Source organism: Haliotis cracherodii, unplaced genomic scaffold (assembly GCF_022045235.1).
Source record: "Haliotis cracherodii isolate W230 unplaced genomic scaffold, xgHalCrac1.p SCAF_12, whole genome shotgun sequence".
NCBI lineage: Eukaryota > Metazoa > Mollusca > Gastropoda > Lepetellida > Haliotidae > Haliotis > Haliotis cracherodii.
The window spans coordinates 22,633,589-22,777,767 of NW_027266267.1; the positions used below are offsets into that span (position 1 = coordinate 22,633,589).

Sequence of the window (144,179 nt, forward strand, 5' to 3'; positions counted from 1 at the left end):
GTCACTGCTCGACACCTCCTTGGCACAGATTGCACAAGTCATCTGATTTTTTCATGGGGAATTTTTCGTCATTCCTCCTGTAAGGCCATGGCGAGATGTGCCAGTGTGCTGAGACACTGGTGACGTTGACGGACGCGTCGATCAAGTTCGTCCCACAAATGTTAATCGGGTTGAGATCAGGCGATTTGGACGGCCATGGAAGGACATTGATGTTCTCATTAACAAGGAAATTAACTGTTGCGCGTGATGTGTTGGGCTGAGCGGTGTCATGTTGAAATAGCTCCCTCTGGCGGTCCAAAGTTGGGAGGAGGTGAGGACGCAGAATTTGGTCTATGTATCAGTTTGCTGTAAGATTGCCCTGGACAACCACTAACTGTGATCTACCCGTGTAGGATATGGCTCCCCACACCATGACACCCCCTCCACCAAATCGGTCCACCTGTCGAACGCAGTTCGGCGCAAAACGTTCATGTCGACGTCGGTATACACGTTGTCTTCCATCCCGTCGTTGAAGAAGAAAACGGGACTCATCTCTGAACGAAACGCGTCGCCAGTTCCTGAGATGCCATGCCTGTACTCTGTTGCACCACCGGACACGTCGTTGACGGTGTAGACGTCGCAAGACAGGTCCAACTTTTGGTCATCTCGCTCGAATTCCCACTTCCCTCAGACGATTTCTGATGGTTTGGTCGAAAATTCTTCGCATACCAGGCACTTGTCCTGCAGTGTCCGTTGCTGTAGCAAATCGATTCCGAAGGTGATGCAACCGGATTTACCGATCCTGAGCAGGGGTGATCACTCTTGGTCTTCCACTTCTGGGATGATCTTGAGTCGAATTAGTGCGGGTATATCGATCCCATAGTCGAGATATGGTGCTTTGGTGAACGTTCAAGTGTCTTGCAACGGCAGACTGGGACTCCCCTGCTTCCAAACGTCCAATGGCGATATTTCGGTCAGCTGCAATTAATCTTGGCATTTTTTTATCTCCGTTCACGTCAGAAAATTCGTAATGAACTGATGAACTGAACGGTCTTTTATAGTCAGTGTCTCTACTCGTTTCCAACACTTTGCACATGCATTGTGCTGAAAGCTTTTTCTGAAAGCAATATCCGTGCATTTTTGCACTACCTCGACATTGCTTGATGGAGTCAGCTGAAATGATGCGTAGATGTAGGGTTGTACACTAGAATTTCTATATGGCCGCCAGATAGCCATCTTTGAGTTAAAAATGCAAAATTCTATTATCTTCTTTTACAAAAACTATCACATATGCACGCACACAAACACGCGCAAACATGCACGTGCACATCCACCACGAGGCAACCCCCCCCCCCCCCCCCCCCCCCACACACACACACACACACACACGAACACAGACACAAACCCCCAACACAGAAACCCCAAAACAGAAACACACACACACACACACACACACACACACACACACACACACACACACACACACACACACACACACACACACACACACACACACACACACACACACACACAGAGGCTACACTCGTTCAGTTTGTGGGTAGAGGTGTCCACTGGTTGGAACTGAACAGCGACACGACAGCATCCTTCCCCTCCCCCTACGGCCAACACTTGGTGAGGTGTTTGCAGTGGCCATACCCTTTACTGAAGTATTTGATCATTTTTAATTTACCAAATTAATAGTTAACTCGTTTGTTTAATTTCTGTTGTTGTTCCTACCTTTGATCAATACAAATAAATTTAAGCCATTTTTATTCCTCTCTCTGTGTGAGTTTTTTTTAACTCGGCCGAATTTGTAAACGGAATACAGGTCGCTGTTTTATTAATGCACTGGAGTCCTTGAAACTCCTTGATAGCCCACTGGGGCTATTGGAATCTTCAGCGGGGATGGGGTATGAGTCCGCCCTAATGTCTACACCCAAAATCGCAAATACGGTTTGTAGTTGAGTGTTAATTTTACTTTAACACCCATATCATCATGGTAGTACTGACTTTATTTGTTTGTTTGTTTGTTTGTTGTTTAACGCCGCCACTCAGCAATATGCAATATGACGGCGGTCTGTAAATGATTGTGTCTGGACCAGACAATCCAGTGATTGACATCATGAGCATCGATCCACGCATTTGGGATACGATGACATGCATCAACCAAGTCAGCGAGCCTGACCACCCGATCCCGTTAGTCGCTTCTTACGACAAGTGCAGTCCCCTTTTACAGGAAGCATGGGTTGCTGAAGACTTATTCTACCCCGGATCTTCACGGGTCGACTATATTTGTATTTAATTTAGGGTGATGGTGGTGAGTTTATTTTGTATGAATGTTTTAATTCTTTTCATACACTCCAAGCTGCGCCTGAGCGCATAGCGCTGAGAGGAAGAACAATATCAATGATGCATTTTGCGGACGAACTGCAGTCTAAGGCTAGTCGTTGTGAATTAAGCGCTTTGGGATTTTGAACGACGTACGAAGATATGCTACAGGGTTTTATGCCCCTTTTAACACTATTCCAGTTCTATCACAGCGTTTCAGCTTAATGTTGGAGGAGTGAGTGAGTGAGTATGGTTTTACGCCGCTTTTAGCAAATTTCCAGCAATAGCACGGCGGGGGACACCAGAAATGGGCTTCACATTGTACCCATGTCGGGAATCGAACCCGGGTCTTCGGCGTGACGAGCAAACGCTTTAACCACTAGGCTACCCAACCGCCCCTAATGTTGGAGGAACGCACGAAGTGATGAGGAGCCTTCTGTTGCGAACTCAATGAATATGAATGAGCGTTCTGCAAATTTTAATAAAACATGCATATCATTAAAGTTAATTGACAGCCTTTTGAATACATAGGCAGAAATAATGTACACTGTAACAGTGCTCCCGTGACGAGGGCGATGTCACAGGAAAGAATATCGTGCTAATAAATGGCTGAGGACAATTCGCAGTGCACTGGTTCCGAGGATAGCTGGCTTCGTATAATAGGGTGAAATGTGTACGGAAAACATCTTCCCGAGGCAAGAGAGTTAACTGACAATAAAAGTCCAGTTTCCATGCTTGCCGAACTAGGCTGGTATTATGGAGTTATATTTTGGCTGGACTAACGAGTCTATGCATAGTCCAATCAAAACCGCGCACCGAAATCGAAATCCGGTTCGTAAACTGTCGTGCAGATTTCGGTCGATTGCAGGATTTGCAAAACATGTGCACCGCCAACTCGTTGTCAGCAGATATTTTCCAAATCTTTTCATGTTTTTAATCAAGGTGCTAACCTGATTTGAAGCATTTCGCGATCTAAGACCCGTTTTATCACAATATAGATCTTGATTATCGATCAGATCGTCCTGACTTGGCGCCACCATTTTGTGTGAAACAAACGCAAGTGATGCGAGAGGTGTGGAATGTGATTGGTCCATAGGAGCTCGAGAGGCTTAGAAGGGACATAACTGGTCATAGCCACTGGTGGCGTTACGATCGAGCCCAGTAATTCCAGCCTAGTTCGACAAGGGTGGAAACCCTCAAAATGACGTGGATTAGAACGTCTCATAACAGTAATTGCACTACTCAATATATTCAAATCTGCTCCTGTTATCAATAGAAAATATCAGACAATAGCAGGGAGAGCGACGCTTGCGTTTGTGTCATACCTTACAGCCTTGGAATTTGAGAAACTGGAATTTGACAGCAAATCGCTACATGAATCAAGTTCTTCAACCTCACTTTCTTCCAATCATAGACCGCCAGAGGGAGTCGTTTCAGCAGGACAACGCTCCACCGCACGTAGCTCGTGTCACGGTAGACTACCTTCATACTGCCAACATCAACGGCTTGCCCTGGCCGTCGCGATCTCCAGATTTCAACCCAATCGCACACCTCTGGGATGAACTCGATCGCCTTGTACGTCAACGCCAGAACACGCCGCAGACAATTCCACAACTGGCCAACGCGTTACAAGCAGAATGGCGAAAAATTCCACAGAGCCATGATTGCTGCCCGGGGCGATCACACGATATACTGATGTCAGCGCAACCTTGTGGCCTTATGTGACACGACAATGAACAGTGTTCAATACCTTTGTACAACGACAACATGTGACTATCGAGCTCCAAAATCTCATAGTTGTATCTATGATATGAAATTAAATATATCGGCTTTATTAGGTACAATAAATTTACTAAAAATCTCCATGTGCGTTTCTTTTTTTAAAGAGTGTATATTGGACGGCAGATCCAAAAATACTTTGAGCTCAAGGCATTGTAAGCAAAGACCTTCCGATGTGACAAAAAGCCGATAAAAATCTAAATTTCTTCCTTTCCCCCCTTAGACTCGATGTAAATACGAGACACGATGTAAATAATACGACTGTCTGCCGAAACAGATACAAAAGGTGAGGTGAAATTAGGTTTAACGTCGCGTCCAAGATTATTGCACTTATATAGCGACGTGCATGCACGTGTATGTGTGTGTGTGGCTGCTTGTACTAGTCCGGACTGATGCCGATTTATAGTGCTAGCTCACTGAGATACCATGCCGCAGTTTAACATGAATACCCCACTCAGACACAGTATACTGACTCCGAGCCGACCAGTCCTTGTTTTAGCCCTTTAATGCCGAGCGCCAGACAGGGTAACAACAAGTACAATCTTTTAACGTCTTTTTGTATGACGCGGCCCGGGATCGAACCCTGGACCTTCCGCTCTCCGGGCGGACGCTCTACCACAGGACCACGGAGGCGGTCAGATACAAAAGGGCGAAAAGGGCGAAATAGTGGTGAAAATTACGCGAAGGATGAATGGTCATATCAGTGATAACACCAGGTGTTCGCCAAAAGGTAAACGTCCTGCTCTACGGGTTTAAACCATACATACATGGAAAGGTTTCCATTTATTTTGTTGAATTATTGTACGAAAGCATTATAGTATAATTAATTTGAAGACCTAACTATTCAGCAGCGGTTGAGTATTGCTATAGGTTAAAAATGAATCCCCAAAACCATGTAAGAAATCCAGCCTTTGTAATGATGGTTATCGTCATGACAGCTTTAATGCTGCCGATGTTTTATACCGACAGAAAAGCTCGAGTTATAAAGCTCTCAAATATTAAAGGGAATCCATAGAGAAAGGATATTTCCTATTCATTATCGTGGTTGTTTCGACACTCTGGTTGTTATTCAATTAACGATTCCATTTTTAGTGTTTCCTGCTGCCGTTCCCACCCTTCTCTTCCATAGCTTCACCCAGACTTTCGTTAGACAGGACGGGTCCCTTATCAGAACTATGGAAATGTTATTTCCAGTCTTCTCTCAGAAAGAATCGCTGGGCTTGTAAGGTCTCATACAAAAGTTTCGGATATATCTCGTCTCCTCTCTGGTAGGATTTTTCACTAATTCTCCATGAGTTGTCATAACTCAACCGTCGTCCCATCCACCCCAGCCGACCCTTCTTCCCCTGGACCCTTCTTCCCCTGGACCCTTCTCGCCCTATCAGCGAGCAGGATTAGGGCTAGTTACCCAAGGAACTCTTACGTCAGTACTCTTGTGTACTCCCTGACGTATCCCCGTTAGGTTTGATATCAGTCAAGGAAATATTCTAGCAATATCACGGCGGGGGACGCCAAAAATAGGCTTCACATCTTGTACCCATGTCGGGAATCGAACCCGGGTCTTCGGCGTGACGAGCGAACGCTTTAACCACTTGGCTACCTGACCGACAGCCCTCTTGGAATCGTTTGTTGGTCGTACTTGTATGTTGTCCCGTATACAATTGGCGGACTTGGCCGTGACGGATATCCTTTCATGTAAGCCGGACGTGGACCTAATGGACACATTCGTCCGGGGACTGGATGACGGTAAATGGCAACAGCCCACTGCTCTGACAGAAGCTGTTTCATTTGCTAGATTGGTACGCCCTTGGCGAAGCTTTCCCAGAACCGTCACTGATCAATACTTTTCGACCCGGCAGAATCAAAGTCCCCAGACAATTCCCCAAGTATACAACTCCAACGTGGCATCACCACAACATCAAATTCAGCAACAGTCGTCTCCACATCAACTACATCATCAGAGACGCCAACAACCTACTCAACGCACACATAACAACGCAGGACGGACCATAGCTCGTGGACGCACCTGTTATAGATGAGGCGATGAGCACGAATTATCTCATCAGGTAGTTATGTGTGAACCTAACCCAGTCCTATCGGAAACACAACAGCTTTAAGCTACTGGTTGATTCGTTTCGGCAATTTCAGGGAAAAGCCTTTTCCCGAGGCAAGGGAATTAACAAACTGTAAAAGCCCTTGCCGAACTAGACTGAAATTTCTGGGCTCGATCCTAGCGCCACCGGCAGTTATTACGAGTTATGTCCCTTCTATGTCCCTCCTTATTAACCAATCAGAGTCCACCTCTCATATCACTTGCATTTGCTTCAAACAAAATGGCGGCGCCCAGTCGATAATCAAGACCGAGATCGATAATCAAACTCTATATTGTGATAAAACGGTTCTCACTTCGCGAAGTGCATCTAATCACGTGGGCACCTTGATTAAAAACATGAAAACGTTTGGAAAATATCTGTTGACTCCGAGTTGACAGTACACATGCTTTGCAGATTCTGCAATCGACCGAAATTGACACGGCAGTTTACGATTTCGTCCCGCAATTTTGATTGGACTATGCATAGTCCCGTTAGTCCAGCCAAAATGTAACTCCATAATTCCAGCCACGTTCGGCAAGGGTGTAAACTGGACACTTACAATCAGCTAACTCTCTTGCCCCGGGAAGATGGGGACAAGTATGTACAAATTATTTTGCTGTGGAACACTCAGATGAAAGTACGCCTATGCAGTCAAATCCTACCGCCGAATCGGAACCCTCCCTCCCACAGTCAGAAATAGACGCGTGAGTACGTGACTTGTATAGATATCACGGCGTGTCAGCTTAATGTGGGAGGAAAGATCGAAGAGATGAAGATCAACCACTTCGGTGAAACCCACAAGCATGTGTATGGTGCTGACAAACCTAGAACCACAATCATAGGTTTCTGGCGTGCCCAGGGGACGCAACTCTGCACAGCGAATCGCGGTGACTTAGCCGACTACGCCACCTCCACTCTCCCACCCTCCCGCCCCTCATCCACCTGTTCCTCATCCATCTCTGCTCCTCCACCACCCTCTCCTAATCCACCCTCCACTGCCCCATCCCTCATCCATCTGTTCCTCATCCATCTCCGCTCCTCCACCACCCTCTCCTCATCCACCCTCCACTCCCCCATCCCTCATCCACCTGTTCCTCATCCATCTCCACTCCTCCACCACCCACTCCTCATCCACCCTCCACTCTCCCTCCCCTCATCCACCTGTTCCTCATCCATCTCTGCTCCTCCATCACCCACTCCTCATCCACCCTCCACTCCCCCATCCCTCATCCACCTGTTCCTCATCCATCTCTGCTCCTCCACCACCCTCACCTCACCCTCCACTCTCCCTCCCCTCATCCAAATGTTCCTCATCCATTTCTGCTCCTCCACCACCCTCTCCTCACCCTCCACTCTCCCTCCCGTAATCCACCTGTTCCTCATCCATCTCCGCTCCTCCACCACCCACTCCTCATCCACCCTCCACTCCCCCGTCCCTCATCCACCTGTTCCTCATCCATCTCCACTCCTCCACCACCCACTCCTCATCCACCCTCCACTCCCCCATCCCTCATCCACCTGTTCCTCATCCATCTCTGCTCCTCCACCACCCACTCCTCATCCACCCTCCACTCCCCCATCCCTCATCCACCTGTTCCTTATCCATCTCCGCTCCTCCACCACCCTCTCCTCCTCCACCCTCCACTCCCCCGTCCCTCATCCACCTGTTCCTCATCCATCTCCACTCCTCCACCACCCACTCCTCATCCACCCTCCACTCCCCCATCCCTCATCCACCTGTTCCTCATCCATCTCTGCTCCTCCACCACCCACTCCTCATCCACCCTCCACTCCCCCATCCCTCATCCACCTGTTCCTCATCCATCTCCACTCCTCCACCACCCACTCCTCCTCCACCCTCCACTCCCCCATCCCTCATCCACCTGTTCCTCATCCATCTCCGCTCCTCCACCACCCACTCCTCATCCACCCTCCACTCCCCCATCCCTCATCCACCTGTTCCTCATCCATCTCCGCTCCTCCACCACCCACTCCTCATCCACCCTCCACTCCCCCATCCCTCATCCACCTGTTCCTCATCCATCTCCGCTCCTCCACCACCCACTCCTCATCCACCCTCCACTCCCCCATCCCTCATCCACCTGTTCCTCATCCATCTCCACTCCTCCACCACCCTCTCCTCATCCACCCTCCACTCCCCCATCCCTCATCCACCTGTTCCTCATCCATCTCCACTCCTCCACCACCCTCTCCTCATACACCCTCCGCTCCCCCACCCCTCATCCACCTGTTCCTCATCCATCTCCACTCCTCCACCACCCACTCCTCATCCACCCTCCACTCCCCCATCCCTCATCCACCTGTTCCTCATCCATCTCCACTCCTCCACCACCCACTCCTCATCCACCCTCCACTCCCCCGTCCCTCATCCACCTGTTCCTCATCCATCTCTGCTCCTCCATCACCCACTCCTCATCCACCCTCCACTCCCCCATCCCTCATCCACCTGTTCCTCATCCATCTCTGCTCCTCCACCACCCACTCCTCATCCACCCTCCACTCCCCCGTCCCTCATCCACCTGTTCCTCATCCATCTCTGCTCCTCCATCACCCACTCCTCATCCACCCTCCACTCCCCCACCCCTCATCCACCTGTTCCTCATCCATCTCCGCTCCTCCACCACCCACTCCTCATCCACCCTCCACTCTCCCTCCCCTCATCCACCTGTTCCTCATCCATCTCCGCTCCTCCACCACCCTCTCCTCATCCACCCTCCACCCCTCATCCACCTGTTCCTCATCCATCTCCGCTCCTCCACCACCCACTCCTCATCCACCCTCCACTCTCCCTCCCCTCATCCACCTGTTCCTCATCCATCTCCGCTCCTCCACCACCCTCCCCTCATCCACCCTCCACTCCCCCATCCCCTCATCCACCTGTTCCTCATCCATCTCCACTCCTCCACAGCCTCTCCTCATCCACCCTCCACTCCCCCATCCCCTCATCCACCTGTTCCTCATCCATCTCCGCTCCTCCACCACCCTCTCCTTACCCTCCACTCCCCCATCCCCTCATCCACCTGTTCCTCATCCATCTCCACTCCTCCACCACCCTCTCCTCACCCTCCACTCCCCCATCCCTCATCCACCTGTTCCTCATCCATCTCCACTCCTCCACAGCCTCTCCCCATCCACCCTCCACTCCCCCATCCCCTCATCCACCTGTTCCTCATCCATCTCCGCTCCTCCACTCCCTCTCCTCATCCACCCTCCACTCCCCCATCCCTCATCCACCTGTTCCTCATCCATCTCCACTCCTCCACAGCCTCTCCTCACCCTCCACTCCCCCATCCCTCATCCACCTGTTCCTCATCCATCTCCGCTCCTCCACTCCCTCTCCTCATCCACCCTCCGCTCCCCCATCCCTCATCCACCTATTCCTCATCCATCTCCACTCCTCCACAGCCTCTCCCCATCCACCCTCCACTCCCCCATCCCTCATCCACCTGTTCCTCATCCATCTCCACTCCTCCACCACCCTCTCCTCATACACCCTCCGCTCCCCCACCCCTCATCCACCTGTTCCTCATCCATCTCCGCTCCTCCACCACCCTCTCCTTACCCTCCACTCTCCCTCCCCTCATCCACCTGTTCCTCATCCATCTCTGCTCTTCCACCACCCTCTCCTTACCCTCCACTCTCCCTCCCCTCATCCACCTGTTCCTCATCCATCTCCGCTCCTCCACCACCCTCTCCTTACCCTCCACTCTCCCTCCCCTCATCCACCTGTTCCTCATCCATCTCTGCTCCTCCACCACCCTCTCCTTACCCTCCACTCTCCCTCCCCTCATCCACCTGTTCCTCATCCATCTCCACTCCTCCACCACCCTCTCCTTACCCTCCACTCTCCCTCCCCTCATCCACCTGTTCCTCATCCATCTCCACTCCTCCACCACCCTCTCCTCATACACCCTCCGCTCCCCCATCCCTCATCCACCTGTTCCTCATCCATCTCCACTCCTCCACCACCCTCTCCTCATACACCCTCCGCTCCCCCACCCCTCATCCACCTGTTCCTCATCCATCTCTGCTCATCCACACCCTCTCCTCATCCACCCTCCACTCTCCCTCCCCTCATCCACCTGTTCCTCATCCATCTCCACTCCTCCACCACCCTCTCCTCACCCTCCACTCTCCCTCCCCTCATCCACCTGTTCCTCATCCATCTCCACTCCTCCACCACCCTCTCCTCACCCTCCACTCTCCCTCCCCTCATCCACCTGTTCCTCATCCATCTCCACTCCTCCACCACCCTCTCCTTACCCTCCACTCTCCCTCCCCTCATCCACCTGTTCCTCATCCATCTCCACTCCTCCACCACCCTCTCCTCATACACCCTCCGCTCCCCCATCCCTCATCCACCTGTTCCTCATCCATCTCCACTCCTCCACCACCCTCTCCTCATACACCCTCCGCTCCCCCACCCCTCATCCACCTGTTCCTCATCCATCTCTGCTCATCCACACCCTCTCCTCATCCACCCTCCACTCCCCCATCCCTCATCCACCTGTTCCTCATCCATCTCTGCTCCTCCACCACCCTCTCCTTACCCTCCACTCTCCCTCCCCTCATCCACCTGTTCCTCATCCATCTCTGCTCCTCCACCACCCTCTCCTCACCCTCCACTCCCCCATCCCTCATCCACCTGTTCCTCATCCATCTCTGCTCCTCCACCACCCACTCCTCATCCACCCTCCACTCTCCCACCCCTCATCCACTCTACTCCTCATCCACCCTCCACTCTCCCACCCTCCCATCCCTCATCCATATATATAGATATTCTTCATCCCACTTATCACAGGAGCAACACGCTCGACTATGTCAGTTGATAGGCAGGTGTCATGGCTGTACTGCCATTAATCTCTTGGAAATTGGGTTAAATGATTCAGTGCAACAAGGTATTGCTACAAGAGATGCAGTTTAACCGTACTCGTCCTGCTGTGCGTGCAAAGGTAGACCCTCAAGATCAAGAGTCAGTGGGTCAGATCGTAACAGCCCCTGGGCTTCTCTAGTTATTCTGCCTAGCAACAGGTTGAAGATGATCACGAGGCTGTACTGTACATATAAATCTGGCAGCGGGATATAAGTAATTAGTCCTGAATGAAGAAAGTACGCCCAAATGTGCTTTTGTAACAGCTCGTGGTACCAGTCACTGCAATCGTATGGCCTTTGGTCCAGCCTCTGCCCCTGCAACATTTCAAAGACCGATCAATGACGTTTTCCGCAACCTAAAACTGTGCTATTTGGATGATGTTTTGTGCTTTTCCTTACATTTTGAAACCCATTTAGCGGATTTAGAAAAAAAAGGTTTTTGTTTTCGCTTACTTGGGACATTTTCTTTTTTAAATAGTGGTGAACATGTAGACCCTGAAAACCTTAACGTGATAGTGTCGCTTTCTTATCGAACAATGCAGAAATAGGTTCAAAGTTTCCTTTGAATGGCAACCCGTGAAGATCCGGGGTCGAATAGGTCTTCAACAACCCATACGTGGCTTAAAATGCGATGATGCTTGTCAGAAGAGGCGACTAACGGGATCAGGTGGTCATTGATCCCAATTGCGTGGATCGATGCTCATGATATTAATCACTGGATTGTCTGGTTCAGACTCGATTATTTACAGACCGCCGTCATATAGCTGGAATATTGCTGAGTGCGGCGATAAACAACAAACCAACCAACCAACCAAACTTGGAATGGTAGGATTTTACAATCGCTTCCAAAGTAGCAACGCCATTACATTCATTGTTACAATAATTAAATTTTCGATGTGTTCATTGAAATTCCTGCATTCTGATTAGCTGAATTGGTCACGTGTTATTTCATTCATTTCCCAATGAATGTAAAAATTAAGCCACGCCCACTGAAACGGACTACTTTTATTACTACGGAATGTCGGGGAATCCCAATATTACAGCCGAGGGAATTCCCTTTCTGCTCACGTGTATCGTCCTGCACAGGACATTTAGCGACTTTCATGCATATCCATTGTCCAAACAACCCTTTGAAACCGAAGGCCGAGAATGAATGAAACACCAATGTGCAAACCTTTCTAAGAATCCGCTACGGTAATTCATACAGTTTGCACATTGGTTTTTCGATTCATACCTCAATGAACCGAAAAAAATACACAGTCAATCCTTAAATAAATTGTTTGGGCGGAAGCACTGGTACAGCCATTTCAATCCATTTCCAAATGAATGTAAAAATTAAGCCACGCCCACTGAAACGGACTACTTTTATTACTACGGAATGTCGGGGAATCCCAATATAAAAGTCGAGGGAATTCCCTTTCTGCTCACGTGTATCGTCATGCACAGGACATTTAGCGACTTTCATGCAACTCTGCTTTGCTAAAGCCGCCAATCCTGGCATTCCCACATTTGACAAACCATTTATTATACCCCCGACCTAAAAGGGTTGGGGTATGTTGTCATAACAAGGAATTCCGTCCGTCCGTCCTGCCGTCACATTTTTTGTGTGACCTGTAACACCTGAAAACTACTGGTGGATTCTTTTCAAACTTAGCGAGCACTTTTTACACCTACAATATTTGGATTTTCTGAAAAGAAATACAGCTTTTTTCATTTATTTTTTTCTCAGAAATATTTTGCTTAAATATGTGTGTGACCTATAGCCTGGAAACCGCGGATGGATTCCTTTCAAATTCAAGGAACAGTTTTTACACTAATCGAAGAGGTACAGTGCACAGTTAAATTTTGATGTATGTTTTTTTTCTAAAAAAAAAAGTTTCTCATGTTGTGAACTTGGAATTCAACATGCGTGCGACCTACATGTATGACTTGAAACTACTTCATGGATTTCTTTTCAAATTGGGGGTACAGTTTTTATGCCAAAAGGGGAGGTGCAGTGTTTTTAATATTTGGATAATCTGAAAAAATACAGCTTGTTTGCACTGTTTTACTTAGAACTCGTTTACTGCGACCTGTAGCTAGAAAACACTATTTCACAGCGGTAGAAATTGGACCAGTTTTGTAGTCCTTGCCAAATTACCCAATAATTAAGGTATGACAAGGACTAGCTATGTGTTGTCATTACAAGGACTAGTGGACTAAAAATGTTCTATCGCTGCTTCATGGATTCTTTTCAAATTCAGGGAACAGTTTCCTAACTATTAGAAGATTAGCAGTTCAAAGTTTAATTTTGACATGTGTATTTTCTGAAAAAAGATTAGTTCATGTTTTGAACTTGAAGATATTAAGTTAAAATTTCAAGTTAATATCTTGAAATTTCAACTTATTATCTTGAAATTTCAAGTTATAAACTTAAAATTTCAAGTTATAAACTTAAAATTTCAAGTTATAAACTTAAAATTTCAACTTATTTTCTTGAAATTTCAAATTAGTATGTATCTCGAAATATTAACTCAGTATCTGTCAACATAACATCATGAAATTTCAACTATGTATCTTGCAATTTCAAGAAAAAAACCATGTGGCTCTAAAAGGCTTCCGTACAATATAACACACAGCATTGAAACTACCGTTATCAAGCAATAACACCCTTGGGGATCCCGGTACACATTGTACTTTGGGTAGAATGTCTGAGCTACACTGCAGCTGAAATTTCAACATAAAAAGTTGAAATTTTAAGATTATAACTTGAAATTTCAACCTTGTATCTTGAAACTTCAACTTATTACCTCGAAATGTCAAGGTACTAAATTGAAATTTCAAGATGCTATGTTGACATTTCAAGATAATAATTTGAAATTTCAAGATATTACCTTGATATTTCAACTTAGTATCTGGAAATTTCAAGAAAAAAAGGAAAAAAAGCAACAATATGGTAGTTTGAAATTGTGGATCAATCCTCAGAATACTAGTAGTCGTCCCCGACAGACCAACGGAGCTTGTGAAACTCTGAATTCCGCTCCACATGTTTATCAGACCGCCTCCGTGGTCTTGTGGTAGAGCGTCCGCCCGGAGAGCGGAAGGTCCGGGGTTTGATCCCCGGCGGCGTCATACCAAAAGACGTTGAAAGATGGTACTTGTTGTTACCCTGTCTGGCGCTCGGCATTAAGGGGTTAAAACAAAGACTGGTCGGCTCGGAGTCAGTATACTGTGTCTGAGTGGGGTATTCATGTTAAACTGCGGCATGGTATCTCAGTGAGCTAGCACTATAAATTGGCATCAGTCAGGACTAGTACAAGCAGCCACACAAACACACACGTACATGCACGCTATATAAGTGCAATAATCTTGGACGCGACGTTCAACCCCATTTCACCTCACCTCCTTTACAAATACTGAATCCCAAGGAGAATGCTTATTTCTACTAATAACTATTCATTGCTATTCATTCTTTTTCTACAGATACAATACTTGTACTCGGAATTCGTGTCTCTTATATCATGTTTATTTGGTACAGTAAATAAGATTACATTACAATTCTCTTTTACTGCAATTGCTTATCTACAATAATACTTGCTATGTTCAGTTACTATCTGCGTGTTGATGTCTGCTCTGTCAATCACATATTTATATAGACATGTGAAGATCCGGGGTGGAATAGGTCTTCAGCAACCCATGCTTGCTGTAAAAGGTGACTTTGCTTGTCGTAAGAGGCGACTAACGGAATCGGGTGGTCAGGCTCGCTGATTTGGTTGATGCATGTCATCGTATCCCAATTGCGTGGATCGATGCTCATGATGTCAATCCCTGTATTGTCTGGTCCAGACTCGATTATTTACAGACCGCCGTCATATAGATGGAATATTGCTGAGTGCAGAGTTCAACAACAAACAAACAAACAAACAAACAAACATATTTGGATAACTGTTGTTCTTTCTTCTGTTGGGCGGTCGGGTAGCCTAGTGGTTAAATCGTTCGCTCGTCACGCCGAAGACCCGGGTTCGATTCCCGACATGGGTACAATGTGTGAAGCCCATTGCCGGTGTCCCCCGCCGTGATATTGCTGGAATATTGCTAAAAGCGGCGTAAAACCATACTCACTCACTCACTTTCTTCTGTTGTCACGAAGTGGAAGGGGGATATAAGAATGGGTGCCCTCCGTCCGTCGGTCACATTTCGTTTCTGGAGCAGATCTAGAAAACTGTACCATATTTTTTCACCAAACTTGGCACATAGATAGGTCTTGTTGTGAACTGGCGCCTTTCGAAAGTTTGGGATTTAAAAAAAATATATATATATATATTGAGTTTCCACGGCAACGACTTTGATTTAGACTGAAAATGGCGGTAGTTCTCGTTTCCGGAGCAGATCTTGAAAACCGTACCATATTTTTTCATCAAACTTGGCACATAGACAGGTCTTGTTGTGAACTGGTGCCTTTCGAAAGTTTGGGGTTAAAAAATATATATATATATATTTTGAGTTTCCATGGCAACAACTTTGACTTAGCCTGAAAATGGCGGTAGTTCTCGTTTCCGGAGCAGATCTTGAAAACCGTACCATATTTCTTCACCAAACTTGGCACATAGATAGGTCTAGTGGTGAATTAGTGCCTTTTGATAGTTTGGGATATTTAAAAAAAAAACATTTTTCGAGTTTCCATGGCAACAACTTTGACTTAGACTGAAAATGGCGTAAGTCCTTGTTTCCGGAGAAGATCTTGAAAACCGTACCATATGTCTCCACCAAACTTGGCACATAATGTCATCTCGCAGTATTGAATACATTTCCTTTCTTGTTGGTAAGTTCTGCATTGCTTGAGAGTATGTTCCTCCTCACTGACTAACTTCATGCAGAAACACAACTCATTACAAATACAACAGTGTAACTGATCTTAAACCTACTCAACTGTATAAACAATATATATTCTTGTCAACCATACTCTGTACTTCACTTACTTGATAACGGTTTTAGAACCTACACCGAAACCATCGTCCCTAATTGTAATAAAGAAGCTGTTCGTCCATATGTCTCATCCTTACTCATTACAAATACAGTTACATATTCTATCATAAACTGCAGATGGCAAAACAACACTAGTAATAACCCTTTTGACTGCTGCAATTAGGCCATTTACAAAAGGGCCCAGTGTCATACGAATACTGTCTTCCCTAACTTGTTTAACGTGAATGAAGGTGTGGGTGGCTGCTGGTACTAGTCCGGACTAATCCCGATTTTATAGCGCTAGCCTACTGAGATACCATGCCACAGTTTAACATAAATACCCAACTCAGACACAGTATACTGACTCCAAGCAAACCAGTCCTTGTTTTAGCCCCTTAGTGTCGAGCGCCAGACAGGGTAACACGTGTCATTTTTCAGTCTTCTGGCGTGATGCCTCGACCTTCCAGTCTCCGGGAGGACGCTCTGCTTCTAAACCATGGAGGCGGTCTTGCTGACAGAGGAAGGGCATGCATCACACAGAAAGCGAGTGCATCACAGAGGAAGAGGATGCATCACAGAGAATGCGAGTGCATCACAGGGGAAGAGGATGCATCACAGAGAAAGTGAGTGCATCACAGAGGAAGAGGATGCTGACAGGGGAAGGGCAATCTATCACAGAGAAAGTGAGTGCATCACAAGGGAAGGGCATGCATCACAGAGAAAGCGAGTGCATCACAGGGGAAGAGGATGCAGACAGAGAATGTGAGTGCATCACAGGGGAAGAGGATGCATCACAGAGAAAGTGAGTGCATCACAGAGGAAGAGGATGCTGACAGGGGAAGGGCAATCTATCACAGAGAAAGTGAGTGCATCACAAGGGAAGGGCATGCATCACAGAGAAAGCGAGTGCATCACAGGGGAAGAGGATGCAGACAGAGAATGCGAGTGCATCACAGGGGAAGAGGATGCATCACAGAGAAAGTGAGTGCATCACAGAGGAAGAGGATGCTGACAGAGGAAGGGCATGCATCACAGAGAATGCGAGTGCATCACAGGGGAAGAGGATGCTGACAGAGGAAGGGCATGCATCACAGAGAATGCGAGTGCATCACAGGGGAAGAGGATGCTGACAGTGGAAGGGCATGCATCACAGAGAAAGTGAGTGCATCACAGAGGAAGGGGATGCTGACAGGGGAAGGGCATGCATCACATAGAAAGCGAGTGCATCACAGAGGAAAAGGTTGCTGACAGAGGAAGAGGGTGCATCACAGAGGTAGAAGGTGCTGGCAGAGTAAGAGCGTGCTGATAGATGAAGGAACAAACAGTTCCCTTAAAGAACAGGTTGCCTTACAGAAGAGAAGGCTGACAGAACAAGAGCGTGCCTTGTAGAAGAGTGTGTTTAACAAAGGAAGAAGAGAGCCTGCCACAGTGGAAGAGGTTTCACAACAAAGGAAGACTGTACATGAGAGAAAAATATAATGTTGTACAGAAACTTGCATCTTCCCGAGGCAAGGGCGTTAACTGACTACAAAAGTCCAGTTTCCACCCTAGCTGAACAGGGTGGAATTCCAGAGTTACATTTTGGCTGGACTAACGAGTCATTGCATAGTCCAATCAATGAAGTGATAGAAGAGATGGAATCTGATTGGTCAGGAGGAGGGACATAGAAGTGACATAACTCGTAAAAGCCACAGGTGGCGCTATGATCGAGCCTGGAAATTCCAACCTAGTTCAGCAAGGGTGGAAACTGGACTTTTATAGTCGGTGAACGCCCTTCCATCAGGAAGCTGAGAAACATGTGGATATTGAGGGTATGACTTCTGTTAACCCTTGTTATCATTTATACTACCCATTCTAGTCACCAATAATAGCATGGAGAACCATTCCTTTCTTTTGTCCTTTGTTTGTTGTTAAACGCTGCAGCGTCATGACGGCGGTTTGTAAATAATCGAGTCTGGACCAGAAAATACAGTGATTTACATCATGAACATCAATCTACGCAATTGGGATACGATGACATGCATCAACCAAGTCAGTGGGCCTGACCACTCGATCCACATTGAGTACCAATCCTTCTGGACACTGATACTAGGAAGTGAGTGAGTGCGTATGGTTTTAGCAATATTGCAGCAATATCACGGCGGGGGGACACCAGAAATGGGCTTCACACATTGTACCCATGTTGGGATTGAACCCGGGTCTTCGGCGTGACGAGCAAACGCTTTAACCACTAGGCTACCCGACCGCCCCGATACTAGGAAGCAGTAAACAGCATTTACAACACAAAGAATGTTTGTTTGAAAACCATCTTACAAAAGATATTTATTAGAAATATACATTATGATCAGATTATACATACGTAGATACAAACATAAACAGACACTGACACAATGTTCAGACACTGGTAGAATGGTAAATATACTCCTCTCATGATATATACACTATAACTGGCAACAATGGTGGGCTTAAAATAAATGGTTCTCAGGAAACATTTAAGAACTTAGTTCATCCTATTTTTGGGATAGTGTGATACGGTGAAATGCAAGGACATCCGATATTTCAAAGTGTGATACAGTCAAGACCAAGGACATCCGATATTTCAAAGTGTGATACAGTCAAGACCAAGGACATCCGATATTTCAAAGTGTGATGGAGTTGGGATGTCCGACATTTCATAGTGTGATACAGTCAAGACCAAGGACATCCGATATTTCAAAGTGTGATGGAGTTGGGATGTCCGACATTTCATATAGTGAAACAGTCAAGACCAAGGACATCCGATATTTCAAAGTGTGATGGAGTTGGGATGTCCGACATTTCATAGTGTGATACAGTCAAGACCATGGACATCCGATATTTCAAAGTGTGATGGAGTTGGGATGTCCGACATTTCATAGTGTGATACAGTCAAGACCAAGGACATCCGATATTTCATAGTGTGATGGAGTTGGGATGTCCGACATTTCATAGTGTGATACAGTCAAGACCAAGGACATCCGATATTTCATAGTGTGATGGAGTTGGGATGTCCGACATTTCATAGTGTGATACAGTCAAGATCAAGGACATCTGATATTTCATAGTGTGATGGAGTTGGGATGTCCGACATTTCAAAGTGTGATGTGAGACATTTCATAGGTTTTTTATTCATAAGAACAACCTTCAGATATTCTGAAATAAGGCGTCCTGAAAATGAAGTGTTGTTAAAAGGTGTCTTGAAAAGAGGCTGAAAAAAAACCCCACCCAGGTTTCCTTACACTTGAGAACCAATACTTATTTTTATAAGAATATGAAACTCAATGCATTTGTACAAGACATTTTTCAAGTGAAATCTTTAAAAATGAATTCCACTATATTCCCATAACTCTGAGTGTCAGCTTGATGTGGGAGGAAAGTCCGAAGAGATGCAGGCGTAACCACGGATATGGTGCAGACAAACCTAGAAACATAATCAGGGCAAACCGGCACTTGACGAGTCAGTGATCCCATTAACAGTAAGGTTTTGATTAATGCTATTTAGCAGAACTGCTCAAGGACAGACCCAATAACTTGGTTTACAGATGCACTGAACAGTATTTCAGTCATGTCAGGTAAGAGATCTAGACTACCAGTTGTCGGACTTTCTTTTGAGGAAGCCTCGGTGGCTGAGTGGGTTAGATCGCTTACTTTGTGTGTTAGCGATTAGGTGCTTCACTCTGGCAGTGTAGGTTTGAATCCCGGATGGGACTCAACCTAAAAAAGTACGAGAATCTGTACTTTACCAAGAAAGTGTTATCCCAAATACAACATTTGTTACATCAGGCCAGCTTAGTTATGGAGAAATGCTCAAAGTGATGTTTTAAACTGCTGAAAACCTAGATCTCCCAACCTATTTACTGTAACAGTAGGACAGATGAAAACTGGCAGGAAGTCTTGAAAATGGAATTGGTCAAAGACCCAGAGAAGAGCGAGAGAGTTGGATTTAATGTCGCTTTTAACATTATTCCAGTTATATCGCGGCGTGTCAGCTTAATGTGGGAGGAAAGCCCGAAGTGATGCAGGTCTCAGACGTTTACCACTTCGGTGAAACCCACAAGCATGGGTATGGTGCTGACAAACCTAGAAACATAATTGGGGCCAACCGGGATTCAAACCCACAATCATTGGTTTCTTGCAAGCCCAAGTGACGCAACTCTGCACAGCGAATCGTGGAACCTAAGACGATTGGGCCACCAGAGTCCCCCCAGAAATATGACAAACCAGAGATGAAATGGCTTTCAAATCCATGACAGCAAAGCCAAGCATCAAAGGGATGCAACTCTGCACAACAACTTGTGAGGCTGCGAGCACAACATCACTTCTACCAGAGTGAGTGAGTATGGTTTTACGCCGCTTTTTGCAATATTCCAGCAATATCATGGCGGGGGACACAAGAAATGGACTTCACACATTGTACCCATGTCGGGAATCGAACCGAGGCGTTCTGCATGATGAGCGAACGCTCTTACCACGAGGCTACCACAAGCATCATGATTGTTATGATATCAATTTTACTTTCCCCCCCACTAAGGCATCATTTCATAAGAAGTGTGGTTGCATCAACAGGCCTCTCTACTTGATCAGGCCTTGCTCATATTCCGGAGGCAAGAGAGTTAGTTAACTGACTATAAAAGTCCAGTTACCACCCTTTTCTAACTAGGCTGGAATTATGGAGTTATATTTTGGCTGGACTAACGAATCTATGCATAGTCCAATCAAAATAGCATAACAAAATCGACATCCAGTTCGTTAACTGCCGTGCAGATTTCGGTCGACTGCAGGATTTGCAAAGCATGTGTACCGCCAACTCGATGTCAACAGATATTTTCCACATTTTTTCATGTTTTTAATGAAGGTGCTCACCTGGTTTGATGCACTTTGTGAAATAGAGACGTTTTATCACAATACAGATTTTGATTATCAACCAGATCATTTTGACTTGGCAGCGTCATATTGTTTGAAGCAAATTCAAGTGACATGAGAGTGGAATCTGATAGGTCAATCGGAGGGACATAACTCGTAATAGCCACTGGTGGCATTCAGGCCTAGCTCACAAAGGGTGGACACTGAACTTTTATCGTCAGTTGACTCCCGTACCTCAGGAAGATGGGACTCACATTACTTTTTGATTGGTTTACAGATCCGCCAATGGTAAAGATTACTTTGACAATAAAAATAATCCAAAATATTTTTATATGACTGAAACATTGTGAACACATTTAGATGAAAATCTGATTATTTGTATATTGTGGCATTAAGCTATGTTAAGCGGCAAAGCTAACGTGCAATGTATGTTAAATTTGGTACACAACATCATCCCACACACTTGACATCAGAAAAATAATTTAAGGATACCGTATTCGACGTAATTAGCGCCCTGCTCTAATCAGCGCCCACGGCGATATTTGCTAATGTATTGGCTAGTGAACAATCCTAATAAGCACCCCTTCCGTTTGATCAATGTACACAATACTTATTTATTTGCGTACAATACGCACTCGTGTGTAACACACGAAATTTACGATCTTTCAACTCTTTTTTTCACCAAAATAATATTCCAATAAGAGCCCCCTATTTCTAAATTTGAGAGCGCACTGGGCACTTATTACGTCGAATACGGTACATCAATATGCCTGACTGAAAATGTCATGACATTCTTGAGAGCAGAGAGCCCTGTGCTATTTAGCATAAAACAACTAAAAAACTATTGAAATGATGAGTCATTTTTTTATCATAAAAGATCAATGTATAATGTCTATAAAAAATGCTTAGCGTAAATTAAACATCTGCATGCTAAATTCTCATAAAATTTGTATGTAACTAGATGTAGCAATACAACAGAACCAGTCAGCGTTTGTTTTTTGCAAAACAAATTGCAGTAATGAAACAAAAGCAGACCTTGCTGTCCCCATCCTTCCTCACAGACTGAATATCTGTGTTCGCATAGAAATGATTAGTCTGTCTTACAGACCCTGATACAAATATATATCCAATACAGACCATGCAAGTCTATAATGTTTGGCAAGTCTAGATTACTGCAGTATCAGGCTCCCTTTTATCATATTTTTATCAAGATAACTGAACAACTGTTTTTTCTGTACGATATGTTCATTTCAGAGACTAGATGTTAGTCTAAGAAATGATTTCACATCTTAGACTTAACTTGAGACATTGTTACTTATTTTAGGGTATAAAATCCCCCCAATTTCACTCAACTGTACTGACAAATTTGCAAAATTTCCAGACCAGATAAAAATCAAGGATGATAGTTAGTTTACCTCTCATGTTGAATCAAAACTAGAATGCTTTGGTAATGTAGGGAATACAAAAACAGCCCGACCATAGGGCATGCAACTTTTCAAAACTGACAGGTTGAAACTCGCTTGGAACAAATAGCCTCAGGATTTATTTTACCACAATGCATTTCTACAAGGTCCCCCAAAACAACACACTAAAAGTCCCATGCACTCATAGTAGGAAATATGTCTAAATTGCGTAATCCAATATGGCCACCAATTATCAGTATATCTTCTATATTTCCGATAAGGTTCAATCTATTGATAAATGAAAGCATGTGTTTTATTGCAAAATAGCTATATTATGTTCTAACAAGATATTCACAACAGTTACTCACGATTTTGGCTATTGACAAATCTACAAAAATTCAAGATGGCTGAGGGGCCTGTGGACCTGGTGGAGGCTGAGATTTTGTATTGAGACTTGATATGTTTTCTGCTACAGCTACAAAACCAAATATGTTTTTCTCCAAAGATTTGGGCCTGATTTTATGAATGAAGAAAAACACCTTGCAACAATATCATTTTTTGGGCAGGCACTTTCTCTATTTTTTCAACAGTCTGAAAGCATACATATTTTTTCACGACTTTTCTGGGGCAATATATTTTTTTGTGATAAAGTTCCATCACATTAAGATTGCATTCAATCCAATAATGTATTATAAAGCATTAAAGCGTCTTTCATTTTTTTTTTTTGCATGGTTACCTGTGACAATATTGCTGAGCTCAAACATCAACTAACAATAAGACATTAATGATTCCAAAATGAGAATTATAACTGACATTCACTGAAGACATGGAACCAAATTTTGGTAAAAGCGATATTAGTACTAAGATGATCGAAAAGTCCCATGAATTACCATTGATTTATGACAGTCGTAGGGCTAAGATTGCTGATAAGTCCATGATCTGACAGAAGTATGCATGCATGAAAATATCATATAAATACTTTATCTAATGCACCCTTCAACATGTTTAAAGCTTAACCTTAATGATAATAATCTAAGCAGATTTACTTTTGTATAACAGCTGCTGACAAAACCTAAATAAACTTGCGTGAGGCAATGTCTTTGCATGAGTGACACTTACTGAAACGTGATATACCCATTCACCCACGGAGGTTCTTGCACGACGGGGACATAGTCATCTTTGACCATACTGACATGTCAGAGTCATAGATACCAGGGCCCCGTTCCACAAAGCTATCTTGGCGCTAAGTCAGTCGTAACTCCCATTCTTTAACACTGACTTACGACAGTCGTAGCACTAAGATCGCTTTGTGGAATGGGTCCCAGGGCCCTGTTCCACAAAGCGATCGTAGCGCTGAGATGATCGTAACTTCCACACTTTAACATAGGCTTACGACAGTTGTAGCGCTACGATTGCTTTGTGGAATGGGTCCCAGGAGACCATTCCATACTATAAGCAAAGACTTATATCAATACTTAAGGGTTTGTATACACTAGTTAATAGGCTGCTACGTGGCATAGTAATGTCTGGTTTCAATTTTTAGGCAGTAAAGGAAATGAGGTTGTTTATTAGTCATGGACTTCCAATGAGTGAGTGCGTGAGTATGGTTTTACGCTACTTTTAGCAATGTTCCAGAAACATCACGGCGTGGGACACCAGTAATGGGCTTCACACATTGTACCCATGTAGGGAATCGAACCAGGGTCTTCGGCGTGATGAGCGAACGCTTTAACCACTTGGCTACCCGACAGCACCGGACTCCATGCACGACCTTTGTGTGAACTCCGACTGCCTGACATTACAGCTAAGTGAAGAGTAGATACCACAAGGATTTGGCACCTGTTGCACATGATGTAAAGGGAGAAACTTGGCCGTTTGTGCAATGTGAGTCGTGCGATAATTGGTTTCAACTCTAACTGGGTTCCCTCTCGTTGTAACCATGTCTTTGCTTGATTCATTGGTTAAACATCGACAACTTGCAGTGTACGTGTGTGTGTGTGTGTGTGTGTCCGTGTGAGTGTCTGTGTGTGTGCGCGTGAGTGTGTGTGTCCGTGTGTGTGCGCGTGTCAGAGTGAGTGTGTTTGTCTATGTGTGTGTCTGTGTGCGTGCGTGTGTCTGTGTGCATGCGTGCGTGTGCGTGTGTGTCCGTGTGAGTGTGTGTGTCTATGTGTGTGCGTGCGTGTGTGTGTCTGTGTGCATGCATGTCTGTGAGTGTCCGTGTGAGTGTGAGTGCGCGTGTCAGAGTGAGTGTGTGTGTCTATGTGTGTGTCTGTGCATGCGTGTGTGTGTGTCTGTGTGCGTGTCTGTGTGCATGCGTGCGTGTCTGTGAGTGTGCGTGTGAGTGTGTGTGCGCGTGTCAGAGTGAGTGTGTGTGTCTATGTGTGTGTCTGTGTCTGCGTGCATGCATGCGTGCGTGTGTGTCTGTGAGTGTGCATGTGTGAAGTTTAACGCCACATTAAGCAATATTACTATTATAGCTGTTTCTCGACTCGGAACCAGACAATCCTGTCACTGATATTGTGAGCAATGACACACGCTGTTGGGGTACAAAAAAACCCAATGAACCAAGTCACTGAGCCTGACCACCTCATCCATTTGTTGGACCGGCACCGGTTGCTGGGGACCTATTCGAACCCAGAATCCCTACGGGGGACCTCGTACAGCAGCCACATAAATGTGGTGATGGAGGTAATAATGTCTACAAACCCAGGAAGTATTGACAATGGCACAGACTTCTTTAACAGAATCAATGAGTTATTCTGATCATAACATGCACACATGATTCAAATCACATATATATAGATATTGACTTGGAGGGAAAACCCTCTGATATAACATGCCATAAAAATATCATACATTTCATCTCCATCTCCTTAATATTCACATCAACAAGCATAAATATACACCATAGCATCGTACAAATACCAAATATTCTAACGAATTCATTTTGTACTTCCCCCAGAACAAAATAACACCTGTGAAACAGTCTTGAGCAGTATTTGTTACCGGTATATAAAACTACAATCACTGTACAATAAAATGCTATCTCTGAAAATTTAAACCTCTTATGCAAAACTGACCTGAATAAAATAATAATAAATATGCTTTCAAAGATCTCCGTGTGTGCCTGTCATCCCATGGCGAGATGTTATGATGGGATGGAGGGCGAGGCTTTCCGGCCGTGTGACAGGAGAAACTCCACCCAGTTGCGTATGAAGCCGTGATTGTTGACGTTGTTGACGGCAAACAGACCCATCCGGGTCATCCCCCTGGTGGCGGCCTGGTGAAGCTCCTGCGAGGTCAAGTTCTGACTGATGAGGATGACCTGATGGAACAAGCCCACCGCCATGATGGCCGTGCTCAGGATTGTGTAGCACACGCTCACGAAGCACAGCGCTGTCCTGGGGGCGGAAACATGGAATATAATGAGGTTGTTGTTGTTGTTGTTGTTGTTTGTTGTTTGTTGTTTGTTGTTTAAAGCCGCACTCAGCAATATTCCAGCCATATGATGGCTGTCTGTAAATAATAGAGTCTGGACCAGACAATCCAGTGATTGATATCATGAGCATCGATCCACACAATTGGGATACAACGACCTGCATCAACCAAGTCAGCGAGCCTGACCACCCGATCCCGTTAGTCGCCTTTTACGACAAGCATAGTCGCCTTTTACGGCAAGCATGGGTTGCTGAAGACCTATTCTACCCCGGATCCTCACGGGTCACATAGGTGAGGTGGTGAGGTGAAATGGGGTTTAACGTCGCATCCAAGATAATTGCACTCATAAAGCAACGTGCATGTATGTGTGTGTGTGTGGCTGCTTGCACTAGTCCGGACTAATTTATAGTGCTAGCACACTAAGATACCATGTCACAGTTTAACATGAACATGATGAATACCTCACTCAGACACAGTATACTGAATCCGAGCTGACAAGTACTTGTTTTAGCTGCTTAATGCTGAGCACCAGGCAGGGTAACATCAAGTACCATCTTTTAACATCTTTTGGTACGATGCGACCGTGGATCGAACTCCAGCCTTACGCTGGACAAGTTTGAGTTGACAATGGTGTCTACCCCTGCCTTGTATAAAAGTTTGTAAGATATGGTGCATATCAACAGTGAGTAACCTAATTCAAGGCCTACTTCAGGCCTTCTCATAGCAATGACCACACTTATGTTCTTCAAACAGATTTGTTCGGCCATTCGTAGTTTGTGACACAAGCAGAGGGTATTAGGGACCTGTTCTACCTAGAATCCCTACAGCAATACAAGCAGAGGGTATTAGGGACCTGTTCTAGCCAGAATCCATACAACAATACAAGCAAAGGATATTAGGTACCAACTCACTGGAATTCTCCGTAGAGGAATCTGCAGTCACTGGGGAGCAGGAACCAGTCCAGGTACATCTCCGGGGTGCACACTGTTGTCAGGGTCAAGTGGGAACCATAGCAACCACAGAATATGAACAATAACATGGCCGCCAAAAAGGAACGGTGGTTGTTGGCCCCGATGCAGTTATCAACCCTGCACAAAGAGAAACAATCATGTTACTTGAAATCAAAACTTATCGCAAGTTATTGTATTCTCTTAAAAAATATTTTCTGGCATAGTATTTAAATCAAAGGACCCCTTAAACTGACGATGACGATGATGATGATGATGATGACGATGATGATGATGGGGGGGGAGGAGAATGTTCTTATGGGGATCCAACATACCAGACACAGTGGTGATCTCGCACAGAGATGCAGGATTTGCACACAGTGCAGTGGCCCGAGCGTGGAGGTCGACGGGCGCTGCAGTCATTGCACTGCATCTGCAGGTGCCCCTCTGGAACACAATCACATCACGTTATGGGTCGCAAACAATACAAGAAATCTAGGTTTGTTTCTTGGTGTACATCACACTCATCAATATTCTACATACATGGCAGTGGCCTGTTAATAATCCAAACCAGGTCCAGGCAATCCAGTGATCAATATGAGGAACAATCCTAGAGCATCAGGGTACACACAATGACATGCAATCGACCACTTTAATACCATGTCCCTTGTTCAGTTCATGACAACAGAAAGACCAAACATAGAACTACGGTATTAGGTTTAAAAAATAAAAGAACTGGTTCTCACATGTCTCAGGCAATGACTTTTGAAAATACAGTGCGGGTGGGCGATGGCATTTTTTTTGCTTGCTCAAACTAGTTAACCAAATAAACAGTTGTGTACCATCAACCTGGGACAGGGCCTCCCCACAAAAACAATCATACAAACTCCTATTGCCGCCATGACCATTACACAAAAGGCACAGTAAAGCAGTACGCATGTAAAGGGAAGTAAATGAGTGCTATATTGGATAAACAAATTTAAGCATCAGGATTGTTTTTTAGGTTTTTTTTAAAAAATGGAAATAAAAGGGAAACGTGCGGCAGACTTTATGATGATGCGGCCAGTGCCTGAGAAGCAAGACTTTTATATTTTTTAGCCTTACCAGTGCTTAAAATACCTGCCTGCCTGACAGTCTGAGACAATCTATTTTGCTGACGGATGGTCAGTTTTTAAAAGTTGGCTGTTGAAGTTAAAGTTAAAGTTACTGGGTTAAAAATCCACCAGTTGATTGTTATTTTCTGAGAGTGAGTGAGAGAGTTGTGTTTAACGTCGCTTTAAACAGTATTGAAGTTATATCGCGGCGTGTCAGCTTAATGTGGGAGGAAAGCCCGAAGTGATGCAGGTCGCAGATGTTTACCGCTTTGGTGAAACCCACGAGCATGGGTATGGTGCTGACAAACCTAGAAACATAATCGGGGCGAACCGGGATTCGAACCCACAATCATAGGTTTCTGGTGTGCCCAAGGGCAAAAGTCTGCACAGAGAATCGCAGCGCCTTGGACGATTGGGCCACCCGTGCCCCCTATTTTCTGATAACTAACATAACACAATACTATTCTTACGGTTACCCTTTGGTTACTTGTGTTCGTTAGCCCAGAAAATTCTGGACTTGCAACATTTTATCCGGTCATGTTACTTCGCCATGTTGCCAGTGCTGTTGTCTGACTGACATTTGGGGGAATTTTCCACACTGGCATTATACTTGAAATAAGATTTATTTTTTATTTTTTCATATCGAGACCATGGATCAAGGTTAGAAAGTTAAAAAACACCAGCTATTGGAGCATACTAGGCTTGTAGGCCTTTCACCTGTTTTGGGTGACTGTCAACACTGACCATCGATTGCATTTTGAATCTTGAAACGATACCAAGCTCCCACCACTTCTCACCTTTGATTGGCCGAGAGTCAACCCATGTGACATGTTGAGCCGAGAGGCCAGTGTCCTCCATTACAGTTGACATTGGATTTGGAATCTCATTGTACATATTTTGTCCAGTACCATTCATTTTTATTCCAACATCCCCATTTTCCCGTCTACCGTCCCCATTGGGGAGATACCTTGTCTTCACCTCCCTCTGTCTCAGGACCTGAATTTTAAGGCGCCCAGGATTGCGTCGGACTTTGCTCAGGTAATAAAACATCAACAAAACCGACGTTGACAGGAGAAGGATCTCCCACAGCAGAATCTCCCGGAACGGAATCACACAGACGATGAAGATGAGGAAACAGAACACAACTGATGTACAACCCCAGAGAAAGAAGAACTGCGTTTGATGATTCCCCGTCCGTTTCCACACGACGTAAAACGTCAGCATAAACATCGGCATGAACATGAGCATTACGACCGTGGCGACGAAGCTGATTGTCCCGATGAGAAGACACACGGGCACCATGACTATCGGAGCGATGGTGTCCATTCGGATCTTTACTGCACCCTTTCCAGAGCACCATGGAAATCGACAGCGGTCAACGAGTGTTGAGACGATCTGTTGCATTGTGGAGTTGGATACTGGTCGGCACGTTATGCATCTGGAACATTTGGATTTATAGAGATTGGTGTTCAATCACTGGATACTGACACAACTAGGGGACACAACTATGCACAAAATTATTGCAGCTTGGATAACAAGGCTGTCCGAGTTTCTGAATGAAGAAAGTGAACTAATTCATCATGTTAAAGTTTACAGTAGTCAATGATCATAGTCATATACCAGAGATACCTACAGGATTTGTTTTGTTTGCTTTGTTTGTTTGTTTGTTGTCTGTAAATAATCGAGTATGGACCAGACAATCCAGGGATTGACATCATGAGCATCGATCCACACAATTGGGATATAATGACATTCATCAACCAAGTCAGAGAGCCTTGCCACCTGATCCCGTTAGTTGCCTCTTACGACAAGCATAGTCGCCTTTTATGGCAAGCATGGGTTGCTGAAGACCTATTCTACCCCGGATCTTCACGGATCGATACCTACACCTTAAAAAAGGTGACACTTTATCATGTTTATAAAAAAAAATATTAAGTCCTAATTTTCTTATCATGCTTTTAAATGTCCAGTCTTAGCCTGAATCGATAATTTTTTAATTTCAATTTGGGAATTTTCAACAAGGTTTGCTGTAGGCATGATAGATTGGAGACCCACTACCAAATATCATACCTTTTACTCTAACACAATGTGTCTCTCCCTCACCATGTTCACTGATCTTCATGCAGAGAAGTGAGTGAGTTGGATTTAACGCCTCTTTTAACAGTATTCCAGTTATATCACGGCGTGTCAGCTTAATGCGGGAGGAAAGCCCGAAGTGATGCAGGTGATGCCACATTGGTGAAACCCACGAGCACGGGTATGGTGCTGACAAACCTAGAAACATAATCAGGGCGAACCGGGATTCGAACAAACAATCATAGGTTTCTGGCGTGCCAATGGGACGCAACTATGCACAGCAAATCATGGCGCCTTAAACGACTGGGCCACCCGTGCCCCCTTCATGCAGAGAAGTATTGTATGGGAGTAAAAACTATTCTAAGACCAACTCCAACTCAGGTCTCCATCTGCACGGGGGAGACAAGCATGGGTTGGAGAAGACCAACATTAACCCTGATCATGTACATCACTAACATATAGCAATCTGTATGGAGACTTAACTGTACATATTTTTACACATACAGTTCGGTAATAGGTTACCATGGTAACTGCACCCACCTATCTGCCGCTTCATCCACTGCTTGACAGTCACAGCAGCACGCCAAGATGTGACTCTTCTCACCGACAGCATTCTCATACTCACAGCAACACAAGGCATTGAAGTCACTGGGCTGAGCTGGAGTCATCTCTCTGATTGTCCATCATTACCTGAAACCTAGTCAAGTTGTCACTCATTAGTCAGAGCTCCAGATAAGCTTTTGGTGTTGTGGGTATTTTACCCATGCATTTTAAAATCATTGGGTGTCAGTAATTCTACCTGGGTATTCAAATTTCTGTTACCCACTAGTTTTTACACAGGTGGGTATCTAAGTTAAATAATTAAAAACACTATTCATCTAGTCCCTGCAAACTGGTGTCGTGTGGGTTCGAGAGCTTTATAGGACTCGAAAATACCATGATACTTCCACAAGAAAGTGTGATGGAAAATGATCATGATGTAACTGTCATCGTGGAGTTTGGCAAGGTTGACGGAATGCCCGTTTATAATTTCAAAATAAGTTGCTGATTTCCTAATCGAATATGCAGGGTTACTTCACAATATTTTGATGATATGCACAAGTTTTATTTTTGTAGCAAATCTGTAATGTTTGTTGCGTATTTGAATACGTTTGGATTTTATTTTACTGCATATTTCTGCATTTCTGATGCAGATTTTACGCAGATACGCAGCTTATCTGGAGCTCTGATTAGTGTTGCCAAATACTGGTTAGTGCCAATGTTCCTGCTGGCTCTTGAATCTGCCAGTCCACCAGGACTTTAAAAACTACCAGTACCCACTAATTTTTGTCAGTCCCAACTGTCAACAAATAAAAAACCGTATGAAAATTACATGGTTTTCTTTTCTTTCAACAAATTGTTCCATTGCACTGACATCATCTCTGAAGTAACTTAGTTCCATCTACACAAGGGTCAGTCACAATTTTCTCTGATTTTTGAGAATATTTCGAGAATAAATTGCTGCAAACATGGCAAATATATGTTTAACCTCAAAGCAAACCGAAATGTTATTTCCTTGCACTACAAATAGACAACGGAAAACTTGTATAGTGCGGTATATATTTACCTGTGAATATCGCCAATGGTTTGTTCAACAACAAGAAAATACTTTATTTGCCAGTTCACAGGGACTGGCAGTCACATCAATTACTGGTCCAAGCCTATTTTTACCCGTAAAAAACTGGTAATTACCGGTAAACGGGAACACTGAGTGAAAACTGGTTACAACTATGTACAATGTACCCAGGTACTTTTGAGTAAAAGTAGGGTCTCAAAACTACCCCTACGCCTAGTGCCAGGTACATGTAGATTTGTTTCTTTCACGAGTCGAACCTGAGTATTAAGGATAATTGATAGTCTGTATAAACATGATAAATGAGTCTTTTACCGAGTTCATTATCGGAACAGAGGAAGAACAAATGAAGAACTTAACATCACCATGATCACATGTATGGAGCAGAGGAAGAACTTAACCATGTTAACATCACCATGATCACATGTATGGAACCGACGAAGAACATAACATCACCATTATCACATGTATGGAGCTGACGAAGAACTTAACATCACCATGATCACATGTATGGAGCAGAGGAAGAACTTAACCATGTTAACATCACCATGATCACAGGTATGGAGCCGAGGAAGAACTTAACATCACCATGATCACATGTATGGAGCCGACGAAGAACTTAAACATTTGTTAACATCACCATGATCACATGCATGGAGCCGACGAAAAACTTAAACATTTGTTAACATCCCCATGATCACATGTATGGTGCCGAGGAAGAATTTAACCATTTGTTAACATCACCATGATCACCTGTATGGAGCAAAGGAAGAACTTAACCATGTTAACATTACCATGATCACACGTATGGAGCTGACGAAGAACTTAACATCACCATGATCACATGTATGGAGCCGACGAAGAACTTAACATCACCATGATCACATGTATTGAGCTGACAAAGAACTTAACATCACCATGATCACATGTATGGAACCGACGAAGAACTTAACATCACCATGATCACATGTATGGAGCAGAGGAAGAACTTAACCATGTTAACATCACCATGATCACAGGTATGGAGCCGAGGAAGAACTTAACATCACCATGATCACATGTATGGAGCCGATGAAGAACTTTACGTCACCAGTGATGTTTACAGTATCCCCGTTATATCATGGCGTGTCAGCTTAATGTGGGAAGAAAGCCGAAGTGATGCAGCACTTACACTTTTACCACTTCAGTGAAATCCACGAGCACGGGTATGGAGCGGACAAACATAATCAGGGTGAACCAGGATCTGAACCCATGATCACTGGTTTGCGGGACGCCTAAACACGCTAAAGGACGTAACTGCCCCAGACTGCAAGACTCACCCGCTAAACATAACTACATGTGAAAGTAATGTGGTGACATGTGAGTGAGTGAGTGAGTTTGGTTTTACGCCGCTTTTAGCAATATTCCTGCAATATCACGGCGGGGGACACCAGAAATGGGCTTCACACATTGTACCCATGTCGGGATTCGAACCCGGATCTTCGACGTGACAATCGAACGCTTTAACCACTAGACTACCCGACCGTGGTGATATGTGTCTATGACCAAGAGTTAGGTTTGTCATATCATTGGATACTTGTGAACAGAAACATGAATATTATTCATGAAGCATTCTTCATATATCAGGATGCATTCAGTGAGACAGGTGGTGTATGTTTATAGAGCCAGATTTGGGTTAAATAGCAATTAACGTTCATGCCAGATTCTTGCACTTACAATTATTACATAGAGACGTGCATGTGTAAAGGCCTCTGAAATATAACTCCAGAATCAACGGACAGTTTTCTTGAGCAAGCTCACTGTTACAACATGAGTTTTACATGGACATCCTACTCAGACACAGTGTTTGACATGGACATCCCACTCAGACAGTGTTTTACATGGACACCCCACTCAGACACAGTGTTTTACATGGACAAACTACTCAGACACAGTGTTTAACATGGATATCCAACTCAGAAATAGTGTTTTACATGGATACCCCACTCAGACACAGTGTTTAACATGGACACCCCACTCAGACAGTGTTTTACATGGACACCCCACTCAGACACAGTGTTTTACATGGACACCCCACTCAGACACAGTGTTTTACATGGACACCCCACTCAGACACAGTGTTTTACATGGACATCCCACTCAGATACAGTGTTCAACATGGACACCCCACTCAGACACAGTGTTTTACATGGACACCCCACTCAGACACAGTGTTTTACATGGACACCCCACTCAGACACAGTGTTTTACATGGACACCCCACTCAGACACAGTGTTTTACATGGACACCCCACTCAGACACAGTGTTTTACATGGACACCCCACTCAGACACAGTGTTCAACATGGACACCCCACTCAGACACAGTGTTCAACATGGACACCCCACTCAGACACAGTGTTTTACATGGACACCCCACTCAGACACAGTGTTTTACATGGATACCCCACTCAGACACAGTGTTTTACATGGACACCCCACTCAGACACAGTGTTTTACATGGATATCCGACTCAGACACAGTGTTTTACATGGATATCCGACTCAGACACAGTGTTCAACATGGACACCCAACTCAGTGTTTAACATGGGCACCCTACTCAGACACAGTGTTTAACATGGACACCCCACTCAGACACAGTGTTTTACATGGACACCCCACTCAGACACAGTGTTTTACATGGACACCCCACTCAGACACAGTGTTTTACATGGACACCCCACTCAGACACAGTGTTTTACATGGGCACCCCACTCAGACACAGTGTTTTACATGGACACCCTACTCAGACACAGTGTTCAACATGGACACCCCACTCAGACACAGTGTTTTACATGGATACCCCACTCAGTGTTTAACATGGACACCCTACTCAGACACAGTGTTCAACATGGACACCCCACTCAGACACAGTGTTCAACATGGACACCCCACTCAGACACAGTGTTTTACATGGATACCCCACTCAGACACAGTGTTCAACATGGACACCCCACTCAGTGTTTAACATGGAAAACCTACTCAGACACAGTGTTTAACATGGATGAAAATAAATCAAAACCTGGAAATTCCCATTGCTAAAAATAGAGTGACCAGATGGCGCTTTGAATCACGTCCTTTAAATTTCCAAATATATCTTTGGGCAACGGAATAAGTAATCTCAGACACAGGACGTCATTCGTTACTATCGATGGAATTCCCCAGAAGTCGTTCGTTTCATCCAATCAGAGCCCAGCTTACAAGTAATAGTCGGTAATACGAACGATCATAAACAGAGCGACTGAAGAAAACTTCCACACATGGGCATGTTCTAACAACAGTCATATTTATTTTATTAATGATTGAACGTTCATTATATGAAAACTGGACTGTAAGTTAAAGCTTGGTCATAATTATTAGCTGTACTAGTACTGATTTTATTGAAATCATAACTTCACACACGAAATATTTGAATTGAAAATTTATTATTTCATTTCTGCACGCACTGTACAAAAACCTACCGCGGACACTGACAACTCAACAAACTAATAGTAAAACAAGTGCAAAAGTGAGCGTGGCTCACTAATACCCCCGACCCGCCTAGTGTGTCAGTAGTTACAAATTAAATAGCTAGGATAGGGTTAAGGTTTGAAAAATTCATACAAAAATGAAAAATTAATAAAAACAATTTTTAAGTTTTAACTTTGTCTGCGTGATTTCTCTTAAACTATTCAGTGGATTCATCTCAAACATAGTACATATAATCTGTGTCATACAACTAGTTAATGTCTAGAACTACTACTACCTACCAGTGCTATGACTGCATACAGAGAGTCAACTTGTCCTGTCAGTATGGGATTACACAATATCCTGGTAAAGCATGACATGACAAAGGACAGCCAGTATTTGTTACATTCAGAAGGTTCCTGGTCATATTCAACTGTAACCCTGCAGGACAAAAACTGACAATCGATCTCACAACAGTCGACGTAGAGGAAGGTCAGTCATGTGCGACTACGGTGTTTTGAATTGGTTGGTGTTGTCATAACAACATGTACACAGTGAGCGTTCAAAACCAATAATCACCTTGAAAGTCAAAAAACAAGTTTCACTTTTATCCAAGATGATGAATCTTTTGAATGGTATTCATGGTATTCGCTTGTCTAAAGTAGCAAACATGCTACATTTAGAGCTCCAGATAATTTTCAGAGCTCCGGATAATATTTTGAGCAATTGAGTTTTTACTCTAGGGTTTCTATTTTAATTGGGTTATTACATTTTTCATTGGGTAACCAATATCTTTTCACTTATCTATTCATCACTCTATTGGGGTTTTCCCAAAATTAGCGAATATTTTAAGATTAAAAAAATAAATTAATAATGTTTTAGATGTATATAATTGTTCCAAATATATAGCCTTGACTGGGGAAGTAAATTAACTCGTAATTGTGTTTCGGAAGTTAGCTCCTTTGTACGAATGCTGAAAAGCTCCAATGGGTATTTACGTGTGCTGTTTTTATACATTTGAGTTAATGCATGAGTTTCTGTACGTAAGTTAATTGAAAGTATTTGGGTTTTGAATATTTTGGCGGAGTATTTTACACAAATACGCTGCTTATCTGTAGCTCTGTATATTTCAAAGAGCCAAAATTCATAAGAACTTGAAAGAGTCTCCATTTCTCCATTGGCAACGCCAATAATACTGGTGCCATCATGTGAGAACATCATGTCTTTTCAATTACGTGTGAAATGGTTCGTCCTGTGTGAGCAGCCCCTTTAAATCTATTGTATACCCATAATCCACCTCGCAGTAAACGCACATCAAAATACCCGAACACTACAAGCATACAGAAAGACATGGGTATTGATATTTAAATTTACACAGAAAATATTATGATATTATGATATGTTACCTTTCAAACAGTACGAAGGCAGCTTGATACATAACGTCTCATGCACTATGAAACTGATTCACCTGCTACCACACAGGAAGGTGTTAACAACAAGAGAAAGCTGTGGTCACCATGGCTACACATGCTGCTTTGACAACAATAACTACAGTGATTTCAACTCCCACCGGACCAAAGCACACTGTATTTTTTACAATAAAACAAATAGCAAATCTTCGTAAAAAATATGCTTATTTTCTAAATATGTGAGTCATGATTTCACAATCGAATTGAGACCTGCTGTTTTATTACATGGTTGTTTGCTGTCGATAACACTGTGACAGCAGGACTGAAATACCAGCAGCTGATTGGCTGGTGTGTAGTTATGCCAATTACGCATTGCGACAGTGATACATAAATAGGTTGTGGAAGTTTCTGTTCCAGTGAGGTGATGTGAGGTGAAATGGGGTTTAACGTCGCGTCCAAGATTATTGCACTTATATAGCGATGTGCTTGCACGTGTATGTGTGTGTGGCTGCTTGTACTAGTGAGTGAGTGAGTAAGGTTTTACGCCGCTTTTAGCAATATTCCAGCAATATCACGGCAGGGGACACCAGAAATGGGCTTCACACATTGTACCCATGTCGGGAATCGAACCCGGGTCTTCGGCATGACGAGCGAACGCTTTAACCACTAGGCTACCCGACTGCCCCCTGCTTGTACTAGTCCGGACTGATGCCGATTTATAGTGCTAGCTCACTGAGATACCATGCCGCAGTTTAACATGAATACCCCACTCAGACACAGTATACGGACTCCAAGCCGACCAGTCCTTGTTTTAGCCCCTTAATGCCGAGCGCAAGACAGGGTAACAACAAGCATCATCTTTTAACGTCTTTTGGTATGACGCGGCCGGGGATCGAACCCCGGACCTTCCGCTCTCCGGGCAGAAGTTCTACCACTAGTCCACAGAGGTGTTTTTTGTTTGTTTGTTTGTTTGTTGTTGTGACATGTAAAGGCAGAACTAAGCCTCAATGTTACCCTGTAGCTCCTTTATCTAAAATTGTTTGTTGCCTGCCCATCTTCAAAATTACCCGCCCACATTCTGGCGTAATGAATATTGAAAACTGTGATAAATGTCAGACAAAACATGTCTTGATTCAGTTGAAATAAAGAAAACAATTACTTGAGAATCTACTAGGAGTTATAACATGTAAAATAAAACTGAATAAGCAAGTAGGCTAAAAATTATCTCCCATCAGCATGATCAGTCAGAGGACGATTTCCTGCAGCCTGACCATGCTGACAGAAAAGTTACAACCCACAGGCAGGCAGTTATTTCGGACACCGCGTTTCCTACTGAATATTTTTAACTAGCACATTTTGCAGTGATTGTTAGTTTAGAATAGCCCTATCTGTTTAGTCTTCAACCAAAACACAAATTGACACAATGAATAATAACGGCCAAGGTTTTATGCGACGCACAACTGTGCGCCCAGTACGCACAAATGTTGTCCTTTGGGATGCACAATAACATTCATTGAACCTGCAACGCATTAAGAGCCGTTATTGGCGTATGTTGTGTCATCCATCAATCATGACCATCGTCCACATGATCATTGGTTCATTCCAGGCTCTAAACTAATTATCAAAACACACAGGGCACCATTTCATTACTTTACAGGGCCCTCATATCGCTTGCAAGAACCCTTAAAATAAATTGTCTTTGTAAGTCAAGGTAAAACCCTGTAAAATGGGATAAACTTCATGAAAAACGAGGACGGTCGGGTAGCCTAGCGGTTAAAGCGTTCGCTCGTCACGCCGAAGACCCGGGTTCGATTCCTGACATGGGTACAATGTGTGAAGCCCATTTCTGGTGTCCCCTGCCGTGATATTGCTGGAATATTGCTAAAAGCGGCGTAAAACCATACTCACTCACTCATGAAAAACGGCATATTACCACTGCATTTCTTATTGCAGGAAAAAATGAGGCGGTCAGTGTGGTATAACATTGCGACGGGTACTCGGGTCAGTACTTAGTTGGACCCAGGACTACCCGGACCCATGGTTAGTCACGTGATATATTGTTTAATCAGTTAATGATGAAAAATTCACTATAACTACATGGTTTTACAAGTCTCTAATGACTTCCATATGTTTGAATAAAGATGAAACTTCAGTAAACTTCAGTGTTTATGCATGACCAGAATGTTTTATAGATGTATCTAAATACATTTTGCTCGGGCTACTGTCAAACTATTCCCAATCGGACATTTTGTACCTATCTTTTGTAACCAACAGCGGTTACCTGGGTAGGGTTGGGTAATGAGGGTGTTGGTACGCAGAAAGTAAATTCGGACTCATCCCGGCCCTAATTGCAACAGTGGATAATGCAAACTCCCTTTTTGAATCAGACTTTGTGTTATTTCCGAAGACAAGTTCTTACTATTACAGCATTCAAATATAACAAATGGCTTTTAAAAAACCATGGACTTCAAATGTAATAAAATGGCAGATATGCTTTAGCAGGCCCTCATTATGGATCTATAATGATACTAATAATCATGATAATTGAAGGAGAAATAACATGCAGAACATAACAATTGATTTTAAATTTTACTTTTATGTCAACATTTACTCTTACATCTGATTTCTTTTTTTTTAATTGTGACAATATCTTTTAGAAATATACCAAACGAACGTGATGAAGATCAACCATGCATCTCTCAGCCATGCTTCGATCAACCAATCAGTTCCTCAGGTGCAAAATACTAGTCATCATAGTTGTAAGTAAAACATTTATCCAGCTTATTCTGTCCCTTGTTAAATGTGTCCATTATTTAGTGCTACGAGTCCTAACACATGTTAATTTATGGATTTATTTCTCACAAAATAAGGGAGCCCCAAATTCTGATACTCCTGTTCTTAAAATAGTTGGAAGATTACAGAGATTTGTCGACCCCAACAAACTATGGTGAGGCCACTGAGGGCCCCAGAAGATGTGTATAGACATAAAATGTAATGGACGATACAATAGATGCAAATGACATTTGCACCCTCTTAGTTTTGTATGTTGACAAGTTATTTCCCTTACACTATCCTGCAATAGGTGTGATAGCAGCATGTACCTCTCGTATAGCACATACCATATGCGCTATCAGTTCATGGACTTCAAATGTAATAAAATGGGAGATATGCTTTAGCAGGCCCTCATCACGTACCTCAGTGAGTGAGTGAGTGAGTACGGTTTTACGCCGCTTCTAGCAATATTCCAGCAATATCACGGCGGGGGACACCAGAAATGGGCTTCACACATTGTACCCATGTCGGGAATCGAACCCGGGTCTTCGGCGTGACGAGCGAACGCTTTAACCACTAGGCTACCCGACCGCCCCCATCACGTACCTCAGCAGCAAGTACCTCTCGTATAGCACATACCATATGCGCTATCACTTTAAGGTTGGGTCGGCCTGGTCAGTGAACCTTGAGGGTTAGTGAAGGGAAGATGTAGTGAAAAAGATCACCCATTCTGTAGTGTAATTGAAAGAGTCTATCGCAGACCAACGCAAAAATTCTGTACGAATTCAGCAGGGTTAGAAACTAACAGTTTTTGCCCACTAGTCCTTATAATGATAACATATAGCAAAACCCTTAAAATGGGCCAATTTATTCTAGTCCTTAGGATAACTTTACTATTGGGCAGTTTGGTAAGGACTACAGGACTAGGACTAACGCTGGTTCAGCACAAAAAAGTTACTTAAGATCAGGTGGGTACCGAGTGAACATTTCCGCTTCTTACGACTAGCATAGGTTACAGGGGACCGATTCGAACCCGGAATTCCTTTACATATGACCAGAGAGGAAAAGAAGCTAAAAAAACTCAGAAAGATTTGTTAGCAATGTTTGTGTCCCATATTCATAATCAATTGCCTATCATTCCGACTAACTGACAATTATTGAGAATGATTTCCCTTCTTGGATATTGATAGATCATCGCCAAATTACTCTACGCTTTTGGACGATGTGGGTCACTTTACCCAAAATTCCAGAAACAATGTCACATGATTTCCTCGGGTCAAGAGGTTTTACATGAATCACAGGTAAGTCACGTCATTTCGGACTCATTGATGAGTAAATCTCATTTTGAACATGTGTCTACAGGTTAAAAGGTTTAAATATCACTGAAATAAAACCAATCTCGTCACTTAATACATAATTTGTCACTATTCGTGATTTTACTTGTTCTCGTTTGACACCCACCTAACCGATAGTGTCCACGGGAGCTTAGGGGACACTGATGGCCGTCGCTTCCGTTACATTTAACACTGTCTATCGAAGGAGATAAATAAATATACACATACAGAATGCTCACACGAAATCTGTAAACCTGTTGCTATTCATATCAACTAAATTATGATGTACTATACCTTTTAAATGTCAAAAATTCCTCGTGAAATGTTGTAATAATAACATAACACCTGGAGCATCACCATGACATGTATATCCAAAATGAAGGCAGGAAATATGAAACGAATTATTGTCATATCATAAATTGCACGATGATACAAAGTCGATGCAGCCATTCTGACGCATATACATACTTAATATGTAAGGTTTTCTTATAAATAATTGTGACATAAGGATGACAATAGTATGTAATAATACTGAGAATTACTATCCGGAATAGTTTCAGTGATGAATTTGTACAAACCTGTCTTCTTTTACCTTCGAGGCGAAAGAGGCTAAAAGTACCAGTCACCTCCCTTTATAAGCAGGCCCACAAGCTCTTCTCCGCCCTTTATTGAAATAAGCTTTAGTTAGAAAAAGACTATAACACAATTTAAGTCTAAAACATATGTATATTATACAATGTAGATATAATATAAATTAAAAATGATAAAATTATTTATTAAAATGAAGAACCCATTTTACCGACAACGTATTTCGATTTGCTGCTTTAAATGTTCCTTGTGTGAAACGATACGGGATTTAGATATGAATCGATAAAGGCAAGTGTGCATCGTATCGTACCGTCCGAGAATATTTTCATATCATTGATACACCCATGTATTGGTGAACATATAGGGAAATATATTTTCGTCGCACTTAAGAAACGCAATAGATATTTTTAAGATGGCATTAATTATCCAAAGTAGTATTACTGTTCACTATTGTACATCATAAGGCAACCATTCTGGCGCTCTGTCAAATACATATATGAGTGTGTATATACTTGTATAATGGTCCGGTGGCCTCATTACGGAATAAACAACATCAACAAGATAATACTTATCATGGGCGGATACAGCTTTTTGAAAAGGGTGTGTGTGTGTGCACAATTAAGATCTATTTATTGTCTTTGGTGGTAATTTATACAGAAATAAAGATTTTTTTCGAAATAAAAGGGGGGGTGCGCGCAACCCCCCCCCCCCCCCACAAGCGCGCGGTATGAGCTTTGTGAAAAACACATTCACAAGATAATAAGAACATCACAAACGTAATTAACATGATATGTGACACCAGCAAATATACGCTCAACAATTATTTAACACACAACGTATTTTAAGACCTAGTTCTAGCTGGCATGAATGAACTCTGGGTGCTGTTCTCTCCATCGGCAATCGTAGTCAGCAGCCAGAAGGAAGAAGTTGATACTCCGAAAGTAAAACATGCGAGTTAACGTGTTATTATCCCCCGCCCAACAAAGTTAGCGGGGGATATAGAAACGGGCTCCGTCCGTCCGTCACGTTTCGTTTCCGGAGCATAACTCAGAAACCGTTCAATATTCTTTCATGAAACTTTGCAGGTCTGTCAAGTACATGTCATCTTCCCGAGGCAAGAGAGTTAACTGACTTTAAAAGTCCAGTTTCCACGTGGAAACTGGACTTTTATAGTCAGTTAACTCCCTTGCCTTGGGAAGATGAGTACATGCTGAACTGGTGCCTTTTGCTAGTTAGAAATTTTAGAAATTTTTATACTTTACTTTTCCATGGCAACAAGATGGACTTAGGTTCTGTGATGGTAGGGTTCGTTTCCGGAGCATAACTCATAAATCGTTCAATATTTTTTCACCAAATTTTGCAGGTCTGTCAGGTACATGCTGAACTGGTGCCTTTTGTTATTTAAATTTTTTAGAAATTTTTATTTTTTACGTTTCCATGGCAGCAAGGTGGACTCTTGTGTTCTTTAAAAAACTATTTGCTGTTCATAAATACTGCCGACGTCTTGAAGAGAGATGGCAATTTCGTCGAGTTTGAGTGAGTGAATGAGTATTGTTTAACACTGTCTTTAGCAATATTCCAGCAATTTCATGGCGGGGGACACCAGAAATGGGCTTCACACATTGTTCCCATTCAACCCGGTGTTGCAAACAAACAGGTTTCCGTAACAGCTAGTGAAATTAAGTTAAAAATATTTGAAATATAACATCATGGTGGTCGTAGAGTCGATTTGAAAATGTCTTACGGCAAACATGGACTGCTGAATACCCATCTACCCCGGATCTTCACAGGGGAGACAAGCATGTGTTGCTGAATACCTATATACCCTGGATCTTCACGGGGGGAGACATCTCGGCTTGGACACTGCATCGTGCACACGTGTCCTTCCCTGCTCTCCAGCTCATTAGCCATAATGAGAGACATCACCTTGTCACTTCCGAGGGAGCTTGTCTCCATCCTGGAGCCCTTGCTGGCTTACAGGGTTGGGGACTACTCCCTCAGGACTTCCTATGAGTCCAACCCCTCTACCCTCTCCATCTTCTTTGACTTAGGCCAAAGGAAAAGGCCTCTGGTCAGGGCTCCGGGCAAGACCAAGCCTAAGGAGAAACCCACCCCGGCCCCTACCCCTGCTGCACCACGCCCGGTACAGAAGGCCAGGCCGCCCAAGGTAAAGAAAACTCCACCAGTCTCCGCCATGGAGATCGAGGAGAGTCTTCCCACCAACCCACCGCCCCCAGCAGCAGCATCTGAACTCGCTCCCCTCGAATCCAGAGGGGAGGAGCCATTTCGCTCGCCTGAGGGGACAGGACACGGGAGGAAGAAGAGAAAGAGGAGAAGCATCTTCTCCCCGGACGCTTCCCCACTTGGCCCGCTTCAAGGACCTGCCACATCGCCCACAGGCTCCTCAGCGGCAGTACGTTGTAAAGCCTCCAGTCGCCACACACGCACGCCCGCAACGCCGTGCCTTCCCACGTCTTGACACCTCCCCCCCCCCCCCCCCCCCCTCTCCTCACACACACACACACACACACCCCAAGCCTAAACTTTCCATATTATTAATTTTTGTTATCACCCACTCCCACCCAGCCAAACCCCAGCCCCTTAGATTCTTTACATTAGGCTTTTCTCCATTTACATTTTTTTGGGTCGCACCTTTATTCATTACGCTTTTTTCCCCACTAGTATAAGTGCTTCCTCGTGTGCGACATACGCTAAAGTGTAATTTATTAAACGCGGAAAGCGCACGTAAAATTTCCAAATGAACGAACGAACGAACGAACGGGGGGAGACAAGCATAGGTTGCTGAATACCTATTTTACCCCGGATCTTCACAGGGGGAGACAAGCATGGGTTGCTAAATACCTATTCTACCCTGGATCTTCACGGGGGGAGACAAACAAGGGTTGCTAAATACCTATTCTACCCTGGATCTTCACGGGTCCATGATCATTGCGTCAAACATACATACACTCTCCCCCCCAAAAAAAGAAACGCACAGGTAGATTTTTAGTAAATTTATTGTACCTAATATAGTCGATATATTGAATTTAATATCATAGATACAAATATTCAGTCTCCGTAGCTGTGGCATTGCGATGACGTATGTGGAACAGTCGAATGTAACGATCCTGCGCAAGGGTGGTAACTCTTGGTCGGACGGTTCTCGGACAGTCTGCAGTGGAATTGAACTGTGTGTATCGGTCACAAAGGCGGCAAATGGTGCTGTGGTGGGCGTTGAAGTGACGTGCAACTGAATACTGCGATTCCCCTCTTTGGAAACGTCCATTGGCGATGTTCCGATCGGCAGCACTGAGTCTCGGCATTTTCGAACTTGAAAAATGTTGACAATTGAATGACAAAGTATTGGCTTATACTTGCCTTTTTATAGCCACTACCACGAGTTACGAATGCCATAACTTGCGCGTGCAGGTTGCTTTACTTTTTGACATTAATTTTTTGAACAAGTGTGAAAACAATGCCGTTTAAGACATTGCAAATCGACCATGGCTGCGTTTTGACGCGCAGTTTCCATCAGCTTGGGTGAGTGAGTGAGTTGGGTTTAACGCCGTTTTTAACATTATTCCAGTCATATCACGGCGTGTCAGCTTAATCTGGGAGGAAAGCCCGAAGTGATGCTGGTCTCAGACGTTTACCACTTCGGTGAAACCCACGAGCACGGGTATGGTGCTGACAAACCTAGAAACATAAACGGGACGAACCGGGATTCGAACCCACAATCATAGGTTTCTGGCGCGCCCAAGGGACGCAACAGCGAATCGCGGCGCCTTAGACGACTGGCCCACCCGTACCCCCCACGCTTAAGCCACTCAAGTGAACATGTAAGTTAGCTATATATGTTCTTAATTTTAAGAATACAATTTTAATCAAACTATTAACGATAGATAAATATGGTGTCTTAAAAGTCTTACACAGAAGAAGTTTTAACAATTAGCACAAAGAAGTCGGCGCAAGGATTATTTCACGTGGGCCGGTGAAACCCGTTCTCTAGTGTGGCTATCGATCGACCGAACAAGCGGAATAATTACTGATGACAGTCAAAGGTAGGACGAAGCATATTAGCGTGATCTTACCATTTCTTTGGCACAGCGGGAAATGGTAAAGGTCCCAGACGTGAATGTATACAGCATAAGTAATTAACCACCGAGACACACCGCCTGATTCCGCCTGATCACGACCTAGCCAACGACAATACGGGTTACAATTGTCTGGTTTACAGTGTTCAACGTCGTAGTCTTTCAAACAGCTGTCTTGAGTTTAACTCAAATTTGATCAGCCTGTTTGATATTGAAAATTATATATATTTTTTTCTTATAATGTTTTATGGCATTTAACCGCCAAATTCTGCCTACCGTAAAAAGGCGACTATGCTTGTCGTAAAAGGCGACTAACGGGATCGGGTGGTCAGGCTCGAGTGGTCAGGATCGCTGACATGGTTGATGCATGTCATCGTATCCCAATTGCGTGGATCGATGCTCATGATGTCAATCACTGGATTGTCTGATCCAGTCTCGATTAATTATATACCGCTCTCATATAGCTGGAATATTACTGAGTGCGGTGTTAAACAACAAACAAACAAACACACATGATATTTTACAAAACAGAAAATATTTTGTATTTTTATCTCATTACTCCATATGGACTGGCCATGTACGTATATTGCCATTACCGACTGAAGCAGACCTATAATATCCCTATACGGTAAAATACCACCCATGGCTGATCCATTCGTGACTTCTCGTGTCATTTCGGAACATGCCTTACATGTTACGGAAAAGGTCGAATGGTGACGAATGATAACGATCGTGACAGACATTCAGATCCAGTTTCAGTTGAGATTTCTTATGATTATGAAAATGGAGTTGTAATACTGAAAGTCACATACCGACTAATCCGTCCCATATTTAGGATCGTACAGCATGGCACTTTTGAGACATGTCCATATGGTTGTCAGGAATGAGGTGAACATTTTCATATGAGCAGCATCTTTAATGGGTTCAATACTGTCAGTAAACAATGTTCTGTAATGAGTGAGTGAGTGAGTATGGTTTTATGCCGCTTTTACGGCGGGGAACATCAGAAACGGGCTTCACACATTGGCGTGACGAGCGAAGTTTTGTACTGAAATAGTCACGTGGACGAGAGAAACTCGTGACTCCAGGTGAACTATGGATTCCTCTCTCGTACGAGTGAGCTGTTCATATATTTAATTGAACCAGGAGACTGTTACAATTACATTTTGTTGCTAGAAAAGTAGTTTTATAAGAATTAAGACAGGGCATGGAAGTCATTATTTGGACCTGCGTTCCCAGTAGTATAAGAGCGATTAGGCGAGACGAGAACTGGATATTATAGCGTCACATCCTTCCAACAGCGTTGATTCCAAACGAGGCGAGGTGTTCGAAGTGGTCCAGGTTATCACAGTGAGTGAGTAAGTGTGTGAGTGAGTGATATGTTTTGTGAAGTGGATATGTTTTCGCCGATTTTAGCCATACACCAGCAACATCATCGCCGGGGACCCAAGATCTAGAAATGGGCTCCATTGATTTGGCGTGACGATAGAACGCTTTAACCACTGGGTCACCCAATCGCAGACCCCCCCCCCCCCCCCCCCCCACACACACACACACACCCCATCCCTACCCCCAACTACCCCCCAACCCCAACCCCTCCCATACTATCATTATGCAGCTCCCTGCCCGCAACATGTAAATACCATGCAGCCAAGCTCAAGTCAATGACAATTAGACAGTGCAGAGTTATGCTCCGTTATTGCTGCAGGAGCTGCATTCACAATCTATACACTCAAGCCATACGATACTGTTTTTTCCTTGCAGAATACTGTTCGTACTTTGTTTAAAAATTGTAATGAAAAATAATAGCAGCACAGTACAAATAGCAAGGAATGGTTTGAAGGGCAATGCTTACAAAGGTAATATAGGTAGAATACGTCTTCAGGAACCCATGCTTGCCGTAAAAGGTGACTATGCTTGTCATAAAAGGCGACTAACAGGATCGGGTGGTCAGACTCGCTAACTTGGTTGATTCATGTCATCGATCCCATTTGCGTGGATCGATGCTCATGATATTAATAACTGGATTGTCTGGTCCAGACTCGATTATTTACAGACCGACGTCATATAACTGGTATATTGCTGAGTGCGGCGTTAAACAACAAACCAACCAACTAACTTCTGTTGTACAAAACGGCTTTACATAGCTGGAATATTAGTGAGGGGCGTTAAACAACACACAAAGAAACCAACGGTTTATGTCTCTTTACACTCATGTTTTCTGTGGATACAGAATGAATTTTATTGAATGTATGTTCTCACTGTCTGGGTCGAGTGATCTAGGTTGTGATTATTGCCTCTCGGCCATTGTATATCTCCTTCTAAAATAATCCATCGAGACATCGATATCCCATTAGACATGTGTTCCGCTTCTGGGAGGTTTTTTCCCTGGACAAGTGGCAGCATTCGGTAGCTGTGATTACAGCCGGCAGTGAAGAGGGCAGAGAGAGTATGTCGTGCCCTGCTCACGCCACTTTGATATTTTCATATTCAGTGAAACCTGACTCACTGATCATAACCTGTGAAGATCCTGGGTAGAATAGGTCTTCAGCAATCCATGCTTGCCGTAAGAGGCGACTAACGGGATCGGGTGGTCAGACTCGCTGACTTGGTTGATGCATGTCATCGTATACCAATTGTGTAGATCGATGCTCATGATGTCAGTCACTGGATTGTCTGACGGTTATTTACAGACCACCGTCACATAGCTGGAATATTGCTGAGTGGGGCGGTAAACAACAACAACAAAACCAAACACTCACAGATATTCCAGTTATATGATGTTGGCCTGTAAATATTTGAATCTGAACCAGACAATCCAGTGTTTGAACTCATGAGCATCGATCTGCGCAATTGGGATACGATGACATGCACCAACAAGTAAGTATCGTACTTGAGGGTGCACTGTGCATCATTAGTTGTTACACTGTAAAACATATGTTTAGACCCCACACAAACACAAACCTGACACATTCCTTGTCCCATAATTGTGAGTGTAAAGGATTGGACATGTTCAGCTATGAGGAAAATACACAATGGTTTGCCTTTTGTCCTAAATGTGTAAATTCTAACATGTTTAACTTCAATACATGTTTAAAAGTGTTTATATTCTAAACATGTTTAGACTATGGTGAAGTGTTTAGGTGTTGTTTAGGCTGAAAATCAGATCTGTTACTCATGAACTGATCACGAGTTTTTAAAAGTTCATTTAAAAATTGACTCAAATTAAATATTGTTTTCGTTTATGGAGGCACGTACTAAAGAAATAGCTGTGCACACTGTAAATCCGCTTAGCGCAAAGCGTGCACTTCGCGTTTTAGGTTTATATCTCTAAAACGCATGAAATATATAGATATTAATTATTATAAATACATAAGGCAACAGTAACAATTTCGCAGACTGGTTATTTAATCATTAACACACAAAGTTGTTTCCAAAGACACGAAATCAGTGACATCGTTTAGCGTAATAAAGCATCACAAGCCCCGCCCACTTAATGATCAGCCAATAAGAAGACAGTAGTCTGTTGTTGGGTGTGGCCTATTTGTGTTCAGGTTTATGGAAATATAAACACCATAAAATGTTGCTTGGAAGAAGAAAAAGAAGAAGAAGAAGAAAATTTTATTATAGTTTCATCGCTGTATATATAAAATGACAAGGCAAGAATGTTAAAATTTAACGACGGGCCAAAATAGCCTACGAGACACTAAAAGACAATATTTTACATATATACACTCCACATTTAATAATAATTATGATAATAACATTCATAATATCCCCCGTACAAGCATCCTATACACACACAACCACATCCATTCCCACATCCAGTCCTTCACTCACAGCAGCTTACTCAAACCACAAACACACCCGCTCACTCAGACACATCCAAACCCTCATTGACAACCGCTCAATCACATCCGAACCCTCACCCACACCGTACCCTCAGTACCCTCACCCATACCCTATTCCTCAAACATACCCTCACCTGTACCCATTCACGCATCCATACCAACTACTTTCTATGTACATTATCAACCAGGGGGCACGGGCGGCCCCAGTCGTCTAAGGCGCCGCGATTCGCTGTGCAGAGTTGCGTCCCTTGGGCACGCCAGAAACCTATGATTGTGGGTTCGAATCCCGATTCGCCCCGATTATGTCTCTAGGTTTGTCAGCACCATACCCATGCTCGTGGGTTTCACCGAAGTGGTTAACTTCTGAGACCTGCATCACTTCGGGCTTTCCTCCCACATTAAGGTGACACGCCGTGATATAACTGGAATTCTGTTAAAAACGGCGTAAAACCCAACTCACTCACTCACCCCCACCCTCAAAGAAGAAGATTTTTTTTTACATGTTTATTAAACCGAGGACGTTCGAGACGTCATACTTACAGGCGACTTCAAAACCAGGTGCCGCTTTTTCACTGGTTTTCTTTGCACTCAGTGATCAGATTGCCAGCATCGTCAGCAGCAGCTGTAACCTGACGCTACGTACGTGACAGCTGTGCCTCGAAAGTATACAATGTACACGGTCATGGTAAGCTATGATCACGACTGACTCATTCTAGGTTCCCGGGTAATATAATCCCTTGGCAAAGGTCAATTATCACAAGCGGATTCAGGAAGCATTTTGTAATGATCTTCTTAAGATCGATAAGTCGATGTATCTAAATACCTGCTTCAACGGACGTCACGATCATGTGGATATTTTAAACTTCATGCTTACCTCTGAGTCATGTTTTGACGTGAGGTGAAATGGGGTATATATAGCGACGTACATGCACGTGTTAGTGTGTAATGAGACTGGTGAATTCTTAAGTGACACTTTTACAGTTTAACAGCCTCGTAATTGAATTGTTGCATTCTAGATGGATGGCTTGTCCTCAGTCAAAAAATACCTCACGTTGTATTTACTCTATTTTGATTAATATTTGTCTGTATTGTGTTATTTGTGTGTTAGTTTGTTTGTGTGTTTGTTTGTTTGTTTGTGTATGTGTGTTTGTGTATGTGTGTGTGTTTGTGTGTGTATGCGTGTGCGTGTGTTCTTGTGTGTGTTTGTTTGTGTGTGTATATGTGTGTGTGTTTGTTTGTTTGTGTGTGTGTAGGTATGTGTGTGTGTTTGTCAGTGTGTGTTTGTTTGTGTGTGTGTGTGTGTGTGTGTGTGTGTGTGTGTGTGTGTGTGTGTGTGTGTGTGTGTGTGTGTGTGTGTGTGCTTCACCTCACTGTACTAGTCCAGACTAATGCCGGTTTTATAGTGCTAGCCCGCTGAGATACCATGCCACAGTTTAACATGAATGCCTCACTCAGACACAGTATACTGACTGTTCAGGACGATGATAAAAACATGTGTTTACAATCCACTTAATTATCTCCTGGCAGGGGAAATAATGTATCACCTAAAGAATGCATTAAGATCATGACGTGGCACTGCGGCGTCAAGCAACGACCATCGCTGGTCGTTAAAGGATAATTTATGGATAGGGTTCGGGGAAAAGTTTCATTGCTTGTCAAATGTACCCCTACGACGTGAGACGTTGCTCATGATATCAACCACTGGTTTGTCGTGTTTATACTCAAATGTTTACAGGCAGCTATTTTATAGCTGGAATATTGCTGAGGGCGGGTTTAGCAACAGACAAATGCAGTATGTACCCCGGGAGAGGCGATATGTCACTGGATGATGTCTGGCAGTGGCATTAGTTCTGAAGGACATCCACTCGAAGCCATGGCCACCGAAAGGTTAAGGAAACAAATTTGAATCATCTCCCTAGTGTTTCTTGAAAGGCAATTTCCTCACCGATAATAACAGACATCTGTATGGGGCTCTATCCACGTCCGCAGTTTAAGGCAGCATCTTTGCCAGGATATGACGCTCACAGTGTAACCTCCACACGGTAATAGTACATATTAAGTGAGTGAGTTGAGTTTAACGCCGCTTTTAACAGTGTTCCAGTTATATCGCGGCGTGTCAGCTCAATGTGGGGGGAAAGCCTGAAGTGATGCAGGTGTCGGACGTTTACCCCTTCGGTGAAACCTAGGAGCAAGGGTATGGTGCTGACAAACCTAGAAACATAATCGGGGCCAACCGGGATTCGAACCCACAATCATAGGTTTCTGGCGTGCCCAAGGGACGCAACTCTGCACAGCGAATCGCGGCGCCTTAGACGACTTGGCCACCCGTGTCCCCCAGTAATACATATTAAAGCACATTCAGTGAAATATGAAGCAGTGTAGCGGTTTACTTTGTCAGTTGCTAAAGGTATCTCTAGAACGCGTTGCCATTGTATTATTTCAAAAGATTTGTTGTTTTACACATAAATCCTATTCAAACAGGAAGCAGGGCAATATTGGTTTTAATTTTATATAAGGTTCTTTAGATTGAGGTGAAGAGTGTGTGAGTGAATGTTCGACGCCTATAACATCAACAGAAAGTCTATTGTATAAATGCTGGTCTGGGCAGGTGAAAGAGTGAACATCGAAATACATCATTCGGGTTCGATGCAACACTAAATCAACCAGCCAAAACTGAAACAACTTAGCACGTGCAACTGTCACGTAACGGAAGCATCGTTTGACTGTGTTTCATTTAATTTTCACTGCTGTTTTCCCTCCTACGCTCAAAGGAAAGGGCACGGTTGGGCAAGTCGTCTGTGCAGAGTTGCGTCCCCTGGGTACGCCAGAAACCTATGATTGTGGGTTGGAATCCCGGTTCACTCCAATTTTGTTTATAGGTTTCACAGCACCATACCCGTGCTCGTGGGGAAACATCTGAAACCTGCGTGTTTATGTCATTGACAAAAGACATGTTCATGTGTTCAGGTTCTTTTCCTTCCGAGAACAGCGTCACGGGTGAACCGACACATTATAGCCATGGCTAACGTGGGGCCAAGCATCCCTTTAGATAATAATTGTTTCTTGGTCCTTCAAGCCATACCCGTGCTCCTGGGTTTCGCAAAGTGGCAGTCGTTCCAATACCTTAACGTCTGCATGGACCGCCGTCATATTGCTGGAATATTATCGAGTAAGGCGTTAAACAACAAACAAACAAACAAACAAGCGTAAGAAATTCATTTTGGGTAAAAAACGGGTGGCCCAGTCGTCTAAGGCGCCGCAATTGGCTGTGTTGGGAACACCAGAAACCTGGGATTGTGGGTTTGAATCCCGGTTCGCCCCGATTTCGTTTCTAGGTTTCATACCCGTGCTCGCGGGTTTCAAGAAAGTGGTAAACGTCTAAGACCCCCCCCCCCCCCCCCCCCCCCACACACACACACACAACAAGACACGCCGTGAAATAACTGGAATACTGTTCAAAGCAGCGTAAAACACGCTCTTACTCACACACCCAATGGGGTCTGTTTCGGCAGATAATCGAGAGTGGCCATTCTCTGCCGTTGATGTGACAACCCACAGTGAGATTGGCCGTCTGAGTTACTTCAACTCAGGAGATCATCCGCATGCCGGGGCGGTCGGGTAGCCCAGTGGTTAAAGCGTTCGCTCATCACGCCAACGACCAAGGTTCGAATCCCGACATTGGTACAATGTGTGAAGCCCATACCTGGTGTCCCACGCCGTGATATTGCTAAAAGCGGCGTAAAACCATACTCACTCACTCACTCATCCACTATCGGTGTAATCAGTAATTGAACAGGTAAAACACTACTGTTTCATTCACACATTGCGTGAGTTGCTAAATGGATGATTGTGGTTAGAAGGTGATCATTCACTACACGTCATTTAGGTAACAGCAGCAGACCCGATAAGATCCAGGTAGAGAATAGGTCGTCAGCAACACATGCTTGGCTGAAAAGGTGATTATGCTTGTAAGAGTGAGTGAGTTGGGTTTAACGCCGCTTTTAACAGTATTCCAGTTATATCGCGGCGTTAATGTGGGAGGAAAGCCCGAAGTCATGCAGGTCTCAGACGTTTACCACTTCGGTAAAACCCACGAGCACGGGTATGGTGCTGACAAACCTAGAAACATAATCTGCGAACCAACAATCATAGGTTTCTGGCGTGCCAAAGGGACGCAACTCTGCACAGCGAATCGCTGCGACTTAGACGACTTGGCCACCCATGCCCCCCTATGCTTGTAAGAGGCGACTTAAGGCATCTGGCATTTGGCATCTTGGCTCGCAACTGCGTGGGTCGATGCGCATGACGTCAATTACTGGATTGTCTGGTCCAGACTCGATTTTGAACAGACCGCCGGCATGTACTGTTATATTGCTGAGTGCGGCGTTAAACAACAAACAAACAAAACAAGACACAAAAAACGAAGCAAAGATAACCTCAGCAGCAGGCCATAACTCATAGATGAACTAACCGCATCACCTAATGGTGAACCGACACACTATAGCCATGGCTAACGTGGGGCCAAGCATCCCTTTAGATAATAATTGTTTCTTGGTCCTTCAGTGCCATACCCGTGCTCCTGGGTTTCGCAAAGTGGCAGTCGTTACAATACCTTAACGTCTGCATGGACCGCCGTCATATTGCTGGAATATTATCGAGTAAGGCGTTAAACAACAAACAAACAAACAAACAAACATGCGTAAGAAATTCATTTTGGGTAAACAACTTTATCATTTCTTTGATTTTCATTTAAAATTCTAAAAAATGCCTTTTCGCTAATTTTACCCATATTTTACAAAAATCCAACATTAGAAAGTTTAAGAATGAAAAAAACCGAAGACAGTCTAGTAGTCAGTCATGTAATTTGAAAGATGTTCAAGGAATATGAAACTGGAGACTGTTTATCACCACAAGATAAGGGAAACAGATACTTTAATATCCCCGTTGCCAGTTTCCTATTATCCGGGAAAAGTTATTTACTTTTTGTTCTAAACATGACAACAAAGTAAAGAACCAAGTTTAAAAAAAGTCAAAATAGGAACTGCATCACAGATCAGAGTCACGTGCATAAGAGTCACGTGCATAAGAGTGAGTGAGTGAGTGAGTGAGTGAGTGAGTGAGTGAGTGAGTATGGTTTTACGCAATATTTACGCGGGGGACACCAGAAATGGGCCTCACACATTGTACCCATGTCGGGAATCGAACCCGGGTCTTCGGCGTGTCGAGCGAACGCTTTAACCACTAGGCTACCCGACCACCCCCACGTGCATACGAATGTGTACATGCTTGTTATAAGCTACTCTGAGTTTGCTAAGGATCACCCACAGGAACTCGTTATATTGGTCAGTAAATAAAATAGATTACCCCCTATCTCTACTAACATATAAGGGGTATATATTTGTATTTACTGACTAATAACGAGTTCCTGTGGGATCATCGCTTTTAAAGGTAAGACGTCATCAAATTGTTTGCATCTGTTGAAATAGCCAACAAACGTTTGCATGGGACGTAATTGTGCAATGATTTCCCATAATTCTTTCGTCTCGTCGTTTCCGGCTCCAGAACCCAGTCCCTCAGTTGGGATGCTGTGATCGTTGCCTTGAATTATGATAACTAGATGGTACACCGCTCCGTTTATTTGTTTGTTGTTTAACGCCGCATTCAGCAATATTCCAGCTATATGACGGCGGTCTGTAAATAATCGAGTATGGCCCCGACAATCCAGTGATTGACATCATGAGCATCGATCCACGCATTTGGGATACAATGACATGCATCAACCCAGTCAGTGAGTCTGACCACCCGATCCCGTCTTACGACAAGCATAGTCGCCTCTTACGACATGCATAGTTTCCTCTTACGACAAGCATAGTCGCCTCCTACGGCAAGCATAGTCGCATCTTACGACAATCATAGTCGCCTCTTACGACAAGCATAGTCGCCTCTTACGACAAACATGGTCGCCTCTTACGACAAGCATAGTCGCCTCTCACGACAAGCATAGTCGCCTCTCACGGCAAGCATAGTCGCCTCTCACGACAAGAATAGTCGCCTCTCACGACAAGCATAGTCGCCTCTTACGACAAGTACAGTCGCCTCTTACGACAAGTACAGTCACCTCTTACGACAAGCATAGTCGCCTCTTACGACAAGCATAGTCGCCTCTTACGACAAGCATAATCGCCTCTTACGACAAGCATACTCGCCTCTTACGGCGATCATAGTCGCCTCTTACGACAAGCATAGTCGCCTCTTACGACAAGTACAGTCGCCTCTTACGACAAGCATAGTCGCCTCTTACGACAAGAATAGTCGCCTCTTACGACAAGCATAGTCGCCTCTTACGACAAGCATAGTCTCCTCTTACGGCGAGCATTGTCGCCTCTTACGACAAGCATAGTCGCCTCTTACGACAAGCATAGTCGCCTCTTACGACAAGCATAGTCTCCTCTTACGGCGAGCATAGTCTCCTCTTACGACAAGCATAGTCGCCACTTACGACAAGTACAGTCGCCTCTTACGACAAGCATAGCCTCCTCTTACGACAAGCATAGTCGCCTCTTACGACAAGCATAGTCGCCTCTTGGTCAAATGGATAGAGCATAACCCACGAGCACGGGTATGAAACCGAGAAACAAAATCGGGGAGAACCGGGATTCGAAGTTAGAAGACAATAATTTTCACATACAAATTTCAGTGATGTGAATAGCTTGTTGTGGGAGGAAAGCCCGAAGTGATGCAGGTCTTAGACGTTCTTGAAACCCACGAGCACGGGTATGAAACCTAGAAACAAAATCGGGGCGAACCGGGATTCAAACCCACAATCCCAGGTTTCTAGCGTGCCCATGGAAGGCAACACAGCCAATTGCGGCGCCTTAGACGACTGGGCCACCCGTGACGCTGTTCTCCGAAGGAAAAAACCTGAACAGTCCAAGTCACAGCTGATATCGACAACAAATACTTTGTATTGATGAAACATAGTTTATTATTAAATATATCTCTTTTGTATAACAAGCAAATATATAACTTTGTAAAGACAACATGATAACATGAATCACTTCACAAATACTTCACAAATTTTGAAACAGTTCCTGGGCTGATGAGTAACATTGTGAGTGAGTGAGTGAGTGAGTGAATGAGTGAGTGGGTGGATGGGTGGGTGGGTGGGTGAGTGAGTGTGCTTAATGTGGGAGGAAAGCCCGAAGTGATGCAGGTCTCAGACGTTTACCGCTTCGGTGAAACCCACGAGCACGGGTATGGTGCTGACAAACCTAGTAACATAATCGGGGCGAACCGGGATTCCAACCCACAATCATAGGTTTCTGGCGTGCCCAAGGGACGCAACTCTGCACAGCGAATTGCGGCGCCTTAGACGACTGGGCCACTTCATCCACTGAATTGAACCAGGTCTTCTTGTCAACAGGCGGACACTTGAACCACTAGGCTTACGTCCATCTCTGTTCTTCCTATGGGTTTTAAGGGCAATTGCAATTGTCATATGAATAATTAGTATGGCGAAACATGGCGGGATCCATTTATTAATATCACCCCCCATTTTATGACTTTTATAGAACACGTTTAAATGATTATTAATGAGTTTTTTCCTTTCTGGTATACATGGAAAACAGTTTGACGCAGGTCGAGAACCAGGATGACAGTCCGTTTCCAGTGGGGCAGGCTATGTTAGTGTACAGACTCCGCTCCTTTGAACATCACTTGCAGCATGTGGAGTGTCATTGTAGGCATACCCTTGGGTAAATCTATTTTGCAAGTTAACAGGAATTTCTTCGTTCAGTTATATAATTCAGGTTAAACTGGAATACTTGACATAACTGTGACACTGTGATTTACTTCTACATGTACACTGTACTGGTATTCAATTCAAACACATTTGTGTCGAACATTGATTCGTCGAACTTGTCTCGATGTACAAGCTTCGTCCCTGTGTATTCCTTCTTTATTCATCATTTCTGGTTGTGACGAACTTCGGATAACTCGATGGATTTACGTTGGTGCCTTCAACTTCGACTTTATTTGTATCCTGAAAGATTCCCTCTTCAAATATTAAGGATTGATTGGCCGTTAAAAAGGAACGAGAGAAGCATGGCCTTATTTCCATGCACCCAGAGACCATTCTGATATAGGGCCATACAATCTGGTCCATCAACTCCATCGCCATGCTCCTACATAATCTTTTGGTTTGTTTATTGGTTGCTTAACCCCAGATTAAAAGCCTAAGGCTAAGCTATATTCTATATGACGGCGGTTTATAAATAATCTAATCTGGGCTAGACAATCCAGAGATTGACATCATGAGCATCGATCTACACAATTGGGATACGATGACATGCATCAACCAAGTCAGCGAGTCTGACCACCCGATCCCGTTAGTCGCCTCTTACAACAAGCATAGTCGCCTTTTACGGCAAGCATGGGTTGCTGAAGACCCATTCTACCCTGGATCTTCACGGGTCAAGGAAGAAACATAGAGTAACTCTAGATGCAAACCCAACCTCAACTCCAAATGAATTCAGCGTTGTCAAAGTTAATTGTTAAAAACCAGAGCGTCTGCTTCAACGCCGTATTTATGAAACCTCACATTTAATGTCATCTCACTTGCAGTTGGGTGTTTTCTTGTTGTTAACAACGGAAGTGACAACCTAATTGTCTATGACAATACTGTCTCTACACTCTCAAAGCCACTGTCATCACTGAGAGGTATTTTATAGCGGACTATTATTGACGTGCCTTGTGAGGTCCTAGTCTTCTTCAAACAGCACATGTTCGTCATAGCCCGCCTGAAACCCTTACTCAGGAAACAATAACAGAGTGGGTTGAGAGTCGAGTTAGAAATGCCGAGTAATTGCACTACAGGATATATATAATTGAGCACAGAGGTAGCATATTCTGACTCGACATTGAAGTCTAGCCAAATGTTGACAATGTAGTATGGAAGCCAAGAGAGGCCAAAAAGCGACACAAGGAACATCAGGTTCCTGACTGTCCGCCTCCTCTGACGTAATATCCGGTCTGCTTGAGCTTTACCGGAAGGTGCGCTGTTGAAGAGCGTCACATCCTCCTTCCAAAGGGTAAATGATATTTTGATATATGTCCCGCACATGACAGCCAGGGGAAGCAAGAATTGAATTATAAACATGAACAAATTGTAAAACTGTTTATCTTCAATCTCATTCCACTTCTCTTCACAGATCCTGGATTCGAATAATCCCGGAATTCCCCAAGTCGTAATCTTATTGACGAACAGCAAAGGCGATACCGCCCCGAAAGACACGATCCACACAGAAAGAAGCATCATAACGACTTTCCCTTGAGTGAATAACATTTTAGCCCGCAGAGGTATGTGTATGGCAAAGTATCTGTTGATGCTGATGAAGAGCATGCTCAGGACACTGACTCCAACAGCCGTCCCTTGGAGGAAGGGGGTGACCTTGCAGAACACCTCCCCGTACACCCAGTCCCTGTAGACGTAGCTGCCGAGAGTGATGGGGATACAGACACACACGACGAGGAGGTCACCGATGGTCAGATTGAGGAAGAATACGTTGGTGAGTGTGCGCATGCTCCGGTGCTTAGCAACCACTAGGATAACGAACGTATTTCCCAGAATTCCTAGCAGGAAGGTGAGGCTGAAGAATATTATGAGTACAATGGTGAACGGTTCGTTGTGGTGGTATAGGTCATTTTCCAAATCGGCCAGAAAGTTGGAATAATCCTTCATGTTGTCATAGTAACCAAGGAGGTTTGTTTCGGAGTAATTGTCTGTGAGGTTTAAGAGGTCCCTCAGAAAGTTTTCACTCACAGGGTGTCCGTCTTTATCCGCCATCGTTGACCTTGATCACATAAGGAAACGGTCGAAGGTTAGAGGTCAAACGGGTTTTGGCCGCATCAAAAGGACTCCTTAGTCCGCTTCTTTAGCCTTCGATGATCAGCCGGTCAGGTGTATCTGAAACAGGTTTAGAATTTATTGGGCATGATATTTCCGTAGCGTACCTAGGAGGTAGACTTCTGTTAAGAGAATATTTTATTTGGATTTAAAGGGAAGAATAACAACTCTCTCAATGTAGTTATATTACTTATCCAATGAATTGTGTTTAAACAATCACGAAAGGGTTTTCAGCTAAATTTGAATCATATTCAACGTGAAGTTATTAAATACTAAAATATGACCAAGTTAATTGCTCTCTCAAATTTCAATTATACAGATTTCTTTCAGTTCTGGTCTTCCTTCCGCAGACTTTTCGATCCTAGCAAAGAATACTAGCACGATATCATATTTTATCATTGTCTTTATTTGCAATATGTCTCAAAAGTTTGATGTAAAGGGATTGTTTTTGAATAATGTATAATTGATGAAATGCTACACATTGTATTTTATTTGAAATGTGAATAAAGATTTTTTTTTTTTTTAAAATAACATGCAAACACAGTTGGTTTCCCTTCATTCTTTTGTGACCCAGTTCCAAATAAACTCAAGCTTTCGGTAATAGCGCTAGCGGAAGTAGCATTGGTTGTGCCTAATATTTTCAGTTGATTGAAAGAGCGAATTCAGGTATCAGTCAAGATCGGTTTCGATCCACATACGGTAAACTATGGTTATGGCGAACTCAAAGGGACCACTAATTTTACTTCGTTATAACCGTTGTTCGTTATAAACATATGTACAGCATACACAGCAAACAGCCTGGACAAAAAACCCAGTTCGTGATATCCGCAAGTTCATTATAAGCCTGTTCGTAATAAACGTATAAACGTAAATGTATATCATATGGTTGCGTTATGTACCCAAACCTTAATTGACCCTACTACTGGAACCACTTTAACGTCTAGCGCTGATTGGCTGCACCTATTATTCAAACTGACATCCTTGGAGTGAGTGAGTGAGTATGGTTTTACGCCGATTTTAGCAATATTCCAGCAATATCACGGCGGGGGACACCAGAAATGGGCTTCACACATTATACCCATGTCGGGAATCGAACCCGGGTTTTCGGCGTGACGAGCGAACGCTTTAACCACTAGGCTATCCGACCGCCCCTGACATCCTTGGATATTAGTCCGGACTGACGTCTGTTTTTTAGTACTAGCACCGCAGTTTAACACGGATAGACATTCAGACACAGCCAACCAATATCTGTTTTAGCCCCTTAATGCCGAGCGCCAGGTAGGATAACAACAAGTGCCATCTTTTAACGAGTTTTGGTTTGGTGCAGCCTTGATCGAACCCCCGACCACCCGCTCTCCGGAAAGGCTCTATCTACTAGACCACGCATGCGGTCCTTTTAAAGGTGAATAGATAGATATTACCCTACATGCTCTCACAGAGGAGGACTAACATATCATATGGGGAAGGTATGTTCACACCCATAATGCACTGTGACAGTCACTGGTGCAAACAAACTGTCATACCTTCCTTATTTGCTAAGTGGACAATAGACCGCCTCCGTGGTCTAGCGGTAGAGCGTCCGCCCAGAGAGCGGAAGGTCCGGGGTTCTATCCCCGGCCGCGTTAACCAAATAGGCTAAAAGATTGTACGTGTTGTGACCCTGTCTGGCGCTCGTCATTAAGAGGCTTAAACAAGGACTGGTCGGCTCGGAGTCAGTACACTGTGTCTGAGTGAGGTATTCATGTTAAACTGCGGCATGGTATCTCAGTGGGATGGGATAGCACTATAAATCGGCATCAGTCCGGAAAAGTACATGCAGCCAGGCACACACACACACACACATACACACACTCACACACTATGTAAAATATTGATCGTTTTGAACTGCAGTGACGTTCACCAAAATATCGCGTTTACAGCTTGATATTTGACATTTGAGAGTTTCAGCCTTCGTTAAGTCGGTGTCTGACTCTGATAGGAAGATATATTTTATGTTTTCCGTTGAAAATGTCACAAGTAAAAGTTGTATCTGCAAGCACCTGGAACCTAAAACCATGGTCATATGTTCCTGCCGCATCATATGAGCTTTAGGCAGAAGCAGTACGTTTGTGTGGTTGCGAATGTATCAGATGATTATTTTAATATATTTTCAAGTTATATGACGATGGCCTGTAAATATTTGAAGTTGGACCAGACATTGACTGACAAAGATCATTCACACATTCAGCAGATTACATTTACATATTCAGCAGATTACATTTAACATTCAGCAGATTACATTTAGCATTCAGCAGATACCATTTACATATTCAGCAGATTACATTTACATGTTCAGCAGATTACATTTAACATTCAGCAGATTACATTTACATATTCAGCAGATTACATTTACATGTTCAGCAGATTGCATTTAGCATTCAGCTGAGTACATTTACATATTCAGCAGATTACATTTAGCATTCAGCTGAGTACATTTACATATTCAGCAGATTACATTTAACATTTAGCAGATTGCATTTAACATTCAGCAGATACCATTTACATATTCAGCAGATTACATTTACATGTTCAGCAGATTGCATTTAACATTCAGCAGATTACATTTACATGTTCAGCAGATTGCATTTAACATTCAGCAGATTACATTTACATATTCAGCAGATTACATTTAGCATTCAGCTGAGTACATTTACATATTCAGCAGATTACATTTAGCATTCAGCTGAGTACATTTACAGATTCAGCAGATTACATTTAACATTTAGCAGATTGCATTTAACATTCAGCAGATACCATTTACATATTCAGCAGATTACATTTACATGTTCAGCAGATTGCATTTAACATTCAGCAGATTACATTTAACATTTAGCAGATTACATTTAACATTTAGCAGATTACATTTACATATTCAGCAGATACCATTTACATATTCAGCAGATTACATTTAACATTCAGCAGATACCATTTACATATTCAGCAGATTACATTTACATGTTCAGCAGATTACATTTAACATTTAGCAGATTGCATTTAACATTCAGCAGATACCATTTACATATTCAGCAGATACCATTTACATGTTCAGCAGATTACATTTAACATTTAGCAGATTGCATTTAACATTCAGCAGATTACATTCACATATTCAGCAGATTACATTTAGCATTCAGCTGAGTACATTTACATATTCAGCAGATTACATTTAACATTTAGCAGATTACATTTACATATTCAGCAGATTACATTTAACATTTAGCAGATTGCATTTAACATTCAGCAGATTACATTTACATATTCAGCAGATTACATTTACATGTTCAGCACATTGCATTTAACATTCAGCAGATTACATTTAACATTCAACCGATTACATTTAACATTTAGCAGATTACATTTACATATTCAGCAGATACCATTTACATATTCAGCAGATTACATTTACATGTTCAGCAGATTACATTTAACATTTAGCAGATTGCATTTAACATTCAGCAGATACCATTTACATATTCAGCAGATTACATTTACATGTTCAGCAGATTACATTTAACATTTAGCAGATTGCATTTAACATTCAGCAGATACCATTTACATATTCAGCAGATTACATTTACATGTTCAGCAGATTACATTTAACATTTAGCAGATTGCATTTAACATTCAGCATATTACATTTACATATTCAGCAGATAACATTTACATGTTCAGCAGATTACATTTAACATTTAGCAGATTGCATTTAACATTCAGCATATTACATTTACATATTCAGCAGATTACATTTAGCATTCAGCTGAGTACATTTACATATTCAGCAGATTACATTTAACATTTAGCAGATTGCATTTAACATTCAGCAGATTACATTTACATATTCAGCAGATTACATTTAGCATTCAGCTGAGTACATTTACATATTCAGCAGATTACATTTAACATTTAGCAGATTACATTTACATATTCAGCAGATTACATTTAACATTTAGCAGATTGCATTTAACATTCAGCAGATTACATTTACACATTCAGCAGATTACATTGACACGAGCCTGTATCACAGTGTGTCAGTTTCATCAGGGACTATGCACCACAAGGGCGGGAAGAAAGGAGTGACACTATATTGGGCTACCATGTGAAAAAGTCATAAAGAAGATCAGTAGGCCATTGGTATGATTTTACGCTGCTTTTAGCAATATTCCAGCAATATCACGGCGGGGAACACCAGAAATGGGCTTCACACATTGTACCCATGTCGGGAATCGAACCCGGGTCTTCGGCGTGACGAACGAACGTTTTAACCTCTAGGCTACCCGACCGCCCCAGTAGACCATTGGAACAGATGTACCTGGGTATGTCACATGACACGCCATAAGATTATTGTGGTTATCTAACGCCGCCATGTATATCAATAATCAAGGACACCAGTATATCAGTGAAGCACACTGACTTAGTTATCTAAGGTGAGAGTCTATTGGCCGACCACGAATATAAGTCATGAAGTACACCAGTAGATCATTGAAGCCCACGTACCTAGATCTAATTATCTAAGGTGAGAGTCTTTTGGCCTAACATGTGTATCAGTCATCAAGTACACCAGTAGATCATTGAAGCACACGTACATAGTTATAGTTATCTAAGGTGAGAGTCTATTGGCCTAACCTGTGTATCAGTCATGAAGTACACCAGTAGATCATTGAAGCACACGTACCTAGTTATAACTATCTAAGGTGAGAGTCTATTGGCCGACCATCTACGTCATGAAGTACACCAGTAGATCATTAAATCACATTGACCTGGTCTTCTAACTTGACAGTCTATTGACCTAACCTGTGTCAATGGTAGGGTTCTCCAGCAGATCAATCGTCCCGCAGAGAAGCAGCCCTATCGGGTCTATGTCTAATCCTGGTTGGCCATCGATGTGGATTATCAGAACTACATTAACAGCTTCCGTGACTTAGACACGGACAATGTAACAGTTCCAGGAACCTGATTTTCACATCAGGATTGCACCAGGGATTCAGGTTAACTCCGTGGAGAACAGAAGGGAAGGATTAACAGGAGATCAGGCAGTCTAACATGATACACACGCCTTGTCAGACGTTAAGCGCTATCCCTTCTATTCTATTTTCTCCCGAACCTCCACGAATCCTGAAGGAAACATCTTTGTATCACATTGACTTCTTAACAACAAAGGAAGCCGGACAGTGGGTGTTATAAGTTGTCAGCCGATCTTGAGGGGTGTCTGTTGTGATGTACCCTGGGTGTGAGCCTTTGTGCCCCGAGCCGTGAAGCTCACACACGGGGTACATGTCCATCACACTGTATGCCCCGAGGGATACGTTGACAACGAATTTATCTCACCAACATTCCTTCATACACATCCGGAATATATATTTCTGAAGTTTCACTTAGTTAAACGTTCTGATTCTGCGATTTTGTCAACTAGATGACGAAAGTGAACGAAACGAGTTACTTCCCTTTACCTAATACATCGCATAAACATCGGTTTATTTCAGCTCAACGATACTTATGGGAGATAAGCAAGTAGCCTATGGTGTGTTACGACTGATTTCCCAGCGGGCAACATGAGCGGGCTGCGTGGACAATAATTACCCACTCCTTAACCAACCAGAAGCTAGTATTATATTGTGTGGTGAGATAATGAATGTTCTGTTCTTTTTGGGAATTACAGATTTCTGTTAATTAATCTGCTTTACTTTGGTCGCTGGTAATACTTTTCGTTCGTTCTTTCAGTCAAGCATCCACGTGTTTCTGTGGAAAGAGGTGTCTCATATTTCTAGATTCTGATTTCGAATAAATAACGGCGACCATCCATCCATCCATCCATCCATCCATCCAATGGTGGTATGCATGTCTGGCATCAACCTTTTCATGTTCGAAAACTGTATGACGCACATGTATTTAAGTCACATGTCAGATGAGGGCCCCGTTTCGCAAAGCGATCTTAGCGCTAAGATGATCGTAACTCTCACCCTTTAACATAGACCTATGACAGTCGTAGCTCTACGATGGCTTTATGGAAAGGGGCCATGGTCTCCAAACCACTGGATATCATTCGTCGACTATTTTAGAATGGAAGCAAGACCTAGAGGTGACTTATGCCGCCCCACTGTCATCATAATGTCGGTAGATGAAGATGAGCACTGCTTCAAGCAGGAGAGCAGAAGAAGTGAAAAAAACAAATTAGTATGTGACGAAGATGGAGAGAGGAAGGTCTGTGGTTCGATCCCCAACCGTGTCAAACCGTGCCGCAGTTTAACATGAATACCTCAGACACTGTATACTGACTCCGTGCCGACCAGTCCTTGTTTTAGTCTTTTAATGTCGAGCACCAGACACGGTAACAACAAGTACCATGTTTTAACGTATTTTGGTATGACGCGACCGGGTATCGAACCCCGGACCTTCCGTTCTCTGAGCGCACACCCTACCACTAGACCACGGATGCGGTCCCCAGTGAAGAACACAGTGTCGTTTAAGATGGCATGGCGTTTAACAGTCTCATTACATTCATTGCACATTCTACATGTAATGGTCACATTTTCCTGAAGGGGGCACGGGTGGTCCAGTCGTCTAAGGCGCCGCGATTCGATGTGCAGAGTTGCGTCCCTTGGGCACGCCAGAAACCTATGATTGTGGGTTCGAATCCTGGTTCGCCCCGATTATGTTTCTAGGTTTGTCAGCACCATACCCATGCTCGTGGGTTTCACCGAAGTGGTAAACATCTGAGACCTGCATCCCTTCGGGCTTTCCTCAAACATTTAGCTGCCACGCCGTGATATAACTGGAATACTGTTAAAAGGGGCGTTAAATCCAACTCACACACTCAATTTTCCTGAAGAACAGGGGCGGTCGGGTAGCCTAGTGGTTAAAGCGTTCGCTCGTCACGCCGAACACCCGGGTTCGATTCCCCACATGGGTACAATGCGAAAAGCCCATTTCTGGTGTCCCCCGCCGTTATATTGCTGGAATATTACTAAAAGCACTCACTCCTGAAGAACAATATTTTAACGATCTCGAGTGGGAAGTGACAGGTACTGAGCAGCAAATAGAAATCCCTCTGTCTGCTTTGAAACCAGCCGACTTCATCCAGGCAAAGGAGTCAGTAAGATTGTTATTTTGTTTCACAGATAAACACGATGCAGGGGACCCTGATCAGCTTTGGAAAAGGACTTCGCCTTGATGACGCAAGTCCAGCACGGCAACGCCATAACAAAAAGAAAAAAGAAAGCTGAAAATCTGGCCAACACCTTTGGCACGCTTAAAATAGCTGTGGCATTGCTTGCCTTCTTCACGAACACTGACATCCTTCGCCAGAGGATAATCCGATAAATAAATATACGCAAAACGCACATTTAATTCTAAGTGCTTCTGTATTAATCAAACCACGACATCCATAACTGATTGGCATATACAGGGCCGAGAGAGCTGCGTGTGTGATATTTTTGTGGCGCTGTGATTATTTGTTTTGTTATTCTTACCCATATTCCAAAATCACAAAATCTCGTGCCATCCTTTGATTAAACGTCAGCAAGGGGTCGAAAGTTTTTCATTAAAAAGTGTGATTTACTTGCGTTGTTTTGTTAACAAGAACAAAGCTAGGTAAAGAGGACATCAAATCTGTGAGTTCTCAATCTCATTAAAATCAGATCTAAGTTCTCGCTGCCGCTAAACAAAGATTTGAGGACATCCCATTACGGGTCATGTCAGAACAACCTTTCGCGAACTTTGACCGACCACTGAAATGACCAACAAGAAGTCGACATCAGCCAATCAGAAAGGAGCTTTCTCGAGCTTTACGGCACTCGTTTCAGCCTGGTGACTTCCCTTTCAGATTACACTTGAAAAATATGTTGACCAAGTTTTGGATTACAATTTTGAAAACTGAACAAACGAACATTCCGGAATGTCTAATATATGGTTGTGATTGTATAGCAATGCTTCCCACGTACTGTGCAACACCTCCTCCGTTCAAATGTTTATCCCACGGAAGAGAAAGATAGACGATAACTTTGACGGCATCAGCCGTACGGGTCGTAACTGTCGTTCGGAATACCCCGTTTGAACGTTTTCGAGGTTGCATTATAAGAAAACACATTCCGACTGTCACTTTCATGATCTGGTAAGCGACGCTTTGATTGGTTGGATGAAAGGTCGTTCTGACATGACCCATAATGGGATGTCCTCAGATCTTTGTTTAGCGATTGCAAGAACTCAGATCTGATTTTAATGAGATTGGTGAATTCTCAAGTGACACTTTTACAGTAACTTTACACCTAATTACAGCCTCGTAATTAAATTGTTGCATTCCAGATGGATGGCTTGTCCTCAATCCAAAAATACTTCACGTTGTATTTACTCTATTTTGATTGATATTTTTCTGTTTTCTGTGTTATTATAACCGACGCACTTAATACTTGAGGTGAGATGGGATTATACGTCGCGTCCATGATTATTGCACTTATATAGCGACGCGCATGCACGTGTGTGTGTGTGTGTATGTGTGTGTGTGTGTGTGTGTGTGATGTTTTGACGTCATGTTTTGTCATGTTTTGACGTAAGGTGAAAGGAGGTATATATAGCGACGTACATGCACGTGTGTGTGCGTGTTTTTTTACAGTTCAACAGCCTCGTAATTAAATTGTTGTATTCCAGATGGATGGCTTGTCCTCAATCCAAAAATACTTCACGTTGTATTTACTCTATTTTGATTGATATTTTTCTGTATTGTGTTATTATAACTGACGCACTTAATAGGTTAGGTGAAATGGGGTTTAACGTCGCGGCCATGATTATTGCACTTATATAGCGACGCGCATGCACGTGTGTTTGTGTGTGTGTGTGTGTGTGTGTGCGTGCGTGCGTGCGTGCGTGCGTGTGTGTGTGTGTGTGTGTGTGTGTGTGTGTGTGTGTGTGTGTGTGTGTGTGTGTGTGTGTGTGTGTGTGTGTGTGTGTGTGTGTGTGTGTGTGTGTGTGTGTGTGTGTGTGTGTGTTAGCACTGATATACCATGCCGCGGTTGAACATGAATACCAGACATAGCATAATGACTCTGAGCCAAGCAGTGCTTGTTTTTAGTCCCTTAATGCCGAACGCCAGAGTAAGTACAAGAAACGTCTTTTGGTATGACGCGGTCGCGGTTCGAACCCCGGACCTTCCGCTCTACCGGCGGAGGCGGTCAACGAGCTTAATAGGATGCTTTTGTTTAGATAATACATTTGACCAACTCGCTTCAGTATTACATTGTTATTGCTATTGTGTCACAACGTGTGGAACGCGTCTGTAACGAAATCTCTGTTATTATTTTTTAATTAGGTTAGCGCTAGTAGTATACAGCTCTTAAAAAAACCAAAACAACAACGTCACAACCATTTTGGCTAGTGCGCTGACCTCTTGCAAGATTTCGTTATGTGGGAAAAGCAATAATTAGACTGAACTCAAAGCCCCCAATAGGAAATCTCAATAAAACTGCACGGCGCCCGAACATGCTCTGTGAACCAAGAACAAGGTGAATAGGTTCAATAAAAAATAGTTTAATAGCTTTCGCGGCCATCAGTCTTGAGCGCGTACAATATACAAGGCTCAAATTGTGTCAACCATATATTAAACCTTTATGAAAACTGAAAATATCCTATTCATTACACACGAGTAGTCATTTCATCTAAATGTGCCCTTCCTTACTTGTGACACTAAGTGTTTACGAGAGGTGGACATGTTGATCCCACCTGTGACACCTGGCTGTAACGCGATGTGGACATGTTTATCCCACGTGTGACACAGGGTGGTAACGCGAGGTGGACATGTGGATCCCACGTGTGACACCGGGTGGTAACGAGAGGTGGACATGTTTATCCTACTTGAAACACCGTGTGGTAACGAGAGGTGGACATGTTTATCCCACGTGTGACACCAGGTGGTAACGATAGGTGGACATGTTTGTCTCCCTTGTGACACCAGATGCTAACGAGAGGTGGACATGTTTATCCCACGTGTGACACCGGGTGGTAACAAGTGATGGACATGTTTATCCCACGTGTGACACCAGATGCTAACTCGAGATGGACATGTTTATCCTATTTGTGACACCGGGTGGTAACGATAGGTAAACATGTTAATATCACGTGTGACACCGGGTTGTAACGATAGGTGGACATGTTTACCCCAAGTGAGACACCGGGTTGTAACGATAGGTGGACATGTTTATCCCACGTGTGACACCGGGTGGTAACGCGAGGTGGACATGTTTACTCCACGTGTGACACCAGGTGGTAACGCGAGGTGGACATGTTTACCCCATGTGTGACACCAGGTGGTTACGAGAGGTGAACATGTTTACCCAACGTGAGACACCGAGTGGTAACGAAAGGTGAACATGTTTACCTCACGTGTGACGCAGGGTTGTAACGATAGGTGGACATGTTTACCCCACGTGTGACACCAGGTGGTAACGAAAGGTTGACATGTTTACCCCACGTGTGACACAGGATGGTAACGATAGGTGAACATGTTTACCCCACGTGTGACACCGGGTAGGAACAAGTGACGGACATGTTTATCCCACGTGTGACACCGGGTAGTAACAAGTGATGGACATGTTTATCCCACGTGTGACACCAGATGCTAACGAGAGGTGGACATGTTTATCCAATTTATGACACCAGATGCTAACGAGAGGAGGACATGTTTATCCACTTGAGGCACCAGATGCTAACGAGAGGTGGACATGTTTAGCCCACGTGTGACACCAGATGCTAACGCGAGGTGGACATGTTTAGCCCACGTGTGACACCAGATGCTAACGAGAGGTGGACATGTTTATCCACTTGTGACACCAGATGCTAACGAGAGGAGGACATGTTTATCCCACTTGAGACACCAGATGCTAACGAGAGGTGGACATGTTTATCCCACGTGTGACACCAGATGCTAACGAGAGGTGGACATGTTTATCTCCCTTGTGACACCAGATGCTAACGAGAGGTGGACATGTTTATCCACTTGAGGCACCAGATGCTAACGAGAGGTGGACATGTTTAGCCCACGTGTGACACCAGATGCTAACGCGAGGTGGACATGTTTAGCCCACGTGTGACACCAGATGCTAACGAGAGGTGGACATGTTTATCCACGTGTGACACCAGATGCTAACGAGAGGAGGACATGTTTATCCCACTTGAGACACCAGATGCTAACGAGAGGTGGACATGTTTATCCCACGTGTGACACCAGATGCTAACGAGAGGTGGACATGTTTATCTCCCTTGTGACACCAGATGCTAACGAGAGGTGGACATGTTTATCTCCCTTGTGACACCAGATGCTAACGAGAGGTGGACATGTTTATCTCCCTTGTGACACCAGATGCTAACGAGAGGTGGACATGTTTGTCTCCCTTGTGACACCAGATGCTAACGAGAGGTGGACATGTTTATCCCTCGTGTGACACCAGATGCTAACGAGAGGTGGACATGTTTATCCAACGTGTGACACTAGGTGCCAACTTGTGACCCAAAACTCGTCGGAGATATCAGGGACGACGAGAGAATGAGTACATCGTGATTTCATCACGTTAAATTGTCACAAGCAGCTTCTAAAGCAGCTGTGAAGATCGAATCGTCATTGCCTGTATAATAGAACGCAGTACATCGTACTGACGTCGGAACTGGTGATGAGACTCGGAGACTTCGCACTTCGTGCTCCGATAGCGTGGATCTTCGTCTCTCCACGAATACACCTAATAATATGGTACTTGGGGAGTGTGGTAGACGCCCTCTGAAGTCTATCTGTATGACAAGGACAGTGATATAATGGTGCAGACTTCTTCATTGTGACCCTCCTAGCCTCGTCAAGCCTTCTTAATATTAAAATCACTTGATTATTTGTTATTTAAGCGACAACCATTATAACATTAAGATTGACATCTCAAAGTTGTGAGATGTAATACATTCCGTTTAAATGCGATATTTTCTGTTTGTCCAAAAACTGTTAACATAATGACGATGAATTCCATGTGATGTTTATATGTGAACGATACCCCGCCATAAGAAGAAAATACGTCTCATCATATTACACCGAATATCTCTGAGAACATTACAAAACAGGTGATAACCTTGTCCTTTAAGAGCCAACAAATAAAGAAACACTGAATACTTTTTTTTTTCATGAATGAAATTTTTAGATGCATGTACCCTACTCCAGCAGGCGTCATCTATCATGTTATGATATGGGCCTGGTGGCGTGCTACTGTCTGTCTGTCTGTCTGTCTGTCCGTGCGTCCGTCCGTCCGTCCGTCCGTCCGAGGCTTCAGGTTATTTCTGAACAGCCACTTCGAAGCATCTACATATGCCTTTGTTCTCATTTTGATATATAACATAGTCGATTTCCGATACGTGATGAGAACTTAGAACTTCATGTTGTTCTAGACGGACAAAAAGCACTGGTTCATGTCAGTGCATAATGACTGTTGCCAAGGAACAGTCACAAAATAATTCTACATGATCAAATTTCGGATTCAGTATTTTTATGTTTGTAGGTGAATTTGTGAAGAGATATGTTCGTCAAACATTGCCCTGGCTCGGATACAGTTATCGGAAGTGTAAATCCTAACCTCTCTGACTTGATTACCACATGAAGCCATTTTAGGAAGGATTTAGTTAGCGTTCGTAAACGTAGACAGAGTGCATTTAATATGTGTTAGTGTGAGACACAAGACACAAGATGTAATGTCGACAGCTGATCTCATGTCATTATCGTTTAGCATGAAGAAGCACTGTACTATATTTACATGTCACCAATTGAATTAAATGTTCTGAAGTCTAGGGGCTGAATGACTTCAAACAGAACACAACGTGATAATAACGATGCTAAAATCAAGAATTACCGAGGCTCCAAGCAAAGCATTAGTCAGACAACTAAATCATAGTTCTGGAATATACGTACAGTGGGGCCACTTGCAAGGGTTATTTAAGAATGGCATATAATGTTATTAATGCAATTACTAGGGACATATTTTCAATGGGTAAGCAGTTCATGTCCACTTACCTCTATGAGACAGTTAAGCCTTGTATAATCCTCAGCTTTGAGAGGTGCATCTCCATCGATTGATTCAGTCACATTAGAAAGTTTACGATGGCGATTTCCCCCGGCAACTGATTGCGATCTGAATTCGTTTCCACGGAGCCAGACTTATTTTTCAAAGATTCACTCAAGCCCTTAAGGAAGAGAGTGTAATTGAATTGACTTGTCAGTCATAAAACCGGCGTAATTGTATTCCGATTAAACACTACTGCTTATGTCAATTTAACTGCGTCCATCAATTCTGAATTCAGTTTAGATCGCACTGTGGCCTATACACGGACTTTCATGGTGCTTGTGACGAGACGTCTCCAGCATTGACACTACAGGAGAAATACACACCTTCTTGACGACCTGTTTTATTGGTTGACAGTTTGTGTCATGTGACGTGAAACGTCATACTGGTATAACCAATCATGGGAGGCCATATTAACACAGTTCCTGCCGCAATATATACACGCTTAAGTTGGAACGAGAAAACGCGCCTGTCAATGTTTAGTGAGAAAATGCAAATATACAAGACAGGAGTCGGGATGATGGTTACTGCGGAGATATTGATTTTAGACTAGAGAGAGCCGACAAGAAACAGATAGAAACAGATCCGTGATTATTATCATATACTAGTCGCCATGACGTGTGAACAACAGCTCTATGTCATTGCCATCGACCCCATTTAACACATCTGTGTTTGTAAGGTATGGTGTCGACAGGCCAAGATAGGAATCTGGTCGAATCTCATATTTGAGATTTGAGTGAGCGTTGACGTACAAATTGATTGAGTTCGGTGAGTGCTTTATACATCACAGCACATGCCAATGCTGTTTAACATCATAGCACAGGTCAATGTTGTTTAACATCACAGCACATGTCAATGTTGTTTAACATCACAGCACATGTCAATGTTGTTTAACATCACAGCACATGTCAATGTTGTTTAACTTCATAGCACAGGTCAATGCTGTTTAACATCACAGCACAGGTCAATGTTGTTTAACATCACAGCACATGCCAATGCTGTTTAACATCACAGCACAGGTCAATGTTGTTTAACATCACAGCACAGGTCAATGTTGTTTAACATCACAGCACAGGTCAATGCTGTTTAACATCACAGCACAGCTCAATGTTGTTTAACTTCATAGAACAGGTCAATGCTGTTTAACATCACAGCACAGGTCAATGTTGTTTAACATCACAGCACAGGTCAATGCTGTTTAACATCACAGCACAGGTCAATGTTGTTTAACATCACAGCACAGGTCAATGCTGTTTAACATCACAGCACAGGTCAATGCTGTTTAACATCACAGCACAGGTCAATGCTGTTTAACATCACAGCACAGGTCAATGTTGTTTAACATCACAGCACAGGTCAAATTTGTTACCATAACAACATTGGTCAATGCTGTTTAAAATCACGCCACATGTCAATGATGATAACATCAGGACTAAAATGAATGTCGTTTAACATCACAGAACAAGTTAATGTTGTTTAACATCATAGCAAAGATCAATCGTGTTTACCATCACAGCAAAGATCAATCTTGTTTAACATCACAGAACAAGTCAATGTTGTTCAACATCAATGCATATGTCAAGGTTGTTCAAAATCACAGCACAGGTCAAGGTTGTTTAACAGCATAGGACAGACCCGTGAAGATCCGGGACAGAATATGTCTTCAGCAACCCATGCTTGTCGTAAAGGGCGACTAACGGGATCGGGTGGTCAGGTTCGCTGACTTGGTTGATGCATGTCATCGATCCCAATTGCGTGGATCGATGCTCATGATATCAATCACTGGATTGTCTGGCCCAGACTCGATTATTTACAGACCGCCGTCATATAGCTGGAATATTGCTGAGTGCGGCGTTAAACAACAGGCACTCTAAACAAACAAAGAAACAAATCATAGGACAGATCAAGGTTGTTCAACATCACAGCATAGTTCAATGTTGTTTAACAGTTGTTTTACAAAGCTTACCTTAAAGGAGGGACCAACACATCCCTGATGTTTCTCTTCATTTGTTGACAATAACATTTGTTATCCACCCGGAGAAAAGGGATCTTATGGTTGCTAGGATACAATTGTGCTGTGACGTCATAAAGTCGTTTGATGCAACTTACTTTCGTAAAAATCGCCATGTGCGCGGACTGAATTTTTCTCTCGTTAGATCGTAAAGTAATTAAAACATAATTTCAAACCCTTTCAGTATACATGTTTTTTCTTAATCAATCAGACATTGTATCTAAAAACTGCTACTATTACACAAACAGTTATAAGTTGGAAAAATGAGTCCAAATATTTGATGGCATGTATCTCTGTAATACATTTAAATTGAAGCTTGTAAATTGTATTTTCTGGTAAAGGGATACTGTAGTTTTAAAATATAGTAAAAATGTGATTTTTCACCCACAATGCCCCTTATCTCATGGTTGGTCGCATTTATGCATTTACGGTATGCGTGACTGAGAAGATCCTTGAACATGTCAACATTTTCGCATTAATTTGGTTTTACGGCATCAATGTTTGGAACAGCTCCGTAATGCTAAGGAACGAGTCTGTTGAGACGTCATCTGTCCAGTAACTCTTGGTACCAGCTACGTACGGTGAGTGCCTGACAGATCACGATGACGTCATCTAATGGTGTTTCGAGTAGGCTGAAACACTAACTTGGGTTTTAACAGTTTTGCAGTCACATAATTTCAGTGTTTAATGTGAGAGTGGCGCTGATTCGTAGACAAGTCTTCTGATGATAATGGATCTGTGAGTGAGTGAGTGAGTGAGTGAGTGAGTGGGTGGGTGAGTGAGTGAGTGAGTGAGTGACTGAGTGAGTGGGTGGGTAGGTGAGTGAGTGAGTGAGTGAGTGAGTGTGTGTGTGTGTGTGTGAGTGAGTGAGTGAGTGAGTGAGTGAGTGAGTGAGTGAGTGAGTGAGTGAGTGAGTGGGTGAGTGAGTTAGTGACCATATAATTTATAACCCAAACAATAATTACCGCCTCCGTGGTCTAGTGGTAGAGCGTCCGGAGTCGGGGGTTCGATCCCCGGCCGCGTCATACGAAGAGGCGTTAAAAGATTGTACTTGTTGTTACCCTGCCTGGCGATCGACAAAACAAGGACTGGTCGGCTCGGAGTCAATATTGTTTGTCATAGACAAGTGGGTATTTATTAAAAACTACGGCATTGTAAATGAGTGGGCTAGCACTATAAATCGGCATCAGACTAGTACAAGCAGCCACACACACACACACACACACACACACACACACACACACACACACACACACACACACACACACACACACACACACACACACACACATGCATATACGTCGGTATATAAGTGCAACAATGTTGAACCCCATTTCACCTCACCTCACAATAAGAAATGTGTTCGGGCATACTGTTTCTTTTTCAGAGACCGTCATACGACTCGTCTCTTGTTCAAAAGTTGTTTGATCACGGTTCCAACATTCAGTTCCTTAGAAAAGTCCTCAAAATGTTTTAAGTCCAAATGTGACGCATCTGTGACAAAAATGATGTCCAACTTGTATCATAGGTCGTGTCGCTTTCTCCAAAACAAGGCAACAGCTAGTTGAATTCATCAGATTTTGACAAAGCCGGTAATATCCAGTACGAATTTGCTGATGACAAGTTTCTTTTGTTCGTTTCATTTTTATATTTTTTATTCATCATCTAATTTGTATATTGCTGTACATTACCAGATACTTAACTGTAAGTCCTTTTTGAGAATCTTGGCAGAAAGACCTCACACAAGAATGGAGAAACTATTCAGCTAAATATGTCGTGAAGCTAATGTGAAACGAGCTCTGGCCAGAATGTGGCGTCGCAGTCGAAGGTATGATCAATGAATCTCTTTGTCCCTTAGTCAGAAATGTGTTGTGGGCCAGAATCTCAGATTATATGATTATACTTCCAGGTTTGGCAACACCATGCCCGTGTTTGTAGGTTTCACCGAACTATCTAAGACATGTACTTTCCCTGACATGAAGCTGACACGCCCTGCTACAACTAAAATACTGGTCAGAGGGGTGTAACACTCAACTCACTCACAAGCCACCTCTGTCTCTCTCTCTCTCTCTCTCGCTGTCTCTCTCTCTCTCTCTTTCTCGCTGTCTCTCTCTGTCTCTCTCTCTCTCTCTCTCTCTCTCCACGACGGTGGGATAGGTTCACCCTATGCACCAAGTCATCGGGCATTGACACTCGATAAATTGAGTCGCCTCTTGCAACCGGCATATGTTGCTGGGGACCTGTTCTAACCCGGGAATCCCACGGTGCCAACGGTACTGAGACACAGACACTACTGATACAGACACTAGTGACACAGACACTAGTGATACAGACACTAGTGACACAGACACTAGTGACACAGACACTAGTGATACAGACACTAGTGACACAGACACTAGTGATACAGACACTAGTGACACAGTACACAGACAAATTGAACATTCGGTATATTAGAGGCCCGGGCCCCGACGTCTATTCTGCTTTACAGTCACACAAAGGATAAGTTTGCAAGAAACGGTCGTTACTAATCATCTGCATATCACAGTATCAAGAAAACGGCCCGGATTTTGTTTTGGACAGAGCGAAGGACCCCGCGTCAATTGAAGGCCGGAGAGTATTGGATATCCTGCGTCTGCAAGAGAAAATAGTGTGCCTAACGAGCTTTTTCAGCCGACTCCACATTCAGTCCAGCCAGCACAGCGAGGCTCACTACATCATGACCATCACCTTGACCATCACCATGACCATCACAATCACCATCACAATCACCATCACCATCACCATCCCTTTTACTTTTACTTTCACTTTCACTTTCACGTTCACCATCACCATCACCATCACTTTCACTTTCACTTTCACGTTCACCATCACCATCACCATCACCATCGCCATCGCCATCACAATCACCATCACCATCACTTTCTCCATCACCATCGCCATCACTTTCACTTTCACTTTCACCGTCACCATCACCATCAACATCACCGTCGTCATCGCCATCGCCATCACCATCACTTTCGCCATCACCATCACCATCACCATAACCTTCGCCATCACCATCACCATCACCATCACCATCACCATCACTTTTACTTTCACTTCCAAGTTCACATCAACATCACCATCACTTTCACTTTCACGTTCGCCATCACCATCACCATCACCATCACCATCACCATCGCCATCACCATCACCATCACCATCACCATCGCCATCAACATCGCCATCACCATCACCATCTCCATCATCTCACTTTCGCCATCACCGTCACCATCACCATCACTTTAACTTTCACTTTCACTTTTACTTTCACGTTCACCATCACCATCACCATCACCATCACCATCACCATCACTTTCACATCACCATCACCATCACTTTTACTTTCACGTTCACCATCACCATCACCATCACTTTCGCCATCACCATCACCACCACTTACGCCATCACCATCACCATCACTTTCACTTTCACTTTCACGTTCACCATCACCATCACCATCACCATCGCCATCGCCATTACCATCACCATCACCATCACTTTCTCCATCACCATCGCCATCACTTTCACTTTCACTTTCACCATCACCATCACCATCAACATCACCGTCGTCATCGCCATCGCCATCACCATCACTTTCGCCATCACCATCAACATCACCTTCGCCATCACCATCACCATCACCTTCACCATCACCATCACCATCACCATCACTTTTACTTTCACTTCCAAGTTCACATCAACATCACCATCACTTTCACTTTCACGTTCGCCATCACCATCACCATCACCATCACCATCGCCATCACCATCACCATCACCATCACCATCGCCATCAACATCGCCATCACCATCTCCATCATCTCACTTTCGCCATCACCGTCACCATCACCATCACTTTAACTTTCACTTTCACTTTTACTTTCACGTTCACCATCACCATCACCATCACTTTCACATCACCATCACCATCACTTTTACTTTCACGTTCACCATCACCATCACCATCACCATCACTTTCGCCATCACCATCACCACCACTTACGCCATCACCATCACCATCACTTTTACTTTCCCTTTCACGTTCACCATCACCATCACCATCACATCGCCATCACTTTCACGTCACCATCACCATCACTTTCACTTTCATGTTAACTTTCACATCACCATCACCATCACCATCACATCACCATCGCCATCACCATCACCATCACCTTCAAATCGCCATCACCATCACCATCACCATCACTTTCACATCGCCATCACCATCACTTTCATTTTCATTTTCATTTTCACTCTCACTTTCACTTTCACTTTCACTTTCACTTTCACTTTCATTTTCACATTCACTTTTACTTTTACTTTTACTTTTACTTTTACTTTCACTTTCACCATCACATCGCCATCACCATCACTTTCACATCGCCATCACCATCACCATAACTTTCACATTGCCATCACTATCGCTTTCACTTTCACTTTCACTTTTACTTTTACTTTTACTTTCACTTTTACTTTCACTTTCACTTTTACTTTTACTTCCACCTTTACTTTTACTTTTACTTTTACTTTTACTTTTACTTTTACTTTTACTTTCACTTTCACCATCACATCGCCATCACCATCATCATCACTTTCACATCGCCATCACCATCCCCATCACTTTCATTTTCACTTTCATTTTCACTTTCACTTTCACTTTCACTTTCACTTTTACTTTTACTTTTACTTTTACTTTTACTTTCACCATCACATCACCATCACCACCCCCCCACATCACCATCATCATCACCATCAATATCACCATCACCATCACCATCACCATCACCATCGCCATCGCCATCACCATTGCCATCACCATCACCATCACCATCATCTCAATTTTGCCATCACTCTCACTATCACCATCACCATCACTTTCGCCATCACCATAACTACCGCTGTTACCATCACATCACAATCAAATCACATCAATAATCACATCACATCACATCACAATCATCTCACTTTCGCCATCACCATCACCATCACCATCACCATCGCCATCACTTTCACATCACCATCACCATCACCATCACATCACATCACATCACCATCGCCATCACCATCACTTTCACATCGCCATCATCATCACCATCACTTTCACATCGACATCACCATCACTTTCATTTTCACTTTCACTTTTACTTTCACTTTCACTTTCACTTTCACTTTCACTTTCACTTTTACTTTCATTTTTACTTTCACTTTCATTTTCACTTTCACTTTCATTTTCACTTTCATTTTTACTTTCACTTTCATTTTCACTTTCACTTTCACTTTTACTTTTACTTTCACTTTTACTTTTACTTTATTTTCACTTTCACTTTCACTTTCACTTTTACTTTTACTTTTATTTTCATTTTCATTTTCACTTTCACTTTCACTCTTACTTTTACTTTTACTTTTACTTTCACTTTCACTTTCACTATCACATCGCCATCGCCATCACCATCACCATCACTTTCACATTGCCATCACCATCACAATCACCATGACTTTCACATTGCCATCACCATCACTTTCACTTTCACTTTCACTTTCACTTTCACTTTTACTTTCACTTTCACTTTCACTGTTACTTTTGCTTTTGCTTTTGCTTTTGCTTTCGCTTTCGCTTTCACTTTTACTTTCACTTTCACTTTCACTTTTGCTTTTACTTTCACTTTTACTTTTACTTTTACATCGCCATCGCCATCACCATCACTTTCACATCGCCACCACCATCCCCATCACTTTCATTTTCACTTTCACTTTCACTTTCACTTTTACTTTGACTTTCACCATCACATCACCATCACCCCACATCACCATCACCATCACCATCGCCATCGCCATCGCCATCACCATCGCCATCACCATCACCATCATCTCACTTTCGCCATCACTTTCACCATCACCATCACCATCACCATCACCATCACTTTCGCCATCACCAACTACCGCTGTTACCATCACATCACAATCAAATCACATCAATAATCACATCACATCACCATCACCTCACCATCATCATCACCATCACTTATCCATCACTTTCACCATCACCATCACTTTCACATTGCCATCACCATCACAATCACCATGACTTTCACATTGCCATCACCATCACTTTCACTTTCACTTTCACTTTCACTTTTACTTTCACTTTCACTTTCACTTTCACTGTTACTTTTGCTTTTGCTTTTGCTTTCGCTTTCGCTTTCACTTTTACTTTTACTTTTACTTTCACTTTCACTTTCACTTTCACTTTTGCTTTTACTTTCACTTTTACTTTTACTTTTACTTTTACTTTTACTTTTACTTTTACTTTTACATCGCCATCGCCATCACCATCACTTTCACATCGCCACCACCATCCCCATCACTTTCATTTTCACTTTCACTTTCACTTTCACTTTTACTTTGACTTTCACCATCACATCACCATCATCCCACATCACCATCACCATCACCATCGCCATCGCCATCGCCATCACCATCGCCATCACCATCACCATCACCATCATCTCACTTTCGCCATCACTTTCACCATCACCATCACCATCACCATCACCATCACTTTCGCCATCACCAACTACCGCTGTTACCATCACATCACAATCAAATCACATCAATAATCACATCACATCACCATCACCTCACCATCATCATCACCATCACTTATCCATCACTTTCACCATCATCATCACATCACATCACATCACATCACCATCACTTTCGCTTTCATTTTCACTTTCACTTTCATTTTCACTTTCATTTTTACTTTCACCTTCATTTTCACTTTCACTTTCACTTTTACTTTTACTTTCACTTTTACTTTTACTTTTACTTTATTTTCACTTTCACTTTCACTTTCATTTTTACTTTCACTTTCATTTTCATTTTGACTTTCACTTTCACTCTTACTTTTACTTTTACTTTTACTTTCACTTTCACTTTCACTATCACATCGCCATCGCCATCACCATCACCATCACTTTCACATTGCCATCACCATCACAATCACCATGACTTTCACATTGCCATCACCATCACTTTCACTTTCACTTTCACTTTCACTTTCACTTTTACTTTTACTTTCACTTTCACTTTTACTTTTACTTTTACTTTCACTTTCACTTTCACTGTTACTTTTGCTTTTGCTTTTGCTTTCGCTTTCGCTTTCACTTTTACTTTTACTTTTACTTTCACTTTCACTTTCACTTTTGCTTTTACTTTCACTTTTACTTTTACTTTTACTTTTACATCGCCATCGCCATCACCATCACTTTCACATCGCCACCACCATCCCCATCACTTTCATTTTCACTTTCACTTTCACTTTCACTTTTACTTTGCTTTCACCATCACATCACCATCACCCCACATCACCATCACCATCACCATCGCCATCGCCATCGCCATCGCCATCGCCATCACCATCGCCATCACCATCACCATCACCATCATCTCACTTTCGCCATCACTTTCACCATCACCATCACCATCACCATCACCATCACTTTCGCCATCACCAACTACCGCTGTTACCATCACATCACAATCAAATCACATCAATAATCACATCACATCACCATCACCTCACCATCATCATCACCATCACTTATCCATCACTTTCACCATCACCATCACATCACATCACATCACATCACCATCACTTTCGCCATCACCATCACCGTTACTACCGCTGTCACCATCACCAATACCTTCATCATCACCATCACTTTCGCCATCACCATCACCTTCACATCACCATCACATCACCATCACATCACCATCACATCATATCACATCAACACTACCACTATCACAATCACCATCACTACCGCTATCACCATTACATCACATCATCACTGCCGCTATCACCATCACCATCACCATCACTACCGCTATCACTATCACATCAGATCACATCACATCATCACTACTGTTATCACTATTACACTATCACTATCACTTTCATCATCACATCACATCATAATCACTACCGCTATCACTATCACTATCACTTCCATCATGACCATCATCATCACTTTCCACAGACCATCACCACCATCATCACCATCAAGACGTTAAGCATTGGCCTCTTCCCGTTATGGCCCAAATAAAAACTATACAATGCTGCCGACTGTTTGCAGCAAGACGTACACGACCCCGACTTCTACTGTCTCGCTACAGCCAATTGAATTAACATTACAACACACGACAGTAAGAATGATCGCCCCAAGCACTTTGCTGATAATGCAATTTTTTATCGTTTAACTTGAGAGACAGGGACACCTATCTATCTAATTCCTGCATCATCAACAACATTAAGACAGATGCGAATAGGTTCATCTTCCCTCGGTGTTATTTGCGTCTAACATTGCCGAATTATCGACATCTCAATATTGATTGTTTTATTATTCGGCCTGATTACTAGTATGTCTCTAGATTTGTCAGCATCATATCTTTGCTCTCGGGCTTCACAAAATGTAAGACGTCATAGGCCTTCATTACTTTTGGCTTTCCGCTGACAAGCCGTGATATTATTGCACTATTGTTCAAGCCATAGTTAGACCGACGAGAATAAACTACGCTGAATGCTACGAAGACGAAGGTTAGCGTTGTCTAGGAAATTAATAAAACTGTGATGATGATTCTTCCAATTTCAGTGACAGTTTTGGGAAACAGCCTCTATGTAATTCAGCATTGTATTACTGGATCAACTGTGGGTTAACTTATCAGCAACTGGCCGACTGGCCGACTGACGGACTGACGGACTGACAGAGCTGACTATCTGACTGACAGACACCTGACTGACTCTCTCACTGACTGACTGACACCTGACTGATACCAAACTGACTATCTGACTGACATCTTCCCGAGGCAGGGAGTTAACTGACTATAACAGTCCAGTTTCTACTTTTAAGTCAGTTAACTCTCTTGCCTCGGGAAGATGTCTGACTAACTGACACCTGACTGACTCTCCCATTGACTGACACCTGACTGACTCTCACTGACTGACACCTGACTGACTCTCACTGACTGACACCTGACTGACTCTCTCACTGACTGATACCGAACTGACTATCTGACTGACATCTTCCCGAGGCAAGGGAGGTAACTGACTATAAAAGTCCAGTTTCCACTTTTAAGTCAGTTAACTCTCTTGCCTCGGGAAGATGTCTCACTGACTGACACCGAGCTGACTATCTGACTGACTGACACCTGACTGACTCTCTCACTGACTGACACCTGACTGACTCTCTTACTGACTGACACCTGACTGACTCTCTCACTGACTGACACCTGACTGACTCTCATTGACTGACACCTGACTGACTCTCTCACTGACTGACACCTGACTGACTTTCACTGACTGACACCTGACTGACTCTGTCACTGACTGACACCTGACTGACTCACCCACTGACTGACACCTGACTGACTCTCTCACTGACTGAAACCTGACTGACTCTCCCACTGACTGACATCTGACGGACTCTCACTGACTGACACATGACTGATTCTCTAACTGACTGACACCTGACTGACTCTCTCACTGACTGACACCTGACTGAGTCTGTCACTGACTGACACCTGACTGACTCTGTCACTGACTGACTCTCCCACTGACTGACACTTGACTGACTCTGTCACTGACTGACACCTGACTGACTCTCCCACTGACTGACACCTGACTCACTCTCCCACTGACTGACACCTGACTGACTCTCCCACTAACTGACACCGAACTGACTCTGTCACTGACTGACACCTGACTGACTCTGTCACTGACACCTGACTGACTCTCCCACTGACTGACACCTGACAGACTCTGACACCTGACTGAAACCTGACTGACTCTCTTACTGACTGACACCTGACTGACTCTCTTACTGACTGACACCTGACTGACTCTCTCACTGACTGACACCTGACTGACTCTCTTACTGACTGACAAGCATTCAGGACAATCACGTGGAGTTTAATCTTCTCCCAGCGACCCTGAATGCATTTGCGACAGTTTATTTCTCAAAAACAAATATATAAACAAACAGTCACTGAACAGTTAACCTAAACGGTCCTCCGATACACACTGAATTCACGTGCATCGTAAAAGTAAATCCGCGAAGTAAATGACATTGTTCGTGTAGTTGAACTACACGACCGACAATCCATGAAGGGTTCTTCAGTCTATTATTTCAATTGTCCAACTTCTTGTGGATTCCGGGGGCACGGGTGGCCCAGTCGTCTAAGGCGCCGCGATTCGCTGTGCAGAGTTGCGTCCCTGGACACGCCAGAAACCTATGATTGTGGGTTCGAATCCCGGTTCGCCCCGATTATGTTTCTAGGTTTGTCAGCACCATACCCGTGCTCGTGGGTTTCACCGAAGTGGTAAACGTCTGAGACCTGCATCACTTCGGGCTTTCCTCCCACATTAAGCTGACACGCCGTGATATAACTGGAATACTGTTGAAAGGGGCGTTAAACCCAACTCACTCACTCACTCTTGCGGATTCCAACTCCTTTGATTTGAATGTCTCTCTCCTCATACACTGGTTGACCCTATGAGCTATCTGAATGCAGACACTAAGGGTACTGTTAAGCTGACGATGAACGTATTGACCCAATAAACCATCTGAAGCCATTCAATACACTCCAGATAGTCCTGCCAATCTGAGGAAAGAAGTACCTGCTGACCTACGAAACCTTACATTTCGAACCTTTCATTTCGGCCTATATCTAAGACAGGAAATCGGAATCCTACTGCGAAAAGCAGCAGTATTTATTGCCACAACAAATTATATTCAACCTTTAATCGTGTATTGAAAAGGCTTCCTTCATTGACAAGTGAGAATCGATCTCCCCTTGATTAACGGGAGACCAATGAGACCTCACTATCAGATGACCCAATCAATGGATCGCCACTCGTCTGATAAAAATAGTTAGAGATAATTTCAATTAGTTGACAGAATTGCAATCTTCTGTGGTCGCTGCCGACGTGTAATTGTAGGCCACCAGATATTCGGCGACCAGATGATGAGAAGTACGATGTTGTTCGCCTACGAGCGTTGACCTCTGTGACGTTGTAATTTACAGACATAAGTGATGCGCCTGCCGTTAATGACCTGAAAGATTGAAATGTCGCATGCCTTTATGTTCGTCGCTTGATCTTTGGTTTTAAATATGAATGGTGATGGTTTCACGGCATTTCCTGAACGTGTTAAATGACAGCCGTTTTTGGTAAACGAGCTTGGGATAAGTGGTTGTCATAATTCATCATTCGTCGAGTATGCGGGCTTTAAATACTGGGTATTACAAAGTGGGCGAGGGATGTAGAGGTCAGATGGCCATGATGCAACGGAGTACGAGGGGCGTTCAATGAGTTTTGCAACTTCAATATGACCAAGTTGCAGAATATCTTTTGCACTTTTATTTTTCAATATAATCTCCATTCACCTCAATACACTTATTCCATTTGTCCTTCAAGCTTTTAGTACCACTGTTATAGAAATCCGCAGATTGGCCCTCTAACCACGCCCCTGTGGCAGCCTGTATGTCCTCGTCATCCTGGAGACCCGTGAAGATTCCGGGGTAGGAAAGGTCTTCAGCTACCCATACTTGCCGTAAAAGGTGACGATGCTTGTCGTAAAAGGCGACTTATGGGATCGGGTGGTCAGGCCCGCTGACTTGGTTGATGCATGTCATCAATCCCAATTGCGTGGATCGATGATCATGAAATTAACACTGGAATGTCTGGTCCAGCCTCGATTATTTACAGACCGCCGTCATATAGCTGGAATATTGCTGAGTGGGGCGTTAAACAACAAACCAACCAACCACGCCAATCGTTATCCTGGAAGCGTCTTCCACGTTGGGCAGATTTCATTTGCTGGAACAGGAAATAGTCACTGTGGGCTGTAAGGTGGGCTATTTAACTGTTCGAATCCAAATTCACATATGGCGGCCTGTGCAATTCCCGACTTGTGAACCGGAGCACATTCATGATTATTTCATGTCGGCTGTTTTGATGACAAGGGCATACATTTTTACATTTTACACTCACCCTCGCAATGTTTCTGTATATACGGAAATATCAGTCTTCCGCTTTACAAATTGAATTTAATCTGCCGAGATCATAGCTCGGGCCCAAACAACAATCTAGCCTTCCCGAGTAACATCTGAGACCTAACATTTACGTCTTTCGAGAATGTTGAACAAATTGCTGCCAATTCCGTATAAGCAATTTGAATGGATTGTACCCTGGGGATGTCAAACCAACTAAAGACTCCCCCGCACCTAATTTAGATTGTACAGCAATTCAGCTGCCATATGAGGGTCAGACGTGACTATTAGGTGGCCGGGCAACCTATCGATCTGCTCCTTGTTACGGCGAGACTGTTGGGACAACACTGATCCTTGTCTTCTTCTTGTCTTGTCTTGTTGGTTGATTAACACCGCACTCAGCAATATTCCAGCTATATGACGGCGGTCTGTAAATATTCGAGTCTGGACCAGACAATCCAGTGATTGACATCATGAGCATCGGTCCACGCAATTGGAATACGATGACATGCATCAACCAAGTCAGGGAGCCTGACCACCCGATTCCTTTAGTCGCCTCTTCTGACAAGCATAGTGGCCTTTTAAAGCAAGTATGGGTTGTGAAGACCTATTTTACCTCGGACCTTCACGGGTCGAAATGATGAAATAACTGATCCTGAATGACGCGTCTCTGAGTGATGGAGTGAGTGAGTGAGTGAGTTGGGTTTAACGCCGCTTTTAACAGTATTTTTCCAATCATGTCACGGCCTGTCAGATTGATGATGGGGAAAAGACTAAAGTGATGCGGGTCTCAGACATTTACCACTTCGGTGAAACCCACGAGCACGGTAATGGTGCTGACAAACCTAGAAACATAATCGGGTCGAACCGGGATTTGAACTCATGCAGGTTTTCGGTACATTCACGTACGTTTAAATAGATGTATATTAAAGATTGACTTCAATATTATTTTTTACGTTCTTGGAGATATAAGTGTGTACACTGGTTTTTACTCCATAAACACAATAGCAAATCGAAGTCAATCCTCAGAAATAAATACGTCAAAAATAATAACTTCACAGGCTTTATAACAAAACAATTGATAAGTATGGGATCCCAGAAGGGACATTGTCGCATTGTCTCCCTTACAAAAACAAGCAAAAAGTGTCAAACTGAACCAAAGCGAAGACAATGCTGCAACGCGGCATTTTGGCCATTTGTCACATTTTCGCTTTGGACAATTTGTCACTTGCTTGCTTTTGTGAGGGCGACAAATGCTACAACGCGACATTGTCCCTTCTAGGATTCCATAATTCATTGACATCGTTCAGCACAATAATACAACACAACCATCCCCACACATCGTAATGATTGAAACACGCCACAATTTCACTGAAGACCCGCAACAAACCGAATGAGTTCGTCCTAAGTTTGCTGCGGTCTGCCTCATGTACTGTGTTGTGTTCCACTGAAAATGTGGCGGGTTTTAATCATTTCGGTGCACACTTTATGGGGATTGTGTCTTGTTTGCACATATTCCATAGTTTTTGGGGTGGGTGGGGGTGGTGGAGGGGTGGTGGAGGGGTGGGGGAGCACGGGTGGCCCAGTCGTCTAAGGCGCCACGATTCGCTGTGCAGAGTTGCGTCCCTTGGGCACGCCAGAAACCTATGATTGTGGGTTCGAACCCCGGTTTGCCTCGATTATGTTTCTAGGTTTGTCAGCACCATTCCCGTGCTCGTGGGTTTCACCGAAGTGGTAAACGTCTGAGACCTGCATCACTTCGGGCTTTCCTCCCACATTAAGCTGACACGCCGTGATATAACTGCAATGATGTTAAAAATCGGCGTTAAACCCAACTCACTCACTCACTCACTTCTTTCAGAAGGCAGCACAGGTACAAACTCCCATTCACGATCATTTTACACTGTTTCCGATCTGTTTCGATCTTGACTCCTCAAAAGGCCTCACTATCAGTATTGGAAGAAGACCTCTAAACTGTAAAAATATCTGGTTTGGGGTTTTGTCTTTTTAATGTTGTTTAACGTCGCACTTAGCAGTTTTCCAGTTATTGAGCATTGGTCAACCCAAGCAACCAGGGCCACCCATCAATGATCACTCAGTCGCCCCTTACGACAAGCATAGGTTGTGCGGGGAATATAGATATGGATATATAGAGAAAATATCAACAGGAACCAGACATTTGTGTTTGTCGAAACTCCTTAAAGCACAATTTAGCACTCTGGATAGTTGAATATTATATGCTTATATACCTGAAGAAATCTCCTCGGGGTATTAAAGGCAAGAGTATCCACTAGTTTATGTCAAAGTCTAGTTTTCACTTTGATACTCGAGCCTCCGGAAGATGATCCTGACATTGTCCACAGAACAACCATGCATTGTTCTCCTCCTGATGACGAGCGACCATGATGAGGGGGGCTTCAACCCAGGTACAGATTAGATCGTGTGTGTGTTTGTCTCATCGGCGCACTGGCGACTTGATGACCAAGGTCTTCCTGTCCATGAGAGGATGTTGCAATTGTGTTGATTTCCCTCGAGTAAAGTTTGAAACCTTTCGCAGCACGTTCAGTAGAGTTCAACAAGCACTTGTGAGGTTTGAGTGACAGGTAACAGGATATATGTCGATTTTAAGTGTGTACGTGTGAATAATTCCAGACCATAAGGAAAGGACCAAACCCAATTCCGACCGTCCTCCACGTAAAGGACGGACCATTAGAATTGTTGGAGACAGAATATTCTTCCATCAATGTGTCCCTCGAAAGGAGTGAGTGAGTGAGTATGGTTTTACGCCGCTTTTAGCAATATTCCAGCAATATCACGGCGGGGTACACCAGAAATGGGCTTCACACATTGTACCCATGTCGGGAATCGAACCCAGGTCTTCGGCGTGACGAGCGAACGCTTTAACCACTAGGCTACCCGACCGCCCCCCCTCGAAAGGAAGAGCCGAACAGGTTTAGCGTCTTTCATAACACAGTACAGTAAACTACGGTTATAACGAACTCAAAGGGGCCACTAAATTTAGTTCGTTATAACCGTAGTTCGTTATAAGCATATTTACAAGATAAATACAGAAAATGGACGGGACCAAAAAAAAGTTCGTTATATCCGTCAGTTCGTTATAAGCGTGTTCGTTATAAACGTAGTTTACTGTATTCTTTTATAAATCCGCTGTGCAAGTAAACCTGCTCAAACATTGTATCGGTATCGTATCGCAAAATGTCAAATGGTCGGATGTAACGAACGCCCAACGGTAACATTAAGGTCTAACTGTTTCAATTCAGGTTTGCTGTACGTGACATCCAAAACAGGTTCTTCTGTATTTGTTCGTGTATATCCATCACCCGCCTGTCAAAATTATTTAAAAGTATTTCCCAGCTCAAAAAATATCTTTCTCTGTTTTATATCCGCCTACGCCAGTCTAATGTATTCATCACCCCGCTCTGGAGAAATTAGTTTGAATCTCTCGTGTTATAAATAATCCTGCTTGTATTTCTTTGGAAGGCATATTTTTTCTTGTCACCTTTTAAACTATCTTAACACCGTGTGTCAGCCGTTGGTCTCGGATTATACAACAGCACAAAGACGAAGCTGCTCGTTCTTGAGTACAGAGACCGCCTCCGTGGTCTAGTGGTAGAGCGTCCGCCCGGAGAGCGGAAGGTCCGGGGTTCGATCACCGCCAGCGTCATACCAAAAGACGTTAAAAGATGGTACTTGTTGTTACCCTGTCTGGCGCTCGGCATTAAGGGCTAAAACGAGGACTGGTCGGCTCGGAGTCAGTATACTGTGTCTGAGTGGGGTATTCATGTTAAACTGCAACATGGTATCTCATTGGGCTAGCACTATAAATCGGCATTAGTCCGAACTAATACACGCAGCTATATAAGTGCAATAATCTTGGACGCGACGTTAAACCCCATTTCACCTCATCTCATCTTCTTGAGTACATGTCCCATTGGCAACGTTTCGCAACTCATAACGCTTAAGGTCAAGTCCACTTTAAGAGTACATAAAACTTCCTTCTGACAGACCATTTATCATTCGTAACTTAATACTATGATGTATGTGATGGTTCAAAAACTCTTGCTTACTATTATTCCGGAATGCTTTGAGTCGGAATTAATAGATATCGTATGAATTCGTTACTTTTTTAGTCTTTGCAAGAAGACATAGGAATCAAACGTCTGAGCATGGCATGTACTAGTATTTCATTCTTTCCAAACATTTTGCGATCCATTTTCAATGTCAGGTTTCTAGCTATTTTGATTTTAACAACGTGAAATGCTTTATGGCTTACTTATTGTTAAAAACTGACGTTTGAAGTCGTATGACTGCGTATTAATTTCTTTAAACATCATGTTACATGCGGTATTTTCCACAACAGCTTTCTATCTTTGCAAAAACAAAATTATTTTTGCATTAATCTTTAACAAAACAGCATACACAACATTACTTTTTTCATTTTTCTGGAAAAAACCCCAGCATAAACAACAATTGTTTTTCATTTGAGCGTTCACTTGGTGCATGGAATCGTGCGCATTTAGTGAGTGAGTGAGTGCAGCAATATCACGGAGGGGGGACACCAGAAATGGGCTTCACACATTGTACCCATGTCGGGAATCGAACCCGGGTCTTCAGCGTGACGAGGGAAGGCTTTAACCACTAGGCTACCCGACCGCCTCTCGTGAGCGTTTAAAAATCGACAGCTTTTGTTCAAACCTTAAGAGAGGAGATGTAATTGTTTTTCATTTCCGAATTATATGATGTTCTTGCCGTTACATAAAACAGTGTTACCTGCATAAACGAATACTAAAACAAACCTGTCAGCATCTGGACCTGTCACCTCTTATGGACCGATGCTCATGTTGTCAATCACTGGTTTGTCTTTCCCAGACATGATTATTTACAGCCGGTCGACATACTGCTGAAATATTGTTGAATGCAGCGTTCAATAACAAACTAACAAGCAAATAATAATAAAAAATATAATAAAGCGTCCTCGTGGTAAATGTGCCTCCAGCACGCTATTGCTGGTTGTATGAGGCGACTGAAGTGGGTACCCGTATCCTGATTTGAATATATCCCCAGCACCATATGCTGGCCGTAAGAAACGTCTACAGTAGACTACGGTTATAACGAACACGCTTATAACGAACTAACGGATATAACGAACTAACGTTTTAGTCCCGACTATATGCTGTAGTAATGCTGTATATATGCTTATAACGAATTACGGTTATAACGAACTGAAATTAGTAGTCCCTTTGAGTTCGTTATATCCGTAGTATACTGTAAATGAATCAGGTGGTCAGACTCGGTGACTTTGTTGATGGCGTGGATCGTTGCTCACAATATCAATCTCTGGATTGTCTGTACCAGACTTGATTATTTTCAGACCTCCGTCATATAGCTGAAATATTGCGAGTGTGGCTTTAAACAACAAACAAACACACATACATAATGCAGTGCTCACTTCAAAATATCGTGGGGCGGTCGGGTAGCCTTGTGGTTAAAGTGTTCTCTCGTCACGCCGAAGACCCGGGTTCGATTCCCCACATGGGTACAATGTGTGAAGCCCATTTTTGGCCTCTCCCGCTGTGATATTGCTGAAAGTGGCGTTAAACGATACTCACTCACTCATAATATCGTGTTCAGTCCATGTAACTGACAGCACGCTGATGACGGAGCAGGACGCCTACTAACAATTGATCTGAGAGTAGGTCTAAATTCAGCTTCGATGTAACGTCTGTCTTCGTTAGTGTTATCAATGAATTCGATATCTCTGGTATAAAAATACCACTTGTCAGATTTGCCAGAGGACAAAGGATGGAGACAAACCGATGCTAGTTCGGGATCTGCAATGCTGTCAGGCTCCATCAGGATCCGCCATTAAGTCTTTGAGTGGCATGTTGAAGAGATACACATAAGAAGCCATGGATGTCAACTTCTTTATTACAAGGAACACAACGTTTCGGAGTATATGCTTACTCCTTCATCATTCACCTGGTGAAGGAGTAAGCATATATTCCGAAACGTTGTGTGCCTCGTAAAAAGACGTCAATATTCATAAATGATCTATGCTGAAGTATTGTGTATTAGTGAGTGAGTTGGGTTTAACGCCGCTTTTAACAGTATTCCAGTTATATCACGGCGTGTCAGTTTAATGTGGGAGGAAAACCCGAAGTGATGCAGGTCTCAGACGTTTACCACTTCGGTGAGACCCACGAGCACGGGTATGGTGCTGACAAACCTAGAAACATAATCGGAGCGAACCGGGATTCGAACCCAGAATCATAGGTTTCTGGCGTGCCCAAGGGTCGTGCCCCCAATGTCTAGTATACACATGTATATGTAACTTCTCCTTAGTTCTATGTAGTTTCATGGTATTAGAAGGAGGGGCGCGGTGGAGAGAGGAGCGGTCGGGTGTGTGTGTGTGTGTGTGTGTGTGTGTGTGTGTGTGTGTGTGTGTGTGTGTGTGTGTGTGTGTGTGTGTGTGTGTGTGTGTGTGTGTGTGCGTCTTCTATTCCGGACTACAACACGCATGAGTAGTTTAACACCGCTATGAACATCACATGATACTTGTGAAGATCCGGGTTAGAAAAGGTATTCGGCGACCCATGCTTGCCGTAAAAGGCGACTATGCTTGTCGTAAGCGGCGACCCATGCCTGTCGTAAGAGGCGACTAACGGGATCGGGTGGTCAAGCTCGCTGATTTAGTTTGATGCGTGTCATCGTATCCCAATTGTGTAGACCGATGGTTATGATGTCAATATCAGTCAGTTCGTTATAAGAATGTTCGTTATAAACGTGGTTTACTGTATATATATATATATATATATATATATATATATATATACTGTAACACATGGCGATGTGTATCTGGTGAACCCATCGGTTGGGTATTATAACTTTTCCGGGAGTATATTGCAGCCATGACCAGTAATTGGTGAATCGAAACTTTCCAAGAACAGAATTCTAAATAGAGACTAGTTGATTGTACCTTTCCGAAAGACTTCTTCAATTCACCCAGTGACCTGATTATAATCATCTAGCTGCTATTATAGGATGTACACTTGGTGCCCTGATGAAGGATCTGTAGTCATCAGTGATGCAGCATTTCCAAAAGAAGGCACCTACCCACAATTAGCTACAATTTAGCGTTTCTGTATTCCTCGTAAATTTGTTTCCCTGATGTGGACGAGTAGATTGATTGAAGTTCAAATATATCGGACCAATGTTGACAAAATCTTTATGCTTGGAAAATATAATCTTGACGACGAATAAGTTTAAGTTTTACTTAACCCTCCAAACAAGGCAGTAAGTAGGCGGTCGTCATACAAAGGTTACATACTGAGGGACAAAAGAAAGTATATCGAGATTGTTTTTTAAGTAATTGAAAATTGAAAGAATTGTTCTGTTTATGTCTGTTTAAGCATTACACATTCCCGCGGTTGGGTAATTGTGTGTCAAACGATATTGATTCATTGAAGAATGGGATTAGAAATGAATTTGCAACCACATCCTACCATGTTTTTAATGCTGCAAATTTATGCCGAACGAAGCAGGTTTATTGATTTTCAACGACAAGTTGTCGAAGATACCCTCCTCAGTTGTGTATTAAACGAAATTTGTTTAATTTTTAAAACTATTTTAAAAAATCAAACCATGCAGAAGTATTCTTCGAGTCTTGACGAAGTGCGTGTTTTGGATACATAATGTCGATAACCTAATTATATGTTCAATAAAAAATCAAACATATTAGAATTATATTAGAGATCAAGGTTGCATTGGTTGTTGTACATTCAGGGATTCCGATTCGGACGGGTACCGTTTCCAAAGACGTTTTCATGTACTAATGTACAGTAAACTACGGTTATAACGAACTCGAGGGGACCGCTAATTTGAGTTCGTAATAACCGTAGTTCGTTATAAGCATACATGCCACATATATACAACAAATGGTCGGACTGAAAAATAAGTTCGTTTTATCCGTCAGTTCGTTCTAAGGGTGTTCGTTATAAACGTAGTTTTCTGTATTTTAAATCAAATTCATTTCAGAACTCGTTTTAATTTATTTACATTACCGGGTTGGACATTAACATGACCATGTAGCAAGCATGTTTGACACACATTTATCATTGTTGTGAGACGGTAAATCAACGGTGACAAGAGTACATGATAACAATGACGAAAATATATTTTATTCGAATATTAAATATTACAAAAAATATTTTTTTCTAGTTAAGTTATCATCGAATATCAATCAATGACCTATTTTGGAACCATGATTGTGTGTGATGGCAAATAATTGTGAAAAACCTGGTGCCAAAACGATGACTGACAGATTATAGTATATTACAGCCATTAGGTTATATTATCCGTTCCTCTGATTCCGGAATGATCGATGGTCTGGCTCTGTGGCCTGAATGCTGAAAGCGATCGTGTCGTGCTTCCAACTAAAAATGTGAGCATCAGATATTTTATGAACCGCTGTGATATAGCTGACATATTTGTAACTGTGTTGTAAATCTGAAAATCACTTATCCATTCGCCCCTTTTGGCGATTCCCAAAACTCTGAGATTTAATCATTTAACAGATGGAATTACACTTTTAAGAAGGTTATCTGAACTTTATCTTGGTGGAATGGTGAGGTGAAATGGGGTTTGACGTCGCGGTCTGAGATACCATGCCGCAGTTCAACATGGATACTCCACAGAGCGCCAGTCATGGAAGGGAGTGACAACTATGGTAATTTATGTTTGCTCTAATTTGAAATGTGTTAAATCTAATTTGAAACCGAAATAATCAGACTAAAATCAAGTGACATCTAATCTTCGTTAAAACAGCTGGGATGTTGTAATATATGATGTATGACTGTATATCTTGAAATTAACGCGAGCGTGAATTAAATACGAAAAATGCAAGTGGCCTTTGCTCTCATTAATTATCAACTCATTTATGTCCCCAAAAAGTATATGATAAAAAATCTTAGATAATAATGCATATTTTCATACGCTCTCATGGCGAGCACTGTCAGCACCATACCCGTGCTCGTGGGTTTCACCAAAGTGGTAAACGTCTCAGACCTGCATCACTTCGGGCTTTCCTCCCACATTAAGCAGCTGGCACGCCGTGATATAACTGGAATACTGTTAAAAGCGGCGTTAAACCCAACGCACTCACTCACTCACTCACTCATTCCTACCGGGTACCCATTAACTACTTGGTTAAAAGACGCCATTTTGGAACAAAGCCCCTTACACCAAGACAGAAAGACTAACGAGCACCATCCATCTACACTTTGCATTAAAAATATTAAGCTTTATAAAGAAATTAATTTTTAAATTTAAACCCCTAATGATTTAATTTAACAGTGCAAATGAATTGTGATGGACGCATTGATGTAGGACCACGCAATATAAGGACATCCTGCGCCGTATCAACAGTTTGCATAAATGTATTATTGATAGTATCGACAAATGCTTTTAACATTATTAAACACGAACAATTCTATATTTAAGAAAAGAAATTGTTTATTGTGACAAATAGATAAAAACGTGTTTAGTTAGGTATGATCATCATTTTTTGAGATGCCTCGATATTTAATTGGTGACGTCTCACCGCTTCACTTAAGATAATACGACTAATAAAATGAAGCGCTTAGAGCCATAAGGGGCAATGTCATGTGGAGTGAGTGAGTGAGTATGGTTTTACGCCGCTTTTAGCAATATTTCAGCAATATCACGGCGGGGGACACCAGAAATGGGCTTCACACATTGTACCCATGTCGGGAATCGAACCCGGGTCTTCGGCGTGACGAGCGAACGCTTTAACCACTAGGCTACCCGACCACCCCTCAATGTCATGTGGAGTCTGTTTTGAGAAAAGTGGTGAAAACACATAATATTGTGAATGTTAAAGAACTTTTTTTCACCGATAAATACCCAGAGGCATCCTGACGGCAGAGATATAAATGTTGTTATAAAAAACATCCCAAAAAGGAAATAAACTTACGTTTTTAATTTGTGTGAGGGTGGAAAGGGCCAGTGTCTGTATTTTTGCCTTTTTTGGCCCTCGGGCATTTGCATGAGATTTATGTGAGATTGATAAACTACTACTGAAAGTACAAACACGTGCTATTGAAGTACTTTTAAATGATTTAAACTAATGCCAACTTTGTTGAAATAGTTGAAATATGATAATAAGGTTCCAAACTTTCAAAATCTCTCTCAGGTCTCAACCACACACAGAAATGAGAGCTGAAACGGCCACAATCTAACAAAGTGACTTTGTCCCTTTTGAAACTTGACTTTGGCCCTGTTAGAGAATTTAAAGTTGCTATATTTCAAAAACGCATCAATGAAAACATACAATATTTTTTCCACAGGTAGTCAAGAACTCATAGATGTTAATTATGCAATAGTATGCAAAAAGGTCCATAGTGCATTTTGGTCCCTTGTAGCTCTAAGCTCTTCAAATGTTGTTCTGTAACTCTCTGTCAACAACAGTGCACACTAAACACAAAACCAACAGACCCTCTTAACGTCTCAAGTGTGATGTGTGTGTTATGCATAGGACCGAATACGGAGGGAGATTTAGAATAACACCTCTCGGTAAGGAAACGATTTATGAATGAAGAACTTCAAATAGGAGCGACGTTTCGGGGTAGGTTCCAACACCGTTATCAAGCAAGTGATGTACAGGGTATGGTTGACAAGTATATATACATGTAGGAAGCAATGTTTATACATAGAGTGGATATCAGATGTAGTTCCACTGGAGTGGATCGTAAAAGGTGACTATGCTTGTCGTAAAAGACGGGTGGGGATGGGGTGGTCAGGCTCGTTGACTTGGTTGATGCATGTCATCGATCCCAATTGTGTGGACCGATGCTCATAATGTCAATCACTGGATTGTCTGGTCCAGACTCGATTATTTACAGACCGCCGTCATATAGCTGGAATATTGCTGAATGCGGCGTAAAACAACAAACCAACCAACCAACTGGAGTGGAGAAGCCTGTTTTGTACACAAAAGGGTAGTAAAGACAATAATCGGCGAAGTCAGTGACATAAACAAAATAGTGAAGCCAGTAATATAAACAACAGGATTATGACTAATGGGGGTCTTTGATGAGTTGATGGTACGCCGGGAGTATGTAACAACCTTGGTCACGGTTGATCGACGATTGGGGACGTTTGATGTTGATGGCTTCTTGTAGTTTTCTGAATTTGAAGTCTTTGGGGTTGGTGGTGAGGGCTTTGACTTTATCCTACTGAATGCTGTGGCTTGGGTTGTCATGGATATGGTTTGATAGAGCTGATTTAAAGTCATCTTTGGGGACTGAGCTTCGATGTTCTTTAATTCGGGTTTTGAGGGGCCTAGATGTTTCTCCTATGTAAGCTTGTCCACAATTGCACGGAATGTGGTACACTGCTCCTGATGGTTCTAGCTTGTGGCTGGACGGTGGTTTCACTGTGGCTCTTATTGTGTTCTGACACCTCTTGGTGAATAAAAGGCTTAGTCTGGTCTATGTCATTCCAATGACATCATGATGGAGTGATGGTTATGAGACAATTACAGTGTGTGCGAGACTTGAGTGTTTCACGCCACTCTTACCGTGTTATTATTCTACTCGTGAAAGCTATCATTTATATAAATGGAAGAGCATTGCCAATGTGGATCTGTAATGTATCATTACCCGATGTATCAAGGAGGGTGGCAAGGAATCATCACAGCTTTTAGCACACATCAAGCTGTATCGGGATACACCGAAAAAGAGATTGATATTTCTTGCATTTTACATAAAGTTGGTTGGTTGGTTTGTTGTTTGACGCCGCACTCGGCAATATCCCAGCTATATGACGGCGGTCTGTAAATACTCGAGTATGGACTAGACAATCCAGTGATTGATATCATGAGCATCAATCCACGCATTTGGGATCGATGACATGTGTCAACCAAGTCAGCGAGCCTGACCACCCGATCCCGTTAGTCGCCTTTTACGACAAGCATAGTCACCTTTTATGGCAAGCATGAGTGCGGCGTTAAACAACAAACCAACCTTATGTGTGTATTGTTTGGGTGTTAGTTTATGACCAGGCAGTCCATCAATCACAGGGGAGGCCTCGTGGATCAGACCCCAGCAGAAGAAAGTTTAATGTCATGTCCCATATTTTTTAAACCCCTTATGATGTAATTTAACATGATGATGGACGCATTGATGTAGGACCACGCAATATAAGGACATCCTGCACCGTATCAACAGTTTGCATAAATGTATTATTGATTGTATCGACAAATGCTTTTAACATCATTAAACACGAACAAATCTATATTTAAGAAAACAAATAGTTTATTGTGACAAATAGATAAAAACGTTTTTAGTTAAATATGATCATCATTTTTTAGAATGCCGCGACATTCAATTGGTGACGTCACACCGCTTCACTATAGATAATACGACTAATACAATGTTGTTCTGTAACTCTCAGACTGAACACAAAACCCACAGACCCTCTGAACTTCTCAAGTGTGATGAGTGTATCATGCAAAGGACCGAATACGGAGGTAGATTTAGGTGAGGTAAGGTGAAATTGGGTTTAACGTCGGGTCCAAGATTATTACACTTATATAGCGACGTGCATGCACGTGTGTGTGTGGCTGCTTGTACTAGTCCGGACTGATGCCGAATTATAGTGCTAGGACACTGAGATACCATGCCGCAGTTTAACATGAATACCCCACTCAGACACAGTATACTGACTCCGGGCGGACGCTCTACCACTAGACCACGGAGGCGGTCAGGTAGATTTAGAATAACACCTCTCGGTAAGGATAAGATTTATGAATGAACTTCTTTATTTCAAATAGGAACGACGTTTCGGGGTAGGTTTCTAACGCCGTTATCAAGCAAGTGATGTACAGAGTATGGTTGACCGAATACGGGGGTAGATTTAGAATAACGCCTCTCGATAAGGATCCATTGATTATCTTGTCTTTACATGCGTGTATTGGTTAGGTGTTATTGTTTGACCAGGCATCAATCACTGGGGAGGCCTCCAGGATTAGGCCCCAGCAGAAGAAAGTTTAATGTCATGTCCCAGATTTAACGAGAATGTTTAGCCACTCGGTTGACCATGCGGAAGTGCAATCACCATTTGAGTGGTCATCTGATGGCTTCAGAATGAGTGGTCAGATCCATTCCAAATGAAGAATTGCCCTCTGTCTTCAGTGGCCTCACTGACCCACTAACCTGGTGACCGATCACCGACCCGACCGTCCCTGCAGATGTTATGAAGTGGACGATTGTGTAATGTGTTATCGCCTTTAGATCCGAGATCTTTGATCTCCTTCAGATTTAAGCATACGATTAAGAGTAATGGAAAAAACTATCCACAAGACTGTATCACAAGAGATTTTCCAAAAGTCAACTTTCCCTTTATGTTGAGCAATAGCTGCAGCTTCAGCCCCTGGTGTCTACATTTCGCAACTTTTAAAGGTTCAATAAAGCATGCTCTTTCGACGAATATATCAATGAGCGTCATACTTCTCTTGCTCAAAAGTTGTTTGATCAGGGTTACAACACTCGAGGGGTAAGTAAAGCTTTCAGAAAGTGTTATGTTAGACATGTGGAGGACATTTCCACGTTTGATGCATCGGTGATCAAAATCCGATGCAATTCCCAATTTCCGTGTCGGTCGAACATTTGACTTGCCTTTGCATGGATTTACGACAGGTGCACTGGTGTGGCAGGATAATCGTTTCGCTTACACATGTAATGCAATCACAAAGCTCCAGTCACAAAGGAATATCACTTCACAGAGTTGTGTCCCTTAGTTTGTGCCCGAGTCCAATGACCTAGGTCGTGAATTCCAGTTTAGTCCTACGTAGGATTATGTGGTCGTTAGCACCATGTCCGTACTCTTTGGTTTCATCACTTCTGTCATGATTCTTCCCACATGAATCTGAAAATTAAAGGTTCAAAGAGGGGAATAACTAACTCGTTCAACAGCAACAAACAAACAAACAAACAAACAAACAAACAAACAAACAAACAATCTTGGGTTTCATCACTTCTGTCATTCTTCCCACATAAAGCTGAAAGTTAAAGTTCAAAGAGGGGTAAACCTCACTCGTTCAACAGCAACAAACAAACAAACAAACAATCTTGGGTTTCATCACTTCTGTCATTCTTCCCACATGAAGCTGAAAGTTAGAGGTTCAAAGAGGGGAAAAACTCACTCGTTCAACAGCAACAAACAAACAAACAAACAAACAAACAATCTTGGTGTTTTATCACTTCTGTCATTCTTCCCACATGAAGCTGAAAGTTAAAGGTTCAAAGAGGGGAAAAACTCACTCGTTCAACAGCAACAAACAAACAAACAAACAATCTTGGGTTTCATCACTTCTGTCATTCTTCCCACATAAAGCTGAAAGTTAAAGTTCAAAGAGGGGTAAACCTCACTCGTTCAACAGCAACAAACAAACAAACAAACAAACAAACAAACTTGGGTTTCATCACTTCTGTCATTCTTCCCTCATGAAGCTGAAAGTTAGAGGTTCAAAGAGGGGAAAAACTCACTCGTTCAACAGCAACAAACAAACAAACAAACAAACAAACAAACAATCTTGGTGTTTTATCACTTCTGTCATTCTTCCCACATGAAGCTGAAAGTTAAAGGTTCAAAGAGGGGAAAAACTCACTCGTTCAACAGCAACAAACAAACAAACAAACAATCTTGGGTTTCATCACTTCTGTCATTCTACCCACATAAAGCTGAAAGTTTAATGTTCAAAGAGGGGAAAATCTCACTCGTTTAACAGATCTAGAAACAAACAAACAGACAAACAAACAAACAAACAATCTTGGGTTTCATCACTTCTGTCATTCTTCCCACATGAAGCTGAAAGTTAAAGGTTCAAAGAGGGGAAAAACTCACTCGTTCAACAGCAAAAACCACATAAACAAACAAACAATCTTGGGTTTCATCACTTCTGTCATTCTTCCCACATGAAGCTGAAAGTTGCATGTTCAAAGAGGGGAAAAACTCACTCGTTCAACAGCAACAAACAAACAAACAAACAAACAAACAAACAAACAAACATAAAATGTTACATGTAACACAAGGGCTACAGTTGGGTACCTTGGTACATCCCACTCACTGACCCACCTACCAGGTATTGTCGTTACATCGTCGTACGTGCATAACCCTTCTAGGCAAACAATGATACTTCAATAATATAATTGTACTGAAGTGTTTTGTTTTCGTTGAATGTCTTTTTAATGTACACCTCACGGCTCCCTTCAAGAACAGTTATGTAGCAAACAGAGGGTCATGTGTCCGCAGAAGGCAACGCTTTGCAGTGAAGAAAGTCAGTGATTTCAGAAACCCATGCTTGCCGTAAAAGGCGACTATGCTTGTAGTGAGAGGCGACTAACGGGATCGGGTGGTCAGGCTCGCTGACTTGGTTGATGCATGCCATCGATCCCAATTGCGTGGATCGATGCTCATGATATTAATCACTGGATTGTCTGGACCATACTCGATTATATTGCTGCCATGTCGATACACTACATTTCAGAAATAGCACGTTCCAAAGCTTAAAATTGAAAACACAGTTGGTTTGTCTCCTTAGTGATGCTATGATCAACTGGTGATCAATCAGCTGACTGATTTGTGTCCTTATAAACACATGCCTATGATACAGTCGAAGTCGTACAATGGATTCAGCAGAAATTTCTTATGATTATAGAAAGCGTTGAGTCGTTTATTTATATGTGTTTGCGTTCCTTAACAGTGATTAGATATATGTACATCAAAATACAGTAAACTACGTTTATAACGAACACCCTTAGATCGAACTGACGGATATAACGAACTTATTATTCAGTCCCGACCATTTGTTGTATATATGTTGCATGTATGCTTATAACGAACTACGGTTATTACGACCTAAAATTTTAGCGGTTCCCTCGATTTCGTTATAACCGTAGTTTACTGTACGCAAATTACGCATGAATACGTACACATATCTTAAACTTTATGCAGAATTCAATAATATTATAAAATGTATAATTAATATAATTGATACATAAAAGCTTGTTATTCCTGGTTGGTAAACGGCATAAATGTGGTTAAGAGTAACTAATAAATCCGAGCCTCTCAAAAGTATTTCCCTTCTCTCCTGTAAAAATACATGATAGACCCCTTTGCAGAGTGTCACCAGTGAAATGCTGGTGTTCTATTAATCAGTGCAAAATAGTAGCAGCAACTATATTATTGTCAACAACAACTCTATTTACGAAGAGGTCATCGCTGACGTCATATGACAAGACGTGTAAATTAGTCGGAAGGCCATGCAGCCATGCTTCACGAATTGCCCTTTTGTAAGTCTATATTCAGAACCCACTGAGGCTTATGACACATGTTCTGATGAGACAGTAAGCCTTGCTTTATATATAAATATTATATGTACATTATATTATATGTACACCGTAACCATGTAACATGAACATTCATATATATATATATATATATATATATAATAATAATAATAATAATAAAGTCCATGTTAGTCCAACATCTTCTTTATATCAGTTTCAGTTATTTATATGTCATTGTAAGTAACACTGAAGAGCTGTCATGTGACGGTGAAAGTACTATGTCTGAAACTGATATATATATAAAATGATAAAGTCCATGTTAGTCCAAAATCTTCTTTATATCAGTTTCAGACATAGTACTTTCACCGTCTCATGACAGCTCTTCAGTGTAACTTACAGTGACATATAAATAACTGAAACTGATATAAAGAAGATGTTGGACTAACGTGGACTTTGTTATGTATATATATAAAATACACAAGTTAAAGATAAGCTGTATAATTTACTCAACCGGTTTCACGAATGTGATTTTCAAGAGTACAGATATACCGTTACGCTGCTTTGACGTCACAGAGCAATGTATGACGTCACAGTGCACACTAACAATGTATGACGTCACAGTGCAATCTAACAATGTATGACGTCACAGTGCACTCTAACAATGTATGACGTCACAGTGTACTCTAACAATGTATGACGTCACAGTGCACTCTAACAATGTATGACGTCTAAGTGCACTGAAACAATGTATGACGTCAATGAGCACTCTAACAATGTATGACGTCACAGTGTACTCTAACAATGTATGGCGTCACAGTGCACACTAACAATGTATGACCTCACAGAGCCCTCTAACAATGTATGACTTCACAGTGCACTCTAACAATGTATGACGTCACAGTGCACTCTAACAATGCATGACGTCACAGTGCACTCTAACAATGTATGACCTGTCTGAGTATGAGTGTCGGAATCGTGGAGACCACCAAGTGTTCTCGAAAAGGAGAGAGGTGGCACCCGTCAGAAACAATGTGCTAAGGCAAGTCAAATGTTCACTTGAAAAAGACAAACATAGGAACACAGAACGGGGATTTTCCTCGGACAAAATGTTTATCACTGGTGGAAATGGCAATGCCCACCACGTGTCTGCCATGAAACTGTTTGAAATAATTACAAGACCTTGAATGATCAAACATCAAACATCTTTTGAGCAAGAATTGTAGCTCACACTCAATGAAAACATCACGCGCACATTTGTGTCCACCATGGCGCTTTCAACACCCCTTACGTTAAGAGGCGACTAACGGGATCGTGTTTGTCAGGCTCGCTGACTTTGCTCATGATGTCAATCACCGAATTGCCTGGTCCAGACTCGATTATTTACAGACCGGCGTCATATAGCTGGAATATTGTTGACTGTGACGTTAAACAACAAACAAACAAACATAACAGAAACACCAGTGACAACGTAGCACAAACATCATTGATGACGTCATACAGAGAGCATTATTGACATATTACAAGCGCCACTATTGACGGAGTGCAGACAATATTAATGTCATAATGCTTTATGACAAAAGTGACCTCTTAGCTTGGAAACACGATTCGCATTGTATACAGAAAACACTATTCCTACCTCCAGTTGAAGTGTTGATAACATATCAGAATAAGAATAAGATAATAAAGACAAATATTTATTCCATTCGTGACTGTATCCTCCTGACTTTTACGAAGTCGCATCAGAACTCATTCTCGCTCAGGAATACAAACATTCCGCGAGTCGTTGTGTGCAACAGTACGACACCCACACGGTTCATAACATAAACAATATGTAATATTTGATAAAGTATATTGCAGTAAATTACGTATATAACGAACACCCTTAGAACGAACTGACGGATATAACGAACTTATTTTTCAGTCCCGACCATTTGCTGTATATATGTTGCATGTATGCTTATAACGAACTACGGTTATTACGAACTAAAATTAGCGTCCCCTCGAGTTCGGCATAACCGTAGTTTACTGTTTATCAAAGGCGTGTTAAATATATCAACAAATGACACCAATATTTTCCTATATTTCCAATATGTAATATTGGATAAAGTATATTGCAGTAAATTACGTATATAACGAACACCCTTAGAACGAACTGACGGATATAACGAACTTATTTTTCAGTCCCGAACATTTGTTGTACATATGTTGCATGTATGCTTATAACGAACTACGATTATTAAGAACTAAAATTAGCGTCCCCTCGGTATAACCGTAGTTTACTGTTTATCAAACATCCCTCTTTATTCTTTCCAGGCGTTAGATAAATGTTTCCCAACCCGTATCGATCACATGCTCTAAACGTGTGACGTATCCTTAGTATTGACCACAATATACAGCTCGTTAATTACATTGACCGATGACTGACCGTCATAATGACGAATAGTGTTGTTTCGTTCAACTGGCTATCCTTAGACGATCTGTCACCGGACAGGAAGTACACACCTAATCGGAGACCCGCACGAAGCCCCGGAGCCTCCACTATTTTACAGGTTGACGTCATTTGGCAAAGGACATTGCCTTCGCTGAACTAAATGTGTCAGATAGGTGTACGATAGGTGGGAGACATAGTGACAACTTCTGAGCCACACAACAACGTACTGCGTTGATTGAGTTGGTCGCTAATTATTGGGGCGGGGTTATAGGAACGGTTTAGTTTGTTGTTTAACGCCGCACGCAGCAATTATAGGAACGGACTTCGTCCGTCCGTTTGTCCGTTCTTCCATCCGTCCTCCCATCCGTACTTCTGTCCGTTCTTCCATCCGTCCTTCTGTCCGTTCTTCCATCCGTCCTTCTGTCCGTTCTTCCATCCGTCCTTCCATCCTTCCTTCTGTCCGTCCTTCCATCCGTCCTTCCGTCCGTCCTTCTATCCGTCCTTCTGTCCGTTCTACCACCCGTCCTTCCGTCCGTTCTTCCATCCGTCCTTCCATCCGTCCTTCCGTCCGTTCTTCCATCCGTTCTTCCATCCGTCCTTCCGTCCGTTCTTCCATCCGTCCTTCCATCCGTCTTTTTGTCCGTTCTTCCATCCGTCCTTCCATCCGTCCTTCTATCCGTCCTTCTGTCCGTTCTTCCATCCGTCCTTCCGTCCGTTCTTCCATCCGTTCTTCCATCCGTCCTTCCGTCCGTTCTTCCATCCGTCCTTCCATCCGTCCTTTTGTCCGTTCTTCCATCCGTCCTCCCATCCGTACTTCTGTCCGTTCTTCCATCCGTCCTTCTGTCCGTTCTTCCATCCGTCCTTCTGTCCGTTCTTCCATCCGTCCTTCCATCCTTCCGTCTGTCCGTTCTTCCATCCGTCCTTCCATCCGTCCTTCTAACCGTCCTTCTGTCCGTTCTACCACCCGTCCTTCCGTCCGTTCTTCCATCCGTCCTTCTGTCCGTTCTTCCATCCGTCCTTCCGTTCGTTCTTCCATCCGTTCTTCCATCCGTCCTTCCGTCCGTTCTTCCATCTGTCCTTCCATCCGTCTTTTTGTCCGTTCTTCCATCCGTCCTTCCGTCCGTTCTTCCATCCGTCCTTCCGTCGAAATTTTCCAAAAAAGCTATTTAAAACAGAAAATGATCGCAAGTGAGTGCGAACATTGGTGTCGTAAAGTCATTTTTTGACAGTGTTCTTGCCCTTGTTCAGTGCTTTTCAACTTAGTACATACTGCATGAAATAGGGACAAAGAACCACTAAAGTTACATGACTGAAAGTTTGCATGCTTATGTAAGAGATGCTTGTCAAGACAGTTTGACAATTTTAAGTCTGCTGGTCAGGGATAAGGTACAATGTAACCTCATAAGTTTCCTCTTTTGCTCGAAACTACAGTAATATGTTAGGTTAGTTCTGACGAAGCTTAGATTTGGATCGGAAGTATAACAATAAATTGTCAATGCAAGAGAATCACCAGTGTAATTCATCCGCTGAGATAGATTCCTTTTGGCGTAAATGGTAAAATAGCTTTGAAATGATCTATGAAAATCTATGATGACACCAGGTGTTCGCATGAAGGGTAAACAATTTGCATTAAAAAAAATAAGTACAGTAACGAACTGACGGATATTACGAACTTAACTTTTGGTCCCTGACACCTGCTGTATAGATGTTGTATATATGCTTATAACGAACTACGGTTATAACGAACTAAAATAAGGGGTCAATTTGAGTTCGTTATAACCGTAGTTTACTGCCCGATGGTGCACAGCACTACTTTTGCCATGCAACGGCCTGTAAAAAAACAGGTTATCAATCGATCGATGAATCAGAGAATCCAGTGACAGATGTGGTTACATAATCTGAGGCTTGTTTGTGAAACGCAGTGCCAACCTCAGCGTTTAGACCTACATGTGAGGGTAAACTTGCGCTAAGGAAGCGTTGTACAACGAAGGCTAAGTACGATAGCTGAGCTGCATGTTGAAGAGGCCATCATTATGTCGACAGATGAGTCGAGATAAGATGATGTTGGTGAAGAAAGATGCTGAAACAGCATGGTTTGTTTTCAGTAACCATCTGAATAGTGCAGTTCAACTTTGTTTCAGTATACAGTAAAATACGTTAATAACGAACACGCTTATAACGAACTGACTGATATTACGAACTTAAGTTTTGGCCCCCTGTACTTGCTGTATAGATGTATATACGCTTATAACGAACTTAAATTTTTGGTCTGATCCATTTGAGTTCGTTATAACCGTAGTTTACTGTATCTTGTGTGATTACCAGCTCACATTTCCTGTCACATTATAATTCATACAAGTCATTACCAGCGCCAGAAATGTATATTACGTCGGGTGTTTTTGATAAAGACTTGATTTGTGTATTAGTTCCGCACTCTTCCGCACTCTTTCACGTCATATGTATGCCCATATGTATGCCCGTTTTAAATCAGACACAACGACATTAATGTAAATGCATTAGATCAAAATGTAATCAACGGCCACGGTCATGCAAAGATGACAAAACAAGTTATAATTAACTAGATTCCAGAAACTGATTAAGGTGTAGGTTAGGCAAACACCGCTGGGCTTCCACGCGGTACGTTAGACACGTCATATGTATGCCCATGTGATAATTACTCACTTGAGTTGTGACCCAATTACCGTCCCTGACTGCTGTGATTTAAAAGCGGTTCTCATAAAACCCCACTGAGCCGTGATAATGGTCGCACCTCTGTGAAAGGCAAGGTTAATACTCTCATGTATATGCCAACGAGATGTAAACGGGATCTGGATTTTCTCATGATGGCCAACGCAGGGAGATTTCTCTTTTGCAGGTCAATTAGATAAACGTGGCCACTCTCCTCAGTTGTCCTGTGGGTCAGTGACCGGGGTTACATCCTTGATGAGCTACGGTTATTACGAACACGCTTATAACGAACTGACGGATATAACGAACTTACTTTTTTGTCCCGACTGTTTGCTGTAGTTATGCTGTATAGATGCATATAACGAACCACGGCTACAACGAACTAAAATTAGATTAGTGGTCCCTTTGAGTTCGTTATAACCGTAGTTTACTGTATCTTGTTCCAAGTGCTACATCGCAATATGGGCCTCATCAAATGTATGCTATTTCTTGTGTTCCGATAAGCACTGTTTCTTGGTGACAAGCAACGTCTTAGGGCATGAAACATTTTTGGTTCCTCAAATCTTCCTTTTTTTCGGTACCGAGAATGAGTGAGTGAGTGAGTTGGGTTTAACGCCGCTTTTAACAGTATTCCAGTTATATCACGGCGTGCCAGCTTAATGTGGGAGGAAAGCCCGAAGTGATTCAGGTCTCAGACGTTTACCACTTCGGTGAAACCCACGTGCATGGGTATGGTGCTAACGAACCTAGAAACATAATTGGGGAGAACCGGGATTCGAACCCACGATACCGAGAGAATGAGTTAGTTTCAACGCCGCGTTGAACTGTTCTTCAATTTTATATCTTATTTATAGCTCAGAATGGGTGAGTGAGTGAGTGAGTGAGTATTGTTTTACGCCGCTTTTAGCAATATTCCAGCAATATCACGGCGGGGGACACCAGAAATGGGCTTCACACAATGTACCCATGTCGGGAATCGAACCCGGGTCTTCGGCGTGACGAGCGAACGCTTTAACCACTAGGCTACCCGACCGCCCCTCAGAATGGGTGAAAGGTCTCAGACACCTGATTGATTCAACGCGCACGTGTGCTTGTAAACTAGTAACCGCAAGGGCGACTCTAAGATTCGAACCCACATTCATCAGATTCTATCACTCAATAAGATTCCAGCTTCACGAGGGTATTCTGGTACGACTCAAGCTACGCACATCACATAACATTTTAAAGAAATTAAATAAATGGCTTAGAATGAACTGACGGATATAACGATCTTATTTTTCAGCTCCGTTTGCCGTTTGTATGTTGCATGTATGCTTATGATGAACTACGGTTATTACGAACTAAAATTAGCGGTCCCCTCGAGTTCGACATAACCGTAGTTTACTGTATATCAAAGACATGTTAAATATATCAACAAATGACACAAATATTTTCCTACGCTTTCGCTTTAGTCTTATCGTTGCGTCCACAAGTGCGCATGCGTTAACTAAAAAAAAACAGTCCAGTTTCCACCCTTGCCGAACTAGGCTGGAATTTCCCGGCTCGATCGTAACGCAAGTGGTTATTTCGAGATATGTCCCCTCTATGTCCCTCCTATTGACCAATCAGATTCCATCTCTCATGTCACTTGCATTTGCTTCAAATAAAATGGCGGCGCCCAGTCAAGACGACCAGGGCCCCGTTCAACAAAGCGATCGTAGCGCTAAGACGATCGTAACTCCCACAGTTCAACATAGACTTACGGCTGTCGTAGCGCTACGATAGCTTTGTGGAACGGGGCCCTGATCGACAATCAACATCTATATTGTAATAAAACGGGTCTTACCTCGCGAAGTGCTTCAAGTCACTTGAGCACCTTGATTAAAACATGAAACTATTTGGAAAACATGTCGCCCCCCCAGTTGACGGTACACATACTTTGCAAACCCTGCAGTCGACCAAGAGCTGCACTTTGCAATCTATGTTGTTTACAAACCGGATGTCTAATTCGTTTCGCGATATTGATTGGACTATGCATAGACTCGCTAATCCAGCCAAACTATAACTCCGGAATCCCAGCCTAGTTCGGCAAGTGTTGAAACAGGGTTGACTTTTATAGTCAGTTAACGCCCTTGCCTCGGGAAGATGCTATTTTCCGACAGACATATTGATGTGATGGCGCATAAGAACATCTGGATTCTCATCTCGACGTTCCCAGGTGTACTATTGCTGCACTGTAAAGAAGACGAGCACCTAGGTACAGTCTATTTACTTCTCTTCCTGACAGGAAGGCAACTAGGTCGGGATCCGGGGAGATTCCTGATTGGTGAAGATGTACACTATAGGGGTTGGTCACTGGTCAGGCATGCTGACAGGCGATCAAAGAGTTGACCGGTAGCCATTACCTTCAATTTCCTTGTCTTTGAATTCAAAGGTTTGGTTGTCGGTGACTCACAATGCCTTGTATTCTGGCCATCTATTTCAAGTAACTTAGCCAACATATAGAAGGTTATCTTGTGAATGATTTGTGATCATAAAATGTTGTGTTATGTGATATTTTAATGCGCTGTTTGTTTGTTTGTTGTTTAACGCCGCACTCAGCAATATTCAGCTGCATAACGGCGGCCTGTAAATAATCGAATTTGCGTCTGGCTCATCAAAGTGTTCTGAGACCTGCATCACTTCGGGCTTTCCTCCCACATTAAGCTGTCAAACCGTGATATAACTGGAATAATGTTTAAATCGGCGTTGAACCAAACTCACTTACTCTAATAGGCGCCAGGCCGTGTATACATTTCTCGAGAGCGGTTGACCCGGCGTGTATTAGAGACCAGGCTTGCATTCGTGGGAAATAGGAACATATCAATACGCGTTACATTTTCTATAGGTGATCGATCGGCCACCATTTCTTTATGAATCGATATTCAGACTGTCGATGTATTCGTACGCACATTTTTGTGTGAAACGCTTAACATATTTAAGAAGGGTTTCAGTGGCAAAACGGAAACCTGTTTTTAACCAATAAGAATTAAGGATTCTTCAATGTCTTGGCAGGATGTGATTTGAAAAATATATTAACTAGTGTTGCTATTGAGTTTCGTGTATTTAGTTGCAGACCATAACCTACATTAACATTACAATTTTGTAATCAATGTTATGGTGCTAATATTAGATCGTTTCAAGCAATGTAAATAAGATTAGTTTGTTTAGACTTGGATACACACCAGTGCAAACATAATGAAATGTACAAAAAACCTTTAATTTGACACTTCCATCTAAATGCAAGGGCATTTAACGCCTTACCTCATCTCGCCCTGCGGTTTTGATGGGGGGATTCGGGACACCAATTCGTTCCTGTGAAGAGTGTGCCAGATACCTAAAATGGTGGGTTTGATTGCCGGCTTGTTGTCAGCGTCATACCCCTACTGTGGGTTACACAAAATTCTAAATCAAAGATCGGCATTCAATTAATCGCCTCCGCCCCAAATCAAGCTAACACGCCGTGATATAACTGAAATACTGTTCAAAGCAGCGTTAACCAAACTAACTCACTTACCTTTTAGCATCAGTCTGATTAACTTGGTTATACAGTAAACTACGGTTATAACGAACTCAATGGGACCGCTAATTTTAGTTCGTTATAACCGTAGTTCGTTATATGTATATATACAACAAATATACAGCAAATGGCCGGGACCAAAAAATAGGTTCGTTATATCTGTTAGTTCGTTATAAACGTGTTCGTTATAAACGTATTTTACTGTAGCCCTACAAATATGTCAGTTGTCTATTGCTGTACACAATAAATGGCTTTTCAAAACGGATCGTTGTCCTTTGAAATGTATACCTGAAGCAGTGTATGAAATCCAGAGTGGATTTTTCACAGGCCGCCGCCGCAAGGACACTGTTAAGTCAGCAGTAAACACTATTAAACAACAAACATACTAACAAACGTTTGGGAAGAAAAGTGACAGTACACCTAAAGCAATGTTGTAACTAACGTCCAATTCCATTGACCTCAAAAATTAATATTGAAATATTTGAATTATTATTCATGCTGTAATTTCTTTATAGTTTTACTAAACTTCACGATCTCTGCACACCATTTTTATCATTGAGGCAGACCGAAAGTAATGACGTAACACCCCACTCGAGTCAGGAGCAGTTTTATTGTATCAGATAAAATACCTGTCAGTATTTTCTTGTCACTATTGTGTCGAACTTGGATGTGTCGAATTTCCGGTTGTCTCGAACTCATTTGGAGTCTCAAGTTTCCAAATTAAACATAAAGTTTCTTGTTTGTCTCGAAGCCCGGATAACCCTTTTTCAAGCCCCCACTTGTTCGACACAACGAGGTTCGACCGTAAATGAAAATATAATTTTATCACAGTGTTGCAAGCATTAAATCCCAAATGACAAATGTATTCAGGTGCCGTCGTTGCTGATACATAGAACATATTGCAAACATGTGGTCAGACATGTCTATTTCATACAACAGGCACCGTGGACGTTCTAAGTGTAAACTAATGTTGTCACAATGCCTATCTATCGACCAGTGAAGATGCGGGGTAGAAAAGGTCTTCAACAACCCACGCTTGCCGTAGAAGGTGACTATGCTTGTCGTAAAAGGCGACTAACGGGATCGGGTGGTCAGGCTCGCTGACTTGGTTGATGCATGTCATCGATCCCAATTGCGTAGATCGATGCTCATGATATTAATCACTGGATTGTTCTGGTTCAGGCTCGATTATTTACTGACCGCCGTCATATAGCTGGAATATTGCTGAGTGCGGCGTTAAACAACAAACCAAACCAACCAAACCAACCAAGCCTATCTATCGCAATCATTAGGCTCTTGTGACAAACGCTGAGAATCACTCTGATCCTAAACGTTTTTACCAATTCAACAGCACACCACAATATTCAACGAAACCGCACTCTATATTTCGAAAGAATGCGAATTGTTTCAATAGTAGCTCCACATATAATCGATGATTGACATACATTAAACTACGGTTATAACGAACACGCTTATAACGAAGACGCTTATAACGAACTGACGGATATAACGAACTTGCTCTTTCGTCCCGACTATTTGCTGTAGTTATGCTGTATATATGCTTATAACGAACTACGGTTATAACGAACTAAAATTAGAGGTCTCTTAGAGTTCGTTATAACCGTAGTTTACTGTACTTTTCCTGACCTTTTTGTTTCGTATCATCTCGACCATTATCCAACAAGATCTAATATCAAAATAGCATGTAGATTTTACATCCAATAGTTGTTTTTTATGTTCAGGTTTGTTTTCACGGAAGTAGTCAATCGTGATACATATCTACCCTGATACAATATATTCCGTCAGCCCTTCCCAGTGGAATCCCTGTATAGACAGTTACATCTGTAGCATGCTACATTCAAACATGTGCTGAAAATTTCAGGCATATCTTCAGTGACATACAGTTAACTAACGAACACGTTTGTAACGAACTGACGGATATAACGAACTGTTTTTCTTTCCCGACCGTTTGATGTGTATATGCTGTATATATGCTTATAACGAACTACGGTTATAAAGAGCTAGAATTCGTAGTCCCTGGGAATTCATTGCATAGGGATACATATGATGTATCACTGACAAGGCTGCAGCAAGGATGCTGTTTCTTCAATCGCTGTCATAATTTGAAATTCAATGTATCATTTAATTGTGATAAAATGTTTTTATTTTTTCATGAGGGATATTGCATTGTCACTCTTACACATGATTACGTACAAGAATGACAAAGGTACAGAGTTTTTATACATAGGATAATTTAGCACCTACTATAACTGGCTTCTTTTAGGTGCGGAGAAATATAATTAATGTAAATTAAACGCACAGAAATAAAAAAAGAAAGAAAGAATGCCACAAAAATAATTACGGCGACAAAAAATGAAAACACAATACAAGAATATATCAAAACATTGTGAATTTCTATACATATTTTCTTCTTGCTTTATTCTAGTGTTTCTCAACGTCTTTTAAAATTCAGACCACAACCTTGTAAGCGATTACATGGGGAGATGGCAAGATCACGTATATGTTGTTAGGTATCGATTCCCAAATTGAAACAATATGTTCACCCAGAAATCTGTACATGAAAGAACTTTGTGTGAAACCAACAAACAGGCAACAAATTGTATACAATTAATAATTGCAACAAAAAAAATAAACACAAATTACTCCACAGCAATTATAATGGCACTACACAATAGAGTGGTAGTACTTTATCCAATGGCAATATATAACATCTTTATTTTTTTATTTTCAAATGTACAGAATACAGTGGTCAGAATCAGAATACAGAAATAAAGTGCTGATAGCAAAGATTTGTGTTAATAATATATATTTACCCAGCGGCGACAGCGGTCAAGCTTCCGAGACGGGCTTGGTATGTGATGAAACGTGCAAGAGACACCTGAACACGCTTTTGGCCCACTATATATACAGCCTGACAAGCTACAGGAAATTTCTACACAGTGCCGTCACCAGTCTAACGGCACTGGAACATACCACAAGTTTCTATAACATACTATCACCGTCTGCGGTTCAGCAGACCGGAAATTTAAACATCACACTAGCTATAGTATCTAAATATAGAAACATCTTGACGACAGATGACTGTCCATATACAATGTAATGAGCGTCTACCGAATCTCAACAGAAACACCGTTACAACAATTGTTAAACAATAAAATACACCGTCATATAATAATATACTATTAAAAAGTAGGTGATCATGCAATATTAATGTTAAAGCCATCTTCACCGGAACTTCAATGGGTTCTTTGCATGCTGGAAACTGGCAGAGATAAGCGTGCAGAGGCCAATAGGTTCCATGTGGATTAGCAGACTATGGAACAGGTACCAACAAATCCAAACTGTTGACGGTTGACCCTGTTTAGGGCGCCCAAGGTTAACGACAAGAGTCCAGGATCGATTGATCGGACACCAGGCTCTACGAAATCGAGTTCAAATAGCGAATCAAACTGCTGCAAATTTTCATGAAGCTCTTGGAGTATGAGTTTAAGGGTCAGGCGATTAGCATTCACGATCTTGACGGCCAATTCTTGTGCCGCCCCTTTGACATCGTCAATTTGCCAACAGACGTCAATGGTGTACACAACGACGAAACTGGGGTAATTGTTGCAGGTCACGTGTCACGTTTTCAGATGACTCCAGATTCACTTTGCACTTTCTTGATTGGTGCGGTCGTGTCTGGGGACGACGACATGAACGGCGGACCAATGTCATCCTGAGACCTAATGACATATTAAGAGGATCAGTTATGGTGCGGGGTGGTATCACTCCATATTGTGCAAGTAGGGTCACTGGATAGTACCTTCGGGACAACATACTGACACCCTTTGTTGTCCCGTTTGCAAGGCGTGTGGGTCGACGTTTTGTCTTTCCGGAAGGCAACGCCGTGCTCACCTTGCACAAATTGTACTAGCAGCACAATATCCAAAAAATGCCATGGACAGAAATGAACCCAGACTTTTTCCCCGTTGAAAACGTCTGGGGCATGATGGGGAGACGTGTGCGTCCACGTCATAGGCCCCCGACCACGTTGGCTGACCTTGGACAGGCGCTGCAAAAAGAGTGAATAAGTGGGTTTTGTTTAACGCCGTCTTTCAACAGTATTCCAGTTATATCGCGGCGTGTCAGCTTAATGTGGGAGGAAAGCCCGAAGTGATGCAGGTCTCAGACGTTTACCACTTCGGTGAAACCCACGAGCACGGGTATGGTGCTGACAAGCCTAGAAACATAATCGGAGCGAACCGGGATTCGAACCCACAATCATAGGTTTCTGGCGTACCCAAGGGACACAACTCGAATCTCGAATCGCGGCGCCTTTTCTGGATCTGGACATGGTGAGTGGGTGAGTGAGTGCGTGAGTGCGTGAGTGCGTGAGTGAGTGCGTGAGTACGAGCGTGTGTGAAAAAGAAGATGGACACCTTAACGTTTCAGTTTAATGCGGGAATCATGGCCGAATGACTAATACCGTTCATGTAGCCACTCTGTTAAAACGGTACATATTGACGCAGATCAACTACAAGACAAGACTTATCCATTAAATTCTGGTCTTGAAAGAACGCGATCCGCACTGGTCCACGTCAATTCGGTATTTTAAAAACGAGAAGCGATAGGAAGATTTTCAGGATGCTTCAAACAATAGCGTCTTGCATTATTGTGGCAACAATACCACGCGGGCAGCCACCTTCGTGTCATGATGTCACGGTATATTTGTTGTGATGTTGTTCTTACCTTAAATTTGGCATATTTAGATTGCGTCTTGATATACGTTTTTTTCAATCATCAACCGCTGAAGGTAGATACTCGATTTAAGAATACAACCAACATTGTATCATGCACATTTTATTTAATCAGTCATAAAAGCAAACGCAAGCAATAACTGTTGGGATATACACAAGACATTAAGGCAATGTTTTATGTCATTTTCTCTTTAAAAGGAATGCCCTCGCATTCCTCTCACGTGGAGGCTACTTTTTCTTCAGATGGGGGTAGGGGTGTGGTCAGAGTTGTGAGTGAGAATGGTTTTACGCCGCTTTTAGCAATATTCCAGCAGTATCACGGCGGGGACACCAGAAATGGGCTTCATTGTACCCATTTAAGGAATCGAACTCGGGTCTTCGGCGTGAAGAGCGAACGCTTTAACCACTAGGCTACTCCACCGCCCCATAAATATATTATAACTTACGTAAACTATTTCTTATCCTGAATCAACATACTGACAACGTATCTCATGGTTGGAGGCTGGGACTGTAATTACGATGATGCCCTGGACCAGACGATGTCGTTGAGTTCATGCTCATCAGTGAGTGGCCGCTTCACTAATCCTGTATTACCGGTCACACCGGAAGCTAATCTTCATATTTTGTTTGTTTGTTTGTTTGTTGGTTAACGCCGCACTCAGCTATAGTCCAGCTATATGACGACTGTCTGTAAATAATCGAGTCTGGACCAGACAATCCAGTGATTGATATCATGGGATACGATGACATGCATCAACCAGGTCAGCGAGCCTGACCACCAGGTCCCGTTAGTCGCATAGTCGCCTTTTACGGCAAGCATGGGCTGATGAAGACAAATTCTACCCCGGATCTTCACGGGTCTAACCGTCATGCTGGAACACCAGTATATGACGCCGGGGGACTGTAAATGATCCGTCAGTACATATTGTCATGGCACCAAGTGAGTGAGTTTGGTTTAACGCCGCTTTTAACAGTATTCCAGTTATATCAGGAAAGGCGCCGCGATTCGCTGTGCAGAGTTGCGTCCCTTGGGCACGCCAGAAACCTATGATTGTGGGTTCGAATCCCGGTTCGCCCCGATTATGTTTCTAGGTTTGTCAGCACCATACCCGTGCTCGTGGGTTTCACCGAAGTGGTAAACGTCTGAGACCTGCATCACTTCGGGCTTTCCTCCCACATTAAGCTGACACGCCGTGATATAACTGGAATACTGTTAAAAGCGGCGTTAAACCAAACTCACTCACTCACTCACTACTGTTGATATCCACTGCTGTTGAGCTTCCTCATGTGGTGTTATGACGTAACTTCATATTATTATCAAATAAAGAATATCTATCTGTGTAAACCTTCTGAGAGTATTTTTGTTTTTATGTTTAACAACTTACAGTAAACTACGGTTATAACGAACACGCTTATAACGCACTGACGGATACAACGAATTAATTTGTGGGACCTGTCTTTTTGCTGTATATATTCCGTACATTTGCTTATAACGAACTACGGTTATAACGAATTAAAATTAGTGGTCCCTTTGAGTTCGTTATAACCGTAGTTTACTGTATCCTGAAACTTTAACATTAGAGATGAATCTACACCAGCGAAAAAATAGTATGCTTCCCATATGTTAAAACAACATAATAATTGGTCATTCGTCTGGTAATTATTTTGCAACAACAAATATATTGACAAAATCAATATATGGTAACAGGAGACACGGCCTGTCAGAGGGGTGGTGTTACTTATCTAACAATGTCAGTATCTGGTGTGACCACCGATGGCGTTGATGCAGGCGATTCACAGGTTGAAGACGTTCGATGACAGCCTGGGGATGTTGTTACAAATGTCAACCAAAGAGATGACCACACAGAACTAGCGTCATTGTCTGGTTCTGGTCCTGTCGTGGGCGTCTCCCCATCTCGTCCCGGACATGTTCTATCTTGAGAAACAGTGCTGAATGTGCACAAAGGTTAGACAAGATCTCGAACGACCTCCTCCAAGTAGCGTACACCCTTCAAGTTGCCATTAACAATGATGAGTTCTGTTCTCCAATGAGTTGTGATGCCATCCCATACCATTAAACTTCCACCCCCAAAATGACGACGTTGGGTAACGCAAGCGTCGCTAAAGCGTTCTCCTGGACGTCTGTAGACCACTGTACGACGGCATTTTGGTGGCGGATGTTGTGCTCCCTCATCCGGTTTCGTACGTTTTGCCTAAACCCAGGACTTGTCCGAGCTGTCTAGAGGTAGGGGGGGCACTTTGGTAACGGTTCCGTACTTGCACCAACCGAATATGGCTGTTATTTGACGTAACGCCACACATGGCATGTCATTATCGCTGCCCTGTCCGGCAACTTCGAATTCGTTTTGCGCCAGTCCTGTTGGCAGCATAGCAACGACCCGTCGTTATTGAGTTTCAGCAAGCTGTGGCATTGTTTAAGCATTTTTACGGTTGAACAAATGTGTTGTTATGAGCATAAGGTAGCTAAACAACATTGTGTGCTTTTCACAATCCAAAGTCCATGCGTGTATCATTCTCACAACAAACAGGATCGATACAACCACATTGTGCACCGGGCCTTAAACATGCACGTGCAAATTGTGAATCACGACCTTAAAGTCGACGAAATATCTTCATGAATATGTTTTAAAAGATGCATTGTTTCATTTCAAAATACATTATTTTTAAACTTTATGTGAAGCACGGTTACTTTTTTCCGTTAGGATATATCTATGATCACCACATTTAGTGACAAATGGACAGCCTCCGTGGTCTAGTGGTAGAGCGTCCGCCCGGAGAACGGAAGGTCCGGGGTTCGATCCCCGGCCGCGTCATACCAAAAGACGTTAAAAGGTGGTACTTGTTGTCACCCTGTCTGGCGCTTGGCATAGAGGGGCTAAAACAAGGACTAGTCGGCTCGGATTCAGTATACTGTGTCTGAGTGGGGTATTCATGTTAAACTGTACCATGGTATCTCAGTGTGCTAGCACTATAAATCGGCATCAGTCCGGACTAGTACAAGCAGCCACACACAGAGATACACGTGCATGCATGCACGTCGATATATAAGTGCAATAATCTTGGACGCGACGTTAACCCCAATTTCACCTCACCTCACCTAGTGACAAATGTCCCAATGGATCGATGAATATAGATTGTCGTGTTGGATAGTGGTGTACAATGTTGAACAATAAAATGACCTGTTATTGTTGTATCATGGCTATGGATTATCACAACGAAAGCTTTGAATGTAAACACCATGTGATGTTTTGTTGCTGTTTAATATTGATTTAACAAACAATGTTGACAGCTTCCTGGTTTTAACCATGGCGTCACTTGACACATAACACTATTACATTGTACACATTAAACGTACACATGAATTCTTGTTTATAAATGAATTTTTGTTATATCAACCACAACTGAACAAATATTTGTCAGACGAACCCTGAAAAAAACTTGCCCGTGTGTCTACTTAGAGTAGGCTTATGTGTGTCTCTGAGTGAATGAGTATGGTTTTACGCCGCTTTTAGCAATATTCCAGCAATATCACGACGGGGGACACCAGAAATGGGCTTCACACATTGTACCCATGTTGGGAATCGAACCCGGGTGTTCGGCGTGACGAGCGAACGCTTTAACCACTAGGCTACCCGACCGCCCCGTGTCTCTGTGTGTGTCTATACATGCTTGTATTTTGTCAAAAAGGATGTAATATTTAGACAATCAATTGTTGACACTTCATCCTGAAGTGTTTCTCTTATGTTCGTTGTTTAACGCTGCACTCAACAATATGCAAGTTATGTGGATGTGTCCTGTAAACAAGTGAGCAATGATTCGTGCCGTCGGGGACTAACGGGATCGAGTTGTCAGGTTCAGACTTGGTCGCTCACTCACTCACTCACTCACTCACTCAATCACTCACTCACTCACTTTACAAGGTAAAGTAACCTTTCTTGGTAATAGTTTGTAGTACATAAACTTTGTCCGTTTGTATATGAATTAAGTAGAAAGTCCTAACAATAACGGGACAGAGTTACATAGCGTAAAACTTTTCATGACTAAATACTTCCGTTTGATGAAAAGGAAACATTGCGAGAGAGCAGCGCTTCTGATGCGCGTCACCGAGGAAGCTGTTAATAGGTGAGGCGAAATTGAGTTTAACGTCGCGTCCAAGATTATATAACACTTATATAGCGACGTGCATGCACGTGAGTAGTATAGGTAATAGGGGTTCTGGCTCACTTCCACTGGAGCTGGATTCATATACCTATACTGCTACTACAGGGGGAATTTTTTATGCCAAAATGATTATGCGATTCAACGATAGTCATGGCTCCAGCTCACCAATACCTGGGTCCAATCATTGCTTTAGATGAGTCTAAATGGTAATAAAAATATTCTTCATTATTTTTATCTATAAAGTGATATTCAACATTTTTATTAAGTTCTTCGTTCATTTTACTAGGAGACCAGACTATATAACTACACTCTTTTTGTAAATTGATAAGAAACAATTGATTACCGTATTTGGTTGGTTTGACATCACTGATATAATAAAACCCTTGTGGTAATTCTCTCCATTTAATAGTTTTTTCCATTATTATATATTTATGTAAGCATTTGTCTAAATGTAATCACACGATATTTTTAATCTCCAACCAGTTCTTTGGTTTTGGCACGGAATAATTGACGCGCTTGTTGCCTCCCTTGTTCTATGAACTTTTTGTTATCGTCTTCGCTAATACCATTGGTCTTACGAGATTTTGATCAAATCTCCTGCTTCATTTCATTGTATTTGGTGAGTTCCGACAGCACTAAACGAAACTCATCCTCGGATATCTTGCAATCGGCCACTGCTGTCGAAATATGATCCTCGATGCTGTTCAACTTTGCTTCGGCGAGTATTCGAATACTATCGTGTTTTAATGCTTTCTTTTGCAACCTACGAGAAATGCCAGTCCCAAGACTCCAGCGGTTATTTCCATGCCGAGCACGATAGGCACGGCGATTATAGTTGATAGTAAACCGACACCGGCTACACCGAGTCCCATGCCAGCCACTACAAGAGCGGTGTCAACTCCGTCCAGAGCATTCACGGCTCTGCGATACTTTTTATACAATCCAAGTCTCAACTCCTTATCCTTCTCTATTCGATGTTTTATGTCGTTTATTTGATGTAATCGAAATCCATCAACAGTTTCCATCATTTCATCGAGCGCTGGATATAAACTCATAGTGTATATTACGAATATATAATAGTCTTTAATTGGTCTTGCTTAAATGTTTTGAGAGTATACATCAACCTTATCAAATGTATATTATACGGCAAGAATATCTTAGAAAGAGAAATACTACCACTTTTAATAATTTGAACCCCCTCGAGGGTTGCAACGGGCGATGCACCGACATGAATAATACTGCAACGTTGACGCTCGTGTTTCTTGAGCCATTTAATCGATAAACCTGGTAATATTTCGAAGGCATCTACCGGTGCATCTCCGAACAAGACTTCAATAATAAGCGTAGAAATATTAGGTATTGCACTCAAGTTCTGTTTAATATCATCGAATTCTGTAACCAAATTTAAACTAACATTTTGGATTGCCGGACGACTATATAACATATGACCTGGTTTTTCTGGCAGGGGAGTGACTAACACACTTTTTCGTTTTGACGGGATATAGGCCGCGAGTACGATGCCACTATTTATTATCTTAGTTAAATTATGTCCCTTACCCATCATCGCATACGGTGGGGTAATGACGATATTCAGTAGCCACTTGATGTTTGCTTCGACCATAGTCCATTTATTCTCACTGTTGTAAATAATATTGTACGGAGTGGTTTTAAGGAGTCTACTAACGTCGACATCGCTTAAATCTTCTAGATTACCCGTGAATGTAACTTCTTTCCGCTTGTATACATTATCGTGTAAGTGTAAAGCGTATAACTTACCATTGGTACCGGGTTTACCGAATCCTTCCGTGTCTCCGAGATCGGAAAGCGCAATTGTATTACATTGTCTGAGCGTTCCAGGGCCTGATGCATCAACCATTATTTATAATATGGAGTGTTACACTTAAGTATCCTATATGTACAGGTTGGTGTTTTACATCTAATACAGAAATTTTGAGGTCTGAAATAATACCCCGCTTTAATTTTTTATATTGTAATGATGAGAAAGATTCCGTTCTACCGCTATTGTATTTTTCATTTTTCACTGGAACACTTCTGAGCAGAGTTGAAGGACTTTCTTGTTGAATATTATCCGTTGTGCTGATTTGATCAAGATGGATGCACAGCTCTTTATAGGGAGCTAAATCGGGTAATGTATCTCCCTGAATTGATATATTGAATGCTAATACTTGTCCTCCCCATCCAAGTGTAAATCCTAAGTTCTTACCAATATGTATACGTGTTTTTCCAGCGTTTAATTTTATTTTCCCATTCGCCTCATTTTGTGTGAGACTAGCTCCATTAGGCTTAAAAAATTCATCATTGAGTGAGCATACACTGTAATACCCATCAGGTATAGTAATGGATTTGTTAATAATATATTCTTTTTCATCTAATAAAAACATCTCATTATTTCCTCTCGTAGCACTTATATTGGTCCACCGCGGGTAATACGTTACATCGCATAGAGCGACTTCGAGTTGTCCACCCGAGTTATCGATAGTACGAAGCAGTTCAATAGACTGACCATTTGTTATTCCCAGGAGTGTAACATACATATCAAATATACAATGATACTATATCATAACTTAAATATGGAATCAACCATTATTTATAATATGGAGTGTTACACTTAAGTATCCTACATGTATAGGTTGGTGTTTTACATCTAATACAGAAATTTTGAGGTCTGAAATAATACCACGCTTCAATTTTTTATATTGTAATAACGAGAAAGATTCCGTTCTACAGCTATTGTATTTTACATCTTTGACCGGAACACTTCTGAGTAGAGTTGAAGGACTTTCTAGTTGAATATTATCCGTCGTGCTTATTTGATCAAGATGGATGAACAACTCTTTATAGGGAACTAAATCGAGTATGCTGTTAGTACTTTCAATCACTATCATGCCGCGTTCTATTGTTATTGCCCGCTTCAATCCAAGTGTGTGTGCTAAGTTCTCACCAATTGTTATATCTGCTTTTTCATTGATGATTTTCACTTCCCCAGTGGCCTCACTTTGTGTGATACGAATTCCATTATGAAATCTATTATCATAAAATTCCTCCTTAAAAAATTCATCATTGAGTGAGCTTATGCTGTAATACCCATCAGGTATAGTATCAATTCTATTATTGTCATATGCTACTACTATCTCATTATTACCTCTCGCAGCACTTATATTGGTCCACCGTTGGTAATACGTTATATCGCATAGAGCTACTTCGAGTTGTCCATCCGAGTTATCGATAGTTTGAAGCAGTTGAATAGACTGGCCATTTGTTATTCCCGGGAGTGTAACATACATATTAAATATACAATGATACTATATCATAACTTAAATATGAAATCAACTTACATTACTAATCAATCGATTATAGTAACTGCCTCTGGTGCTGAATTTTTAGTTAAATTCCCCGATATCTTTGAAAAGTACAGGGTCACGGCAACTAGCGATAAAATGGTGCACGATTGGTTTCACAATCCGATGCAATTTTGGCAGAATCAGTTAAACTTTGCCATATGGTGTGCCACAACGGGATGTGGCGTATCTCTTTACGCTCCAGGATTTGAACTGAATAAGTCTGTTATGTCATTTCACGTGTACTATCAGATTAGACGTATACTTAAAGAAATTAGTGCTCCATTACCGCAGGATCGAGCGTGGAATGCCACAAATAATAATTATGATAGGTCCGCGTATGAGCGTATTTGTCAGGAATTTAATGTTTCTACGAGTAAAGATTGGCGTATTAAAGGAGCAAACCATGGTCTAGGTGTTCCTTACACAGAGGAAAATAAATCCGTCAAAGAAGAAAGCGATTATGTATATAGAGAACTTCATAAACCTGGTCTTAATTTTTATAAGTTGCGGCAGACCAGCAAACTTTACTCAAGAATGTATGATTATCGGTATAAAGTCGGTCATTGGTATCATGGCTGGGAACTTTATAGTAACGATTGGAGAGGGGATATTATGAGTTTTAAGAGTGGTTTAATTTATATTGTTACAAAATTTATACAAATGAACGATACCGCAAACGCTTGGAATGAATTTCTTAATGATAAAACGGAAAACAATTTTACTAATACAGGATTTGTAAGAGTTAATGAATCGATAAGAACTTATGTATGGGCAATTCTCGGAGCGCAATCGCAAACACGAACGTCCATTATCGGTTCTGGGACGGCGCTCGATGCGCAAAAACAGTTTGTCTCAAACGTGGAGGACGCCATTAATTCACCAGTTGACATACCATCGTCTATAAAGCGTTTTCAAGATGCATTACAGTACGCTCAATCTAAAGTGGACTACGTTTATGCGCCGGGACTATACATGTCTCCGAGTAATATGGAACTTAAGATCGGTCAAGTGATAGGCTATAATAATAAAATTGTTATCGCTACCGATCAACAAAAACCAGGTATAAATTCAGATATGAACGTCGAATTAATAACGCAAACGATCACGGGTGAAAAGGGAATAGTCAAGCCGCAAACACCAACTATCGCACAACCATCTACTGATGCACAAGTGTCACCGCATATTGCGGCTAAAAATCAACAACATATCGATGAAAAAACAGCGCTTGTAGTGGGTGGAGTCTCGGTTGGCTTACTCATGATTTGGTGGTTAAATAGTTCTTAGCGAATACGTACAACAGCCCTGCAATTGCTACGATGAACCCCCACAAGTTTTGACTAAGCCAAGTGGTGGTCTTAGCTAATAAATTCAATAGCCAGGAAACAACACTCCCTATTATACCGGGAAGTGCGGCCGCAGCTTTCTCAGCTAGCTTTCCCAGTGCTGAACCTAATGCTTTTAAATGCTTTTTTATCCACTCTCTTATACCGTTTTTATCGTTAGGCGGTGTACCTCCGCTACCTGTACTACCACCTGTTAATGAGAGAGTCAAAGTCGATATAATAAATCCCAACGCGGTTAAAATACTAGCAATTGTTATTCCCTGTTCTCTGAACAATGTTTTAATTTTATCGGCCAGTGTAGTATCATCGTTGAGGACTTGATCGATAGTTTCTCGAATACGACTGATTTGCGAACGAAGTGCCTTTCTATTACTGGAAGCCGCTTCGAAGCGGGCCAATCTTTCCTCTTCTAGGTTACACAATCTTTCAGCAACGCGACGTCTACTGAATTCATCGCCCGCCTGTTCGAGTTTTGTTTTCTCTTGAGCTATATGTTTGTCGATTTCGGATAGCTTGGCTATATTATTGATGAGTTCTCCCCGCATAGTTTGCATTGCCTTGTCAAGACCTCGTAATTCCCTAATACTGAACTCCGAATGCGTTGAATTATCGTAATAGGTATCTAAGATTTCTCCGAGTCCGTCCGAGGCCACCATCGAGGCTGCTTCCAAATCATCTGTATTAACGAGTTCTTTCCTCATAGTCTGAAGAGCCTTAGTAGTCTTCGCGGGAAGTCGTCGGTAGTCTACAAAACCTAATTCATCACGAACAAAGCCGATGCCTTTTTTAGCGGCTATCGTAGACAAGGCTAGGGGCTTACGAGTACGAGAATGCATAAGATCAATATCCGGAGCGCCACGCAGTCGCAATATTCCTTTACTATCTATCTCAAACTTTGAATATTCACGACCTATTGGAGTATCATCTTTTAATGCATCGTAATAATCATCAACGGCTGGTTTTAAAAGTTCATCATTTACGGTTGGGATCATAAAGCTGGTTTCATCAGTACCCTCTTCGATTGTACTAGTATCAGTTATGTTATCTAGATCAAAGTCATTATGTTCAAAATCAGTCATTTTTATATTAAACATAGGGTACATGTTTTCAATATAACAATGTCTTCGCAATACGGACGCAAGTTAAACCCACAACGCAGACTTCGGGATCCATTAGGGGTCAAAGCAATTCGTCAGTCTGTAACTATAACTAATAATCCTAGTACCATCGATCAGAATCAAACGCTTCTGGTTCGCTTTCCTAATCTCGGCGCACACGATGTGTTAGTTCCGGGAACTGTCCGACTAGCATTTACGATTGTTTTGAATTCTACCGACGTTAACAGGGAGCCGGTTCAGAACTTAGGTCGTGCTATCGTTAAGAAAATCGCTATTAAAATTAGCGGTAATGAGGTTTTGAGTATCGACGATAGCGATGTATACTATTGTTACATGGATCTCTGGAGAACGGATAAAGAGCGGGAAAACTTACAGTACCAAGGTATTTGTAATAAGAACACATTGAGACTGCGCGTAGATGCTTCTAGTGGTGATGGTACCATCGTAAAAGATCAGGCCGTTGCCGACGCATTAGGTAACCGATTCTATATTCCCCTAGACTTTGAATTACTAGATTCCCACATGCCCTTTTATCAAGCATCCCTAGGCGATAGGTTAGAATACGAACTCACTTTTAATGACTACAGTAGAGTAATCAGATCCGCTAATGTAGATGCTAGCTATTCCATTGACAATATCTCGCTCGAGTACGATATGATAACGGATCCCGAATTAGCCAGACAAATTCGTAACCAGTATTCGGGAAGTTTAGCCATTTTGTACGATCGCGTGCTGCGACATCGAAAGATCACGATGGACAAAAAAGATACGTTGTGGAATATCAATCTAAACGTCCCCACGAGGTCGTTGAAGGGTATTTTAATGTTGTTCGAGGACCCCTCCGATGCGTTTAAAAGAAATACCGAGAAGTTCTACAATCCCAAGATTACGAAAGTAGAATTGACTATCGAGGGCGTGCCTAATCAACTATATAGCCAAGGAATGCTATCGCATCAACAGTGGGATGAGATTAAAAAACTTCCTTCTATAAAACGCTCTCCGGAAGTTAACGCGGTCGTGAAAGATCTGTCTCTCGGGAGTGTATCGATGGGTGAATACCTCACCTCGAAGTACGCGCTATGGCTCGACATGCGAACAACGGACGATGACCAATTACACGGCAGTGGGAGGAGAATAGAAAATGCTAGCGAGGGTGCCACCATACAGATAACGAAGCTCCTCGAAGCGGATGGTAAATTAAACATATATTTGTACGTGATTATGGATGCGCAACTTAATATACAAAATGGGAGATTCGTGCAAGCGATCTATTAATAATCTTTTACCTAAAGATCCGCACTGCGCTATCATATGCGGGCAAACGGGCTGCGGAAAAACAGCCTTTATTCTAGATATTTTAGAAAGTCATTATCGGGACGTTTTCGATCATATTATTATTCTGTGCCCGACTATAAGCGTTAATAAAACGTACTTATCGAGAGATTGGGTAATGAATGACGACGGAATACACAGAGTCGATCCAGGCGATCGTTTACAAGACTGTCTCCGAGTATGTCACGAAAAATACAAAGGAGAATCAACCCTTTTCGTAATAGACGACTGCAGCGCGAGTAAAGAATTAACAAAAAAGAAGGATATGCTTTCGTATTTAGCATTCTCCGGACGTCATACTCAACATAGCGTTTGGGTACTTACTCAAAAATACAACTCTGTCCTGAAAGATCTCAGAGAGCAGACCAAATGGGTAGCGCTCTTTCATTGCAAAGATCGAGATTCATTCGAGGAATGTTTACGCGAAAATGACGTCATTTATACCAAGAATGAACGTGACAAAGTCAGAAAAGTGTTAGCAGCAACGAAGCACTGTAAACTCGTATAAAAAACCGATCAACCAGCTGCTTACGCAATTGCTTAGCAAAATGTAGCAAAATTGTAGCAAATTATAGCAAAATGTGGCAAAATTATAGGAAAATTGTAGCAAAATGTAGCAAATTATAGCAAAATTATAGCAAATTGAACATTAGCGGTTAATATTACATAAAATGTGGTTCGAAATCATCATTCTTTCGCAACAGTTCATTATTACGGGATGTATTGGATACGTCATATTATATTATGTTAGACTTAAATATCTCCTTAGGTATTACATTATGGAATGCGACGAACTCATCTAACAAATTCTCAAAGAATCTGATCAACATACAGAAGAACATGCAGATAAACATAGAGAAAGACTCGCGGCTTTGGTAGCCGGTGGAAAATGTTCCCAATATTTGGGAGAAAATTATACCATCGAAAAAATTGATAACATGACCGACGAAGAGATTAAAAAACTGTACGCGCGTTACGAGTCTAGACTGGGAGCTACAATGACTAAAACGATAGGGTCGTCTATATTACAACTATACACAGTCGTAGCTAGTACGTTTCTCCCCATCCCGGCAGAACATCGCATGTATTTATGCGAATCTCTAGAGAAAGACCCATTCATCGAACACGCTATAAGCTCAGTGAGCTGTGAGTTTTATCATAGATTCGGAATGTTCTTAGCTCCGCTCACCACAGCTTTAATAACGGCTAGGTATTGTCAATTTAAACATACGTGCCCACTTAATAATATAAATGGAGACACAACAGATTGCGGAACCACAATCACAACAGATTGCGGAAACGCAACAGATTGCGGAACATGTGAATGAGGAACCACCAGTGAATGCACCACAAACACAAAAACAAGCTAGAGTTACTAAGAACCCCCAAAAAATAGCCGCAGGAAGGAAGGGAGGGCTGGCGCGCAAAGCAAAATTAATAAATAATTCAAATCCGATTAAAACATGGGCACTAGTAGGAGTTGCTGGTATAGCGGCTGTATGGTTCTTTTATAAGACCGGAGAAGAGAAAACGTCAACCCCGCCGCAACAACAAGTTCAATTAGAGGTTAGTCCTCATATAATGCTATAAGAAGCATGACTACTCCAGTTACAGACGGTAAAATGTTGGTAAACGCGACGTATCATTCAGCGGTGGTCACCGGCTTGGCCATTGGCTATGCCCGTATGGCTAAAATGCTTACTAAAGCCACACCTCCCAAGCTAGATTTTAATGGATATGATATAGGTATGATGATTCTGGATATTGGATTAGCAATGGCAACGAAGGATATGCTCATCAAACAAGGACTTATCCCGGAAGACATAATGAAGTAATTAAACATTTGAATATTTATATTCATATAAACATTTGAATATTTTATATGGCATCAATTGCGATGATGGTCGGTGGAGCTGTTGTTAATGCTCTAGCTTTTTCGGGGAGTAATTATTTATTTTCCAGTATGAGGGAATCAAACGCTAAAGAAGTTGAAGAGGAGCGTAAACGACATAATAAAGCATTAGAACAATACCAAGCAGCTCAGTTACAATATACGCAGCAGAGAATGAAGAGATTAGACTTTATTCATGAACAACTGATTAAGGAAGGACATTCAATTCAAACGTTTAAGGATGTTGAATCCGCCATGCACGAATACTACCTCGTTTATGGGAAAAAACTCGACCCAATACCGATACCAACAATGAGTCAGTTTTATACACCGTCAGAGGCTCAGAAAGACCGAGAGGTCGCATTTGTTATTATTGGGTTATCCGCAGTATTGATTTTCAGCTATTCCCTAGTGTAGATGTGATTTGCATTTAGACAAATGATGTGATAGATGTATATACCATGAATAACTGCAAGTTTACACTCATGGGGAAGACGACTCTATGTAACCGCCGCTGTGTTGATGTTTACTGCGGTATACACAATTATTACATCAAGCGTAGACACATAAACTATAAGTGTTCTGAATGCGGGATAGGGGTCAAAGGTTATTATTGTTTATGTAAGAAACATGGTGCTGATAGGGTCAGGAATCAGATTATTTATGCTAGGAAGAGAGATTACATCAATGAGAGGAATAGGTTGGGGAGGATACGTATTTAGATATATGAAAACAACCAATTAGACAAATGAATCATTTTGCATATACCATTCAACCACAATGGTTTTTGTCAGGGAGTTAAAAGCTATGGCAAAGCAACGTGGTCTACGTGGATATTCTCGAATGAGAAAAGCTGAATTGATTACCTTACTCGGTTTGGAACCACCCCAGACTGTTAGAGAACTCAGAGTTCGAGCGAGAAACAGTGGGCTGAGAGGTTATTCTCGAATGAGAAGAGCTGAATTGATTGCTTTAATAGATAATAATCAACAAGAACAAGATGAGGATGATATTCAACATAATAATGATGATGATAATCAACAACAACAAGAATTAATATTTGTACCCACATCCGCCGGCGTTGGTAAATATCTAAGAGGTTGGAAGATGGATATTAATTCCAACATGGATGTTAACGATATTAAGCCCATCATATCGAGTAAAATTAACGAGGAATTAGATGATTTACAAAGTATAAAATACCAGCTGACGATTAAAATGACATTGAGTAAAAGTAACGCAGACGATAGCGTCGAATATACCGAACCATATTTCCGTAGCAATCAAGAAGTTATAACTGAATCCGATACTATAAACGCATCATTAGATACATCAATTCAGAGGATACAGGAAACTTTAGAACGCTGGACTAATAGAGGTTCGGGTTGGGGTGTGGATAGAATCGATAGTTTATATTTAGATATAGCGAATTACATGCCTTTCAAAGGTGGATCTTATATAGATTTACCCCCGTATTATAAGAAGAAAAAAGCCATAATTAACGTAAAAAATAAATCCGATGATTGTTTAAGAATGATGATAAGATCTGCATTGTTCCCCGTAGACAAAAATGCGGACAGACCTTCTAGCTATCCCCAAAACGATGGACTCAACTTCGATGGTATAGACGAACCTACACCAATATCACAAATTGATAAGGTGGAAAAGCAAAATAATTTAGCTATAAATGTTTTCGGACATTCTAAAGGAATTGTTGTACACAGAATAAGCTCCGCTCCGGAACATATTCCCAGAATCAATTCATTTCTGATCGAAAAAGATGGTAAATATCATTATACATGGATAAAGAGTTTAAACAGGCTATTATACGATCAAACTAAATATAAGGGAAAGAAATATTTCTGCGAAAGATGCCTGCATGGGTACAGCAGACAAGATCTATTAGAATCGCATAAAGAAGACTGTAGAGGTGTTGGACAGACAGCTATCAGGATCGATATGCCTAAAGAGGGGAAAAATATATTAAAATTTGAACATTATTGTAATCAAATGCCAGTACCGTACGTAATTTATGCCGACTTCGAAGCGCTTATCAAGCCCATAGAAAATACCAACCATAATAATCAAGAGAGTAGTTTTACGTACAAAACTCAAGAACATATTCCTTGTGGGTTTGGATATATAGTTGTAAGGTATGATGGGAAAACAAACACTCCCGTGATTTACAGAGGTCCCAATGCAGCTGAAAAGTTCCTAGAATATCTACAAAATGAAGAGAGAATAATCAGGGAAGAATTATCGTGTAAGAAACCCATGCGTTTGACGATAGATGATTGGAGGGCCCACAAGAAGTCAACGAGTTGTCACGTTTGTAATAAACCCTTGGATGGGGATTCCGTAAGAGATCATTGTCACGTCACGGGTAATTATCGGGGAGCCGCTCATAACGAGTGTAACTTGAAACTAAAAATGAATGCTCAAACAATACCCATCCCCGTTGTGTTTCATAACCTTAGAGGATATGATTCACATCTCATTATGCAAGCTATCTCAAAGACCGACGGCGGTTTAACGTGCATTCCTAACAATATGGAAAAATACATATCGTTCTCGTTGACTAAACCTATACATTATAGGGACAAGGATGGGAAATCTAGAATAAAGCAAAGTAATGGGCTTAGATTCATAGACTCCGTACAGTTTCTGTTATCTTCCCTGGACAATTTAGCTAAAGCGAACAATCCCGATGACTTCGCTATAACAAATCAATATACAGATAAGATAACTCGTCATTTGTTGCTGAGAAAAGGTGTATATCCTTACGAATATATGGATGATTGGTCTAGATTCGAAGAAACTGAATTACCAGCCCTCGAATCATTCTATAGTAACTTAACGGAATCTAGAATAACAGATGCCGATTATGAACACGCTCTTAAGGTCTGGGATAAATTAGGTTGTAAGAATTTAGGTGATTATCACGATCTGTACTTAAAAACCGATGTACTGTTACTCGCCGATATATTCGAGATATTTAGAAAGACGTGTTTAAAACAATACGGCTTGGACCCGGCATGGTAATATTCCAGTCCCGGACTATCGTGGGATGCATTGTTGAAGAAGACCGGCGTAGAACTAAAACTACTCACAGATTACGATATGCACTTGTTTATTGAGAAAGGATTAAGAGGGGGTATATCGATGGCGGCCAAAAGGTATTCCAAGGCTAATAATAAATTAGTGGAAGGATACGATCCGAGTAAACCCGACACGCACATATTATATCTCGACGCTAACAATTTGTACGGATGGGCTATGAGTCAACCTTTACCCACGGGTGGTTTTGAATGGGTCAATGATATCAAAGTGAATGATATCCATAATATCAATGTGAATGATGAGAATAAAGGGTACATACTAGAAGTTGACTTGGAATATCCGAGTTCCTTACATAAAGACCATAACAGTTATCCGCTAGCTCCCGAAAGATTAATGGTTAATAAAGACTGGATGTCGGAATATCAACGTTCATTGATGGGTAATAATAGGTTAGCTAACGTAGAAAAACTCGTACCAAATTTGATGGATAAGACAAAATATATAGTTCACTACAGAAATCTCCAGTTGTATCTATCGTTAGGTATGAAACTTAAGAAAATACACAGAGTTCTTAAGTTTGATCAAAGCCCTTGGATGGAGCCCTATATAAGGTTGAACACAGATTTAAGAAAGATAGCCACCAGCGATTTCGAAAAGAATCTATATAAGCTCATGAATAACTCGGTATTCGGTAAAACTATGGAGAATCTAAGGAAGCGTGTTGATGTTAAATTAGTCAGATCTAATGAGGAAGAAAGACTCAGGAAACTCATAGCCAGTCCGGCTTTTAACAGAAGCAAGATATTCGATAACGACTTAGCCGCGTTGCATATGCAGAAAAGTAATATAAAATTCAACAGACCGGTGTACGTCGGTATGAGTATTCTCGACTTGTCAAAACACTTAATGTATGACTTTTATTACAACGAACTTAAGAAGCAATACGGCGATAGATGCGAGGTGTTATATACCGACACAGATTCTTTGTTGATGGAAATACAAACCGAGGATGTGTATAAAGATATGGCAGAAAAAATAGATATGTACGACACGAGCGATTACCCTAAAGATAATCCACTGCACAGCGTTGTAAATAAAAAGGTGTTAGGTAAGATGAAGGATGAATGTGCTGGGACTCCTATAGCGGAGTATGTAGGATTAAGACCTAAGATGTATTCTATAAAAAAGTCCGATAATGGAGAGATAAGAAAAGCTAAGGGTGTTAAGAAGTATGTGGTAAAAAAGCATATCAAACACGAACAGTATAAAGAATCATTATTCAATGGTAGAACGTTCAAACACGAGATGAACTCTTTAAGAAGTTATGATCATAGGATATATGGATTAAGAATGAACAAGACATCATTATCCCCCTTAGATACAAAGAGATGGATTGATAATGATGGTGTAACTACCTATGCTTATGGTTATGGTGGTAATACCGTACCGTCGGGAACTATGAACAACTCTTCTCGTACAAATGCCCTACCCGGTCCATCTTGAAGATAATAAAGAATAGGCTCTCCTTCTTTCGTAACCAATCGACTAATGTTATACGTCTTGAGGGACCATATGGGATCGGTTGCGCGACGTAGGCCTCCCTCGAGTTCACCGGGCTGGTATAAATATCTTACCCTTACTCTATCCGGAAGTTTTTGTTCTTTGCCTCTCCTCGGTGCTGAAGATTCGGAAGTCACGGATTTCATTTTAATCGCATCGGATGGTTTCTTCCCTATTAATCTCGTTACTTCATTATTCAGCGCTGATACAACGGCTGATAATCGTGTCACCCATTCGGTTGATCTCAATCGCTCGGATTTCATTTCGATCCCATACTGATAGCCAAACAAACGTTCCGCTAGAGTCCTGTTAAATCTTTCGACGATAGCTTGACTGCGGTGGGCCTCTCTTTCACCACGGACGATTTTGACGTTGTGCTTTGTTAAGAGTTTAGTTACCGATCCCATAAACTCGCGACCGGGATCTACTTGAAATAGCTTAGGCCATTTTAGCGGTCCGCGTTTATATATGCGACTCAGTGCATTAGCTACTTCTGTTGAATCTTTCGAGGTTAATGGCTCAGCCTCTTTGTATCGACTAGCCACATCCACTACTGTTAAAGCGTATTTATACGTTTTGCGTTTTACCTTATCGTGGGGAAGAAACAAGAGGTCAGCCTGATGAACTTCATTCGTCGTATAAATATCAAACTTCTTCCTCGGTATATAAAGCGGTGCCGGTAAATATATTTGCCACAACGCTTGTTTCTTTAACCAATCCTTGGCCACATCTTTAGATACCTTAGCCGCGGTGGCTAATTTTTTTATTGCTCCTACACCTTTCCAATATCCTCGTGGGCTATAGTAAATTTTATTCATTATTAATTAATATTGATATTTCGTTTAATACAAATCATGACTATCGTTGAATCGCATAATCATTTTGGCATAAAAAATTCCCCCTGTAGTAGCAGTATAGGTATATGAATCCAGCTCCAGTGGAAGTGAGCCAGAACCCCTATTACCTATACTACTACGTGTGTGTGACGTGTGACTGATGCCGATTTATAACTCTAGCAAACTGAGATACCATGCCACAGTTTAACATGAATACCCCACTCAGGCACAGTATACTGGCTCCGAGCCGACCAGTCCTTGTTTTAGCTCCTTAATGCCGAGCGTCAGACAAGGTGACAAGATGAACCATCTTATAACGTTTTTTGTGTGACGCGGCCGGGGATCGAACCCCGGACCTTCCGCTCTCCGGCGGGCGCTCTACCACTAGACCACGGAGGCGGTGTGAAGCTGTTAATACACGCTTCCACGCACGTAATTACACAAAAAAATACATACTCACACGTACAAATAATTAAACAAAAAATACATACACACACGTACATATAATTACACAAAAATACATACACACACGTACACGATAAGAATGTTGTCATGAAAGTATGATGTAATTACACGGAAATTATTTTTTTATCCCGATTTAGCCATCTATAGAGCACCCGAATAACATGATTTTCATATCACAACTACTGCGCGATGCTCCAGCACATATACACTATGTAAATAGCAACACGATACTTTCCTTACTGCGAATTTCCCTGGCATTTTTGAGTCAGAGCTAAAGGAAGTTTTTCGAATTTGGTCCCCAACAACCTATGCTGGTCAGAAGAGGCGATCATGTATTGAACGGTACTTGGTCGATTGCTCATCAATCACTTTATTGTATGGATTATACATTTATATACACATTTATAGACACGTAAGAACAAATAGTGTAACCTTGTAAATATTTGATTTACAAGTAATTACAGATAAATACTGTAAACTACGGTTAAAACGAACTCAAAGGGACCACTAATTTTGATTCGTTATAACCGTAGTTCGTTATAAGCAAATGTACGGAATATATACAGCAAAAAGACAGGACTCATAGTTCGTTATATCCGTCAGTTCGTTATAAGCGTGTTCGTTATAACCGTAGTTTACTGTATAGGTAAACAATTGGACTGCTATATATCTGTGGTGATCCAGAACATTAAATGTCCCTCCCGTTAAGAATTCGAAGGTCCGATTCCCTGCGCATAACGTGTGAATCCAATTCTTGATGTTCCCGTCCGTGAAATTTGTCAAAGTGACAGGCTAGGCGTTAAGTGTTCATTGTCATATTGAACACCCGGTATCCATGTCCCATTTAAAGTCCAACGTATTTCCGACTTTCCCCAGCCGTTATGTTGCTGGACAAAAGACGCATAAGAGTGAGTGTTTGTTTGGTTGTTTGTTGTTTAACGCCGCACTGAGCAATATTCCAGCTATATGACGGCGGTCTGTAAATAATCGAGTCTGGACCAAACAATCCAGTGATTGACATCATGAGCATCGCTTCACGCAATTGGAATCGATGACATGCATCAACCAAGTCAGCGAGCCTGACCACCCGATCCCGTTAGTCGCCTTTTACGACAAGCATGGGTTGCTGAAGACCTATTCTACCCCGGATCTTCACGGGTCCAATCATTTCATCAATTCAATTGCCTTATTCTGGGTAGAATATTATTGCATCTTAAAATACGTGTAAATAGCAGCTGTAAATGTATAACAAATGTATACGTGTGTGTGTTTCCTGAAACTCTATGTAAATCCATCTGTGGTCACAGTTGGATTTTTCCTCAAGATACTGACCCACGCAAACGTTGATGGATATTTATGGAGGGCACAACGTGCATGATAATAAAGAGGGCGCGGCATGTTTGGTGTGAATGGTGTACATTAGTATATAACGTGAAACATTAGTATCACCTTTGTTATCAATCGACCACTTTTTCCTTGTCGAAAGCTTCCGCGTTGTGATACAAACGTGTGTATGTAGTCGGGTAGTTAGATGCCAGACTGGAAGGACGCGTTTGTGAAATAACCTGCTTACTTGTTTGTTTTCCCGGAGGACTACATTCACCAGATCACGTATCAGGTATGGTTTTTTTTAAAGTTCTCAATTTTAGATAAGTATGCGCTTCTGCACAGCAAAACGTCTGAGTGATGTTTTTATCCTGTTACATAACTAGTGAACAAAGTGTTATTGTTGTTAGTTTTGGCCCGAATACTTTTTACAGACATTTATCGTCATTAGACCTTCACAATCATTTCATCTTGGTTTGGTTTGTTGTTTTACGCCGCACTCAGCAATATTCCACCTACATGACGGCGGTCTGTAAATAATCTAGTCTGGACCAGACAATCCAGTGATTGATATCATGAGCATCGATCCAAGCAATTGGGATCTATGGCATGCATCAACCAAGTCAGGGAGTCTGACCACCCGATCCCGACAGTTGCCTTTTACGACAAGCATATAGTCGCCTTTTACGGCAAGCATGGGTTGCTGAAGACCTATTCTACCCCGGATCTTCACGGGTCCAAGTGTTATTGAATCATGGACTTTGGTTGAATTAACTTGACATGAAGCCAAGCATGACTCAGTCCCAATGCAATATTAGATACTATTGGTCTTGTTCAGAACCCAAACGTTGAGAAGTATTCTGCAAATCTTGAAATTAACGCGAGCGTGAATTAGATATGAAAATGCGATGGTCTTTGCTCGCATTAATTAATTAACTTCGCGTTAATTAATTAACTTCGCATTAATTAACCTCGCATTAATTATCTTCGCATTTATGTCTCCAAAATGACATATCAACGATAAGACGGCCTAACTGCACACTGTGGAAATACCATCTTGAATAATAACATAAACATGGTCTATTTAGCAGCAGTTGTAACAAGTATATAACAATTTCATTCAAACAATAGGAATTACACGATGGGCATCCGGTTAGTTATCAAAGCTGGTCAAGAGTTCAACCCACTCGTGTCAAGCTTACCAATCAGTGAAATGGTGTTGATTCAATTATTTTATTGCCTTTGAAATTCCTTAATACAAGTCAACAGGGTAAACATATAAACTGTGTGTTGTGCTTAGGAAAACACTGTTTATTGTTTTTACGGATGTGCTTTTCCCACTGCTAACAAGCAGTGATATTTGCTGTTTGATTGGATTAAGTTAAGGTTGAATCAAGGTACGGATATGCATCATTTGACCGTTGATGGGGTTGGGTTAGTCGCATTTGTGGCTAAGGTCCAGCAGTCGTATTAATTTCCAGATTTACAGTATTTCCAAATATTGAATTATAAGTCGGTCATGCACGACATGCTGCCATTTCTTCTGTCGAGTTGCGTCCCTTAGACGTGCCAGAACCCTATGATCGTTGGTTCGAGTCCCGAATACGCCCCGTTTACGTTCTGTCAGCACCATACCCATACCTCTTAGTTACACGTGAGCTGCTTCCTACACAGATTCATCACTCCTTGACAGCCTAATGTTGAGTGAGTTAGGTTTCACACCGCTTTGAACTGGGTTTAATTACTTCAGTGTGATAACAGTATAATGCGCGAGGAAAGCTGAAAAGACTTAAGTGAAACCCAGACCGCGAATCCTAATCTGGGCGAATTGGAGATATGACTCCATTCCGGATCCTTTTACGTCCAAGGGACAAAATTTTGAACAGTGAAGTTGGATCTGTAAAATGTCTTGACATGAGACACGTACACCATAATATACAGTTATATTTCCTTATTTGGTTCTAGCTCACCTGGGTCACGTGGGACATAACAATAAGACTGAAACATCAATACAGGTAAAGCTTCGAATTTATTTATTCTCCACATTATTTTCTACTGCGGATTAATTAAAGGAGAGTGATGATCTTATCTCAATATTAACAAAACGGGGAGCATATTCAAAGTTCGCTAGTTTCTGTTTTTTTCTGTCATTTATTATTATAGTGATCATTGTTGTAATAACAAAAGAATAATCGACTAATCATAAATTTGAATTTTCTCTCTGTGAGAAACAACACGGTCCTTTGAATTCAATTAATCTTTTTGCACAGCTAGACAATCTATACACCTGTACCTTAATGTCCCCGGCAAATTGGGATCTGTCATGTCTCGTGTTTACATGTCGTTCATGTCGACGTCGAAAGACAGGACCACACCTATCAATAAAGTGTAGTTTGAACGGGACTCATTTGAAAACAGGACACGTGACCAGCCACCGTTTTCCCCAGTTACGAGGTCGTGTACACCATTGACGCATGTTGGCAATATGGGGGTTTGTAAGGACGGGCCCAGCACCTGACCGACACGCATAGGGATAAGCATAGTGATAAGCATAGTGATAAGCATAGGGATAAGCATAGTGATAAGCATAGGGACAAGCATAGGGATAAGCATAGGGACAAGCATAGGGACAAGCATAGGGACAAGCATAGTGATAAGCATAGGGACAAGCATAGGGATACGCATAGGGATAAGCATAGTGATAAGCATAGGGATAAGCATAGGGATAAGCATAGGGATAAGCATAGTGATAAGCATAGGGATAAGCATAGGGACAAGCATAGGGACAAGCATAGGGACAAGCATAGGGATAAGCATAGGGATAAGCATAGGGACAAGCATAGGGATAAGCATAGGGACAAGCATAGGGACAAGCATAGGGACAAGCATAGGGATAAGCATAGGGACAAGCATAGGGACAAGCATAGTGATAAGCATAGGGATAAGCATAGTGATAAGCATAGTGATAAGCATAGGGACAAGCATAGGGATAAGCATAGGGACAAGCATAGGGACAAGCATAGAGATAAGCATAGGGATAAGCATAGGGATAAGCATAGGGATATGCATAGGGACAAGCATAGGGATAAGCATAGGGACAAGCATAGGGGTATGGATAGGGGGACAAGCATAGGGACAAGCATAGATATAAGCATAGGGATATGCATAGGGACAAGCATGGGGATATGCATAGGGACAAGCATAGGGGTATGGATAGGGATATGCATACGGACAAGCATAGGGATAAGCATAGGAAAAGGCATAGGGATAAGCATAGGAAAAGGCATAGGGATAAGCATAGGGATAAGCTGTGCGTAGGCGATTTTGAACTCGATTTCGTAGAGCCTGGTTTCGGATCAATCGATCTTGTCCCTGGGACGCCCTCAAAGGGGTCGATCGTCAACATTTAGGGTTTGTTGGTACCTGTTCCATAGTCTGCTAATCACGGACTGTGAAACATTGAACGTATTGGCGACTGCACGCTGACTTCCGGCAGTTTCCAGGATGTCAATAGCCCGCTGACGCTCCTTGCATTGCAGACACCGCATCTCTAGTTCATACATACTTAATGAAGTAAACTAAGTAAACAATATCCAAAAAATGCCATGGACAGAAATGAACCCAGACCTTTTTCCCCGTTGAATACGTCTGGGACATGATGGGGAGACGTGTGCGTCCACGTCATAGGTCGCCGACAACGTTGGCTGGACTTGGACAGGCGCTGCAAAAAGAGTGAGTGAGTGAGTTGGGTTTAACGCCGCTTTTAACAGTATTCCAGTTATATCGTGGCGTGTCAGCTTGATGTGGGAGGAAAGCCCGAAGTGATGCAGGTCTCAGACGTTTACCACTTCGGTGAAACCCACGAGCACCCATGGAAATGTCACGCGAACGTGAGGGAAACTTTGTAGTACTCCTATCGGTTTCATGTGGAGATGGAGTTACCTCCTTGTCCAGAGGACAAAGGAGTTATGGCCCTCTATGGGGACCTCTAAAGGAGAGGTGGCCTTTGGTGTGGGTCTTTGCAACTATTCTTTTTGCTGCTTTAAATTTCAATAATTTTCCTTCGTCTTTTTGTAAGATGAACAATTTCTGGTTCTGGCTCAGTTACTGGCTTTGGGGTCTGAAACTCAATATTTTCGACAGTTTTTGGTTTTGGAGGAGTCATAGACGAAGGTGTCCCTGCAGGAGTTTGGACTGATGTTGTTGAAAGTGGCTGAACAGACTTGACCCATGTTATATCAATCTTGCAGTGGGGGCACGGGTGGCCCAGTCGTCTAAGGCGCCGCGATTCGCTGTGCAGAGTTGCGTCCCTTGGGCACGCCAGAAACCTATGATTGTGGGTTCGAATCCCGGTTCGCCCCGATTATGTTTCTAGGTTTGTCAGCACCATACCCGTGCTCGTGGGTTTCACCGAAGTGGTAAACGTCTGAGACCTGCATCACTTCGGGCTTTCCTCCCACATTAAGGTGACACGCCGCGATATAACTGGAATACTGTTAAAAGCGGCGTTAAACCCAACTCACTCACTCACTCACTCAATCTTGCAGTCGATAGAGGCAGTGGTGAGAGGAGCACAAGATTCAGCAGCAGAGTAAGAGATAGAAGAAGTGGTTGTAGTGTAACCTTCAACCCTCTTCTTATCTACAAACAAACAGCAGAGGCATAGCAGGACTTGGATCCATGTCCAAACGCTTGGCAGGTCTAGCACCGGGGTGGATTGGGGATATACACCTCCACTCCGATGTTACAGTAACCAGCTTTGATCGATTGAGGGAAAGACGTTCGTGCAAAATTGTAGAGGTAGGTGTTGGTCGGTTCGACTTCACCATCCTTCATTACAGTGACTCGATGGTCTAGTGGTAGAGCGTCCGCCCGGAGAGCGGAAGGTCCGGGGTTCGATCCCCGGCCGCTTCATACCAAAAGACGTTAAAAGATGGTACTTGTTGTTACCCTGTCTGGCGCTCGGCATTAAGGGGTTAAAGCAAGGACTGGTCGGCTCGGAGTCAGTATACTGTGTCTGAGTGGGGTATTCATGTTAAACTGCGGCATGGTAATCTCAGTTGGCTGGCACTATAAATCGGCATCAGTCCGTTCTAGTACAAGCAGCCACGCATGCACGTCGCTATATAAGTGCAATAATCTTGGACCCGACGTTAAACCCAATTTCACCTCACAGCTGTGACGGACTGTTGATCAAGTTCCGCGGCAATGCCATCTTCGGTAATTCTGGTCAGGCAGCGAGCTGTGTCACGAATAATGCCCTTGTTGAGTGTTTTGTGCACTGAGACAACAACCTTGATATTGAAGTATATTGACAAACTCTTTCAATTTGAGTAGATTGACAGATTGTTTTCTCCGAGCACATTCTACAAGGAGAGAGGCAGATCAAAGCTTTGTGACATTTGTAACCTCTCCGCAGACACCAATGATACCTTTGGAGATTGCAAATGGATTTAGATTGATTGGTTCTTTGTCTGAAGCTTCGATTAGCAAGAAACGTTGCCAATTGTCGGATCAAATGGGCGTAGGAGTTTCATTAGATTCGATGTGTCGTCTTTGTGAACATGGATGTTGGAAAGCCATGTCGATAGGAATATAATTCCCCACCCATCACGGAGTGTCAACAAGGACAGTCTTATGCAGCAGCGGATCTCAACGCTGCAAAGACCGAGGATAAAGGGGTTGTATACTCCAGCAAATGCGACATGAAAAGCTATAACTATGTACCAAATTAACGGTCAGGCTAGTTCGGCCTACCTATGACAACTGGAGACGTACAGAATTCGGAGGTCAGCATCGCCATATATATATATATATATATATATATATATATATATATATATATATATATATATATATATATATATATATATATAAATACATACATACATACATACATACATACATATATACATATATACATATATATATATATATATATATATATATATATATATATATATATATATATATATATATATATATATATATATATAAAGACATTCAGAATAAATTTATTTTTAAATACCGACAGTTTGTGCAAAATAGCGTATGCACAGGACATGATATGATCAAATACAATCGGGCCCATTCTCCCGCCCGTCTGAGCAAAGTTGTTAGTGTTGGACTCAGGAGCACTATTGCCGGGTCCGGCGCCCTGAACCACCAGACTCCCTTCTCTTCCGACACAGGGTGTCAGTCCACGGCAAACAGGCTGCCCAATTCGGTCACCTTTTACGACCAGCAACAGGGTGCTGAGGACACATTCTTATCTACCCCGGGTCCCCGCAGGGGTCTCAGTAACACTGTGTCATACCTGCCTGACTATGGGCATTAGGGGAATAAAACGACTTGTCAGCTTGGAGTCAATATACTGTGTCTGAGTGAAATGCCAATGTTAAACGGCATGGTATCTCAGTGGGCTAGCACTACAAGAGCGGAAAAAACTACGAGCAGCCAAATACACTAACTAGCAAATACTCCGAAAGATCAGTTTTATAAAAATTGGAGGAAGGACGTCGAATGGAGTTCAATAGGAAATTACTATAATACCTGAAAGATATGCCGACATCAAAAACACTATAAACATATTTACAACGATATTTCAAATTTCGAACTACTAACTATCATTTAGCTAGAGGTTGGCTTGGCATAGAGACGCAGGGACTGACCGGAATCTCTGCACATCGCCAACTATGACTGACGAATTGCATGACCTATTACATGTGAAGTATTTTAATGATCGTGAGTGAGTGAGTTAAGATTTATATTCACAACCATATCGTGACTAAATCAAGTTTTACATTAATAATACATCAATTTAATCTTTACAACAGACTGTCGACAAGGAAGTAAAATAACTAGGTTAGCACAGATGTCGATTTAAAACTAGTAAAAGCCATAAACATTTGAGTATTCATAACAATACATTTTGAAAATGGGCTACAAATCACCAGCAACCATGAATACAGAACCTCTTTCATTGACAACAAACATGCACATTATTCTAATATCACGAAATTTAAAAAGGCTCTATTCTTCCACAAAGTAAAAAAACTTAAGAAGCCCAAAGAATTCCTCTCAATCACTGACAAATTGACAGATTAATTACTACTGTTATAATTACAGTAAACTACGGTTATAACGAACTCAAAAGGACTTCTAATTTTAGTTCGTTATAACCGTAGTTCGTTATAAACATATATACAACATAACTACAGCAAATAGTCGGGACCAAAAAATAAGTTCGTTATATCCGTCAGTTCGTTATAAGCGTGTTCGTTTTAACCGTAGTTTACTGTAATATATTTATCTATATACGGTCAAACGAGTCAGAGTGTTCTCACGTATACATTATTGATTTGTATCGCTTAAAATATAAATAGTCATGTGAAGCATTGTCATGATTCATTACGTATGTGTGAATGACCAATGAACGACATGTACGTGATATACAAATGTGCATAACTTTATTTGTATGTCTACATTATGGCGGTGGCATGTAATGCCTCTGAAATGTAACCAGGCAGTATTACCTCTAGTTCTTACTGCTGAATGAATATCATTACATAACCATGAACTGGTTACAATGTTATCCTCAAACCCAGCAGGAAGCAACTTTGTGTCAATGCTCCAATTCAGCATAATTTATGATAAACGTCAATAGTGATTTCACGAAAACCTTTTCGCCGATATGAGTGAGTGAGTGAGTGAGTTGGGTTTAACGCCGCTTCTAACAGTATTCCAGTTATATCATGGCGTGTCAGCATAATGTGGGAG

General features: G+C 42.3%; 5 protein-coding genes across 6 annotated transcripts; 2 read left to right on the forward strand and 3 right to left on the reverse strand.

Annotated features, from left to right (window-relative positions):
• The first annotated feature begins 6,948 nt into the window (after positions 1-6,948).
• On the forward strand, positions 6,949-11,124 carry LOC139457184 (proline-rich protein 36-like). The gene has a single exon (XM_071238604.1). The coding sequence runs from the start codon at positions 6,949-6,951 to the stop codon at positions 11,122-11,124; it is 4,176 nt and encodes a 1,391-aa protein (XP_071094705.1).
• A 7,211-nt stretch (positions 11,125-18,335) lies between these two features.
• LOC139458266 (palmitoyltransferase ZDHHC23-like) lies at positions 18,336-40,834 on the reverse strand. 2 transcript variants are annotated; one of them, XM_071239641.1, is made up of 6 exons: positions 40,762-40,834; positions 30,396-30,552; positions 28,577-29,217; positions 27,021-27,132; positions 26,650-26,826; positions 18,336-25,701 (listed from the first exon to the last, which is right to left on the reverse strand). In XM_071239641.1, the coding sequence occupies exons 2-6, from the start codon at positions 30,521-30,523 to the stop codon at positions 25,449-25,451; spliced, it is 1,311 nt and encodes a 436-aa protein (XP_071095742.1). In that variant the 5' UTR covers positions 30,524-30,552; positions 40,762-40,834; the 3' UTR covers positions 18,336-25,448. The 2 variants fall into 2 exon arrangements, with proteins under 2 accessions (XP_071095742.1, XP_071095744.1); XM_071239643.1 differs by lacking the exon at positions 40,762-40,834 and adding an exon at positions 36,359-36,414.
• Positions 40,835-42,967: 2,133 nt separating this feature from the next.
• Positions 42,968-43,534, forward strand: LOC139457185 (protein TonB-like). Its single transcript, XM_071238605.1, has one exon. It carries the CDS (start codon positions 42,968-42,970, stop codon positions 43,532-43,534), a length of 567 nt encoding a protein of 188 aa, XP_071094706.1.
• Positions 43,535-57,668: 14,134 nt separating this feature from the next.
• On the reverse strand, positions 57,669-58,844 carry LOC139457186 (QRFP-like peptide receptor). The gene has a single exon (XM_071238606.1). It carries the CDS (start codon positions 58,842-58,844, stop codon positions 57,669-57,671), a length of 1,176 nt encoding a protein of 391 aa, XP_071094707.1.
• Positions 58,845-80,410: 21,566 nt separating this feature from the next.
• LOC139457187 (uncharacterized) lies at positions 80,411-106,074 on the reverse strand. Its single transcript, XM_071238607.1, has 5 exons — positions 105,313-106,074; positions 85,899-85,950; positions 81,725-81,814; positions 81,428-81,595; positions 80,411-80,652 (listed from the first exon to the last, which is right to left on the reverse strand). The coding sequence occupies exons 1-5, from the start codon at positions 106,072-106,074 to the stop codon at positions 80,411-80,413; spliced, it is 1,314 nt and encodes a 437-aa protein (XP_071094708.1).
• Positions 106,075-144,179: the final 38,105 nt, after the last annotated feature.

Coding starts and splice junctions, on each gene's coding strand:
- LOC139457184 (XM_071238604.1), top strand. CDS start 6,949: ATGAAGATCAACCACTTCGGTGAAACCCACAAGCATGTGTATGGTGCT.
- LOC139458266 (XM_071239641.1), bottom strand. CDS start 30,523: ATGACTCCAGCTCAGCCCAGTGACTTCAATGCCTTGTGTTGCTGTGAG. Junction 27,133..28,576: donor TGACTCTCGGCCAATCAAAG/GTGAGAAGTGGT, acceptor ATTGTGTTCCAG/AGGGGCACCTGCAGATGCAG. Junction 25,702..26,649: donor TTCCTCTACGGAGAATTCCA/GTGAGTTGGTAC, acceptor TTCCGCCCCCAG/GACAGCGCTGTGCTTCGTGA.
- LOC139457185 (XM_071238605.1), top strand. CDS start 42,968: ATGAGAGACATCACCTTGTCACTTCCGAGGGAGCTTGTCTCCATCCTG.
- LOC139457186 (XM_071238606.1), bottom strand. CDS start 58,844: ATGGCGGATAAAGACGGACACCCTGTGAGTGAAAACTTTCTGAGGGAC.
- LOC139457187 (XM_071238607.1), bottom strand. CDS start 106,074: ATGGAAGAACGGACGGAAGGACGGATGGAAGAACGGACAAAAAGACGG. Junction 85,951..105,312: donor GGATGGAAGAACGGACAGAA/GTACGGATGGGA, acceptor TTCCTGTTCCAG/CAAATGAAATCTGCCCAACG. Junction 81,596..81,724: donor TGGTGATGGCGAAAGTGATG/GTGATGTGATGT, acceptor TGATGGTAACAG/CGGTAGTTGGTGATGGCGAA.